General features: G+C 34.8%; 8 protein-coding genes, 1 non-coding gene and 1 pseudogene across 21 annotated transcripts; 7 read left to right on the top strand and 3 right to left on the bottom strand.

The window, feature by feature from the left end:
• Positions 1 to 10,130: 10,130 nt before the first annotated feature.
• LOC147402663 (EPIDERMAL PATTERNING FACTOR-like protein 2) lies at positions 10,131 to 11,812 on the bottom strand. The gene is made up of 3 exons (XM_086437591.1): positions 11,229 to 11,812; positions 11,109 to 11,143; positions 10,131 to 10,581 (listed from the first exon to the last, which is right to left on the bottom strand). The coding sequence occupies exons 1-3, from the start codon at positions 11,443 to 11,445 to the stop codon at positions 10,348 to 10,350; spliced, it is 486 nt and encodes a 161-aa protein (XP_086293717.1). The 5' UTR covers positions 11,446 to 11,812; the 3' UTR covers positions 10,131 to 10,347.
• Positions 11,813 to 17,282: 5,470 nt separating this feature from the next.
• On the top strand, positions 17,283 to 17,364 carry TRNAS-AGA (transfer RNA serine (anticodon AGA)). The gene has a single exon. It is a non-coding gene; the product is annotated as a tRNA-Ser (tRNA).
• Positions 17,365 to 18,599: 1,235 nt separating this feature from the next.
• On the bottom strand, positions 18,600 to 20,535 carry LOC147402661 (mannan endo-1,4-beta-mannosidase 5-like). Of its 3 annotated transcripts, none has more exons than XM_086437984.1 (5): positions 20,046 to 20,535; positions 19,760 to 19,954; positions 19,564 to 19,680; positions 19,279 to 19,480; positions 18,600 to 19,189 (listed from the first exon to the last, which is right to left on the bottom strand). In XM_086437984.1, exons 1-5 carry the CDS (start codon positions 20,367 to 20,369, stop codon positions 18,762 to 18,764), a joined length of 1,266 nt encoding a protein of 421 aa, XP_086294110.1. In that variant the 5' UTR covers positions 20,370 to 20,535; the 3' UTR covers positions 18,600 to 18,761. The 3 variants fall into 3 exon arrangements, with proteins under 3 accessions (XP_086294110.1, XP_086294109.1, XP_086294111.1); XM_086437983.1 differs by having other exon boundaries at positions 19,558 to 19,680; positions 20,046 to 20,532; XM_086437985.1 differs by having other exon boundaries at positions 19,053 to 19,480; positions 19,558 to 19,680; positions 20,046 to 20,523.
• Positions 20,536 to 24,013: 3,478 nt separating this feature from the next.
• LOC147402660 (SWIB/MDM2 and Plus-3 and GYF domain-containing protein) lies at positions 24,014 to 36,256 on the top strand. 9 transcript variants are annotated; one of them, XM_086437976.1, is made up of 11 exons: positions 24,015 to 24,200; positions 27,437 to 28,224; positions 29,758 to 29,855; positions 31,112 to 31,171; positions 31,903 to 31,953; positions 32,292 to 32,363; positions 33,460 to 33,712; positions 33,812 to 33,862; positions 34,988 to 35,104; positions 35,197 to 35,262; positions 35,776 to 36,256. In XM_086437976.1, exons 2-11 carry the CDS (start codon positions 27,540 to 27,542, stop codon positions 36,033 to 36,035), a joined length of 1,713 nt encoding a protein of 570 aa, XP_086294102.1. In that variant the 5' UTR covers positions 24,015 to 24,200; positions 27,437 to 27,539; the 3' UTR covers positions 36,036 to 36,256. The 9 variants fall into 9 exon arrangements, with proteins under 9 accessions (XP_086294108.1, XP_086294107.1, XP_086294102.1 ...); XM_086437975.1 differs by having other exon boundaries at positions 24,015 to 24,204; XM_086437979.1 differs by having other exon boundaries at positions 24,015 to 24,208; positions 33,815 to 33,856.
• Positions 36,257 to 43,534: 7,278 nt separating this feature from the next.
• Positions 43,535 to 55,109, top strand: LOC147402659 (lycopene epsilon cyclase, chloroplastic-like; annotated as a pseudogene). Its single transcript, XR_015177304.1, has 7 exons — positions 43,535 to 43,762; positions 52,197 to 52,318; positions 52,391 to 52,493; positions 52,965 to 53,108; positions 53,172 to 53,279; positions 54,257 to 54,353; positions 54,436 to 55,109. The product of XR_015177304.1 is annotated as a lycopene epsilon cyclase, chloroplastic-like (transcript).
• Positions 55,110 to 55,934: 825 nt separating this feature from the next.
• On the bottom strand, positions 55,935 to 62,487 carry LOC147402658 (glycosyltransferase BC10-like). The gene is made up of 2 exons (XM_086437971.1): positions 61,002 to 62,487; positions 55,935 to 56,758 (listed from the first exon to the last, which is right to left on the bottom strand). The coding sequence occupies exons 1-2, from the start codon at positions 61,557 to 61,559 to the stop codon at positions 56,117 to 56,119; spliced, it is 1,200 nt and encodes a 399-aa protein (XP_086294097.1). The 5' UTR covers positions 61,560 to 62,487; the 3' UTR covers positions 55,935 to 56,116.
• A 7,799-nt stretch (positions 62,488 to 70,286) lies between these two features.
• CLC-C (chloride channel C) lies at positions 70,287 to 78,246 on the top strand. The gene is made up of 8 exons (XM_086437970.1): positions 70,287 to 71,025; positions 72,980 to 73,326; positions 73,465 to 73,665; positions 73,984 to 74,161; positions 75,190 to 75,452; positions 75,708 to 75,977; positions 76,597 to 77,725; positions 77,953 to 78,246. The coding sequence occupies exons 2-8, from the start codon at positions 73,142 to 73,144 to the stop codon at positions 78,046 to 78,048; spliced, it is 2,322 nt and encodes a 773-aa protein (XP_086294096.1). The 5' UTR covers positions 70,287 to 71,025; positions 72,980 to 73,141; the 3' UTR covers positions 78,049 to 78,246.
• A 1,795-nt stretch (positions 78,247 to 80,041) lies between these two features.
• Positions 80,042 to 83,741, top strand: LOC147402656 (two-component response regulator ORR3-like). Of its 2 annotated transcripts, XM_086437972.1 has the most exons (5): positions 80,208 to 80,558; positions 81,300 to 81,376; positions 82,059 to 82,136; positions 82,664 to 82,734; positions 83,446 to 83,741. In XM_086437972.1, the coding sequence occupies exons 1-5, from the start codon at positions 80,426 to 80,428 to the stop codon at positions 83,639 to 83,641; spliced, it is 555 nt and encodes a 184-aa protein (XP_086294098.1). In that variant the 5' UTR covers positions 80,208 to 80,425; the 3' UTR covers positions 83,642 to 83,741. The 2 variants fall into 2 exon arrangements, with proteins under 2 accessions (XP_086294099.1, XP_086294098.1); XM_086437973.1 differs by lacking the exon at positions 82,059 to 82,136 and having other exon boundaries at positions 80,042 to 80,558.
• A 2,400-nt stretch (positions 83,742 to 86,141) lies between these two features.
• LOC147402655 (uncharacterized) lies at positions 86,142 to 88,079 on the top strand. Its single transcript, XM_086437590.1, has 3 exons — positions 86,142 to 86,726; positions 86,921 to 87,065; positions 87,159 to 88,079. Exons 1-3 carry the CDS (start codon positions 86,544 to 86,546, stop codon positions 87,329 to 87,331), a joined length of 501 nt encoding a protein of 166 aa, XP_086293716.1. The 5' UTR covers positions 86,142 to 86,543; the 3' UTR covers positions 87,332 to 88,079.
• Positions 88,080 to 88,255: 176 nt separating this feature from the next.
• LOC147402654 (VQ motif-containing protein 31-like) lies at positions 88,256 to 90,855 on the top strand. Its single transcript, XM_086437589.1, has 2 exons — positions 88,256 to 89,341; positions 90,208 to 90,855. Exon 2 carries the CDS (start codon positions 90,251 to 90,253, stop codon positions 90,776 to 90,778), a length of 528 nt encoding a protein of 175 aa, XP_086293715.1. The 5' UTR covers positions 88,256 to 89,341; positions 90,208 to 90,250; the 3' UTR covers positions 90,779 to 90,855.
• The last annotated feature ends 12,590 nt before the right edge of the window (positions 90,856 to 103,445 follow it).

The following is a 103,445-nucleotide window of genomic DNA, read 5'->3' as shown; positions in this document are numbered from 1 at the left end:
TTTCTACAATGCAACTTTGATGCTGTAAGCTCAAGTCCAGCTTACCCATCCAAAGAATAATGATTGTAACATTACAATTTTGGGTGGGTTATGATAAAGAGGTGGGATCCATAGTTCACAAAATGAAGAAAAAGAATGAAGGATTTGCCTTGGTTTTCAAATTACATTCTTGATTTCTCAACCTTATCTCTACAGTTTTTGTTGCTAAGTTGAGATGGAATATTATGGACTTAGCTTTGACATTGCCCGGAAACAACCTTATATATTTTCTAGTTTACCTTGCAAAGGAAAGTTAATAAGAAAATAAATAGTGCCCCATACATATACATGAGGATGAAAATTGTCATTCTGCTGTTTCAGTTGATGGCAAGGTTTCCAGATCTATGTCTCTTCTTGAGGAATTAAAGAACTGGTAGAATTGCCAAGTAAGCTCTGAATTGCATCTGCATTCTCATTTATGGTTGAAGATGTTGAGCTTTCATCTGCTTGAGCAATTGCCCCTTTGGTTTCAGTGTATTGCAATGTGGGGACTTTGTTCTTCACTCTGATCCAATGGTTAATTACAAACTACACACTTTTTTAGTCCCATATCTTTCATCAACTTCTTCATTTTTGCAACGCCTTCCCTATTCTCCACTTGGGCAGATGTTATGCAAAAGCACATAATGGGAATGTGAAATTTTCCTCAAACCTAGTATTATTAATGTGTCTTTTATCTGTCGTTGAATTAATACAGTGGTTAAGATAAGTTTCTTTTGTGTGTCAAACATGGAAATAATGATTTCAGGGGATTTTGCTTTTTAAGATTATTAAGGTTTTCTTCTTCTAAGGTTTGAGAGAGCAGAGAGAGGGTGTACACGGATTTCAAGGCTTGGGTTTGGGATTAAATTTTGAGTGATTATTTTATTGTACTGTTCTCTTAGATTTTCTTAGCGAAGAATACTGGATTTATCCGTGGATGTAGACATTGTTTTGATTTCAAATCAAGTAAATCTTGGTGTTTTTCCGTTTAGTTTCTTGTTTTTCATTGTTATTTCTTCTTAATTGTATTGAATAGGAATCTCCAAATTTAAAATTAAACCCGTTTATGTTCTTCAAACCTTCAAAGGTTTTTCAAATTTCTTCCTTTAAAAAATCTAATAAAAATGATTTCCAATAATAATAATCCTTTAGATTTCAAAAATTGGTTCATGAGAAATGACAATTAAATCACTGATTTGGAAAAAATAGATGATTCTTTTTAAAAGTAACAGTTCAAAGTGAATTGAATAGTAATTTTTTCAAAAAAAAGATAAAATAGAAAATCAGTCGGATCTGGTCGGGCTGTTTATTCGATGCCTTTTAAAACACCACTTAGTTCCTTTGAAAATCATGTAAATTTGAACTGAATACATGTTTTGTCTACATTTTAAGCTTGGGTTAAGTTTTTAGACCCAAACAGAATTTGACCCCACCTTAGCAACCCTAAAGCAAAGTGAATTTTTGTGTAGAAAATTGATTATGGGACTAATTTAAATGAGTAGGTAGGCTAAAAAATCACAAAACAAAAGCAAGAATTACAAACATTTTGGATTCAATACATGTTTGATAGGTCTAGAGGAGATGTTTTGTCTACATTTTAAGCTTGGGTTAAGGTTTTAGACCCAAACAGAATTTGACGCCATCTTGACAACCCTAATGCAAGGCGAATCTTTGTGTAGTAAATTGATTCTAGGACTAATTTAAATGGGTAGGTAGGCTAAAAACTCATAAAACAAAAGCAAGAATTTCAAACATTTTGGATTCATGGTTTAAAATCTTGTTTGAGATCGAGATGATTCGTCCGACTATCTTGATATTCTAGACACCCCAATTTGAACTGGTCCCATACAAACCACACCCCCCCTCCCCCAAAAAAAAAAGTAGTGTTCTTTGGACAGTAGAATTGGTGCATTGGTTCGGATTGGACAACTAATTTTGGGAGACGTCATTGCCTACATTGCATTTTAAGGTCCTATGTATCTCGTCTGATAACCATTATGGCCTGTGGAGGAAACTTCATTTTTTTCCTGCCATATTTCCTAAAAACAGTAACTAGAGGGGTGTATTGGAAAAACAAAATCAGAATTCATACCTAGTAACTGCTGCAAGTCATCAACCATAATTTTCCCCTCATTTGATAAATTTTGGTTTTAGTTTCTAAGCTCAACCATAGTTTTCCATTTTGAAATTGACTGCCTTACCGGAAAAATAAGTGCTCCAAGACTCTTTAGAAGAACCTTACAACTTACAAGGCAGGTCACATATGATAATAAACTTCAATGTATAAGGTGGAATACAAGGATTCTTGAACAGAAACTCAACCTTGCATGTCATGGGTCCATAAAGCAAACTGACTTGATCATCGGAAAAATCCAGATTTGATTTAAACTATGAAGAGCTGATTGCATCATCTTGAAAATTTTCCAGATTTGATTTAAAATCATAAAGAACCAATTGCATTGTCTTTGAGGAAAAAACTTCAGATTCGATTTAAACCAAGAACCAATTTCACCATTTTTTTTTTTTATAAAAACATAAAAACTATTACAGATTCGATTTAAATGCAAAAATTGAGATAAAATTTGGATCAACAAAAGAGATTGAACTAATAAGAATCTTAGTTTTTTTTTTTTTTAAACCATCAAAAGAATTGCACGCACAACTTTAATTTTGTGTAAACAGAACCATAATAAGAGAATTAATCAAACATTTTTTTTTATGGAGCCACATAATATATTAAAAAAAAATCTACGCCTTTGATAAAGATTCGAGATTGAGGAAAATAAACAGAACAAAATCCATAAGAAACTACAAAAATGAGGAGTAGAAGAAAATATAAAAATAAAAATAAAATTCAGTTTTTAAATAAAAAACCCTAGAAATCGAACAACAAAACCCTAACCCTAAAATCAATTAAAGAAGAAGAGGGTTAAGCATTACCTGTACTTGGAGTGCTGAATCGACCTCTTCAAAATATGCGAGCTTGACAATCCAACCAGACTTGGAGTGCTTAATCAATCTCTTCAAAATATAAGTAGGATGCTCTTCAAATGAATCCAACCTAGAGAAGAGAGGAAGAGAGATCGAGTAGAGGGGGTGTAGAGATTTGAGAGAGAATGAGAAAAGAAGATGGAGAAATCAAACATAAATCCTAAATCTAGAAGAGTCGAACACGGTTCATCTTCAGGATTGATATTTCCACCATTAGAGAAAGTGTGAGCTTTATGGTTCATATCGAGGCTTTCGTCTGGGCGCCATTGATTAGACGTCTAAGCTTTTCATTTGATGTTTATAAGAGGGTTGGACAGGGATAAATAAAACAATGAAGACGATATTAAATCACGCGATGTTCCAATAGACATCACTTTCGTAAATACCGATCTCTGATGTATAACATAAATTTTACCCGACGGATTTATGTTTTGTTGAATATTTAGACATCTAACCGATGTCTAAAGTCCCGAACACAATTTATTCCCACAAAAATTATACTTTACACATCTTTTTCCCTGAAAATACTGTCTATTCCAAAAATCTTTGTGATGTCCAAAGTCTATTTTGTAGTAGCTTCTTTAAAAATGGGAGTTGAGGACTTGCTTGGAGTTGCAACCCTATGGAATTAGTGAAGCAAACAACTTATTAAAATTTTAAGGTGGGAGGTGGAACTCCAACTATCATTTCCAAACACACCCTTAATTCGTTTGAAAATCATGTAAATTTGGACTAAATGCAAGTTTGATTGGGCTATAGGAGATGTTTGGTCAAAATTTTATGCTTGGGTTAAGTTTTTAGACTCTAAAAAAATTCGACCTTGCTTGGCAGTCCTAATACAAGTAGATTTTTGTGTAGAAAATTGATTCCATGACCAACTTTGAATGGGTGGACATCTACAATGATTTTTAGGCTAAAACTCATCAAAAATATATTTTTTTTAAAAAAAGCAAGAATTACAAAGGTTTAGATTGATGGATTTAAATTTCATCCGAGATCGCTCATCAATGAGGTGGATTTACAGGGCATCTTAGACTTAATACCATCTTGCAAGATAAATGAGATTACTTGGACGATATTTTGAAAATCTCAAATGAGTAGGAAAAACTTAACCAAATCTTTTTAAGGGTGGGGTCCTCAATATCACCAACTAACCAATAAAAAAAATAAAAAAAAATAAGCCAAGTCAACTGGGATTTTGTATAATTTGATTAAAATAATTTTTTTTTTAAATTTAAATATTCAATATATAAATAAAAGATGATTTTATGACTAAACATTTTATAATCTACATTTTTTTAATAAAAATATTTATAATTATATATATATATATATGGGAAATGTTCAGCAACAAACATTTTGGCAAAACATTTTTCAAAATATGGGTTAGAAGTTTTGGAATGGGCTGATTTTTGGTGAGGATGATCTCTACGGTGAGGAGATCATCATCACCAAAAACCAGCCCATTCCAAAACTTCTAACCCATCAAAAATGGTTTACAAAAAATGGACGGTCCACGATTTTTCAACTTGTAAACTGGGGTTAGAAGTTTTGGAATGGCCTGATTTTTGGTGAGGATGATCTCCTCACTGTAGAGATCATCCTCACCAAAAATTAGTCCATTCCAAAACCTCTAACCCATGTTTTGAAAAATGTTTTGCCAAAATGTTTGTTGCGAAACGAGACCCTATATATATATATATATAGGGAAATGTTCAGCAACAAACATTTTGGCAAAACATTTTTGAAAATATGGGTTACAGGTTTTGGAATAGGCTGATTTTTGGTGAGGATGATCTCTACAGGGAATAGATCATCATCACCAAAAATCAGCCCATTCCAAAACTTCTAACCCATCAAAAATGGTTTACAAAAAATGGACGCTCCACGATTTTTCAACCTGTTAACATGGGGCTAGAAGTTTTGGAATGGGCTGATTTTTGATGAGGATGATCTCCTCACCGTAGAGATCATCCTCACCAAAAATCAGCCCATTCCAAAACCTCTAACCCATGTTTTGAAAAATGTTTTGCCAAAATGTTTGTCAAAATGTTTGTTGCTGAAAGGGACCCATATATATATATATATATATATATGGGAAATGTTCAGCACCCTAAGTTTTACCACACACTTTAACAAACGTTTTTTGTCCTACATGGGTTAGAAGTTTTGGAATGGGCTGATTTTTGGTGAGGATGATCTCTATGATTAGAAGATCATCTTCCCCAAAAATCAGCCCATTCCGAAATGTTTAGCCCCATGTTTACACGTTGAAAAATCGTGGACCGTCCATTTTTTGTAAATCAATTTTGATGGGGTTAGAAGTTTTGGAATGAGCTGATTTTTGGTGAGGATGATCTCCTCACCATAGAGATCATCCTCACCAAAAATCAGCTCATTCCGAAACTTCTAACCCATGTAAGACAAAACGCGTTTGTTAAAGTGTGTGGTAAAACTAAGGGTGGCGAACGGGACCCTATATATATATATATATATGTGGGAAATGTTCAGCAACAAACATTAACATTTTTCAAAAGATGGGTTAGAGGTTTTGGAATGGGCTGATTTTTGGTGAGGATGATCTCCTCACCGTAGAGATCATCCTCACCAAAAATCAGCCCATTCCAAAACCTCTAACCCATCTTTTGAAAAATATTTTGCCAAAATGTTTGTTGCTGAACGGGACCCTATATATATATGGGTCCCGTTCGGCACCCTAAGTTTTACCACACACTTTAACAAACGCATTTTGTCTTATATGGGTTAGAAGTTTCGGAATGAGCTGATTTTTGGTGAGGATGATCTCTATGGTGAGGAGATCATCCTCACCAAAAATCAGCTCATTCCAAAACTTCTAACCCCATCAAAATTGATTTACAAAAAATGGACGGTCCACAATTTTTCAACGTGTAAACATGGGGCTAAACATTTCAGAATGGGCTGATTTTTGGGGAGGATGATCTTCTAATCATAGATATCATCCTCACCAAAAATCAGCTCATTCCAAAACTTTTAACCCATGTAAGACAAAAAACGTTTGTTAAAGTGTGTGGTAAAACTTAGGGTGCTGAACATTTCCCTATATATATATATATATATATTATAAATTGAGTAAAACAATTTCTCTCATCCAAGATGTGTTGACTTGTCCAAAACAAGTTGGTTTCATCCATGGACGAGAGCCACGAGACAAGACGTCAAACCAAGTTTTGAAACCATGTTTGAAATTTGGATTAGGAGATGCACATAGAATAACTATAAATAATGGATTGATGCTCAATTTTTTAAAGCAACAAAATGAAATACGGAATGATGGTACCACGACTCCAAATAAAAGAAAGAGACAATAGGACATTTCTTTTCACAGCATTATCACTAACGTTTTTTTATCTTTGGTGTTATATATATAGCCGTAATGGGATTTCAGAGATTCGCATATCCATAAAACAGTACTGCATCTCCTCACTTGTTATTCTATATATACTACTTTATTTCTCTATTTTGGGTAGTATTGAATCTTGTGTTTCTCACCAACGCCAATTAATTAGGTCAATCTTCAAAACGGAAATTGCTGTTGCTGCTACCCTTTTTGTCTTTTGGTGTAATCTTTCTACGCCAACCATGTCTGGGCAAAGTAGTAAAACAACATATATTAATGTTTCTTTTAGTTTTAGGGATCTTCTCTCTCCCTCTGTATTTCAAAGTGCTGTGCCCATGATCGTGCAGCACGTATTAATGTGTATTCAGTTGCATTTAAACTACAAATCTTTTTTGCCGTCCCGTTTATAAGAAACAAAGAAACATATAAAAGAGAATAAGAGAGAGAGAGAGGATGGTCTGTCTCATTCTCACCATAAAAGATCCCATCATTTGCTCTGTGAGAGAACAAAGACAGATCCATGTGATAATTTCTTGCCATATATATGTATATATTTCCGATTAGCCCATCTCCGCTCTGCAAAACTACAGAGGAGAGGATTACTGCTACTCAATAGTTCAGTCTAAACCCACATCCGAAGGGGAAGGAATAATGATAATAACTGCACCACTTTTTTATTTTTTTTGATGGACAAGACATCTCACGCTAGCTGCATGCACGGAAGTTGGCGTGTGCAAAACAAAATGATCCCACTTCTTCTAATAGTGTTTTTCTGACATGCTTCTCACTTTGGATTCAAAAGAAAAGAAAATTAATTGTCATCGTCACCGTTTGAATTTGATAATTTTGACAGAATTGCATGATCTGTAGTTTATCTTAATCTTTACAATAATCATTCCATAAATATATTGTATTTTCTCCTCCCAACATTTAGTTCCATAAAACATGATTGGTCTTCATCATTATTTTCTAAATTTTTTCTTATAATTTGATAGATATACACTGATCACGTAATATTACAAGAGAGCTACTATTGGCATCCCAACTTTTACTTATTACACCCCAAATTAAAAATAAATGAGTGAGTAGTTGATAACATGGTAAAAGTTTGGGTGACAATACAAGGTTTTTTTTTTTTTTTTTGTTGTTAGTGCAAATAGGGACTATACATGCATCATGTCAATTGAAGGAAATAACCATAAATTTATCATTAATTTCTCTGTAAATTAAGTCATAGAATCAATTTTCTAGGTCTTGATTATTAGATTTCTATTTATTGGGTTTAGGATTTTATGTGAGCCTAGTCATGATTGTAAACAACTACTAAATTGTTCGAACGACTTTTATAGTGTTTTGTAATAGAGCCGTAATAAATCGACATGGAAAAACATAAGCGGTCTATACACGACTGACATGGAAAGGGAACAAAATCATTGATCTTTTTCTTCGAAATACACAAGGAAAAAGACCAATAGTTTTGTGTCCTTGCCACATCAGTCGCATACAGACCGTGTGTATGTTGTGTCGTGTCGATTTATCAAAGCTTTGTAATGTTTGAAGCATGTGTTTTAATCTTCAATTGGGGTGTGATAAGTAATTTAAGAAATTGGAGTGTAATAAGTAAAAGTTGGGGTTCCAATAGCAGTTCTATGTTATAAAGTACCTTGATACCCAACCCTATTCAGTAAAGATTCTTTTTAGATTCATGTCTAGGGTTAAATATCTTATTCAGCAACTTTTTTTCAAGATCGAGTATGTAGGAATCAAAAGTAAAGGCAAATCCCTCACAACATCATATCCCATCGACTTGATTATTGATACAATGAATAGATCTCTAATTTAGAATGAGTTCAAAATTCTTGAAGAAGCATTGATGGAATAGAACTGAAACCTTTCCTTTCTTCAAAAAATAGGATAAGTTATTCACATTTTTATATTTGATTGTTAGACGCATCTCCTAAATTACCTTTAATACTACACGAAGAAGATAAGCCTAATGACAAAACATGGAGACCTAAGATGTAGAAAAATCATAAGTTATTTGATTGATATAAATTTCAATATCTATTCATTTAGTACTTATTCATGATGATTCAATTCATAAAAGATCTATTTGTCTAGATAGCATCATAGACAACTAGAAAATCCTATGCTTTTTAAGAAGCTTGTATAGGTTATATATGGATTTTGATCCATCGTCAAAGAATATAGTTCAATCGATATGCCTTTAGGCAAGATCATTCATATAAAACATGCGATGTACATTACATAGAAATCCAGCTTAGGAAAGGTTGGAGAAGTATGAAAATGTTTGATATAAAAGTTCAATTATTACATTGATTGCCAATTTAATTATGAGATATTTGCCGGGCAAACCTATCAGTTGCAATTTTATTGAAAAAAAAACCCTCCCTCCTTTATCAAGTTTGTTACGTGAACAAACCTTATTACTTCACGAATCAAGCTAGCATGAATAACTTGGTAAGATTTCAAATCTTACTAAGGGTTTTGGGGCCTAGATGGATTTCTTAATTGGTAATCCAACACCACAATCTTCTAGATTTCATGGGAAAACTCAGACCCAAAAGAGCAAAATTAAAAAAAGAATCCTTTTAAAAATTTCATTGAAGATACTGAAAATGGATGGCTATTGAACTCCCAAATTTAAAATTTACATTTTACAGTGAAAATTAACTTTTTTTCTCTAGAGTTCTTAGAATTTTGTCCTTTATAACCTGTGGTATCAAATCATGTTTTTGGAAGCAACAAATTGATGTGGTTAGGATCCACTCCAATCTAATTTAAGTAAAAAAAAAAAATTAAATCATCAATTTGAATTTTATGACGTGTATCACCTCCACAAGGTTTGCTGGGTAACATATATGATAAAGTACGGTTTCCCTGGAGTTGTAGAACTCCAAGGGAGTTTTTGTAGTAAAAATGCAATAGTTACGTCAGTCAAGTAAATCTCTCTTTAATTATTAGATAATGAGATGTATACTATAGAGTGCATGAGATTCATAGTGTCATTCTTGGAGTGCCTTGTAAAAATGATTAATTGTGATAGACAACATTTGGTACCCAAAATTCTATCTTATATGGCAAAAAAGTTTAGATTGGATTGATTTTTAGGAGCAAGGTCTTTATGGTGAGATCATTCCCACAAAAAATTAGCCCATTTCGAAATTTCTAACCCCATGAAAAGTGTTTAGTTTACAAATTAATGGTAAAAATTTACAGTCCACAATTCTTCAACTTGTAAAATGCAGTTAAAATTTTCAAAATGAGCTGATTTTTTGTGAGAATGGTCCCCTCACCACATAGATGATCCTCACAAAAAATCAATATATTCCAAAAAATTTAGTCCGTATAGGACAAAATCCTTGACTAGAATTTTGTCTTGTGAAACCGACCCATTAAATATATATCAATTAACATAATCTATATTAAAAAGTATAATACTAAAGATGCCAATTACTTGTGGATTTGGTTAAAGTCTGTGAGTGTCAATGACCTAGATCAAAACCCGCCTTCATCTACTAATCACAGACCACTATAGTCTCGTGCCTAGCAACAAAAAATTCAAATTATTAGAAAGTATAGCTAATTATAATTTTACTCTATTATTTGGAGTCTACCTATCAGCTCTCAAATCATTGCCATAGGGACTGTTCAGGAATATGTGGTATATGTGAATGGTATGAACGCGAGCAAGATTGAAGGAAATCGTTGTGGGCTGTGCATTTTCATAGCCATGCTTTAATTGGGATCGAGCAGAAACATTGTAGTTGTTATATATTAAACAAGGTGGGGATAGATAGTAAAAGGTAATAAATAAAAATGAAGCAAGATAACAAAAAAAAATAGACATGTCACTTGAATCATCTTTCTTTTATGCACAAGTGAAATGGATATTCTCAACTGAAGGCGCTATAGCTGTTCTTCAATATTCTTGACTAAGGATTGTAGAACATGTTCCCGCATTTGCATTTCCAACTCATGGGCTTGTAGTCGTAGCGGCTTTCACCTACAGAAGCGATCCCTGACACCTTAGGGATTTTGTCTTTGTCTTGTGGGACTATAGGCACCTGAACTGCCTCACAGTGCCCACATGTCCTGCACCTTCTATCGCACCTTGGAGGCCTTGAACCTATCACACCTCTCATTATTAATTTCTCTTCACCTCCTATCTGTGTGCAGTGAGACAAAGCCAATACCGAAATATATAATTAATTAATTTTTCACCAATCCCCCTTATTAATTAAGTAATTCTGATAATTAATTCTTAATGAAATTGAATAATCTTTAGGGAAATTTCCCAAATAATTACATAAATTTTTGCAAATACCGAAAGTGTTACATATGGTGACAAAACTATCACATAATTTATGTTGACAAACGGTTGAGAAAAAAAACTTTATTAACCATAGAATGTTACGCCATTTGGTCATTGTTTGAAAAAGAAATGCAATTATGGAGATAATTGTCTCTTCAACATGGTTGCATCATGGAATCGAACCCTTGTTGCAGTCAATCAGCTTTATTTTATTTTATTTTTCTATTTTTCAAATGAAATAAGAATTATTTTCCCTAACTTTTTTTTCGCTAAATGCGCAAAGATGTATTAATCAATCAATGCATGCAAGACTTAAGCAAAGTGAAGTTTTGAATTTTATAGTAAGGAGTATTATAAAAAGAATATCTTATATATCATCACCTGGGCATCCTCGATAAGTTTGAAAATTGGTCTACCTGCACCACCAAAGTGAGAAAAGCTTACTAAAAAATTAGTGATTGTGAGGATGCTCTTTCCAAACTAGAAGTCAAACCCACTTACCTTCCACCATGAATCTAACTTGGGTTGAACTTGAAACAATGAGAAAGATCAAGGATGTCATAAGATGGACTCGTCTGTGGCCGTAAGTGGTTGAGTGATTAAAACCCATTTGTGTGCGTGTGCTTGTGAGTGTGCGAGAGAGAGAGAGAGATAGATAGATTAAACGGTGAAGGAGAAGAGGATACGTGATTGAACTCCCACCATAATCACGCACCATACGACCTCTCTGTTTTTTGTTTCTTATCTCTAATTCTAAAGGACAATAAGTAAATGAGGAGCCCAAAACAAAGAGCGAAAGGGAGCCGAAAAGGGAAGAATGGAACTTAATTCCCCCAAAGGAAACAAGCAGAAAGGTTGAGAGACAAGCAGAAGCACTGCAGAAAGTAGTAGAACAACAATAAGGGAAGAGGAGATGGGGGATGAGCTATAGATTGGAGACAGAAAGAAAACAGCAAAGCTACAGAAACCCCAAATGAGGGTAGATTTCTGCAGACGAACATCAAAGTCACAGCTGTGATTTTGGTTTTGTGTTTTCTTGCGGTAGTTGGTCTCAGCAGTCCCACTTTTACACGCCAACCCCACCTCTCTCTAGCCTCTACCCAAGAGAAGAGAGTAGACTGTAGAGTAGACTACTCACGTTCACGTAGTACAAAACATATTTCTCGATAGTGAAATTCACCTAACCCAAAAACAGACAAACAGACGTCTATCCTACTTATATGTTTATGAGTTATTTTTTAGAGAGATTTGCCGGACAGACCCATCTGTTCTGTTGTAATTTTAATCCAAAAACTCCCTTTCTTTTATTATATACAGATTAGCATGACTAACTCAGTAAGATTTGATGATCAAATTGACAATCAACATGACAGCTTCTATATTTCCTTAGAAATTTAAATTTAAAAGAAAAAAATTCAAAAAAAATCTTTAAACGTGATAAAAATATTTAAAATAAATAATTATTAAATTCTTAAATTTAAAATTAAAATATAATAATAAAAATTAAAATTATTATTATTATTATTATTATTTTTTTTTTTTTTGTGTAGTGACGGGTCATGTTTTACAATGACAAATATTGGTGGTGTGGCTAGAATCTATTTTAAGGAATGTTAAATAACAAATTAATCCATCTTTTTAGAATTTGAATTTTATGACGTAATTGTCCACTGGTAACAAACATATGATAAAGTAAGATTATGGTAAAGTACGATTCTCTTGAAGTTGCTGTTACAATTGCACCATAAAGTACACTTCCCTTAAAGTTTTTTTAATAATAAAAATGCACCAGTTAGATCTGACGGGTAAAGTTCTCTACTTAATATTCAGGACAACGACGTAGGTTCACTGTCCAAAAAAGACGTGTTACACTCTTCAGATCAACTTATAAATCTCACTATTTTTTTTTGTTTTTTTGCTCACGTGTTGATGACAATAAAAATCAGTCATTAGGTGTAAAAATTGTGTGTTTCAGGTCTGAAAGAGTGGGTGGTCAGATATTGAATGTGAGTAGGTCTCAACAGTGGTACTGTTGGAATCGTGGCTCATTTAATGTGTGTCATTATTATGAGGATCTCTGTCTTTGAAAATGCATTAATTCCAAAAAAGTTGGTGATGACTATGCCAGTCAGAGCTCCATTATCAGTAACCATAAATAGAAGATGTAGGGTGGGGCAGGGCCGAGTCCGTTGCTGCGCTTTCTGTCACCTGCCATCCCACGCGACCCACCTCATCTGGAAACTCTCTTCTTTTTAGCACTCTCCCAAGGCAAACCGTTATATGTTTTTACCTGTTTTATAGTTTGGATTGATTATATGATAAACTCAACCAGGGAAACAATCGGATCTAAGAGTTAAGATTTTCTAGTAATGGGACAAAATATAGACATAGTTCACTAATATTGTTAATTACTATTGTACCACAGTTTTTTTCATCAAGAACAATAACAACAACAACAAAAAAAAATGCATTTGGATGTGGTCATTGTTGAATATTTTCAAAATAAAATAAGATTTATTGATTTGTTTTTTTTAAGTTAGTTATTTGAGAATTTTGTGTATATAAGTTTTAGTTCCACATCGCTCACAAGTAAGAAAGTGATGTACCTTATAAGTAATAGTCAATATACTTAGTTGTATTTATGTCACACCTTTAGACTTTAAACCAGTACTTCGAGGTGGTGTGAAGCACCACTCGCGCACGTGCAGGGCACTTTGAGGCGCACTTTGCACATACGCATCGTCGCGAGGAGCTGGGGAACTTTAAAGTTTTAGGATATGAAACCATTCAACGATTGTAATTGATCCGTTTGATGGATCGACTGCGACCAGCCCCGCACGATCAAGTTAGTATCCGATCGAATACGATGGATCGAAATAATACAATAATATCGGATCGAGAAAGATCTGATACGTTGGATCAAGGTAGTACCTGATCAGAATGATCAAGTGCGATGGATCGATTGTGGTTGATCCGTCATGTGTGATGGATCGGGTGCGATCAGCACCGCACAATCAAGTTAGTATCCGATCGGATACAATGGATCGAAATAATACAATAATATCAGATCGAGAACGATCCGATGCGTTGAATCAAGGTAGTACCTGATCAGAATGATCAGGTGCAATGGATCGATATTGTACCTGATAAAAAATGATCAGGTGTGTTGGTTCCTGATTGGTATCCGATCAGGAATGATCGGATCCGTTAGATCAAATGGCAACTGATCGGACGCGATCAGAGCCACTAGATCAAATAAATTCAACTAAAAGGTGTTAGTTAAAGGACATGAGACACATACCTACGATAGGATGCAATCTGGATTGTTAGATCTCAAATAAGACACAATCTAACGGCTATTAGACCAAGAGATATTAAATCATGACTCTTGATCAATAGACATAAAAATGACTATAAAAAGTTAACCAGAATTCAGATTTCTTCACTGAAAAATTATGTATTCTCCTTTCTCTAAATTTAAGATTTAGGCATCATCAGTTTCTAAATTTTTCGAGCGTTCTAGACTAAATCAGGTCATACATAATCTGATTTAGTATATTGAGTGTAAAGCTTATTTGTATCTTGAAGGCATTTGTTCATCAATCCATTGTGTACTTTGGTTCAACCAGTAAGGGAGAATATTTGTCTAAAAAAGATCAAATCTTTTCGAGCCTAAAAGTTATTTTTCTTCCTCTGTCGTAATTTTCCAACAGATTGCATGGATTTTCATTGTCCATGAAAAATGAAATCCATGAGAAAATTGGCAAGGAAGGTGCAGACACCCAAAAGCCTAGGAGTTCATCAAAATTCAGTAAAGAATGGTACAATCCGAAGAATTTTGATTGATCAAGTGGGACCCACTTCAAAAATAAGCATAATCACAAAATTTAAAATAAAATAAAAAAAATTATTAATTTAAGTTTGGTCATCATTGACCAACGCACAAAATTAATTTTTTTCTTGACTATTGATCACCTAATGTCAGGGTGAATTCTTTTTTAGCCTTTACTTATCTTATGTCAAGATTAAATTTGTTATGGCCTTTACTTACCTAATGTCGTGCAAAAATTTGATTTGAACTTTACTCACCTTTGGTTAAACAGTTATGTTTGGAATTAGTGCAATTGAGTGCTTTAGATTAACTCGAAAAATTTATTTCTTAAACCACTTTCTTGAATCTTAATTGCTTATTCCTTAAGAAAATTCAACCATTTCTCAACTTTATCTATGCATTAAGACATTATTAAACTTTGCGAACCTTAGTCTTCTAGTAATTGTCTAGTTCTCCTAATTTTGATTCTCGATCACTTTTTGTCTCACAAAGAGTCCATTACTCCATTTCCTTTTAATTTGTTGAGACATACTTAGGATGATTGACTTTTAAACTCATCATTCATATTCTTAATTCAAAGTTTTGTGTCATAAATTTCATGTAAATTGATCAAATTCAATAACTCTTGATCATTTTACCGTCCATAAGAATTCTCTACAATCTCAAGGGCATTTACTTTTCTACCCCCTAGTTGTTAGGAATCTATCTAATGCAATTACCCAAAAAATCTCAATTCGTCATTGTGAATTACATGTCATTGCTCATAAATTCTATAGAGTTTGATTAAGTTCAAAGGACTTTGACATTCATATCCCTTAAATAGAATTCGCTAGAATATTGTGAGTCATTACATCTTTACCCTTTGATGATCATGATTATTAATAAGACTTAAGAATGTGCAAAGATCATCAAGGACAATTTGATTGGGGGTATTTAAAATCATTTATTAAGATTTTATTGGGAATATTTTATATTTAAGAAAATTAGACATAGTCCCAAGAGTTTCCCATGAGCCTATAAATAGATGATCCATTCAAGACAAATGAGAGATGCAAGTTTGAATATTAAAATTATATTAAAATCCCTTCTTAAAATTATTTTAAAGTACCAAAATTCTATCAAATTAATTTCTCATCCATTTTAGAAACCTAGAGTAAGAAAGAAAAGAAGAGAGAAAGAGAGAAGAAGATCGAGGTAAGGAGAATACCTTTTATTTTCTATTTCTTTTTCTTATTGTATCCCTAATCCCCTTCTTATCTATCAATTTCTTTACTTTTATGTACACTTAAATTTTTGCAATATAATATAATTGATTTGCTTTCAATGGCACAAGGAGGAAGAACCTTTACATTACTTCATAGGGATTGAAAATACTTATTATTAAATTTAAATATTTCCAAAGGAATTTATTAATAAACTTAAAAAAGGAGAAATTATCTCACATTGTGAATAAAAAAGAAACATAAATATTTTTAAATTGTAACCTTAATAGGTTCGAGCAAATTGGGCAACTTGATGCCTATGCCCAAACCTAACTTAACCTAATTTGCTTCGATCATTTTTTTTGTTTTGGCCCAACTCGAGCCTAAACCTTGGCTAACTGTACCAAACCTAACCCAAGGTCAGATTCAACTCATCGGGCTTGGCTTTGAGTTACTCAAGTTGTTGCATCCCTAGAGGAGGAAGAGGAGGGTGGTGGCCAACGTCAGCGATAATGATAATTGTGACAACGAACGATAATAGTGGTGACGACGATAATGATTGTGGTTGTGGTGGTAGAGAAAAAGAAGATATTAAGATTTTTATTTGAGGGTGAATTTCAATTTTTCGTGTGGATATGTGAGAAAGTGAAATTCATAATTAGTTTAATTTTTTGAAGATGGTGAAAATCCATTTTCATAGATAAAACCAATGAAACACATGGAAAATGAGCAACATACCTATAATTTTTATTTTATTTATAAATAAGATGTCATTAAAAAAGGAATTGAAGACTCCAATAAATAGAAGATATGAAAAAAAGTGCCTTTTTTTTTTCAATATATATAACTGTTATCGATGGATTTTCAATGTTTTAAAAATATTATATGATCGTCTTATTGTTAATGTTGTTAAAAATATATTCTTGTTGTATATTATAAAATTCAGGCATCCAACCATCTTTTGCATCATAAATAACCTTCATTGGCATTTATAGGATACAAGAACAACAAAAGACGAAGTAAAGTTTTAAGGTAAAATATTCACAAAGAGAAAATGAAAATGTGGTGCAATAAGTAAAAATTGAAGCGCCAATAAAAATTTTCAAAATTTTGGGTTTTGCACCCAAGTTTTGACCAAACTAGGTATCACATTGTGCTTCTTCAAACCTTTGTCTTGCCGTGATTTGAAGCTTAAAGAAGGTTGAAGATGCTATCATGTTAAAAATCATTCACTTTAACAATTCAACCTCTCCTACAACCCATGATCTTCAATTACTTTTCTATCCAAAAATTTCTGATAACAGATGAAGATCCAACAATTTAGACGACATGGTTAATTAACGCAAAGGAGAATCCATTCGACGTCCCCAATCAATGGAATGGTATGTTCCATTTCATTCTTATTAGTTGTCCCCACCACTGATAGGACGTTTGATTTGTGTGGTGAAAACTTTACGCGTTACACAAGAAAGTTAATAAAACAGTTCCTGGACAATAAAGATTAAGTATTAGCATAAGAAAGTGGACGTGCCGGAGTGGTTATCGGGCATGACTAGAAATCATGTGGGCTTTGCCCGCGCAGGTTCGAATCCTGCCGTCCACGAGTTTTATTTTTTTTCTTGAAAAAAAAGTGTGCATCAAAATTTCCAATTAGTAGAAAGCGTTCAGGATTGAAATTTAATTTTTCTGTTTTTCTTCATGGTTTTTTTAGTGGGTCAGATTTTTATTGGGTCACATAATCTTCAATTACTATGATGATGTGGTAGTTTGCACACAATCATAGATTTCGTTTCTTATATCTTGAAGAATGAAATCTATGGTTCTTTATGCATTGCCACATCAGCGTAATGAACAAAATCAATGTAATAGCATGACTCTAATAATAATAATTTATGGGTTGTCTCATTAATCAAATATAATCATTAATTAATTATTTTTTGTTGGCAATTTTTTTTTTCTTTTCCTTTTAAAGATATTCACGGATTTATTTGTTTTGTATATATGAGAACTGCTATTGACACCCCACTTTTACTTATTATACTTTAATTTCTTAAATTATTTTACACCCAATTAAATATTAAAAGTTTAAACTACTCTTCAACATTACATAGGTTTGATTCAAATTATAAACTGAATATTATAAAACATTATAACACTATTCATACAATTCCAATAGTTGTACAGTTATGATTAGGGTCGTAAAATCCTAACCACCCCCACCCCACTTCCAAAAAAAAAAGGAAGACAAATTTTATTGGCACCCCACCTTTTACTTATTCTCAATCATTCACTTATTTTCTTTATTTTTAATTGGGGTGTAATAAGTAAAAGTTGGGGTGCCAATAGCAGTTATTGTAAAAAATTAGAAGTTGCAAAGTATTTTATTAACTACAAAACAACGGTATTATGTTCAAAAATTCGGATCTTTCAATCTATTGGTTGTGGAGAGTATGGCAATAAACCTTTTAATAATTGACAATTTCTTTGTTCATAGTTGTAATACCCTTATACTTTTCAACAGATGGGATGATATATAGGAAAATTTGCATTTGTTTGAAATTGGGATTTCCTAATTGGATCAGAATCAATTAGATCCTTTGGATTGCAACATTTAGTTACTATTGTAAGCATATTTGGACATATATTTCTTGTAATGGTTGATGAAATTTAATCTACTGGTCTATTATTTTCTTTCAGAGCAATCGATAAATTAAGGTATTATTACAAATTGAGATAGGGGCATTGCCAATTTATCTAATTCAAATGGGACCATAAAATTGTAAGGGGGGGTAGATTCAAGTGGAGAAACCTTTAAATTTCAAAGTTGAGTTGTAAAAATAAATAAATATAGAATTATATCATTTAAAAGATCTGAGATTCAAAGTGACCATTCCCACAATAATACTAAAATTCAGGGAATCACTAATGCATCCTGATACATCATTTCCTTCACCTAGACTTGTTTATTTATGCTCTCTAAATCTCTTTCTGGAAAACCTTTCAAGGAACTGATTTACTCCTTTTGTGACTTTTACTCCATGTATGAGCATGAGCACGGTTATTGTTTAATACATGTCCCAGTGTAGTCATTTTGTGAGATTGGCTTGTAATGACTCTAGATGTTGATGGATTTTGAGATAAAACTATCTCGTAGCCATCATAAAATGATTCCATTCCCTCTGCCATGATTTGCCAGACCAACCCACCTCCAATTATTCCCCCACTTCTTGCTAAGTTGTAGATGTTTTTGTTAATAGTGTCCAAGAATGAATCCCTCTCACTTAAAGTATATCCTTTATCTTTCTTTGATTTTCCAAATTCAGCAAAAATCAATGGTTTTCTTAAGATCATCCTTGAGTCTCTCCAATGACTAGATGTCCACCTTTGCACGAATGATAACTGAGAGTAGTCATTTTGTCCAGCCAACCCGAGAGTAGTCGAAAATTAAATTCTATTATAATCTAGACAATCAGGTCTCAATATCCCATCTTGAGCATGGACATCAGCACAACATACCAAATGTCTGGATATGCATGTATGGTGGCAAAATCGATCTCCTTAATGAGATTACTAGTAATGAAATCTGTCCCAACTTGGTAGCCAGGATTAATTTGCTTCTTCTCTGGCATTGACTCCCCATAGAATCCTTCCATGCCTATCTCAAGCAAGTGCTTATTGTCGATAGACTTTGTGTAAGTTGCCATCTCTTGAACCCATCCCTGTTTTAATAAACATATAATTAGTGACAATGGAATATGAAAATGACACTATTTTATACATGGGAGTTGAGACTCACATGTACCGTTTTGCCAGAGTAATCCACTTTACAACGTGGTTCGTTAATTAGTTCCCATGCCATAATCGTCGGATCATCTTTGTAAGCCATTCTAGTAATGGTGTTGAACCTTGTAAGCACTCTCTGCACATAAATAAAGCAATCATGCACACATGATTTACGTAACATAAATCTAATCTTGTTTTTTCCTTGTAAATTTTACTTTGACATGATTCTTGTAGTACCCCTTTACCACTGGATTTGTATAGAAATCATCATCATTGCTAACTTGCACACCTGCTCTTCTAGCCCATTCTACATATTGTGCTCTGCCTCCGTATTCGTTGTAATTGTTGACTAGGCTCAAAATTATGCGAATTCTGTACTTTTGTGCTTCCGAAATCACAAAATCGAGGGCCTGAGAAATTTATCATAAAATCTATATATTAACATCAAATAAATTGCATGAAAGGCATACAATTTCCTTCTATTGAATAATATTTATGAACCTGAAAGAATAGCTCGTTGTACACGCCAGGCAACATTTGTAGAGCTTGGTCACCTCCATCACTAAAGGCCCATGTCCGACAGACGGTAAGACCAGAGGCCAATGCCTCACGGAACACATTAGAGACTTTGTACCTCTCAGTGGGCTCGGCTGCAACTTGCATCATCCAATATGAGTTAAACCCATTAAAGAGAAAAGGGGACCCATTACGAAGAAATTGGGTGTTTTGTGTGCTAATGAATCCTCCAAGAGTGGGGTGCCTAGCTTCACAAACAAAAACTAAAGCTAAAAGGATGAAAATCCCCCAAATACTAAAGCAAGACATTGAGTTTTGATTTGAAGGGGAATTGTATGAAAGGATTGGTGTGGAGAGTTAAGTGGGATGGTGGGGTAATTTATAGGGAATTAATTAAGAGAGAGAGAGAGTAGAAATGAAATAGAAAGATGAGCAGGATTTAAGTTGGACTTTCGGCTAGGTGTGCGAAGTCAGAAATGGAAGTTTGCTAAATTTAGCAGATAAAAAGCAATGAGATTTGATGAAGATGGTTGGTTGAAGTTGAAGAGAACATGGTGGGGGGGATTGCTGATTTTTGGGCCAACGTAAATTCAGGAATTAGTTGTAAACGCCTCCAAAAATCTAAATATAGTTAAAGAGGGTGATGGTGCAAATGTGGGAAGTTCAAAAGCAACTTCTTTTTTTTTTTTTCACAAATCACAATTCACATGGATGTTAAGAGTAGACCTGAGGAGGTCTCTTCTTCCCTTCCCTTCCCTTCCCTTCCCTTCGATTGTTTTTCCTGACTCTGGAGAATCTAAAAAATTATGGATTTGATCGGAAGTCCATAGGAGTGTTGATGGGCCCAAGCCCATTGTTGTGGTCGAGTGGGAGGTACTCCTGAAGAGGACGCAATGATGAGGTTCTTCAAAATCTAACCAACTTTTTTCCCAAAACGGGGATGGATGGAGGGAGGCCGCTTTTGTGGTTTCGGGACTGCACTGTTGCGAGAACGTAAGATATGAATGAAGACTATCGGCTCATGCTTTTCATGCGTCACGACTACTGAATTTCGATATGAAAATTAAAGATTAGTTTCTATCACAAATCACAATGTCTGTTAGTTTGATCGTCACACCTTCCAACAAGGTTCGGATAGGCCTGTATCCATATCCTCTCAGCATTTGGATAAGGATTTTAAAGACTGCCAAAATGTCAACGTTGTTTAGAATTCGGATCCTAATACAATTCAAATATTCATCACTGACGCCATTTAACACCCATTATCTCATTCTCAAATCCATCTTCACATGTTAAAATGGGTATGGATCATGTGAAGTGGAATTATACTTGTACAAAGGTGCAAATGAGATAATCCCTGGATCCATTTGGGATCCGACACAGTTGCAAAGTGTTTGTGATAAAGCCTAATCTTTTAATGCTACTTCTCTCAATCAAATATCATGTATTGAGCAACTTTTTTACTTTTATTTATTTATTTTTACTTTATGGGAGAGGGTGAGTGAAAAATGGTGCTTCTTCCTTATTTTTTTATTATTAATTCATTGAATATCTTATTTGAATTATTCCTTTTTAAAATTAATTTTAGTGTAATGTAATATTACGATTTTGAAAATATTGCAATTTTCAAGATATATATTTAATGTAATATTACCATTTAACCATTACAATAGAAAAAAAAAAAAAAATTAACATGTAAAATTAATTTATTAATTGCTTTTACGTTGTTTGAGGTTCATTTTTTTATAGAAAGGAAAAATTACTGAAGTGACATTAAAATTTACATTGATTCACACATTATTAACGTAGATGTATGAACCATAGATGCTTTTCATCAAGATACGAGTGAAAAATATCTATGGTTATGTGGGCACCTCCACTTCAACCATGTGTGAATCGACATAAATTTTAATGTCACTCCAACACAACTGTCAATGTTATTTAATGAAATGTAATGTGCATTTAAAACAACTTGCAACTAAGCATATAAGGGTATTTTTTGTAGTAATTTTTTTTATAGATAATTTTAGTTAGTAAAATATATTTTGGAGGTGTATTTAATACATCTTAACTTGTATGCTTGGGGTACAAGTTAACACTTCCATGAGGGTATGTTTGATTGCACATGAAAAATCATTTTCCATATATTTGATTATTATTTTTCGTGAAAAATGATTTTTTATCTACATCAAAAAATTTAACAAAAGTTGGATTTCCCTTTCCTACCTGTATAGGTGAGAAAATAAAATTCACCCATATTTCTAATTCCCAATTTAGAATCTTAAATCATCTCTTTTTCTTCCCCACCATTACCATAGTCACCATCACACTCAATTTTATCATCGTTGTCGTCACAATTTCCGTCATTGGCCACTTCCTCCTCCTTTTCCTCTCTCTCTATATCCTCTTCTTCTTCTTCCCTCACCTTTGTCGTCGTCACCACCATGTTCTCCATTTTTCTTTTTATTTCATTTCTACCCTCCGTTCTCCATCCTTGTTTTACAATCTCCACCCTTACCATCTGAACCCCTTATCTTCGTTTCCCCCCTCCTCATTATCTTCTTCTTCCCTTTCTCCCTCTTCCTCTTCTATTTTTTTTTCCTGTTATTTTTCCAAGGTAACATGGTGGGAAATTATGTAGTTTCCAAAATTAAAAAGTACTCTTTTTAATCAATTTTAAACTTACGAATAAGTGTTTTTGGTACATGTGTGTTTGCACATGCCAGCTATTTTTATTTTAATTGAAGAAAATGGAAAGAGAAACACTTTCCTTAATAAAATTTCAAATCTTATAGACGTGATCGAGTTCATATGGATTATCAAATTGTCAATTGAACATCTCAATCCTCTAGATTTGATGGAAAAATTCAGAACCTAATTTTTTTTTTTATAACCCTCCACTGTTTTGTAAATAGAAGGCTATTGAACTCTATTGAACTCAGCAAATTTAAAAATTATATATTAACAATAAAAAAATTTATTGTCAAAGTTTAATTTAATTTTTTAAGTTCGTAGAATGTTGTCATCTACACCCCCATGGCATTGGATCATATTTTTGGATGCTTCAAGGCGATGTCAATGATCCTTAGTAAGTTTCGAAATCTTACCAAGCTAGTCAAAGTTACACTTATATTAAATAAAACTCTATATGACCTAATTCAAAATGAAATAGTACAAAGAGATTTTTAGTGTAATTTTCATAATGCTCTCAAATAGTGGAAAAAGATTTGTTCCAACGTCATTTGTAGGACAAATGAGTTGTCTAGTAAATGTTTTCTCTACAATTAAATAATTACTTAACATAATTGAAAAACACTTTCCTTACTAATTTAGTATGATTTTAATTCCTACTAAGGGTCCATGAGCTCAAATGGATTACCACATTGGCAAGCCAACACCACATCAATCTAGATTTTATGGGAAAACTTAGATAAAAAATATTCAAAAACTAAGATTTTGAAAATTGATGACTATCGATTCATGGTACTCTCAAATTTAAAATTAAAATTTAACGATAAAAAATGATATTATTTGAATATATATGAATATATATATATATATATATATATATATATATATATATATATATATATATATATATATATATATATATATATATATATATATATATTTTAAATTCATAGAACTTTGCCCTCTACCACCCTAGCATCGGATCATGTTTTTAGATGTCACAAGGTGAGTTCAATGACCCTTAGTAAAAGTTGAAATCTTACTTAAATTAGTAAAGCTAGTCGGACTCAATATAATTAGGGTCATTTGGTTTAAAAATCATGAAAACTACAATCCCACGATTCTACAATTTGTTTGTTAATTTTTAAAATTACAAAATTATCTTTTTCATTATATAATTTTTAAAAACACTTTACTTAATACTTTAAATTATAAACAAACCCTTATGGTACAATACCACTTTGTTTGTAGTTATAATTAATGAGGATTTGCATCAACAATAACAATAGAGTATAGTACTACTACCTTTTCTCTGAACCAATAGTAATAGTAAAGCTTTTGATGTAAAATCCCCACAAAAATTAGGGTTTACCATAGATAGCGGTTGAGGCTGGAAGCATGGAGTATGGATTCGTAAAATTGTGAACTTGGAGCTTTGGTGGATTTTATGTATGTAAGTAAGTCTCTTTGAACACATTTCTTTCCTGAGAAAATAACCTTCTCTTTCTAATTTGTCTTTGGATATAATCCTTTTGGGGGTTGTTCACATTCTATCTCTTGGGTTTGTGGTCGTTTTTCCTTTAATTCACATAAGACCTTCAAATTTTCTTTAGAGTTTGAATGGATATACCTAATTTTAATGCTTGATTTTCGTTTGGGAAATATGGCGGTTTGCTTAGCCACAACAAGTGTGTGTTTGAGATTTAGAAACGTTGGTACGCAAGGTGTTTGTTAGATTGATTATTAAAGAATCAGGGATAAATTGTTGGGTAATTGTTTTTTAGTGGAAGAAATGTTTGAGTTGTAAACTTTTATAATTGATTACTAATTCAACAAGGCAGCTTAAACTATTGCAAGTGAAGTCAAAACCCGTTAAGGATATGCAAGGGAGGTACTTGACTGAAATGTTTCTGTTTTTTGCGATGAAGTTTTGTTCAACATTGTCAAAGTGAAGATGGCCATGGGTTTGTGGATAAAATTGATTTTTTGTTTTTATTTTTGTTTTATTCTGTTCAAAGTCGTTGATGAATCAGGTTTTCTTGTAACTGAAAGTTGTTTTTATCTGAAATGGGCTAATGTGCTTAGATATTTGACCATTTAAATGTTTTCAATATCATTATTTACCAATATCAAAGTAGTAGTTGAAGATGAATGACGAGACACAATTGTTGTTCTCATTACTATACTTACCTTTTCTCCGATCATGTACGTGCTTTAGGCATTTTTTGTTTGGTTGTGATAAGACATCATCTATTTTCCATGTTAATTGGGAGCATATTAATGAAAGTAAAAAAAAAAATAAAAAAGGGGATTAAGGGAAGGATATGATTGATTCAAGAAGATCTGTTATCCAAATTACTTTGATCCAATTTCATTAATCATCAAACATGCCAATCTTTGACTTAACCCATCCATTTATAAGATTAACACTAAGAATTATAATAGAACTCGAATACCCCTGTTCCAATCAAATTCTAATCGCTGAATATAAGCACTTACTTGTTTGCACTGTAAACACACACAAATGGAAATATTTATGTCGCTAGGAGTGTATTGCTTGGGTGTAAACTATTTTGTGAGTCCTACAGTAAACACAAAACTTCACAGAGAAAACACATAAAACACCGTTAAGTTTTGTGGAGCAAATACCTCCATTAAACTTTACGGTTTTTTTTTTTTTTTGCTTTGCCTTCTCCTCTCTCTCTCTCTCTCATTTTGCAAAGAAGAAATGCTGGACTTATAGGGAGGGATTCCTTTCTTGTTTCAGTTAATTTGTTGCTTCGTTCAAGAAAAATCCACTTATCCCATTTCTCCAAAACTTTCACGTAGAAATCCATTAATGAGTTCCACGAATGGGTTACAAACGAAATGGGGTATTTTACCATCTAGGCATGGACTTTAGAACAAGTGGCAAGAAGGAATGTGAAAGTGAAAATGAAGTCATCTGGATAAACTGAGTCTTCGCAAAAATAAAAGAAAAAGAAAAAGAAAAAATTGGTTTTTGTTATGGTTTGGAGGTTTTGGTTAGGAGGAATGAAGATCAGAGATGAAAATTTTGTTAAGAAGTTTGTGAATTTCAGTTATGTTTTTTCATGAATTGAAAAATTAGGGTGTAAGTTTTTCACTGAAATAGGATAAATTTGTTAATATTTAAAATTGGTTAGAACACTTTTAAATTTGGTGAATTTGTTGAATCATTTATGTTTGATTATTTCATAGGGGTTTGAGTTTTATTTTGATCACAAATATTTGTTAATTAGTTTTAGTTGTGGACTGAATTGTATATTATGGTAGTTCTGTGTGGTATAATGATTTAAAATAAAATAAAATAATATATACATATTTTTTTTTGGGGTTTTAGAGGTTGTGATTCTCACTTTTCTCAAGGGATTTAAGATGGAAAAAGTGTTCTGATTTTGGGTGTGAATCTTCAGTAATTCATGAGTTGAACGGTTAAAATTGTAATCTTTTTCCAAATGTCAATCCCATATTGAAATGCTTGGATTGTAGTCTTTGAATTTGTTTAAAAATGATATGGAGCCTAATGTCAATTTGATTTTATTTTTCTTTCTTTTGTTCTTTCAACTATGTACAAGATTTTAAGAAAAAAATGGGTTTTTTCAAAGAAACAAAATTTTATTCTTTTTGCATTTGTGGAATAACCAAGCAAACATAAAATTTTGCATCGAACACAGCCAAACACTCCCAATCGTAAAATAGTGTAAAATTCGGTGATTGTAAAACTTTGTAAATACAAAATTTTGTGTTTGCGGTGCAAACAAGCAGGCATCACTTGATTAAGAATTGACAACTCAACTCTTCTCCCGAGGATTGAGGTATTCTACTTGGATGTTGATCCTGTTTTCGTCCTCCTCAAGGCCTTTGAGGATAGCTAATTGATCCCCATAGGCAGCAACAATGCCCTATAATGTATTTCTCATCTCAAGTGAAGCATAACTCTTTCTTGCTTCTTCATTAATGTGTGGGAAAGGATTCAACGCTCCTGGAAAATGGGTATCACTGGGCTTGTAATAAGCCACTCACTACTATGTAAACAATTCTATACTTTTTGGTATGTCTCACCCATGGGATCTTCTGTTGTATATCAATGTCATTGGAATCCAAAGCATTCCACTCATCACAATCTTTTTGGCATTAAGAAAAGTAATGTCTCCTATTGTAGGCAAACTCTGCCTTTACCAAATACATAAAATCGTTGAATTGGGCTTTCCTTGTATAATAGAATATGAAAGCAGGTGTGAAGGAAAAAAAATACTATGAAACAAAGCTATGCATGTACTTTGTTGTTGGGAAGGCTTCACTGACAGTGGTTACTGTTTCTCTCTCTAACTTTGATGGCTAATTCGTACTTTATGGATGGAATATGTTTTTTATTGGTCTGTAGTCCGCAAAGCAGTTCGATATGCTGATTGGAATTTGTGTTGGAACCTAAAAGGAGCTGGAATTTTTTTTCCTTTTATTGTTTTTCTATATTTATGGGCACATGGGTGGCCTCTATGCCTGCTTATCTTTGCTCATTTTCTATTTCTGGGTTGTTCTTATTTCTGTCTTTGGGAGAGCAAGGTAGAATTCAAGGGCAGAAGCCCATGTGAGTTTCTGTTTTAGGATCATTGGGTGATAATAAAAGAAAAATGTCTTAACTTGGAAGGATCTCCATTTTGTAGATGTACTTTCGAAGGCCGAGAAGCATAAGAATGGTCTGATTTGGATACATTCGTTGAGTGTGAAGAAGAAAATGAAATTTTAGTCTCTGATTTTGGTGATGATATGGACAATAAAATGAAAGTTTGCCCATATCCATTAACGAAGGTATCCAAGGAGCCAGATTTGTTGTCGATGAAGGTACTCAAAAGAAAATTCAAACCAAAGAAAAGGGAATTTATTGGGTGGGGATCACGGACACTCGTAGAATTTCTTGCATCCATTGGCAAGGATACAAGCAAACCAGTTTCCCAGTATGAGGTGAATGATATCATCAAGGTATACATCAACGAGAACAAGCTCATTGATGCAAAAAGAAAGAAGAAGGTTCTATGTGATGCAATGCTCCAGTCTGTTTTTGGGAGGAAGTCAGTGAACCAAAACAGAATTTATGACTTGCTGGAATCACACTTTGCTGAGAATCAGGAAGAATCAGAGGACGATGACTTGAGCTATGATTCAGGGGAAAATGAGGATGGCATCTCAAAGAGTTGCACAAGACAGGGAAGGAAGAGCTCAGACTGTAGAACTCACAAAAAGGCAAAGATTTTGGAAGCTCCCCCCCGAAGTTGTTTTGCTTCTGTTACCACTAACAACATCAAGCTGGTTTATTTGAAAAGGAGTGTAGTTGAGGATCTCCTGATGAATCCTGAAACCTTTGATGAAAAAGTGATGGGAAGCTTCGTGAGGGTCAAATCTGATCCAAATGACTACTTCCAGAGAAATTCACACCAGCTCGTTCAGGTTACAGGTAGTCTCTGTAATAAATAAGTATATATATTGCATTGATAATTTTAGTTGCTCTCTTTCATGATCAAGAAAAAATTTGCTCTTTTCTTTTTCTCCTATTGGGCCAAGCTATTCTAAGTCCCACAGGCTGTAAAAGCCACCAAACACAGCACAATCATTCAAGGAGTAGGAGCCACATTCAGTGGCACTCACCGTACAGTTTCTTCTAAGTGAATGAATTCCTGTTGACATGTCATATTCTAACACTGAATGGATTCGGCTGTGAAGAAATTTTTTCCCACTAAATTGCAAATAACATGAATACATAGGTTATGGGTGCAACATTTTCAGTAGAAACTTTAATGTTGAAATATGACACTGAACTTGGGTATTTTCCCCCAACTAGATATGTGATAGATCCCATTATATTCCCATTTGTATCCCATTACCACTCTACCTTAGTTGCAGAAAACTCTTACACAAGATGAATCTCTGTGCTTTCTACTTCAAAGTTTGACTCTATTTGTGTTGAAAGGATGCAATTTGAATGATTGAAATGTGACATCCATGTATTCTTTTTTGATACTAGAGTATTTTCCATGTTGACTAATCATATATGGTTGTTCTACTTTTAATCATGGTATATATGTGTAAAACCCTGAAATATCTATATTCAAATTTGGTAAAAGGTTTCTGACACTGTTAATGCAAAAAATAATATATAGCCTCACAATAATTTGGTTCTCTTTATATATAGTATGGGTGCTTCCCATATGTTATAAAAGTCTAGTTCTTCTTTGAAACACTTGTGTACTAGCTACCACTACCCACATCTACTCCAGCTTCATGCATCCAAGTGATATGCCAGTGAAGCCACATTCCATTTTGTTTGAATATTTGAGATTCATTAATGCCAAGGTTAGGAATGCCCTTGTGGAGGTCCAACATTTCTACCCATACCTGTGTATCCTTGCACCTAGGAAGTTTGATAGGTTGACTTTTGGCATGGATATCATAAGTGGAACCCTTTGAATGATGAGCCCTACCCAGTCAAGATGTTCCACATGTATGGCTATGCTATTCTTGACTTTCACATTCAATATATGATATAAAACCATATATATGTGGTTTGGTTCCCGTGACTCATGAGAAAACAAATGATCCCGACCATGTAAACATGAAATCCAATGGTTGGGATTTATATGTATCCTGACCAAACACATCTCGGAGATACTTATCTTGAGGATGAATTTCAACTGTTGGATTTTGTGTTTAAATGGTTTGGATCAATGGATCATGTGTTTTTTCCATGAGCCATTCTTCATGAGTTACCGGAACCTGACCCATACATACATGCATATTGCCTTTTTGTGTCAGATGATTGGCTCATGTTGATATATATTATTATCTCGTATCTCTCAGGGATAAAGTGATTAGCTCATCATTTGAAGAAAGGTGTTCACATTTATATGTTTTCTGATTATACATACATATTGCCTTTTCGTGTCAGGTGATTAGCTCATGTTGATATATATTATTATCTGGTATCTCTCAGGGATAAAGAAGGCCTCAGGGACAATGGTTACCCTGCAGATTTCCAATTTGAAGAAAGATGTTCACATTTATATGTTGTCCGATGATGACTTCTCTGAGGTAATTAGTGCATTTGACAGTCAACCCTTACATATTTATCAGTTAATTCATAATTGCAAAAGCTTCCCAATCTATTCAGAATTCAGTCGAGTTGACTTAGTTTTGCCAGACTCTGGGTTTTGTGTCCATATTCTTCTAAAGGTCTGTTTGGAATTGCTGAAGCCCTGTTGACTCAGACATGGAAGTTGAGAACAGGTTTATGAGGCGAATCCTAAAACTTTGAGAGTTACCAAAATCTTGTGAATATTTCACTATATATTTTTTTTTTTTTTGGTGTGTTGTTGGGGGGCGGGGGGAGGGGGGGTGAGATAAGCTAGTGAGTTAATTGTTAATAATTTGTTGGTGAAGATGGGTTTTGAACCCAGGTCGTGGTATCAATACTCACAGATGTTAACCAACTTAGCAAGCTGGCAGCTTCATGGATTGCTTGTTTTGGGGGAAACAGAAAAAATCTCCTGCAAGCTGTCTGACTTTTTGCAATATTCTCTTAACCATTAAATTCTCCAAACGGGAGTTTATTGGATTTTGTACCTTTGCAAAATATCTGGAAATGTATCCATAGATTAAAAATGTATGAGATATTTGGGGATTTTGGAGTGCACACAACCAGGTTAATCTATTCGCAAACAGCAAAGTTACTTCCCTGTTTATAGCATGGATGATAGAGGGCTACGTGCCCACCAATTTGGAACTTCTAAAATCTGAAATAAGGCAAAACAACTTCTTTTGGGTCTACAAAGAATATAAATTTCATTTCCTGAAAATAAAATCTTGAGATTGAAGAGGACTTGACAAAAAGCTAATTTGTATACATCCACATCAAAAAACAAGAAAGAAACAATTTTGTGGACCCAAAGAACATACTCGTCAATATTGTTGAGTTAGTGGAATCATGGTTAAGAGCTCCTTACCTTGGAATTTTTTGGCCAAGATATTCTGGTTTCAGCTGAGACCAGAATTAAAACATTGACCCCAAGACAATTGTTTTGGATTTTCTTGGTCGAGATAGTCTCAGCTTTTCTCCTGGACAAGATATTGCCTTGGGACAAGATTTTAAACCTTGAATGGAACCGTGTTTCCTTCTTACATAAAACATCAAAAGCTCAGTTGTATCGGGTAATTATTAATCAAAATGACGGACCAGCACACTCTATTGCCATAGTACTACAAATAAATGTGTACAAATATAATTCCATACATCTGTACCTTTTCATTCACACAAAACATTGTTAACTTATTGGTTGTCTTGGTGATAGGAAGAATGCGAGGATTTGGGCCGGAGAGTGAAAGATGGCCTGCTTAAAAGGCCTACAATAGTAAGTTTTCTTATCTGAATTTTTTTTACTAAGATATTCCTGGAAATGCGTATGTATTTTGTAAAGCTATGATAAATTGGTGTGATCACTGATGTTTTTTGGTTTGGCACTGTCTCCTTTAGTGATTATAATTTGTAAAACAATCAGTTTTCCACGGAACTGATATTTGTTGTTTTAGCCTTGCACTGCTGGGTCCAAGCCCATATAACGGAAGAGGGTAGCATCATGTTGGTACTTAAAGGAACATATTTTTCAAATCTTTTAACATGAATCTTTGTCATTGTTATTATTTTCCATGGTTGTGGCAGTAAGTAGGCAAGCATCCTCTTAGCAGTCTGGATGGAGTAGAGAAGCCAATCAAAATAAATAGGATTAATCTTTTCACTTGGAGTGTGAATCCCACATGGATCCTGTAAACATCTCCATGTGCTATGGGACACTGGTACCCGAAGAGGTTTTGGTGGTCAATAGAACATATAGCATATCAAAGTGGAAGATGTTTTAGACAACTATAGATTGTTGGAATACTCTTTAACAGGGTATAAAAGCTTGCAATGGTACTTAGACTAGTGGATTTATCAGGTTTAACTCGAGACTCAGTCAATTACCCCATCAAATTTTCTGCGTTTACAAAGTCTTTATGATAAGTCAATTTTTGTGTGTTTCTTGTTGAGATTTCATAGGCTAAACAATCAATGTTGCCTCCTTATTTGGAATATGCTCTTTGACAGGTGGAGCTTGAACAGAAGGCCAGAAGTCTGCACGAGAATATAATGAAACATGTAATAATCCCTGGTTCTTGATGAAAGTTAACATCATAACGAGTAATTCATTTTCTTCTACTCCACGTCAGGTTGTGAGCATGCAGTGGGTCATAACACCTTTTGGTGCCTCCTGGCCCAACTAGGCTAATTTTATAAGTGATTGTGGCCATCTGATTTTATCATCTTGTTTTTCTTGAATCACTGACAAGATTGAATGGGTTATGATCCTTTGATGAGGTTATTTTTTGAGCTAATAGATCTCCTAGGTGAGATGCATGAAATAATAGTTCTCCCCTGCATGTGCCCAATGTGACCCAATTCTGTTTATAACCTTTACATGAACAAATTGTTCTCAGTGGATCGAGAGAGAGCTTACCTTGTTGCAAAACCTTATTGATCGAGCAAATGAGAAGGGATGGCGAAGAGAATATCCTTTCCTGATAGATTTCCTTTATGTACTGCATGGACTAGTAAGATTATACGTTGCCCAGGTATGTGCTTGGGGACAAGTGTCAGACTTGCATAATCAGCATCTTTAGGGCATTGTGACTTTGTTATGTAGTTAATGCATACATTATCTTTTGATACTCTAATTATTTTAATGTTTTCTGACTCTCTTTTAGAGTATTATTTATCATTTTCACCATTATTTTATATAACAAATTTAGGCAGCCTGCTCCATGTTTGAGACATTTCCCTTACCCGTGCCCATGTTGTGTTACTTCAACATGGGCACCCTGGGGAGTTATTATGGGCCTGGTAACATTGGTAAGATATGGTCAGAGCCTATAGATGCTCTAATAAGACTGTTTAAATGTTTATTGTCTGTATGATGGTAGTTAACCATCGTCCTCTAGGACAGAACCTTAGTCTTTAAGAAGACCACAGGCCTTGATCAACTTGCAAATCCTTTCTTTTTCTTAAAAAAATGTTTGACATGTGACACACTTATAATGTTATTAATCTTTTTAATTTTTTTTTTTTTGCTCTTTTGAAACGGCATATAAATAGTAATACATCTTCTTCCAATACAATAATCTAAATGAGAGTTTATGTCATGGTGCCAAGTCCTCAAGTTCCTATATCCTAATATTGAGTCATAATACCTGGAGAAAATAGAAAATAAAACTGCCTGGTGCTGCTCACTTTGTTCTCACCCTTTACCTATTTATCCATAATTTTTTGACACATAAATGAGTCCATACCATCCAATTGATGGTGCCTTCTGGGATGAACTACTAATCATTAGTTGCATCGAGCCAACAATCATACTCTTTGGGATGGTCAGCAAATATACATGCAAAAGTTCATTAATTAGATGGTTAGTATCATCAAATTGAGTCTTGTTGGACAATTTGCTGTCCAAGATGTGGTTATTAAGTGGGTGGTGATCCTGATCAGTGAGCACTTAACACTGGTTTCTGCATAGAAAGGTGTGGATCCCTTGTCAATGGTGGGGCACTAACAGAGATTATTCATTGGTAGAAAATTTATGTGATCCTTGACTTTGTTTGGGGTTCTACACTTTGTGAATACCTGGAAAAAAGGCAGGTGCTTCAAACCCCATCTGAACAGCTTAGGTTGTTACGAGAAATTCCAGAAGCAACTGCCGATGAAATAGAGCTCGAAATTACCTCTCTGGAGTTGTCTACTGATGAAAACCTTGGAAATTATAATTCTTCGAGATCAATTCCTACAAGGAATTCAGAAACTCTTGACGATTTAGCTGGGAGCGGGACCTCATTCAATCTCAATGTTAGAGGAACAGATGTGGCAGGTTTGCCAACAACTAAGTTTTGTTCATGTTATTTTTTGTTGTGTAGTCCCATAACATGAGGTCTGGGGTTTCTGAACCAATATTATTCTATTGATATAGCAGGAGATGATGCTGTATACCATCAGAAATCTGAGAAGAGAGAAAGTGAAGTTCGAAACCAGCTGTGCCTTATTTACATAATTATGACTGAACTATAAAAAAAAAAAAAAAAAATTGTATGTAGGTTCATACAGGTATGCACACACACACATAAACCATTTTCCTTCAGGAGGGTTGGAGATTCGTAGGGATGTCTAGATTCCAAATGTCTCCGAGGAAGTGAATTCTCTTGTACATTCTTTGAGTTTTAGGAATTGAATCTTCCCTATCATAATATTTCAAGCCATAATCGACCTTTGGGTTGGTTTCATGACTTTGATATTTAATTAACTTTTCAATAAGTTCCATACCAAAGGAAAATGTTATAAAATTGATAATTATAGTGTACTTCACTTGGAAAATCAGAAGAAAATTTTTAGGACACTCTCCCATAATTTTGAATCATGAATATTATCAGCTTCTCAAATGGTACTATACAACTCAGAAACTAACACATGTATTGGCATCTGAGACAAATATAGGGTCTCATTCCTAATGCTCAATGACCTAAGATCATATCCTAGTATAGATGGGTAGTTGGATGACGTCTAACTTTAGGAGGTTTTGACGTTCAAAGCTTTTAAAAAAAATCCTTCACAAACTCCATGGTTTGGGTGAATCAATAGTAATCTTTGATGTTCTGTTGATAGTTTGATACTTTAGATTAGGTGATTATGAGGAAAAAAAAAAAAAAATTCCAAACACACCTGACAGCACGACTAAGGTAGAGCAATCTGCAAATCAGACAAGTAACTTTTGGCCCATAGTATGAAGTTCTTTCTCTGCTTCCATGATGTGTGAGCCATTTGATAAACTAATCACTCATATTAAAGCTATTTCTCTCTTAATTGCACTGAGAATCCAGCAAATGCAGGACCAAGGACATTTCCAGTAAGAAACGAATATTTGGGGAATTTAAGTAATTTCATAACCAAGAATTCTAGTATATTGGACCTAAATTCTCTCTCTCTCTCTCTCTCTCTCTCTTGGAAGGTGCCAACTTAGCTATGGGTTCAAACCCCATTGAACCCACTTTCACATTGATAACTAGCCACCTTGCTGGCCTAGCAAAAAAAATGTCTTCTTTTTCCCCATTATTTGTTTTAACTCATGAATGTATTTTATCTAATTTTCCAGGAATTGAACAGACTATCAATGTGAATGCTGCTTCTGAAGTTACATTAGATTTAGCTGGGAAGGAAGATTGGAATGGAGATGCAGCTGATGAAAAAGCTGCTGAAGCAGAAGCAGATGGTTAAAATATTTAGTCTTTCCTTTATTATGATTTAGGTTCTAGTTTTAAATTTTTTAAAGAAATCTTGATTTGTTTTCCTTTGATTCTACAGGAATTGGATCTGCCTTTGCAGTTTCAGGATGCGATGGAGTCAATAAAACCTCAAGCTTACTTCCTGGTTGGCAGATATTCCTGAATACTTGTATTGATACCCATTAAGTCCACAGTCATCATTTTCATTTGGGAAAAGATGATGGTGCTATTGCTTTGGTGGTATGCAATCACCGTAGTACACTAGAATCCAAGCCTGATACTCACATCATGGACTGCAAGCCAAAGGCTTTTATTCCCATTGAATGTGCCCTGTGGGCTATGTTCCCCTTCCATTTGAAAACTACTATAAGGAATATTTTTTTCTGTATCATCTTGGATACTGGAAAAGATCATTTAGCAATCCTTTTGTACCTTCCTCATCCAAGATGAGATCTTGGACTTGTGTGGACTGACTTAAAATCATAATATAATAAATCTTGACAGAGGCTAATTAGAGCGAAGGTTTTAAGTACCTAACCAAGTATCGACTTGTCGAAGTTGACTCGGTTTCAGTAGATAGTGACAGAGGTTACTTTAGAGTTGGTATTTGCATTGGCTATGTTGCACTCTAAAAACAATGATATATCATTCTTGGCAGATATAATAATTCTTGAGGATGAAGACGATGAAGGTCCTGATGATGCAATCGAAAGCCGTCTACCTAATAACCCAGAAAGTGATATATGGCATTACGTGGATCCATTTGGTGATACACAGGGCCCCTTCTCCATGTCATCACTTAAGATATGGTACAAGAATAATTACTTCCATCCTGATTTCAAGGTTTGGAAGACAGGTCAGACCCAAGAAGCAGGGATCTTGCTAACGGATGTTCTTTGCCAGGTATTCCCAAATTAGGAAGAAAAAGAAAAACCTTCTAGTTAGTTTTTGTGCATATAACAAAGGTGGTCATTTTGTGATGATGGCAGTTTCTCCTTCACGATAATGGGTAGCATAACAAGGTAGTTGTTTGTTCGGTCATTTGTAATAGAAATGTACATGAGCATTTCTTTTTGCCATTTGTAAAGCTAAAAACTAATTTAGTTGATGAAGTCTAATCAGGCTGTCGTTGATTTGTAGTTTGTTTTCTTTCCTTAAAGTTAGTGATTCATACAGGATAATAATTTAGTTGACGCCCTGTAGATATATACTCTGTTCTAGTGTTCTAAAACACGGAAAGACCTGCCCAGGTCTGGGAAGACCAATGAACTGGAGCTCTGCTAGTCCAGTTTTGTCCATTCAACTCAGGAAATGTATTTGGTGTTCGTTCCAACTGGTCGAACTGTCAATGCGGGTGGTTCTAGTTGCAATGCAGGCTTGTATTGTTGAATTGCTCCTGTGCACATGGATCGGAACAATCTGCTGCAACGTCTGAAGGTGTTAGCTTGCCAAGTTGGTAAGTTATGTAAGCATTGATAGGGTTAAAAAACCCTCCACCCACCCACTAACTTGCTTGCTGGTGCAACATCGCAAGAGTTGGTTATGTCTCGAAGAATAAAATGAACAAGAGGATCAACAAACTCAAAAGTGTAGGAAATCAAAAATACCGGGGCAGTCTTACTAAACTAACTTGTAGAATAATCGTCTTTGCATTTCTTTGTACAGATTTTATCTTGAAAGAATAGTTAGTTGTGAGGAGTGGACAATTGATGGTTATTATTACATAGGTTATAAGGTCAGCACTCAAAGAAAGATGACTAAAAAAAGGTTGACAATGGGAGTTTGCATGAGGATGTTCTATGAGATTGTTCCAACACTCAGATGTCAGAAACTGGAGGCGACTGTCGAATGACTTCGTCTCAGTTCTAACAATTTTTACGAACATTTTCTATAAGATTAATGCAGTAGTGGACGTCAGTGGAGACGCATGGGAAAAATCTTGACATGGTGGCACGAGCATGCCTGTAGATGCATGTTCTCGTTCTCTGAGATATGAATAAAATGTATCCACGGACATGCATGCGCCACTATGTCAAGGTGTCCCCCACTAAGGTCACTCCATCACGACTCTTTCTATAATTCTTTCAGGCCCACTGAGACCATGACTGTATGCTTTGCCAATATGCCTAGTCTTTTTCTTTTCCTAAATCTAAGTCTTTTTTTGAGCCATCCGTTTGATTACTCTTCAAATGAAACGAACATAGCAAAAAACTCATCTTAACAATCATCTTCCTACTAAAACACTGATTTGATAAATTTTTTATTTTCTTCATTTTTCTTTTTGATTCGTTATAGAGCACTCCATGTGATAATAGAAATTTCTTCTCTCAGTAGAGAGGATTTTTTTTGCTAAACAGTCAAAGAAGGTATTTTTAGGAATCTCGAATTGACCAATTACATGATGAGCAAAAATGCTTTCCTCAAATTGGAGAAGAAAAAGGGCTCGGTGGTGATGAAAAAAAAGGATTGGATATCTCCACCTCTTTGACCCTCATTGGTCGATTTATGTCATAAGTAATATTTGGTGTGTGATAGTAAAAAATCGGAGTTGGTTAACTACTTTACTAAATGAAGCACATGATCTACAGTGATTTTAGGAGCCATGGCTCCCATACTCTCATGTCAGATATATATATATATATATGGAGTGGTTCAGCAGCCCCTTATGGTGCCACACATGGTGCCATGCATTTTTTGTAAATTACTTTTGATGGGGTTACAAGTTTTGGAATAAGCTGATTTTTTGTGAGGATGATCTCTACGGTGAAGAGATCATCCTCACCAAAAATCAGCTCATTTTGAAACTTTTAACCCAAGTTTACAAGTTGAAGAATCGTGGACCATCCAATTTTTGTAAATCACTTTTGATGGGGTTAGAAGTTTTGGAATAGACTGATTTTTGGTGAGGATGATCTCCTCATGATAGAGATCATCCTCACAAAAAATCAGCTCATTCCAAAGCTTGTAACCCATGTTTTGAAAAATGCATGGCACCATGTGGGGCACCATAATGGGGCACCATAATGGGGCTGCTGAACCGCTCCCATATATATATATATATATATATATATATGGACAGCGTTATTACGACCCCCATTACGACCCCCTTTGCGACTCACCGTTTGTCTTATATGGGCAAAAATGTTTGGAATGGGCTGATTTTTTGTGAGGATGATCTCTGTGATGAGGGGATCATCCTGGCAAAAAATCATCCATTCCAAAACTTCTAACCCCATCAAAATTGATTTACAAAAATTGGACGGTCTGTAATTTTTAACAAAAATCGGACGGTCTAGAAGTTTTGGAATGGGATGAATTTTTGCCAGGATGATCTCCTCACCATAGAGATCATCCTCACAAAAAATCAGCCAATTCCAAACATTTTTGCCCATATAAGACAAAAATGGTGTGTCGCAAAGGGGGTCGTAATGAGGGTCGCAGGAACGCGACCCTATATATATATATGGGTCCCGTTCCCCACCCTAAGCTTTGCCCTACACTTCAACAAACGTGTTTTGTCCTACATGGGTTAGAAGTTTTGGAATAGGCTGATTTTTGGTGAGGATGATCTTTATGGTGAGGAGATCATCCTCACCAAAAATCAGCCCATTTCAAAACTTTTAACCCCATCAAAAATGGTTTACAAAAAGTGGACGGTCTATGATTTTTCAACTTATAAACATAGGGCTAAAATTTTCGAAATAGGCTGATTTTTGATGAGGATGATCTTCTAATCATAGAGATCATCCTCACCAAAAATCAGCCCATTCCAAAACTTTTAACCCATGTAGGACAAAACATGTTTGTTAAAGTGTAGTGTAAAGCTTAGGGTGTTGAACATTTCCCTATATATATATATATATGACAGTTAACAAGTACAATATAATGAACGCGGATAAGGGTATTTTAGTAAGACCCCTGTGAAATAAGCAAAATTAAGATTACCCCCACGACATGTAAGGTTAGGTATGCCCTTGGACTTTAGTTGTGTTTTTACGAAAATGTCATTCATTACATTTTCCTTTTAAAAAAAAACATAGAATTATCTTTGTCATTGAATTGAATCCAAAATTCTAAGTTCATCTTCTTTAAGAAGATGATAAACTAGGATTTCTTATCATCTGACCATGCTTAATCCATTAATTCAATGAGTTTTATATTGAAAAGAGAGTTTTTCATCTTTATTTGAAAGTTTTACCATTTAAGAAAAGAGTTTATCATTAACTAATTAGGTTTTCATTTGATTTTTTTTAAGACACAACTTTTTTATATAATGGGTGAAGGTGGGAAAGCTCACATGAGTTATTTCAATTTCTTTAAGTCCATTAATTTCATTTTATTTGAAAAAAATGATGGAAATAACACTAACAAATATAGGGTCCCGTTCAACACCCTAAGCTTTTTTTTTTGATAAATATAAATTTTATTAATGAAGAAAAGGAGAAGAGGAGGCTGAGATAGCCCCCAAACAACAAGACAAAAAAGAACAATAAGGAAAGAAAGAAAGAAAGAAAAGAAAAAATACAAGCCTAGCGGGGTGCTACGAGTCACAAACGATTTCCCAATTAAATACAAAATCTTGGAAGCACACTCCCTCAAAGTCTTTACTCAACTTTGACCAAAAGAAAAGAAACCCCAAAATATCTAAAATCACTGTGTGAGACGAGCTCTCCTTGCTATGGAACACCCTGTTGTTACGCTCTCTCCAAAGACCCCAAGCAATGGCGAAAGGAAGGATAGCCCAAAGATGCATTTTTCTAGAAGAGAAGATATTTAAGCTCCAACCCTCTAAAAGCGTAAAAAAAGATAAAGGAAGAACCCAATCCACCTGGAAACGAGATAAAAAGAACATCCAAATAACATGAGAGAAAGAACAATGAATAAGAATGTGGTTGACAGACTCCCCGTCCCTCGAACAAAGATAGCAAAAATTTGGGGTGATCCACCCCCGACAGATCAAATTATCTAAGGTGAGGATTCTACCCAAAGAGGCAAGCCATAAAAAGAAAGACACCTTAGAAGGAACAAGAGCGGACCAAATGATAGATGGAGAGAAAGAAACCTCACTCGACGGAAGCAAGCAATAATAGAAGGACTTGACAGAGAACTTCTTATCCTTAGCCTTGAACCATTCCCTTCTGTCTTGCTCGTTCTCTCTGAATTGGATCGAATTAAGGAGATCTAGAAGAGATGTAACCTCCATCAATTCCCAATCATTAAAATTCCTCCTAAATCCCAGATCCCAAGAATCCGTGTTTCCGTCCCGAATCAAACACTGTCTTACTGAGCTATTTTTTTTTCAAAGAACAAGCGTACAATGATGGGAATTGAGTAGACAGAGATGAAGTTCCGCACCAAAGATCCTCCCAAAATCTAACCTTGTCCCCCAACCCAACCTTGAATCTAATCTCCTTATCAAACTTATCAGCACCCTTCGATATACCTCTCCACACACTACACCCGTAAGTTCCTCTAGCCTCATCACTATACCAACCAAACCTCTTCTCTCCATATTTAGCCTGAACCACCCTCCTCCACAAGTTGTCTCTTTCTTCCCCGAATCTCCAAAGCCACTTGCCCAGGAGAGCTTTATTAGTTAGTCTTACCCCTCTAATCCCCAAGCCTCTATTCTTCTTTGGAGTGCACACCATCTTCCAATTCACCAAATGATACTTTCTACCACCATTATTATCATTCCACATAAAATTCTTCATGAGTCTTTCAATCTTAACTTCCACCGATTTTGGCTACGAAAATAGGGATAAGAAGTAAATTGGCATACTCGTTAGAGTACTTTTAATCAACGCAACCTTACCCCCTTTAGAGAGATATTTTGTCTTCCAAGTACTCAATTTCTTTTTCATTTTCTCGATAACTCCTTCCCAAATGTTTTTACTACAATACGGCGCCCCTAAAGGTAAACCTAAATAGGAAGAAGGGAGTGTATCACTACTGCACCCCAAAGTAGCTGCTAAAACTGGAAGGTTCGGCACCTCACCAACCCCAAACAACTTGCTTTTCTGTAGATTGACATGTAAACCTGAAATTGCTTCAAAGCAACATAATAAAATCCGAAGAGCTCTCACTTGTTCTCTAGAAGGATCTAAGAACACTATGGTGTCATCTGCGAATTGCAAGTGCGAAATCAATGGGCCTTCAATGTTCACTCTAAAGCCAGATAACCTCCCTATCTCAACCCCCCTCTTGAACAGTTTTCCCAAGGCCTCTGTCACTATAAGAAATAAAAATGGGGATAATGGATCGCCCTGTCTCAATCCCCTGGAATTCCTAAAATACCCTGCCGGACTACCATTGATTAAGATAGAAAAAGAAATCGAAGTTACGCACTTCATAACCCACCCAATCCACTTAGAACCAAAACCCATCCTACCCAACATATACTCCAAAAAATCCCAACTCACATGATCATAAGCCTTTTGCATATCGATTTTTCCTATTAGTCCCACCTTCTTATTTTTAATCCTAGAATCTAGACATTCATTAGCCATTAACACACCATCCAGGATTTATCTTCCCCTAAGGAATGCACCTTGTTCAAGGCCAATTAATTTCTTCAAAACTTCTTTCAATCTGTTTGCCAACACCTTGGAGATTATCTTGTACACCGATCCCACTAAACTTATAGGCTTGAAATCACTCAAGTCAACCGCCCCCATTTTTTTGGAATCAAAGCCACAAAGGTACTATTAAGGGCATAATCCAAACAATCTTTTTCCTGTAACTCCCAAACCACCTTCATGAAATCTTCGGCTATAATTTCCCAACAATGTTTGAAGAATTCCATTGTAAAACCATCTGGCCCCGGTGTTTTGTTCCTACCCATGGAAGCAACAACTAATCTCACATCATCTTCCCCAATCTGCCTTTCCAACCACACCCTTTCTTCATGAGTTAACATATTGAAGTCGAGATTGTCGGGACGAGGTCTCCTATCCTCTCTTTCCCTATAAAGCTCTTTGTAATAATCCACTACACCCTCTCTAATACCTTCTTCCCCTTCCACCATAATCCCATTGATCATCAAGTTGGCAATTTGATTATTTTTTCTATGATAATTGGCCACCTTATGGAAAAACTTAGTGTTATTATCACCCTCTTTAAACCACTTGATCCTAGATTTTTGTCGCCAACTTATCTCTTCCATCAAAGCCACTCTTTGGAATTCTAACTTAAGCTCAGTTCTTTTCACTCTTTCATCTATTTAAAGCTCCCCCACTTCCTCCTTAGAATCTAGGACATCAATTTCCTTGAGGAGCTCCCCCTTTCTCAATTCTACCCTCCCCACTTCCATCTTAATCCACCCTTTCAATTTCTCTTTTAGATATTTGAGCTTGTTCTTGAAAACCACACTTGGGTACCCCACCGTTGGACACTCACTCCACCAATCTTTGACAAGATCTGCAAAATTTGGGTGAATAAGCCACATGTTCTCAAAACGGATCCAAGACTTCTAACCCCATAAAAAGTGATTTATAAAAAATGGACGGTCCACGATTTTTTAACTTGTAAACATGGGGTTAGAAATTTCGGAATGGACTGATTTTTGGTGAGGATGATCTCTACGATTAGAATCCATGTAGGATAAAACACGTTTGGTAAAGCGTAGGGTAAAGTGTAGGGTATTGAACATTTCCCACAAATATATTTACAAATCTTAGTTTAACCAACAACTTGAGTGTTTTGCATATAAAGATTTGAGACATTGAGTTATTCTTAAACTAAAAATAATGAAAACATGCTTAGAATTTACTCATTTACGATTAATATCGAAGAGAAAAATTTCAAAGGAATTGGAGGTTCCTCGTCCATTTCAACAATAAAGAGTAGTGAGAAAGATGTTAATTGATAAATCCTTAACTGAGAATATTTCTGTCATTTCACATATTTAAGGGTATTTTGGATTTTTAAAAATCTCCTTTTAACGGAGAAACGATTTAGATAACAGCTTGACAGGGTGAAAGAAAGTCAAAGAGGCAGACGACATCTTGCATTCGCGTGAGGGGGAGATAATTTGAGAGACCAAACGAAGCCATCGATGATAAATCTGGACTAAATCCAATTCCCGTCGTCTCCTTTGAAGTTTGAAACCCAACTCCTAAAAATATGCGAATCTTCAAAACCCTTATGGGAATTTTCCTGATAACATGGGTTTTCGATTCCAAATCCATGGTTTCTGGTGATGACGCCTCAGCGTATGAGATGCTTGAGAAATTCAATTTTCCAAAAGGGATTCTTCCACAAGGTGTGAAAGGGTATGTTTTGCATGAAGAAGACAATAGATTTGAGGTGTTTCTTGATCGGGACTGTAAATTTTGGGTTGAAGAGGAGGGAGGGTATTCTTTGTATTACAAGAGGAAGATCACTGGAAAGGTTGGATTTGGGTCTTTAAGGGAATTGAAAGGTGTTAGTGTGAAGGTGTTTTTCATATGGTTGAGCATCTCAGAGGTTATCAATAGAGGAGATGGAAACTTGGATTTTTATGTTGGACCAATGTCCGCGTCGTTCCCTCTCTCCAATTTCGAAGAGAGTCCACAATGCAAGATGGTATCAGATTCTTAAAAGGAGAAAAACACTTCATTAATTTTTGTCCTGGAATGAATTCTGGTTCCTACTTCCTATTGGAGGTCCTTTTTTTTCTTTTAATATACATATGTACTTTCTTTGATGTTGGGATGATGAAATATTATTATTCTTACTCATTATTAAAAGTGATCTTTGGCTTTTTATTGAATTGGCAAATATCATGGTCTTCATGTTGTTTGATGGGTAAGACTTGATCATGTGAATTTGCTTTACAAATTATAACTCTAGTGATGAGAATTAGAGGTAGTAACAAGCATGATTTGATACATTGGTAGTTATCATAAACTATCGTACGATGTGCATCATTTATTTAAGGGCACGGCATGGTTACCTAGTTGCATTAGTATTATTATTATTATTATTATTATTGTTATTATTTTTGGAATGTGGACATCGTATCACATTGCGAGAACAATGTTTAATACCATGGTTACAAGTTTGAAGATTAGTTTAATCAATCAGGTATTAAATATGAAATTCTTTTTTGCTTGCAAACTATCTATGGGTTTTGAAAGAACCTTTTTTCTCGAGTTCATTCAAGGAATTCAAGAACGACTGGTTATGTTTGATATGTGAAACTAAACATCTTTCATTACCCTTGCCTGCGTCTATTTTATCATTCCTAGGTAGTCTTTTGAAGACAGTTATCTAAATTTTGATGCGACTAGATAACTACACTTCTAATTGACTCTTACACTCCAAGCACCTTTTTTTTCCCCCCCGTATTTTTGATAACTCTTGGAATTTCAATATTGTGCGTGTCTCAATTAGGATAAACTAGTAGGTGCAGGTTTAGAAGATCTTTGTCCCCAGAGATACAGTATAAATAGAAATTGCAAAAACATTGAGATTGTAGTTTGATGTTACTTTCCCATCGTATCCTGAAGATAATATAATTTAGTACCTCCAGCTTCAAAATTCAGAAACCAGACGATTCAATCATTTAGATGGGAAAAACTACATCGAGTTGTGTTTACCTTCTTCTGGCAATTAAACTTCCTCCTTAGGCTACAAAAAAAGGGATACTTCTGAACAATAGATATGGTAAGTGCATGATTCATGAGATCTCATGAAGGATTCAACCTCTTCTTATTTCTTCACAAATAATCACGCCCAAGTGAAAACAATTATTGAGAGGTTCTTAAACCAACTGGTTATACCCAGTTATGGTATGGAAGATTTTAGGCTTGACTGCAATTTGTCTCTGATATGGTGTGGATGTGTCAGGTATGACAAAAAAGATTTAAATTGAGAATTCACTGGATTCAGGTAGTTTGAGGTCAACTTGTATCAACCCATCCAATAAAATGTGACTTGGGATGAAGTTGGTTCGGTTCTATCGGCTTGGGCTGAATGCTCCTTTGGAAGAATGGTATTATGGCATGAGCTTAAAGGTATCTTGGGTGGGGTTAAGGTTGGTAGCTAGGATGGAAGGTCAGAGAATCATTGTTGCTTCTGACTCTCTAATAACCATTAATATTCTCAATGATGAAGCTGAATGTCCTTGGAGAGTGAAGCTTCTGGTTAAGACGATAAGGACTTTGTGCACTCAATTCTTTAATGTTGTGTTTAAATTTGTCTTTAGAGAAAGTAATAGGGCTGCTGATAGGCTAGCCTCGTTGCTTCACACTCCTCATGAGGTGTCCTTGTCTGTTGATGCTCTTCCCCCAAGAGATTAGTGACTTTGTTAGGGAGGATGCCTCTAGGTCCTTGTACTTAAGATTGTAATGCATTGGTTCGAATAATCTGGTCTGGGTGTGTGCCTTAACCCCTGATTACCTTCCAAAAAAAAATGTGACTTGATTAATACCCTGTATATCATCCCATAGAGTACCGCACTAACTAATCTTGGACTTAAAATGAGTTCTAGACTAATGGTAAAACATAACCCAATGTCTAACCGAAGGAACTGTTCTAACAGGTTGCCTCTTCAACACCATGACCATGAACAAGTATCTCATTTCCACTTTTCTCTTTTCCCATTACTTCCATGACTGCAAATTGAGAGTTTGTATGATGATGGAAAATGCACCAAGCAGCAGGAATACAGATCACTTATTTGCATGGTGGCTGCACCTTCTTCTGTTTTCTATGAGGTGACAGCTCAATTTCAAATTTCTGGTCATATATAGGAGCAATTGTCACATGTTGGACAGTACCCTTGTATAATAAGTTCAGAAGTCATTAACCCAGTGTGCGATTGTGCCAGCCTGCTTAGAAATTTCCTTCTTATTTCTTAACCTCCTTTTGTGGTGACTCTGATGGTCTGAACCACGGCTACCTCCATGCCAAGAACACCATAAACTTTGTCTAATATTCACAATGTGTGTCTTCTTCAAAGTTTCTTTATATAATATCATCGTTAAATTGAGACTTCTTATTAATTTTTTTTGATATTATTGCATATAGGTTCTTCCAAGCTGTCCCCCTTTTGTATCATTTAGGGTATACATGGTAATGAATTGTAAGCTGTACAACATGACTTAAATGGGGGAAGAATTGTTGAGCATCTCACTCTGACTTGATTCTAGTCAGGTGTACAGACTTGTAATAGGTATGTTTGAGCTCTTTCCTGAGTTGTTTCCCAAAAGTGTATATCCAAAACTTAATGATCACTGGCATGATTTAGGGAGTCTGCCAAAGGGGAATACTTTAGATTCTGATAATGTTTGATTTTTGTTTTTGTTTTTTTTTTTTTTGAAACCATTGATTTGGTTCCTCCACTGAAGATACTCTTGCCGTGTCAATTGTTTTAGGTAGAACCAAAATGAAAACCACTTAGGTTTGTTCCTTAACACCTATCGGCAGTGTTAATGGTTGAGTAATCACCCCTTGCATCCGTAGAGAGTGAAGTTTAGTGCTTATTACTGGTTGGGGTGGAACCTTGCTTAATAAGATAAAACTGATTGTTTCAGTGGTAAAAACTTTAATGTGTGACCCACTCTGCTAGAAAGCTTAGACTACACTTCCTTTTTGGAGTCTATTCTCTTACTGCTGTTGCATTAAGTATGGTACTTAAGTTGTGTTCCACATGCTAAGTCAGCAAATTTAGCCTTTCAGCATCTCTACACGAGCATCTCTCCACCAAGATTTCCACATGGACCCAGCTCACAGCATTTTCAAATTGAAAATGAAAGTATTTTAGAATACATCCATGGTGGGAACATGGAATGAATGGGTGAGGGATCTACAAAGCCAAAGGAGAAAAGCTGTTGGAGGTTAATTTCAGTGCTGGATAAACCCAATGTTTCTGAAGTGTTCTAATTTGGAATCAATCATATTTATAGGCTGGTTGCACTTGCCTGATAAAAGATATCAACCCAGTTGTTGCCCTTAAATTTTCAGCTTTTTAAAAGAAGCTGTTGATTGTTTCAGTGGTAAAAACTGTGTGCTCTCTCTCTCTCTCTGACTCTCACATGGAAACAAACCATCTTCCACTACGTGAAAATCGTAAAAATTGTTTTAAAAAAATGTTGGGCTTGGCCCGACAAAGTTTAGAAAACCAAATTTGACGGGCACGGGCCCACGAAATTTAGACAAAGTTGCATAAATTTAGAGAAAGTTGCATAAAGCATAAATTTTTTTTCGTCTCTCTCTCACACTCATTCTCTCTGATCTGCGATTTTCCCTCTCTCTCTCTGGTTCGTGAGAATCTCACCCGATTGTGAGAATCTCTCTTTGTTTCTCTCCCTCAGTCACATCTCTCTCTGTATCTGATCTCTCGATCTCTCAACATTGAAAATGAAGTAGTGAAGATGAGATCTAGGGTTAACTGGAGCCTACATTTTTAGAAGACATTATTAGGGCTTTTTGCATTCTAGACAACGAGATCTGGATACTGAAGGCAAGAGAATTTCTTTGGATTTCTAAGGTTTATGCCTTCGTTTTTTACGATTCCAACACTTAGTTTTTTTTTGTTTGATATTGAAGGAAGAGTTGATGAGAACAAATCTCTAGTTGAATTTTTTCAAGGAGAAAATCAAAGAGAACCAGAGAAGATCAAGCTCAACAAAAAGTTCCCTTACTTTGATTGTTGAGGTGAGTTGATCATCCACGTTTTCAATCAGATGTTTTTATTATCTTATACAGTTTGATAATTTGAAGTTCAATAAAAAAAATTTAGTTGTTTAATGCCAAACGCACTTTTGCCTCTCCTCTTGCTTCAAGAACCCTAATATATTAATCGAGATATTTGTAATCGGATTTTGATGGTGCTTGATCCAGAAATTATCTTAATAATTGTAATTTTTTATGTACTTACCTGATTTACTGAAATTAACATTGTCGGGGTGAATTGATTCTCGGATACATTTGTAAATTTTTTCCTTCATTAGGTTCATCCAAGGTTTGAAAAATCAGAAGTGTTTATGGTAGGATCTAGTATCTATATAATAAGGTTCAGGGATCAAACAAGCAGAAAAACAAATTTTTACTCACTCAATAGGGGATTTGGCCTCCTTAGAACTTAGTTATTTTCATTAAAATTGTTTAGGCTTCTTAGAGTCAATTACATCCTTATATAATCCCAATGAAACAATCCTAATGGGAATTAAATCCCTCAAAGAAACAATCCTATCTAAAGCAAATAAATAGAGACCTAACATAGAAACAATTCCCTTATTAAAGTAACTATTGAAAGAGAGAACGATTAGGAAAATATTTGGGAGAATCCTAACACTATATTAAGGAGTTTTACTAGTCAGGATGGAAGAGTCTATAATGGAAAGAATGAAACTCAATCGAGAGAGAGAGAGAGAGAGAGAGAGAGAGAGAGAGAGAGAGAGAGAGAGAGAGAGAGAGAGAGAGCTAGGGAATATGTTGGCAATGACTTTATATTTGCTTCCAAATTTACTAGCAATGGTATTGTTTATGTTTCCAATGCTTCGACGATGGATTGAAAATTTAGATTGGCATATCATAAGGTTTCTTTTGTGGTGGTCACAGGTATCTATGTCCCCTTCTCTATCCCCTTCTTTCATTGTAGTCCACCTTTCATTTTTATTTTCTTCATACTAGTTCATGTGATGTTTCTACTATGTTGTCACATGAATTGCCTGAATGAAAATAAACAAAATCAATTCACATAGGACTGGAACATAACTTGAATTGCCAAGTTAAGTAGTTGATTCTGTTCTTCCGTTTTATGTAAGATTGAAAAATAACTAGAATATCATTCCATTCATAGCAATTCTAGAAGAGAGTAATATCAGTAATTCTTTATTGTGGTGCTAGCAATATCTATAGGCTATAGATCACCTAGTGTCATTTAGAACATTTTGATAGATCATATGAGGAAGTAGAACAACTAAAACTGAATCTAACATTTCTTCTGACGGATCTGAACGTTTCCAAGTCTTCCATTGCCTTCTTGTACTCGTCATGTCTTGGTGTGGCCTTTGTGAGTCTTTGAAGTCCTACACATGATCTCATGGAAGAATTTAGAACTCCATTTATTTTGAGAGCTCATACAAGAGTCTCGATGCCTCCACAAAACTAAAATCACAGAAGTTGAGCCAATTCAATGCATTAGCAATTGTATACACCTTCAAATTCAATGCATTAGAGGAATGTAATTTCATTAGAAATTATGTTTATAAGTTTGTACTTGTAAATTAGTACAAACTAACGAGTCTGTTGAAATTCTACATCTTCCCTAACCAGTCCCTTGCATCAACCTTCACATCAGTCCTGTTGAAATTCTAAATCATTTAACTTCATTATGTATACTCTAATTCCCACAAGTGGTAATGAATTACAAGTACCTTGTGCCATGGGTGAGTTTTAATTTGAGGGAATTTATATTTTGTTGTTGGGATTCATGCACTTGATTTCCTCCCTTGTTGGGGAACCCAAAACCTGCATGTGAAACACATAAAAAGGGAACAAGAAAAAGTACTGATTGTACGAAAAAGAAAGTGTGCTAAAGAAAGATGAAGAGGTGGGGTGTTTCTTATAATTGAGTGTAGTTTGAATATAATTGGTGCCATATTAAGAGAATAAGAAGAAAAGGTTAGAAAGAATAAAAAGAAAAGAAAGATTAAAAATGATGGGAATTCATTCTCATTTTCAAGTTTGCAGGAATGAATATTTAGATTCTAGGTGGATTATTAGATTTGGAATATTGGTGTGTCAATGACAGTAATATATATTGATTTTGTTTCCAATTTCCAAAAACCTTGACTTCTCTCTTACAAACTATCTTCAAAACCGATGTAGTTTTTGAAGGTTAAAGGAGAGAAAATCTAGAGTTGAAGATAAAACTTATAAAATCTACCATCAAAGAGCATGTTGGCAATTGCAATTACCTCTATTATGTCTTTGAGAATTCATGTAATCAATGAGCAGTGTGCTGCATACTTAAAAGATAAATCATAATTCTCAAGCTAACCATGGGATTTCCATTGTAATTCTTCCTATAAGCTTCAAAGGGTAGGAGGTCAGAAATAATATCTGCAGTTGCTCCCCCTAGTTTCTATAGGAAAACATTGCATTAGATGCAGTAATACCCAAAGAGAATTCATAGACATAAAAAAGAGAGACCATTATGAAAAAGTCAATCGATCTCTACCTGACATAACCCATAGAAGGTACACCTTGAAAGGAGTGTTCCTCATGATTTCAATATTCATGTCATCCAAGTCCAACATAAAGGTCACAACAGAGATAATAAGGAAATTGCAGAAATAACAAAACTAATCTGTAAAACTCACACCACAAGTAATGCATTCTGAGAAATATGGAGCCAATGGTGTGTCAATAAGCACCAATCTATAAAGCTCACGCATATTTTGAGCAATGGCTGCGAGAGTAGTTGACATCATTTTCACTCCCAACTCTAAAAACTTTATGCTGTTCCAATATACACTTTCCCCTTAACAACTTCTATTCTCATCTTCCCCGCATTGAAGATCGTGGTTCACCATAGAACGTAATAGCATATTGCCTTTGACATTATGGATGGATTAGACATATCATATCCAAAAATAAATCACATGTTTTGTATGCTATTATGTGTGAGATATCAAATATTGCTTCTATCATTAACTTGTATGCTATTACTGTCTTTGAAAAGGAAAAATCATTTAAATAAATATCATATATAATTAGCAATCATAAAATACAAATGCCACCAATGGAAAGATATGAACTTCAATTGGAATAGGAGCCATTGAATGCTTAATAGAAGAAGCATGTGTAGCATAGTATGGCTATCATAAGAAGTAAGGATTGGTTCTGTTTGGAAAAAGAGGGTTTTGGGCTGGTTCTGTTACGTTTGTTTTTAGAAAGTTATTGTGGAAACAGGTCTTAGTTTGTTCTGTTTTGTTCTGTATAGATAAGTTGTTTCTACTATGTTTGGAACCTGACTTTCTTTTTAATAGTTAAAATGTAAACACAAGGAAGTTAAAATGTAAAAGATGAAACAAGTTGATCCTTTATTCAGAGGCAAGTGTTCATCATAATGGACAATGCTTTTCAAAGAAGGCACAAAGACATTGTAATTACACACTTACTCCTAACAATATAAATTCCACACTACAAAAAAATTGCAAAATTGGAACATAAAGTTAAAACAGCATTAAGCTGTTTTTATTAAAAAACGGTATTAAACCGTTTTATTTTTAAAACCGTTTTATCCGACCCATATCCGTTTCTTTAGATGGAACGAAAGTCCGATCCTCTCAGTCATCTCTCTCACTCGTCTCTCTCTCTCTCTCTCTCTCTCTCTCTGTTACTTGATCGTCTCTCTGATCTCAGTCGCTCTCTCGTCTCTCTCTCACTCGATCGTCTCTCTTGTCTCTTTGATCTCAGTCGCTCTCTCGTCTCTCTCTCACTCGATCTCAATCGCTCTCTTGATCGTCCCTCTCTCTCGATCTCAGTCGCTCTCCCTCGATCTCATCTCTCTCTCGCTCAGTTGCTCGCTCGCTCGCTTAGTTATTATCCTAGAAGACATAAATCATTTTTAAATGTCAAGAGGTTAACAACAACTCCAATCCCCTCATTTTGCTGCTTGTTCTTATAAAAAAGGTTTACTTTTCTTTCACACTTTTTATTTTCTTTTGTGATATGTGAAAAATATTTATGCAGTTTTCATTTGCTTCAAATAATTAAGTCAGATCTGCGATTTCTAGTGTACAAAATGATGCCCTAACTGATGAATACTTGTCATGAGCTATGGATTTTTATATTTTTTTTAAACAAAAAAAATCCAAGTGATTTATTGGCTGAGAGAGTTGTAGAGGTCGGAGAGTTTATAATGTTTATTGTTGATAGTGGATTTTTCTCTCTCCTCCGTGGACGTAGGCAATTTGCCGAACCACGTAAATCTTGTGTTCTTTGTATGACTTTTTTGTCTTTATTTTTTTGCTCTTGTTAAGCTTCCACACAACATTCTTTTATATTTCTTATCTTATTATATGCACACCACCCACTTATTGACTTTTCTTAATTTGGTAAATAGATAGATAATGTCTATAGATCTCCTCTAGGTGTCTCGAATCTGGTGTTCCATACCTTAATTCTAAAGTCGAAAGGATTATTGGAGCAGCCGACGGTCATAGTCTTGTAGCTTGTGAAAGTGAGATCTTTATCCCTTGCAGGTACACTGGGAGACACTGAAACTTAACTAGTAACAATAAGTATAGTTGCCAACATCATGTGTATTGTTATAGGCTTGCTACTGTTGCATCTGGAGCAGCTTCAGGGAAACTCCTGCAGTATGAAGTAGGTGGTCCTCGCATTTCTGTCCAAACAGCTTACGGTGTGGAGGTTGAGGTAGGATATTGTTTCCTAATTTATGATATAAATTAGCTATTTTTTATTATTATTTTGTGAGGTGCACTGGGCAGACTCATCTAACTTTTGAACCCTGTGAAGACTGGACTTTAACACATTTTAGCCATAGTGGCACTATGGCACCAGCATGAATGAGCACTTACAAAGTAATCCATACCGCTAGGGTTTGATTCGTCTTTCAATCATTTTTAGAAATCTATTTCTTCTCTATTCTTAAATGTTGAGTGTGCAATTATTTTGACTAGTTATGGATGTATGGTATGCAATAACTTTATCTATTTATCTTTGTACATAAATGAAATAATATATTCTATGGAATATATTATAGTGTTAACATGTCTTTTTCTTTCCTTTTTTTTTTTTTTTTTTGATTTTTGCTACATACTATCTCTGACAGTATTTTACGTTTGAAGGAAGTTTGTTGGGATTCAATTTGTTGTATATTTTCAGGTGGAAAACAATCCATATGATCCCAGCCTAATGGTTCTCATGGACCACAGAGATTATATGAAACCAAAAGCTCGATGCTCGGATCCCGAATATCCAACATTTCTTTATGTCATGCCCATGTCACCAACAAGAGTTTTCTTTGAGGTTTGCTGGGTTTATTTTCTTGTTTCAGTTATGTACCTGAATGCATAGAGAATCTAATTGCAGGAAAATTGTTTGGCTTCTAGAGATCCCATTCCCTTTGATCTATTGAAGAAAAAGTTGATGTTACGATTGGAGACTATGGGTATCAGAGTATCGAAGGTTTATGAAGAGGTAATCTGCTCACCTAAACTATGATCTCATATAAACTTGAAGGATAAATCAACACTTGGCATGTCTATTGTACGTATGCTTGTATCAGAGCATCGAAGGTTTATGAAGAGGTTATCTGCTCTCCTAAATTATGATCTCATATAAACTAGAAGGATAAATCAACACTTGGCATGTCTATTTTACGTATTCTTGGATATAGCATTGTTCAAGAGTTAGGGAGGTACATTATATCTGCAATATAAAAGAAGTTAGGCATATGCCAAAACAACTGTAATGAAATTGGATAGTAATCTATTATTGGAAAGTGTTTTATCCTCTTCTCAATTGGGTTTTATACGATTTTTGGTGGTTGTCTCTGTTGAGTGTATATTTTCCTCCACTCTCTGGTGTGGTATACCCCAGTTAAGCCCCATGACCCTCTTATACTCATAGTTCTCACCCACTCCGACAGATCAGTCTTTTGGAGTAGTTGGTTGCTTAACATGGTATTAGAGTGCCAGGTTCGTATATGTCATGGGCTCGATTCTTTCCACCCTTCTGGGTGAGGGGAAGTGTTGAATGTATAGTTTACTCCACTCTCTAGTGTGTTATACCACAGCTAAGCCCTGTGACCCTCTTATATCCATAGCTCTCCCCCTCTCCAACAGATCGGTCTTTTGGAGCAGTTGTTGGTTAACAGTCTCAGGCTTCACCCTTGAGATGCCTAATGGAAATTGTTTCAATTACTTCTAGAAAAAAAATAATGGTTCATGCATAGATTTCACTACTAAAAGCTTCCATGTTTTAATCTTTGAGAACTCACATTTTGGGGTTATCGATATCAATCTATGTAATGTGAACCATTTAATTTATTGAGGGGCACCTATTTTACTTTAAATTAATTTGACCTTTATGAGGATTTTTGACATTTTAGTAGTGACATTTAGCATTCGTGACGCTTAACTGATTTCTTTAGTAATGTTTCTTCTTTTGTACAGGAGTAGTCTTATATTCCTGTTGGTGGTTCGTTACCAAACACAGAACAAAAGAACCTTGCATTTGGAGCTGCAGCTAGCATGGTGCATCAAGCGACAGGTGAGAAAACTGTAAGCTTATTTACTATTCTTATTGTTTGACTTAAATTGGGTGCTTTATCTCTTCTGCCTTCACGAAACAGGCTATTCAGTTGTGCGGTCTTTGTCCGAGGCTCCGAAATATGCTTCTGTAATTGCAAAGATTTTGAAGCAAGATAATCATCCCAAGAATATGGATGCCCATCATATTCTTGTTTTATGATTTTTCTTTTGTTTTTTATTTTTCTGATTTTTTTATTTTTATTATTTCGTTCATTGTGATTGGTGAATTAGAGGACTGTGCTATTATTTGTTAAACCTCCAAATTCGATGGTCATACTTTATAGATTTTTTTTTGTTTTTTTTTTTTTTTTTGAAGCCCATTTTCCAATAATTTGATAGTCCAAGGCCGTCAAAAAAAAAATTCTACAAGAGAATATTTGACGGGCATATTTGATGGGAGGGTCCATCAAATTTCTCAAAATTTGACGGGGCTAACACCGTCAAATATAGGCTTTTTTCACATAGTGTTCCAGCCGAAATGATGCATGGGTGCATCTAAGATGAGCTCTTCTTGAAGCTTACAGAAGGTGTAAGAGGTGAGAACTGTAGCTGCATATTCCTTGGGGGATCCTTTTTTTCCAAGGCAAATGTATGGATTAAAGGAACAAAAAAAAATATTTTAAGATAATTTTCCCAACTTGGATAAGTTGTCTTGACTTGATTTTTAGATGAGGATAAAAAATCATTTTTAATGCGAAAAAGGTCAAACAGGAAAATCTAAATTTTCATGAAAAATGAAAAGCATACCCTTTCTTTATGTATAAAAAATAAAAACTACCCATTTTCAATGCGTAATCTAAGAAGCCCAACAGTAATTTTGTCGTCCATTCAAACAACACTCTAGAAATCTTTATTCCAGGCAGGGGTGGAACCAAGATTTTGCCCATGTGAGGGCATGTGAGGGCAACTTAGAGTGAAAAATATATTTTGTGGGGGGTAATTAAAAGTGAATTTTTTTTATTTTTTTTAAGGGCAATAGTGGCGATTTTTTTTTTTTTTTTATAAATCTGTGGCTAATATCTATTACAATAGCAGCAGGTGCCCCCACTGTAAATCCGCCCGACTGCAGGGGTAGGACTTTTGGTCGACTTAGTCCAATAGTTTGCCAACTTCCACCAATGTATTTTATGTTTTGCCCCCCATTTATTGTGGTCAGTGATTTTAATTTTTAATTATAGCAAGCAGCTTTGCTGTAGTGGCTAAGAAATGCAGCCTTCAAAATAGGAACATGGTCCCCAGTTAAAGTGCTCCATTTGGGCTTGCCAGGCGCAACAATCCCGCTTTGCTTCTCCTCTAAACATATGAGATAATGGGATTCATTGCCGTAAACCATCCCCAGGATTGTAAAATAATGACTCAAGAAATTCTACTAACTTAACAGAGCAAGACATACCGATAAAATTGCACCAGACAACCAAAATAAAGAGGTCTGTCTAAATTGTTGATCTCCCCTTAGTTGTACCTCAAGGTTTTCCTTATCTAAAATGAACATTAAAATAGAAAAAAAAAAAAAAATTACAATCACTCCTGAGGTTGGGCCCTGATATTTTTTAATCAAAGCTACTGCACAAGGAACAGTAGCATCCTGCATAGTTGAGAATTCAAACTCTTCACCAAACATCCTAATCCCACTGCCAAGATGACGAGATCCATAACCAACTTTACCAAAACTAGGGAAGCAACAACACCCATATGGGGAAAAAAATACTTGTAACAAAATTTTTAAAATTTCATCACTGTTGCAGTGAGGTTGAGTAGGGGCTCTAATGCACTGGGAGCAAACTTCCTAGCAAAAAGGTAACAAATAGATGTCTGCTCCAAATTATATGAACACATTGTCCCATTATTCTGTATGGAATGTATAAACCCTTCAGTAATATCAGCACCACCAAAGGTTGCTGGGTGTGGGCCTCCCCTCGACCAATCAACCCAAGTCACACTCCGGTTTGAATTCAAGGATCCAAAGAACATGTTCAGAAAAGTTGGCAAGTAATGCTCGTCCGGGTAGCAAGATGGCTTACAGTATTTCCTGAAAAGGGAGTAGTACCTGGTGTCTGAGATAATACTCACGGCCAGAACACGATTCATTTCGAACCACTGAGATCCTTTCCGCCATTGGGAAAGCTTGATATCCGGATACATGCGGCGATTGTAACGACCACGCCCATAACGGGTTGGATCATCATAGGACTGGACAAAGCCATGTGTAGAACCAATGAGGTATTTGTAGACAGTCATGAAATCGTAGACTGGAATACAACTCTCAGAGAGCAGAACAAACCGCTCATTTGAGAAGTCAAGAAGAGCATTAGCGAGAAGACGCCTCTCTGCATCCGCCAATGTCACTGTTCCCCATTGAACATCCTGAAAAGAAAAGTAAAGAAAAAAGGATTTAAGGAAAAAAAGGAGGCTGGATTTTATGGAGACCATCAGGAAAAAAAATCTGAGACAAAAGATGTGGAAGAAAATTTCAATAAAATATGCGCTTAGTGACAAACAAGTATGCCTTTATAAGAAGGAACACAAAAATCAGATTCTATTGGACTAGTCTAACTAGTGAGGTATAAAACCATTTGAGTTCATTTTCTAAATTTTTAGGAAAATTTTACCTATCTATGATTATAATGAAAGGTCTTTTTTGATGACAATTACCTATCAATTTTACAGCAGTGCCCTTTGGTCATCCAAATGTGGGATCTGGCATTTGACTTTGGTTAAAGGAAAAGCACTAGAGAAAAATCACAATTTCGTTTAGGAAGGCAACGAGGGAAAAAAGGTTCTTCAAATGATCCAAGGCAGCAAGGTTTCTAGCTTCTCTGAGAACATTAGACAAGATACTGTAGGTGGCTTGGTTGCTCTTGTAAGATAAAGTATGACATAGAGAAGGCTCATGTGCCGGGTTTCAAACTAAGAGGCCATCCGTAAGGACTCTACAAAGAAGTGAATATTACAAATGTAAAATGAACTGTTTCCTTTTGTATTCTCTAGATTCCAAAAAAAAAAAAAAAATTCACGTGTTAGCACAAATGTGAGATCTCAATACTGTTCAACTACCCCTCTCTGCAGTAAAATTATTGCTCATTTTATCCTATCTCTATACATGTGAGAGCTTCTTCTTTCCAACATATCTCTGACTTATATTTGACAACATATCTCTCACTTCATCATCATCATCATAAAGCCCTATCCTAAAAATTTGTGGCTGGCTGATTTTTTTTTTTTGATTGAGTATAAAGATTTTATAAATATCAAAAGAAGGAAAGTACAAAGGAGGCCGAGAGAGCCCTTGAGAATGAAAGCAAAAACAGGTAAGACAAAATCAAGAACTTGCTAGTTACATAAGCTATCCCATCGAAAAATAAGTCCTCAAACGAAAATCTGGAGAAGTTCTTGCTTAACTTCGCCCAAAAAAACAGCACCCTAAAATCTCTATGTACACTGTATGTGAATTGTTCTCCTTGCTTTGGAACACCCTGTTGTTTCTCTCTTTCCAAAGATCTCAAGCTATGGCCAAAGGAAGGATAGCCCAAAGGTGCCTTTTTCTATGAGAGAAGACATTGAAAGCCTAGCCTTCTAACATCAAAAGGAAGTTTTTCAGGAAAACGTGACACATATGAAACAAAGGCATGAAATACGACCAAATACCTCGGGAGAAAGAACAATGAAGAAGGGTGTGATCCACAGATTCTCCATCACTCTTACAAAGAGGACAAAAATTAGGAGTGATTCACCCACGAGAAATCAACTTATCCAAAATAAGAATCCTCCCTAAGGAAGCAAGCCAAAAAAAAAAAGGAAATTTTAGAAGGGACAAGAGAAAACCAAATGAGAGATACCAGGAAAGAGTTCTTCGACCTTGGAAGAATGACTTTGTAAAATGAGGGAACAGTGAATTTCCTATCCTTTGCTTTGACTCATTCCCTCCTGTCCTTATCATTTTTCCTGATTTTGACTCCATTCAAGAGATTTAGAACCAATCATTGAAATTTCTCCTAAAACCCAAATCCCAAGAAAAAGTGATATCGTTATAGATCAGACAATGTTTAATCGTGCAATTCCTTTTAAGAGAACAAGCGTACAAAGAGGGGTATTGAGTTGATAGAGCCAAATTACTGCATCACCTATCTTCCCAAAACCTCACTCTATCCCCTAAGCCTACTCTGAAACCGATATCTCTCGTAAAATCATCTGCAACCTTGAGAATCCATTCTAAACATTACAACCGTAAGTCCCTTTGGCTTTCCCACCATACCAACCAAACCTTTTTTCCCCATACTTAGCAATAACAACTCTCCTTCACAAACTATCCCTCTCTTCACCATACCTCCAAAGCCATTTGCCTAATAGAGCTCTATTTGTAAGCCTAAGACCTCGAATCCCTAGACCTCCATTTCTCTTAGGGGTGCAAACCAACTTCCAATTAACCAAATGATACTTCTTTCCTCCATTCTTATCATTCCACAAAAAAAAATTCATAAATTTTTCCAAGCGGATCTCTACTGACTTAGGCATAGAGAAAAGGGAAAGGAAATAGATAAGAATGCTAGACAATGCTGGTTGAATTAATCTTGTTCCACCATTCAATTCTAATCCATGTTTGATAAATTTCTAACCCAGATCCCATCTGAATTCTTTGGCATTTCCAATTTGAGCAAACTACCCAAGTTTCCTATTATCTAGAAATATGCTGCTAGATCATGCTCCAAGAGAGAAGGATGTCAGAGAGTTAAAATATCTTATCTAGATTGGTAATAATTCCATCCAGAGAATTGCCATCACAATCCTAAATGTGCACTTATGATAGTGGTAAAATGACTTGTTGGGGCCCATTCCATGGAATGACCTCTCAAAAGAAACTATAAAAATTAATTGTGTAATCTTTAGACAATCAAGAATGTGCCAGCCTGGTAGGTTTGTACCATTTGTGAGAGGTACCACAGACATGGGATCAAAACCACGTCTTCACCCTTGCATAGAGACAACCACTCCCCTCTTTTTAACTTCTCAAAAATAGTTACAGCCTCTATAACCTCTCAGAAATAGGTATTCGTGCTTTTTAGCTGATCCCTTTTTTTCCTTTGATCCATGACACCACCACCACCACCACCACCACTGCCCCAACCAGCTCCTTGATTGCCAATATAGACACCACCTCCACTACCACTAACATATTGGCCACAGCCATATTGCCACCTCCAATACATTTTCCACCATTACTACCCCACCACAACATTTTCTACAGCCACACAACTCTGCCGCAACCATCACCACCATTGCCATGGCCACCTCACCTAGTAATACTGAATCCTTAGCCCTCATTACTATTTACTCAATTCACAACCATTCAATAAATCACCAAATTAAAGCCCTCTCCAAACATTGGAGATAAATTCCCAAAGATCGATTGTAGCTAACATACTTGAGTCCCAGTCTAATAACCCGTAGTCCCCAAGACCACTTCAATATTACCTCTAGATCCTCCTCTCCTATTTATAGTAAAACCAATCCCGAAGACGGAGAATGAGAGACAATTCCAACTTCGGTTAGGTGTAAACACAATCCCAACCAACGCGCGCACACATACACAAAAAAAACCTCCCCAAGGAATAGGAATTCCACGTTCTATAAGAATATAATTCTTTTCTCACTTTTTTTTTTTTTTTTTAATTTAAGAAGATGGAAGAATTCAAGGCAAACATCAATAATTTACTGAAAACAGTGGACTCCCTTAAATTCTTGACAGACCAAGGAAGAAGGCTCCACGAATTAAGATTTTGAATTTGAATTAGCTTATTATTTTGTTTTTAAATGAGCTTGTTAAAATTTTAGGCATAAACATCCAAATACAAAATAGTTCATCGATAATTTATTCTTCTTGTTAGAGTTAATCACATAGCTCACTCAATTATACAATGTTCTGTGTTGTGTTCTTATTGTTGCATGTTGGATCCCAACTTCGTGAAAAAAAAAAAAAACTACTAGCATTGAGTGAATACCCAAAAATAAATTAAAATTTTCGCAACGTCCTACAAAAGTCAATTCAATTACGTGAACTATAGGAAAAATTAAAAACAAGGAGAGATTTATTATTAAGAATACCATAAGATATTTGATGCACAGTGGAAGGAAATTTAGCAAAATGAGATTACTTTCTCTTGTAAATTAACATTTACTTAACAAAAGAAAATATATAATGTGCACCCCTCCCACAATCTTGGAAGCTGCCGAGGTAATAGGATCCATGAATTTCTTCATTACCTTTCAACCAAAAGGTGACCTTGCCCTCATCAGCTTTAAATTATGACTTTTGCTTTCATTTCTCTTTTTATCTCATACGAACACCACAAATACACCATCCCTTCTTTTCAACTAATATTTCTCTGTGGTCAAAAGTGCACAACTATTATCCAAAACAACCGGATTAAAGCTCCTCGATTAACAACTCCTCATATTCCTAATTGGAACTAAATTACTAAAAAATGTATGTAACAACTAATTCAATAGTGAAACCAAGATGTTTGTTTTATGAATATATTTCTCTAGCAATATGTGATACAATATTGGCAATTGTGGGGTTGGGGAAAAAGCATGAGGAAAGAGATCATACCTGACTTGGGATTTGGCGTTGATGAAAAGAAGACGTCTTTGAGACATTGAGCTTGTAACCTGGAAGTGCATGCACATAAAGTGAAAACAAATCTTGATGGCCTTTGAAAAATCTATCCCACAATGGTGAAAGCGGTAATGGTCCTCGTGTCAAGAACATGAAGGCAACTTTAGGCACTCTATGGTATGGATACTTGTCTTTCTTTGGTACCATTGACGCCCTCCAGAAAAGCTCATCATCTGTCATACCATGTGTCAAACGCCCTGGGTTGAGAAAGCTTGTAAAATTTAAATAATCCTTCTTTTCACACTTCCTTCTTATGCTTAAACAGGCCTCCTTTTGGCGAGTTGGTGGATGATGAATTGTGGGAAAGAACAGCTCAGTCTGTGATGTGAAGTATCGAGTATAATGTGCACTCACTACCAAGCCTAACACCAAACCAACTACGAATATGACCATAAATGAAACAACCTTGACGAGTCGAAATGAGAAATCCTTGCTTACAGAACCTGTTAACATATCCAACTCTTCCTCATCTGCCCTAATAAACTGCCGCATGGTCTTAATTGTATTTCCTCGTCTGCCCTAATGTTTTCAGAAATTTTTTTTTTTTTTAATGGCAAGCAAAATGTTCTTAATCAAAATCAAAACAATTAGTTCTATTTTCTCTCCAAAATAATCAGATAAAAACCAAACATAGATCAGAGAAAAGAAGTTCAAACTGATATTTCGTAAAATTTAATAGAAGAAGATTTCTAAATGTAAAGAAACAAAGATCACAAACAACTTTAGATTCCAAACGAAAAGAAGAGAGCATAAAAAAATCCTGATCACCTAAAATAAAACTCTAAACACTAGTCATATTAACTTCAAATTCCACATTCAGTAAAATAAAATTTAATTACCTTCAAAACCACAGCACAAGCACAAATGACTATTTATATATATATAAAATGTATTCGAAAAACCTATAAGAGAAACACTGGAATGGTATGTTTTAGAGATATGTTCAGAAATAACCAAAAATGTTGGATCTTTCAATCTAGGGTTTCTTAAGAGAAAGAGAATCAAGAAATCTTATAACGAGATTGTCCGTCCACTTGATTCTGTCTCAGAAAGATGGATGGATGGATTATCGACCTCGACTGGAGGCACACAACAGAGAAGAGATCTGAATTTTTTTTATTTTACTTCAAATATTTACAAAGGAAGGAGAAGAAACCGTCGGATAATTCTCAAGAATCTCTAACACTAAACCTAATGTCCGAATTCCTAAACGAAACATTACATTAAAATGTTTCCTTCTTTCTTTATTTTCCTTGTAAGAAACGTTTTTTTCGACAGGGAGCGGTGAACTTTGGTATTGATGACGTGGACTTTTTCGAAATTTGGTTTTATGTAGATTTTCTATATCGTTCGAGACTGAGATGACTCGTTTGATAATTGACGAGTCATCTCAATAATTTCATGAACGAGACAGAGACGCATGATCGAGATCCCCATCTTATTCTTCTTGCTAAAATAAAAATAAAAATAAAATAGAGCTCATCTTCTTTGAGTCATATCAATATGATTCATGGATGAGATTGGAAATTGAGAGATCTTGATTGATATATATATATAGAGGATATTTTTTGTAAGGCATCAAAGAGCAACACGTGGCATATTGGGGATCACAAAAAAGAAATTTTGTACTTCGACACTCGAGTTCTGAACATATGGAAAAGGCATTAGCGATGACGAACATGAGAATCCAACTTATCAAATTTCACTTCTTGATAAGGTTCAAAAATGGGAAGTTAGATGATTGAAACACTCAGATGCATGGAAAGATTGAATCTGGAGTTTGAAGAGAGATAGGTTGAAATACAAAGGAAAGATTCGATCAATTAAATCCTTTAAAGTCAAGGATTCGATCACAATAATCAATAGAACTCACGAAGATAAAGGAAGATCCTTACTTGGAAGGGATGAACTAACATAAAATATAAGATAGATGCGTTTCTAATGAAAGGAAACTATTAAAATGGATAAGGATGAATTTAAAAAGGAGACCCTAGAATATCCTAAGGTTGGAACTCTATAAATACAAGGGTAATGGGCATCGAAGATATACGCATTCCTTCTTGCTAAAATTTTACATTTATTTTTGTATTAAGATCCTGACTTAGGCATTAAAGAGGTGATGTTACAGGCTCACCCAAAAGTACAGTAGGAGAAAATTAACAATTCAGAGGTTATCTAGAGGTAATGCAAATTTTTATATCTACAATACACCATAAAATTGGATTGGTAGATTCTAGTAGGACCAGACATATATTATAAACTTCGTGAGTCTGTTCCAATTCATTATTTACCTGAAAAATCTGAACAATAATAGGATCCGAGCCTAATACCATGCTATTATTTGGCATGAAACAATTGTATGTTTGTAGTAGAGAGAGAGAGAAGGAAAAAAAATGGGTTTTTAGAGAAAAAGGCTATCATTTAAAATAATAGTAAAATGAACAACTCGATTTTTTCAATTTTGAAACAACATTCCAAGATATAATTAATGTCGAAATGGAGTGAATTTTATGAAGATGGTGTCCAAGTTGTGAATAATTCATTATGAGACTAGATTACTTAACATGATATCTGTTAGGTAGTCATAGTTAGACATAATATGGCCTGGGCTGGTAAAGAGTTGTTGGGCACGAATTGGAGTGGGTTTTGCTAATTAGGGCTTTGTGAAGAAATTTAAATTTATTAAGAATCCTTGGATGATCATTACATGAAATCCTGTAGCTTTAGACCCATAGCTCAATTGATTTGGCAGAGCAACTTTGAGTTTGTGAGTGCAAATCCAGTTTACACCCCCACTCCAATAATTAGAAGGGGGGGACGGGGGGCTGCGACAGAGATTTGAGAAAAATGGTGAGGGTCTCCATTAGTATAAAAGAGAAGACAAAAGTCAAGGAGGGCATGCCATCAATTTGAATACATAAAAAGGAGTATCTCAACTATTTCACAAAAACATAAAAGGCACATCGTAAATTTCAAAATTTAAGCAGCCACTCATCATTAAAGACGAGGTTTCACCAATCACAATCTGCTTCAAATTTGGGTTTGGCCCAATACTTCAAACCAAAGTTTGAATTTGGCAATTGTTGAATTTGTTAAAAGAGAGAGTTTTGGGAATTGTACAAATGTTGCTTTTGGATTTTCTTTTTCTTTTTTTTAAAAGAACCTCCCTAAATTTTTTTTTATCTTATTATTGAGAGTAAGGTTCAAGAAGATAAAATTTTGAGATTAAATGATAAAAAATATTATGATATTCAGTAATTAACCAATAAATTGGTGAATAATTGATTTCTTGACTTATCAATTGGTCTCCCATTAGGAGAATCTTTAAAATAAAAAAATAAAATTTTTTAAGAGATTAGTGTAACAACGGGACAATGACTTGTAGCAAACCAAATGTGTGAGGCTCATATTGTGCACATTTGCTACTACCATAGTGAATGAATGAATCTACATCGTAAGGCCAAAGGCTATATTTGCTAATAAATTGTAGGCCTACACCTTGTAACCAAAAGTGCCATGTGGCACATTATTCTGAATGGACGGCCCACTGTTGGTAGAACTAACAAAAATCGGTATGGTCCATGATTCCTGATTGTTGGATCTCAACATTTTGTTCATCATCAAATAAGCCCTTCACAAAAATATTGGGTAAGTAATTATCAAAGTAATCCTAAGAAAACAAATATATAACTAGAGTTAAAGAAAAAAAAAAGAAAAAAGTAGGGGGATTTTTATTTTATTTTATTGATGAGGGAGTCCAAACCCGTAGGTCTGATTTGTAGAGCGAGGCAACTGACCTCTTAAAGCAACATATCTCATCCAAATCCCATTAGTACATGTAATACCCTACAAATCACATGTACCAAATAAGTCAGGATAAATCTTTACGGGTGATCAATAAGGAGGTTTGACCTCAAGATCTCTCCTTTTTGGAGGGAATTATCTAAACATATAAGTAACTAAATAGATAGCAAGGTTGAGGGTTTAATAATAATAATAATAATAATAAAATCTAATAAAAGTTGCTTAACTTATTTAAGGGATGTATATTTGGGTAGAATTGAACCAAATTTTCAAGTTCGATCTGCGTATGGCTAAAACTAAAATTAGACCGAAATTTTTTGAGTTTGGGTTTTGTTCCAAAGACGCGGCCCAAAATCAAATCGAATTGAACCAAAAAAATTGGGTTAATTTTGATTCCGGGTAAAATGATTTTTTTTTTTAATTTCGATTTTTTTTATAAATAAAATAGTATATACATGATTTACAATAAGTTATATAATTTACTTTATATATTTTAAAATGTATTTTTACCATAAAATAGTTGTTTTTATTGCCAATTGTATGAAATATAAAGATATAAACAAATTTTTTATTCTATTGCTTATTGTATATATAAAGTATAAAATATAAGGATAGAACATTTTGTTTTCTATTTTTTAACTATTTATTACAATAAAATAGTTACTTTGTTTTTTATTCTACAAAGTGTAATGATTTTCTAATGCCCCCTTTGACACACGCCCCCCTTACATCCCTATTGCAGAATCGTAGATTAGTTGTCTCAGGATATGCATAATCATAAATCTTTTTTATTATGTATCTTGAGGAAATTGATCTATGGCTCTATGATAGAGGTGTGCATTAAATAAGGACGTCATATTAGCATGACTCTTGTACAAATCATATATATAGAAAGAAAAATGGTTATTGTGTTGTATAAAATATAAAACATAAAGATAGAAACAAATTTTGTTATGAGTAATTATTTATTACTAATAAAGTAAAAATAATACTAAAGTAGCATTGTGAGGGACATTGTGGGAGACATTGGTGTGCACAGAACCATAAATGCTATCATTGATATTTCACTTGTAGCTCAATGAAAAGTATCTATGATTCTAACACGTATCTATGTCAATCGATGTCCTCCACAATGTTACTTCAGCACGACTCAAAAAATAATTATTTTGTTACCTACTATATGAAGTAAAATAGTTATTTTATTATCTATTGTACAAACCTGATATATATAAAAAACTTTCCTTTAATTGAATTATTTACTATTATAAAATAGATATATACTCTATTGACAATGGTATAAGTATAAATATAGAAGGTAGAGTGGGGGGGAAAATATTTTAGATTTTGAAAATGTTGAGTTTTAAAGGATTTGGTTTCGGATGTCATTTTGGTTTGATTCTTAGTCCTCATTGTGGTTTGGTTCGGACTCGGCCTGATTTTCAAGGGTGGAAATCGAGCCCAAACTGAAATATTTTGACTTGATTTCGATTTAATTCAAACTTGATTTTAATTTTTCGTTAGATTTTTGGGTAATAAGTAACTTGTGCATCCCTTACTTATTTAGACGGATTGATTGTTAACGATGACATATGCAAGAAGGCACGAGTATCCCGGTGGCATGGAAGTAGGTTTAAAATAGTCACATCAGCGGATTGACTTTTGTGACAAGAAGTTTCAAGCGCCAGATGGACGACTTGCTTCTAGTTTTCGTTGTGCCCACGACTTACATATAATCTACAGCTAAACTTTTCCAAAAGAAATTATATTTAAATATAAACTACAAAGGGACTTAACTAGATTGAAAAGCACCATTATATTAATTAGGAGCTATGTTAGGAGCTTCGTGGGTCACCTCACTTTCATTAACTACTTATTAATTTAAAGAAGAAGAAAAAAAAAAAAACATCACAGCTTGTGCTGAATTATAAGCATCGGTATGTTTTACATAGTAGTCGTGATGAATGCACGTTGTTGATGTGGTAAGGGCACACAAAATCATATATTATTTTCACTGAAAAAAAAGATGTGCAGTTTTGTGCTCTTCCACTTATCAAGAAGGTGTGCATTCATCATTATTTTTTATATATAAGAAAATGTAATTCAAATTAATAATACTTTTGAAAAAGAATGAGAGGGAGAAATCTTTGAATAAAATTCTATATATAGGATAATGATACCATGAAATCAGATTGTCATATATACCCACCAGAAAAAGTTGTTTTGACAGATTGTCACCCTGAGTTACTGTGCCATGCACCCTTGATGTGCATGAGCTATACAACAAAATCAGATTTACATGTTAAGTCGTGTTGGGGTGACACGGGAATACATCTGATGTGGTGGTGTGCACATAATTGGAGATGTTTTTTCATAAATTACAAATTAAAAAGCATCTACAACTATGTGTGCGTCATCACGATAGATGTGTCACTCGAGCATCAATCTTACATCTTACAAATGCTAAAATGTAAAATCTAATTTGTGTGTTTTACGTGGATATATAAGACACTAATGTATTATTATTTGTGGCAGCCCCAGCCAGCCGCCCTCACTACTCATATCATGTGAGCTTTAGTTGACAATGTTCGTCCCATTAAATCCCAAATGAAGGAGGGTTGTGCGTGTCACTTTAATTAACAACAGATCACATGAAAATTACCTCAAATCTCTTTATACATTGATATGGATTCCTCACCCTTGCCTTTCACTTTCCTGATGAGTGATGGTGGGGTGTGCTTACGTTTTACTTTGATAAAGTATAGATTCTGACATAAAGTAATATTGCTTAAGTAGTACACGGGGCGTATAAAGTATGATAAATTGAATTCTCACAGATCTTTGGTTGGCCCTCCGGATTTATATAGTGTGAATCACAAGCACCCTAGTGCTTTGGGCCTTTTGTTGCCAATTCTTCTCTCTCCAAAGTAGTCCCGCTTTAAATAAGATGTATGATCTTTAATTTCAATATCTTCGATTTCTTTAAAAGAAAAGCATCTAACCTATTGTTTTATTTTGTTTTGTCATCTTGTGATTCTATATTATCATTTAGAACAAGGTGGGCCTATTATATTATGTAGGGATAAGATTCTTTGATCCATTATTATGAAAAAATGCCTACTATTTTGACAAGTGTAAATGTTACAATTGATAAAAGGTAATGCATATATGATATAATTATTAATTACTAAAAGTTATACTAATTTTTATAATTTCATTTAGGTACCAGCTCTTCATATGATTTGGAACTTTGGATCGTCATATGGTAATTTAAAATCATTCTTCAAATTGCAATATCTCTATAGCAACCATCAAACTGTCCCACTTTCCCTGCCAATTTTTTCATTATAATGAAATAACCTTCCATCTGCTAATTAATATTAGTACATTTTAAATATTAATTTATCCAAAATGATAGCAAGAGGCCCTTTCCTCCTTCATCAAGACGTTGACCAAGTTCTGACAATTAAAAAATCAAGCTCTGAAGTCTCATGGATTACAGAACTTATGGCTTTTTCTCTCTCATATAGTTTTCTTGCATAGTTTGGAATCAAAACACCAAAGTCAAGAACTCCATCTCCCCCCCTTTCTCTAGTTGCATGTTGTAGAAAGCTTGTAACTACTTTAACTGCTTTTACCAAAGTCAGGAACTCCATCTAGGGATGAATTGGGTGTTATAATTCAAATAGTTTTAAAACAGGATATTTATTTCTAATATGTATATTTTTTTCTTTCATACCTAATTTTCAGTTCGATCTTGGAATTAATTTTTATACTTTATATTGGTTCTTATTCTTGGATAATGTGGATGATAAGAACATGCTCACTTTGTATTTTTTAGTCTATTAGCAAGTATGATCGAACTTGCATTAGAAAAAAAAAAAAAAAAAAAGGGATTTTATTTGTTTGACTTTCACTGAAAAAGAGATCATTTACGATACAAGGAGAGAATTTGCCTCTAACTTGAAAAAACTTGTTGGTTGTTAGTGTTTGGTCGTCAACAAAACTTGATTTTTCTTTTGTTAGAACTTGATCAATGTTCTCTAAGTGTTTTTTCTTCCTTTTGAGTGCATTGAAGATATTGACATGGTAAATGGGTGATGTGGCACAAATCTTATTAAGATGTGTGTTAATGAATTCCAATGGTTAATAAAGTTGTTTGCACGGTTCTACCCCATGAATGAACAAGTATGGGAGAGTTGAACACTTTTTTCTCTCCAAATATGAGCAAGGGAGGTAGATGTTCTTTCCATGTCCAAGTGTTGGTGGAGTTATTTTAAGAGTTAACCTCATCTTGCATTTTCTAAGGAGATGGTGTGACCCTAATATCATCCATTATACAGGATTTTACTAAAATAACCTTTTTTTAAAAAAAAGGTAAGAATTTGGGTTGAACCCTCTCCTTTACATCCCATGGTGTCTATAAAGAAGTATCCCAAAGATTAATGAAAAAGTAGGGACGTGGCACAATTTCAAAGTTGGACTAATGGATATAAAAAACTAAATGTTATATAATAAGGTGGGTTCATCCAAACTTTTGAATTGGTCTCCCAACTTCAAAGTTGGACTAATGGTTACAAATGAGAAGCGAGCAGGCCGCTGCAACATTTTGGAGGAATCCTGTCCGTAGCATGGCATGTGATATGTTATATTTATATTATTTATTTTAGGCCCCTTAATTTTTGTTAATATTTGGGATAGTTACCGAAATTTTAAAAGGGGATAGCGGCTTGAAAGTTTATTCGGGTACAAATGAAAGTTGAGTCGGATGAGGGGAACGTTTTGTACTTTATTATTCTTACACGTGGTGACGTCGTAAGTAGGGTCCACATGTTCCATACATAAAATGATAATTTTACAAGTGGACGTGTTGCAATGCAATTGATCGGCTGTTTTCATCTCTCTCACTCTCTATTCGTTGTTTACGTGACACGTTGATCCGTCACGATCTTCTCGCCCACCCATCCAATAGCAAACTGTTTCCATCTCTCTCACTTTCTCTTCGTTGATTACGTGAGGCGTTGATCCGTCCGTCCCGATCTTCTCGCCCACCCATCCGATAGAGAAAAAGTTTTCTAAACCTCAACTCACGGGAAAAGAAAAAGAGAAACATTCATAATTAAAGGTTACCTGCGTCTTCTTTTGCGAGAAATGATCGATGGATTGAAGAAATTGGCATATGTGGCAGATCAGATCATATTGAATATTGCGACGTATTATAGCGATTGATTTACACTTTTGCAGCTGAGATGTACTCCTTTCACATATATGGTAGAGCCAAGAGAGAAACGAAAAGAAAACCTATTTTTTGGGATTTTGACAGAGAAGAGAAGTGAAGATAACAGATATATATGGTTTTGACTGAGAATAGAGGAGAAGGTAAACAGCTTTTATTTATATTTAATTAATTAAAGCAGTTACTATTTACAAGGGAGGAGATTCTCACGGCAAGACAAGGTTAGCCGTCAAAATAAAATTTTAAATTGAATAATAAAGCGCCACGTAAACATTTAATCTAATCTAAGTATGGAAAACCGTTCTGCATCGCCCCCACTCATTGCCCTAAATGGGGATTCGTAAGTAACAAGTATGCCAACTACCACGTCTGATTTAGTCCATACAAATCTCATCTCCAGAAGATGACACTCATTCTTCTTCTCTTTCTCCCTCCCACGCATTCTAATTAAAAAAAAAATCTAAATTATTAGGATTTCTCTCCCAAAAATTTTGTACCAGCGACCGATCTTTCTTTTCTGTAATTAAAAAATCAAATTTAGAAATTAACAAAGCTCAAGCTGTTAGAAATCAATATATATATATATATATATATATATTTTACCTATTTGGATATATTATTTGAAACAAAAATATATTGTGGATGATTTGAAATCTTCTTCCTCTTGTCAAGTCCGGTGAATGACGTGGCATACGCGGAGAACCATAGATTTTCTTGGTTGGGATAGAATTGAGTGTTTTTATTTTAAATCAGGTTACCATTACTTTATTTCTTAATTAATATAGATAGATATATATGCCAGACAGGCTCTATCAATTTTGTTTCTTTCCTTGGTTTTGATTTTGGGCGAAGGATATAAACAAGGGTCGAAAACCGTGAAATAGATCCTGATATACGCAAGAAAAGAAACATGAACCACAGGTATGTGTCTCTATCATCATCATCATCATCTTTGTCTTTTTAGGGTTTTTAGTTTTAGTTCCTTCCCAATCTCTCTACCATGATTTTAAAACTCTGTGTTCAATCTCCTACGGTCCCCACCAATATTGAGTTGACTTGTTTGTTTGATGCTACTCCCATCGATTTATACTTCTTAAAAAAAAAAATTGATTAGTAGAGTTGTATTTAGATGATTCAATGCCCACTTGCTAAAAATGATATCAAGATCATCTTCCTCTATGTTTAAAAAAAAAAAAATAATAATTGTTTTGTACCTAGCTACATATCACTGATGACAATTCTAGAGATTGGACGGCTACCAAAACATGGAATTATCTTAATCATTTCTCTCTTTCAAAGATTGATTGATTGTGTTTGGATCATCCTCTAGGTGGACATAGATTTGTCTTCAACGGTGGCTTATATTAAGGAGATAATCATTTCATTTTATTTAGGCTAAATTACCATTTTATAAGCTTAATATGACGAAATTTCAATTCTGGCTAACTGTTCATTTTAATTCCCAAAACGTGAAAGTCAGAGTTGGCAGATTTTTCAAGTGATGATCTCGCAGGTTTAAAGTGAGAATCTCACTGGTTCCTTTTTCCCAAAGTGATGATTTTGCTAAAAGGTAGTGAATCTGCAAGATCGTCACTTTATAACCAGCAAAATTGTCATTTTGAGGCCCTAAAGAGAGCCAAACATTGTGCCAAACATTTTTCAATGTATGGGTTAGAGGTTTCAGAGTGGGCTGATTTTTTGTGAGGAGATCATCCTCACCAAAAATCAGCCCATACTGAAACTTCTAACATCATCAAAAGTGGTTTAGAAAAATCGGACGGTCCACGATTCTTCAACTTGTAAACTAGGGTTAGAAATTTTGGAATGAGCTGATTTTTCGTGATGATGATCTCTTTGTCATAGAGATCATCCTCACAAAAAACCAGCCCATTCTGAAACTTCTAACCCCTATTTTCAAAAATGTTTGGCACAATGTTTGGCTCTTTTTAGGGCCTCTGAACGCTTCCCATATATATATCAGCAAGATTTTTAATTTAGACCTGCGAGTTCGTCACTTGAAAATCTGCAATCTTGTACATTAACGCTTTGAGAATTAGAATGAATGGCGATTCCCCAGAAATGGAATTTGTCAAAAGTTGATGACATTTTGCTAAAAATCCCTTTTATTTATTAGCATGATTTAGAAATGTTCCTCTCTATTTTGTTCAATACCGTACATGCCCCTTAGCTAGTTCTTCTTACCAACAAATGTCCTAATCTTTGACCATTAGTCAAGGTATTTTTTACCTCCTTATCAGGAGACATGGGGACATGCCTAGACTTCTCTAGCCCCTCCCTCAACCCGGCCACATTTGAGGCTCTCTATCACCAGGGCCATCAGGATCTGAGGAAAAACACAGATTTTCTCGACATTAGTATAAATCTTATCAATGATAATATACTTTTCTTAGGAATACATTTTTTTTTGAAAATCACTATCATCCCAATGATCGTGTTGATTGAGAGCAGCCTCGACCTGTTAGTGAGGCTAGCATTTTCCATGAATAAAAAATTGTATGAGTGAAACTCAAAATTAAGTTTCACATGAACGTAAATGTTTTCACGTATATCTATTTTTATAATCATCAATGACACCCTTATTGATCGCCACCTAAGAATTCATAGACAATGGGGATGTCGTCACCATTCGATCTATTGTACTATTTAATCCCAATAAATAAATGAGATTTTAATTTTTTATTTTTTATATGGAATATGGAAGTATGAGTTGCAATTTTCACAACTCTACTGCTGTAAATTAATTAATCAGGTTCATTTTTTGGGCAGCACCATCACCTTTGTCAGCAGCTGGTAATTGGAATTGAACTATTAATTGGTAATTGGTTATACTTTTTGTTGTGTGCATTCTCTGTAGGTCGAAGAATATATATATAATGAGTAAAGAGAAGTGAGCAACAAAATATAATATAGGTAAAAAGTGTTTGATTGAGAGATTGAATAAATTAAGAGAATCAGCAAGGCAGTTTGGTAGAGTCCCATACTTGCAAAAGTTATGTATAATTAAGCAGATAGAGAGATGGATCGAGTAGGAGATATAAACGACATAGAGAGTGAGGTATTGGTAATGGAGAGGAACAGTTCCGAGATATTAGAAAAGGACATGATGATTCGAGAGCCACTCCTCCAAAACAGGATTAACACTACTTCCCAGATTGCCCTTATTGGTGCCAACGTCTGCCCCATTGAGAGCCTCGATTATGAGTAAGCATTACCACTTTTCTGTCCATATATATATGTACAACAATGGTAACTAATAACTGCCGTCCTTACTCATGAGGTCATGGAGAAGTATCAAACAAATATTCTTATCTCATTTGTTTTTGTTCCCTTGGTTTTCAGGATTATCGAAAATGATCTATTCAAGCAGGATTGGAGGTCGAGGAAAAAGATTCAAATATTTCAATACATTTTCCTCAAGTGGACACTTGCACTTCTTATAGGTTTAACTACAGGGATTGTTGGCTTCTTTAATAACATTGCAGTCGAGAATATAGCTGGTTTCAAATTGCTGCTCACTGGCAATCTCATGCTCAAGCACAAGTAAGCCTAAATTCCACCACTTTAAAAATTAGGTAACAAATATATGGTGCTGTTTGCTCTGCTTAGTTGACAATAGTATCGTTGTCTCATAATGGCATGATACTAATTAGTTATTGGGGGAATTATGAGAACAAAAAAAAAGAAAAAAAGAAAAAAAGCAGCATAATTATTCTTATAATATGTGCAAAGGTATTGTGGGTCCAATTGAAAACTCTACATAGCCAATCTTCATACAAATAACCAAATGGTGATGAAAAACAAGATTTAATTCATTAGTTGTAATTATGGTGGTGAATGGCGATGATGGCTCCAATGCAGGTACTACCAGGCTTTTGTAGCATATGCCGGTTGCAACATGGTTTTGGCAGCGTCGGCTGCAGCCCTCTGTGCTTTCATTGCCCCTGCAGCAGCAGGGTCTGGTATACCTGAAGTCAAAGCTTATCTTAATGGGGTGGATGCTCATGCTATATTGGCTCCAAGTACTCTCTTTGTAAAGGTGAGCCTCAACCTCAAATCTCTTCTCATGTTGTCTGTCAGAGATTTAGAATTTTATTCACCTTGTAACTGTTTTTTTTTTTAATCATTTGAAGAAACCATTAACTGGTCACCTCAAATATTTTGCAATTGCTGGAACCAAGGGAATTTATCATGTAAATTACTTAATTATATCATCAAAATGTAATAAGATAATAATAAATAATAAAAAATGAGAGATTGATTGTTTTATTTTACTTTAAAAACCAGTGCCCTGAACTTTGTGCAATCAAAAGCATTGCCTTGGGAATTTTGGAGGTCGAAAAATCAACAAAACTTAACTTTTGAATCAATCCTCAAAGTTGCAGGCATAGAGCAATCAAAATCTGTTTTTTCTACCAATATTTTTTTTTTTTTTGTGTGGAAGTTTTGGATTCGATGAAATAACATTCTGTTTTTATTTTTAAAATAAATTCGTAACTTAGAGAATGCACGGAGTGATAAAAGAAAATTTTAGACCCTCAAAGTGACCATATCCTTGAACTTTCTCCCTAGAGTCGTTTGAGATCCCAATACATATCCCACACATTCCTTGTTGAACTTGCTTGTAACAATACCAGACACCATGGAATTTATTCTTCTTTTTTTTTCGTTGGAAAGGTTAAAAGTAGAATAAACAGAAAAAGATAATGAGAATGGACCTTTAAGTGGAATTATAGATTGGGAAAGGATCTCAAATGGCCAAAGGGTCCTTTAAACACCTTCATTTAGGATCTTAATTATGTAATTGTTTTACTTCTCTTGCATCAAGTGTTTTTAGTGTACTAAATTGTAATGCTTTGTTCTGCTACCTGTCTTCCATGATATTAACCACCCTATCAGCACTGAATGCGCTACTGAAGGAAATAGCTTATTGAGAATATGCCACATTGTGTGGATTAGCCCTATGGGGCGCAAGTTCTTGTTTGAGTTCTGAAAATTCCCTGGATTCAGATTCCTGGTAATGCCAGTAGCTTATTTTGATAGTGCTTATAATTCAAACTTTTGCAGATTTTTGGTTCCATTGGCGGTGTTTCTGCCGGGTTTGTTGTAGGTAAGGAGGGACCTATGGTACATACAGGAGCTTGCATAGCCAATTTACTCGGTCAGGGTGGATCCCGCAAGTATCATTTGACATGGACATGGCTTAAATACTTTAAAAATGACCGGGACCGGCGTGACCTGATCACTTGTGGTGCTGCTGCTGGTGTGGCTGCTGCTTTCCGTGCTCCAGTTGGTGGTGTCCTCTTTGCTCTTGAAGAAGCAGCTTCATGGTACCCCTCTTTTAATTCTGGATTTATCTCCAATTTTTCTTTCTAATGTTTTCTAAAGAATGGTATGCATTTAGTCATAACCATAGCCTCAGGCATGAAGGTGCAACCAAATCTTGGTATAACAAATTTAAAACCCATGGAGGGATTGATGATCCCATCAATTAGTTTTTCTTATTTGTAGTGCTTCAAGGTTTCTCTAGCAAGGCACTTCCCCATTTAAACCATTGCTTTTCCTCTTGTATTCATCTTTTTCAGGTGGCGGAATGCTCTTCTATGGAGAACATTTTTCACCACGGCAGTGGTTGCTGTGGTATTGAGAGCTTTAATAGAATATTGCAGGAGCGGAAATTGTGGGCTATTTGGACAAGGAGGACTGATCATGTTTGATGTCAGTTCAGCCGTGACATCATATAGCACTTCAGATCTACTAGCAGTACTATTACTTGGAATCATGGGGGGCCTTTTTGGAAGCCTCTACAACTATCTCGTGGATAAGGTCCTTCGCACCTATAGCATAATCAATGAGTATGTCCTCTTAGCCATTTTCAATGATGATGATTGTTGTGCTTAGTGATAATGGTAATGATATTTATTAGAGCCTTGCTAGCACTGTGTCTGCAGAGAACCGTTGATGTTCCTCAAGTGTATTTCAATTGTATCTCGAGAAAAAGCACCTATGGTTTTCTGCACACTCACAGTGCGTAGCATTTTTCTAATTATTATTAGAAAAAGTGTATGAATGCTGATCCTTATGAGTTGACAAACGGCAGAATGGGACTTACATTATTCTGGCCAATGTAAGGTTGGCCATGTTATCTTATTAGGTCCCTTTACTCGACTTAGAGAATCATTTCTCTTTATTAAAATATCTAATTAACTAGCTAGCTACCATCTTAAATTGTACGGTGGGTTCCGACACTGGATCAAGCAATCCAGTGTTTGAAGAATTGTGTGGGACATGGAACAACAACAATGCATGTAATGCTTATGTCAACAAGTTCAAATACTGTGAATTACTAGATCCATGGTGCTGAAACTACCCTACTGAGAGAATTTGCTTCTTGATTTGTTGTTGCTTTGCTTGTGATGTGGTGTTGGCAGTGGTGTGGTTCTTCACTTATGATGATTGGAGGATTTTTTGCAGGAAAGGTGCCTCATTCAAAATTATTCTTGTTATTACCATCTCTCTCCTTACTTCATGTTGCTCTTACGGACTCCCATGGTTAGCAAAGTGCACTCCCTGCCCCATTGGCATGAAAGAGCAGTGCCCCTCCATAGGTCGTTCTGGCAACTTCAAGAACTTCCAATGTCAGTCGGGCCACTACAATGACCTTGCCTCCCTATTCCTCAATACTAACGATGATGCCATTCGCAACCTCTTCAGCTCTGGGACAGAGAACGAGTTTTACCTATCGACCTTATTCATCTTCTTCACAGCTATCTTTTCCCTTGGTATAATCACTTATGGAATTGCCATTCCCTCTGGGCTCTTCATCCCAGTAATTCTTGCTGGAGCCTCCTATGGTCGCCTCGTTGGAACCCTCATTGGATCCATCTCCACTCTTGACACAGGTCTTTTTGCACTCCTTGGAGCTGCCTCCCTACTGGGTGGCACCATGAGAATGACCGTCTCCCTCTGTGTCATATTGCTCGAGCTCACTGATGATCTCCTAATGCTCCCCTTGGTGATGCTAGTTCTCCTTATTTCAAAAACTGTGGCGGACAGCTTCAACAGGGGTGTCTATGACCAAATAGTGAAAATGAAGGGGTTACCTTACTTGGAGGCCCATGCAGAGCCTTACATGAGGCATTTGGTTGCTAGGGACGTTGTGTCAGGTCTGCTGGTTAGTTTCTCTGGTGTGGAGAGGGTGGGGAACATAATGCATGCTTTGAGGATGACAAGGCATAATGGTTTTCCTGTAATAGACGAGCCGCCTTTCTCAGATGCACCAGAATTGTGTGGTTTAGCACTGAGGTCTCACTTGCTCGTGTTGCTCAAAGGGAAGAGGTTCTCAAGGGAGAGGATAGTGACTGGGGAAGAGACCTTGCGTAGGTTTGGCCCATTTGAATTTGCCAAGGCAGGATCAGGTAAGGGGTTGAAGCTGGAGGACCTCGATGTCAAAGAAGAAGAAATGGAAATGTATGTCGACCTCCATCCCATTACTAATGCATCCCCATACACCGTTGTGGAGACAATGTCACTAGCCAAAGCTGCACTGCTTTTTCGGGAGCTGGGCCTCAGGCATCTAGTTGTGGTGCCAAAAACTCCAGGGGTAAGAAAAACTCTTATCTATCTATATATGCAATTCTACACAGCACATACATTCATGTACATAATTATGCTTTACATGCACTTGCACACCAACACACCCATGCGTGCGCGCACACACACACACACACACAGACAATGCTATCCTAAGTTCAAAAGGGGAAGTTTATAGTCTTATTTTTTTTGTTCTTAATCTTTGACCATTACTTGAACTTTTCTACCCTTTTGCAGAGGCCTCCCATTGTCGGCATTCTAACAAGGCATGATTTCATGCCAGAGCACATAATGGGACTCTACCCTCACTTCAATTACAGCAAATGGAAGTAGAGTAGGAAGAAATTTTACTGCATGGGCTTTATCTTCGTCTATTTATATGATGATAGAACTGTTGCTATTATGATTATCATTGTTGAAGCTTCCTTTTGGGGAAGTTGTGGCTTTTTGGAACTCAGAAACTGTTTCAATGAAGTGAAAATAATGATGGTGGCTAGAATCTATTAAACTCTATTTACTTAATGCTTTCAATTTCTTGTTTATTATTGGGTTGAGAGATTCAGGCCGTGGTGGAGTGGATCCTCATGTGTTACTGCAATGCTGTTAAAAATTCTATGACCTTTTAAACTGATGTATGTTCAAATTGATAATAAATTTTTTGAGAAATGGTATTGCTTAAATTGTTTTTAGGAAGAGTATATTTCCTTTAGATAATAGAAAATTTATTTGAGGATAATTTAAATGAATATTTTCTTTATCATTCTTTTAATCATAACATCAAAATTGTAAATACATATGATTTTTAATTGATAGCATAAATCAAGAATTTGTACCCAAAAGCATTTACACAATTAATATCTGTAAGGTTTTGATAATAAAAATAATCAAGAAAATAATACTTTAGACTGAAAGAGACCAAAACTCTTTTTTCAAATCGATGATTATGCTTCTTGATTTCGTTCTTGTATGAAAAATGATCAAATAAGTCTCGTCTTCAACATGGTTAATTGTGTATTTTGGTTTATTGATCCCAAGAACTTTGACATACCTTTTTGATTGACCCTAACATGAAAAACCAGTGTGATTGATGATTTCTGGAACTATGCTTTGGTCATTGGATTCAAGGATTTTTAAACAACTTAAACATCTCTGCATAGTGTAGGGGTCAGATTTCTACACACTCAATCCATTGTCCATGTATTTATTTATTGATTATGGAAAAGATCAATCAATTGGTAAAAAACCACAAGGTCTTTTATACATTCATTCAAGTCAATCAGTGTGAGTCACTTTGTTGGAGTTGGAGAACCTTCCGTCAATGGTTGATAAAGGAAAGTTTTTATACGATGAGCCACAAAAAATGTTTCTTATTGGGATGATGCAATGGTAACAACTTGACCTAATGTTTAATTTTTTCATTTTCATTTAACCCGGTTGATATAATTCTCAACTAATTGTTCATGTTCGGATAGAATATCAATATTCTTTTTTTTTTTTTTTTTCATTTGAATATAATCTTTTCTGATCAATCTATGCTTTTGGTGTTTTATTTATTTTCATGATCCATAGACAACTAAAAAGTAAAGACAAATTTTAAATTTGAGACCTACGTTCAATCATAGAGATTTTCAAGTCACAAGTCATGAGGATGATCCAATGACCTTAATCTTGAGGATGGTCCTGCTCGTGTATTAGGTATGGTGTTCATCTTCGACAAAACACATTAAATATAATTTCTATACACGTTTTGGATTGATCTTTGTTAACTTTGGTGCATGTATATGTAAGTCCATGTGAGAGAAAATAAGTTTTTTTTTGCTCACAAAACGGGAGAGCAATTTCAGTGCTGTCTCCACAAAATTACTAATCCGCCTTGGCCGATGAGAACCTACTAGCTTGACTAATATAATAATTGGGTTGGTAGGGAGGGGAGGGAGGTTTTGTCTTTGTTGACGTGTTGTAGAAAGCACTCTTTGGGTCTATTTAGATGGGATATTGAGTATGCGAATAGCAAAGATGAATCATCATGAAATTTATTTTAGACATTGCGGAAAAGATAGTGGGAGAAAGATAATGGAAAACTGTATGATTAAGTATTATTTATTTATTTATCATTCTTCATTTCTTTGGAATATAAAAAGGCATTCTAACTTGAGCATTACAGAGTCGTGGCAAGCCTTGGATTATTGTGTGATCTCGATCTCATTGTCATTGCTATTGTGTGTTTTCTAAATAATATTATGTTAATATTCCTACTAATTAGTCTAAAGGTTAATTAGTTTTGAGCCTCAGATGAGAGAATTGATACAAAAGGCTCAATCAAGGCCGTATGCCATGCTAGATAGACATAAACTGATGAGCAAGAGAAGAAGATGGGTGACACGTTGCAGGTAAAGGAGATGGGACTCGTATATCTAATGAACTTCCGGGAGTACAGATGATGAGGAAAGTCCACGAAAAGATTCCCGACAACATTATCTAAGGATTCGATCTCTTTCCGGTTCAGCCAGGACAGAGTGGATCATAAAGAGATGGGACGACCCTCCTCTCTCTTGCAGCAGCAGCAGCACCACCACCAACAACAACAACAACAGCAGCAGCAGGAAAGGTAAATGGTTGACATGTAAACCAAGCAAGACAAGCTATCTTTCTCCGCTCCTCTCTTTTCTTTTCTTTTCTTTTCTTTGGAGGTTGGTTCAATCGAGCAACCATGGTCGAGGTCTCTCCTCCTCCTCCTCCTGCTGCTTCTGCATCGGATGATCTTATACACGTGTTGGCCATCGATGACTGTGCGATTGAACGTAAAATCGTGGAGAAACAACTCAAAATAGCAATGTTCAAAGGTGAGAGAGGGACGGACCCATTACATGTTTACTTTTCCTTAAAATCCTTTTACAGAATCTAAGGATTTGTTTGGTTTTCTATCATCTTTAGCTCATGTTTACTGGATTTCTTTCGCTTTCATTTATAAATTTATTTAATATTAATGTATGGCGTTTTTACTACTTGGGTCGAATTTGATGGGTCTCTGCAAATTATAAGTCAGGCCTCTCTGCCCTTTATTTGGTCACCATTTTCGCATGCTAAAAACTCTCTCTATTAGAATCTATGATTCTTCCTTTCATAACCGCCTCAGTAAGTTTCAATCAATGTGTCAAATAAAGTTCCCAACCCAAGGAAGAATTTGCTAACGTAACTAACAACCCCTTACAGGTTTTGAAGATGACATTGTCTCTTGATTGGGCCTTATCTCATGGACTAATTTGAAAAGACCTAAATAACCTTTTCTTCAACATCCAACCAAAAATCTTTGAATTTTTCTCCAAAACTATTCGTATGACTGCACCATTAATTATATAGTTTGCCCCCACTACAATAAAATCCTGGCTCCTCCCCTAGTTGGGTTCATGCAAATCAACACCCAAAAATACTACTACTAATAATAACAATAATGCTGAAGTGACCTCAGGATGGAACCTCATATCACACTTCTTGACCTCAAGTGTAAGTGCTCAACCTCTGACACTAGTATAAAAAATATAGGCCTTTAGAAGGAATATTAAGGCTGGTTGGTTTCATTGCAGTTACAACAGCTGAAAGTGGAAAGAAGGCAATGGAGATTCTCGGCTTGAATGAAGAGAAACCTCAAACTCCTATTAATGTAAGTTGGTATTGACTTAAACCTCTGTAAAACTCCCCTATTTGGGATTCCACTACATTGCAAAATGTATTAGAGCTTGGTTTTGTTTGTGAATCTAAGCCAGCACCAAGAGCGGTATCACTCGGTACTGACTTGGACAAGTCAGTCATCTTGACCAAAACCTTGTTTCGTTTACATAAACTTTACCATGACTATGACAAGTCTACCATACATTCATGCAAGCTCTATATCCCTTAAAACAGAGAAAGCTTGGTTGAATCCTGTGCAACTGTTTTGATAGGAATGACTCCTGTGTAACTATTCTACTCATACATGTTTTCTGCCAATTTTAAGCTCATACTCAACACTCTTATTGGAATAGATCTCAGTTGAATTTTTATTTTTTCTCTTGTTTTTGGCTATTGTTTATCTACTCTTTATAGAATTCCAGTCTTATATTTATTTATAAATTTCATTCATCTTGACATATTACATATTACATAAGGAGTGTGTAGGGATCGACGTGTCTGACACATAGAATATGCGATTCCATGCAAATTAATTTGACCTTTTTTTTTTTTTTTGTAATTATTTTCAAGATTCAGTGTGTTAAATTATTCTCTGGCGTGTCTTTTTTTTTTTCGTTAAGTGTACTTTGGTGCATCTTTTCTCCTATTAATGAATTACATTTTTTTCTTATTAGGAGCACAAGATCGACATTATCCTTACTGATTATTGTATGCCTGAAATGAACGGTTATGACATTTTGAAGGTTATCAAGGTGACGACAAAGCCTTTTGGTGGTTTCTTGATATTTTCTGGGCCATTTGGTGGTTTTTTCTTGCCAATCTAATACAATTAAGTTAGAATACTGTACCTCAGGAAGGGTAGGTCAAGTGTTTGAAACCCCATGAAGCTATGAATTCCTTGGGGCCACCCTCCAGGGTTCGGTTGATCCTCGACTCAATCAGTTGCACGTACGACTTTTCAAGGGGGTTGTGTGTATGACCATGGGATTAGTCTCACCCAAAGAGTGTGGATACCCATGATAAGCCAAAAGAGAGTTAGAATACCGTTATCTAATCACATTGACCATTAATGTAGGAAATTTCTTAGGTGAGATCAATCATATGTGGAGAGTCCTGAGCCTTAGTATGCCCAATGCAACCTCTAAATTGTGATTATAAAGAGTCTCACATTCTATAATAGTCAGGGCTTTATAGGATTACCATTACCTTAATGAACAGAAATGGTTTCAAATTGATTTATTGTGTTCTTTGTTCTGATCCATATTATATGAAATCTCAGGAGCATAGCTGTCTGAAATCCATTCCTGTGGTGATAATTTCATCTGAATATGACCTGCAGAGAATCAACAGGTATCATTTCTTCCATAAGATATGTATTTAGGATTCTGACAAATGGAAATGGATTACAAAAATTGAGTTTAAGAGTATCCAAATGGCATATATGTATATGAGTAATGGATGTTTCTCCTAAATGCCATACTGAATGGTAGATGGAGTCATTGGCACTTATAATCTGGTATATGGTGTCGTTGGGTCCATCTTTCATGGGGCAGGGTCCAAAGTAAAACTGTCCAGATACACAATCAATTGTACCACCTCAAAAATAAAAACAAAAAAATCAAATTTAAAAAAAAAAAAAAAAAAAGGTCAGCAGAATTTTAGCGAGTACTGGATCAATGATTGGTATCTTAAGGGAATGGTATTAACTGTGGGAAGCATGTTTTTTTTTTTTTTGTTGGCATGCACAATTTGTGCTAGTTTAGAGAGTATGCTTTGTTGCATTCCCCTCCACAATTACAATGAGAACTGTAGCTTATATTTTAGTTGCCAGTTATGTGATGATGATACATCCATATACAAAGTTGCATCTCACATAAAGGAAAAGTTCAAACCACATTGAAAATGATCACTTTTGTGAAAGGAAAATGAGCAAGAAAAGGGAGGTCCACCTAGTTGTAGTATGTGTGGGAGCCATGACAGGTCTGGTATGAATAAGCATATGCCATGACAATAACCAAACAACTTTTGCATCTACATGTTATTTGATTTTGTACCGTGCAGGTGTCTTGCCACCGGAGCTGAGGATTTCATCCAGAAGCCCCTGAAATTAAGGGACATACAGAGGTTGGGAAGCTATGTGAGGCCAATAACACCAATAGGCAAAACAGGCACCAAGAGAAAAGTTCAACATGACTTGATGGCAGAGAGTAATGGATCTGAAAGACGACCTTGCATTGCAAGTGTTGCTGTTGCATGATGGGATGGGATGGGATGATTTTACTGACATTTTAAGCCTTACTTTGTGGTTCTTAGCGTTGCATGCCCACCCATCATTAATCCATTTTCTTTTTGTTGCCGCTGCTGTTGTTTTTAATTCTTATCGTATGGGGGGGGGGGGCAGTGTTTTAAGTGGAGGGGAGATTGGTTGTTTCCTGTTTTCAGTGGTGGGGGTTCTGGATGGAGTTTGTGTGGCAGTAGTGTGTATGATTGTGTGAAGTGGGTCATCTTAATGTATTTTATGAAATAATATTTTGTGGAATTTTCTCATTATGGAAATCATGGAATGTTGTCTGATCTCTCGGAATAGAGCAGTAGATATGAGTTCAAAATCTGTTTTATCCCATACCTAGAGGTGGATGAAGAAGAGCCCAATTTTTCCTTGATGTTACATTACAAAGTTTTCTTTCTCTGAAAGGTGGAATAAATACCAAGTGATCAAGATAAGCCTTTGAACATATCAATTATAAAGGAGGCTTAATCATAATAATTAAACCCCCAAAGTTACCCCATCTATCTAAAAAATTACTGCAAAAGCTTTGACCTATCAGATGTGAACCTTAGGGAGAAGAGGCTACATAGCTGAAAATGTGGAGATGAACAACCATTTGAAATTGAAAACACACTCCCATAAAGGTTTGGTTTGGTTGATCTTTCAAGAGACGGTTCTGCCTCAGGTACATTGCCTACAAGTCAATTGGTTCATGTAACTTATAATCGGTCAGCTGCACTGATTTACAATTCTAAAGCTAAAACCACATTGTTTTTGCCATACCTATAAAGAAAATAGAAGATAGAGAATAATGAATAGAAGAAGGAAACACAGATACCAAATTCTTTATTTGCTAAAGTTGGCAAGTATTGGGACATTTATTTTTTTATTTTTTATTGAATGATTGAAATATTCTTTTGGCTTGAAATCTAGACAAAATCAGCTAAATATCAATGGCTCACTCAAAGGCCTTATCCCAAATATAAGATTGATTTGGGGTTGGCTATCTATCAATGAATGACTCTCAAAGTTGAAATTACAAAAATTAGAACAAGTAATGCTCTTATTTATCAGTTGTATATGCGATATGATTTGTCGGATGAAACATGAAGAATGTATGTATGTCTTGGTCTGGTCTGCATGGGAGTTTTTACTAATTAACACACCAAGATTAGAAGGGTTAATCCCTCATCCATATAGTGTTATGTGAGAGACCTCAAGACCTCAAGATTAGGCGGTTTATAGTGGTTAGTTTGGATGATCTCTCTATGTTTTGTTTGACATTTTATGTTTCCGTCTTCAACATGTTTGATTTTACTATTGGTTCGATTGGATTCTCAAATTTTTTTAGCTCACTTGTTTCTCAAGTCTCAAGTACAAAGGAGTTGGGTCTTTTAATGTTTTGTTTTTGTGTAATCTAACAACATGATCGGTCAAATTCTATGGTTTAATCTAAATAGTAGATCCCGATCTTAAGATTACTTGTTTGTTTTTTCATCATGGATGGTTAATAGTTTTTCTTCATCATTATAGATGCTATATGGTGAAATATCATCCATTTGTATGTCTATATGGATCACATTATATTTAAATACTGTGTGTATGTGTTCAAGGCGGATGCTAGTCATCATGCTTGTTGGCAGTTGGCAGTCTAGCGCTAGGCGCGATTCATGATAACTTAATATATTGTGCATATGTTCTGTTCTGCATGCAAGTCGAACTCTTTCGTACACACTTAAATATAAAGTGCTCCGATAGATCATTTCAACAGTTTTATTTCCTTCATGCACATTCACATTAGGTATAAATAGCTTCAATAGAATAATTTCACCGCCTTAACCACGTTTTGAAGTCTGACTAACTGATATTTCTACTTAAAGAGGCCTATGGGTTTAAACATAAAACCAATCCTAGAATAATGAATGACTCTACTCTAGTAGGTCTAGGGTGGAAGAAAAGGATGGCCCTCTTTCATTTTCTTCTGTTTACAGGAGGGATTTTCTTTTTACACTCCCACTTTCTCTTGACCTCACTCTTTTCTCCATATTGTCCTTTTTTAGGGTAGGAACAATTTATATGAAGCATAAAAACAGCCTACTTTTTTGGTTACTTGCTTTTCCCTTTTTATTTTAAAAAATACTGAGCTATTGCATTAAGCTTTTGCTTTTCCGTTTCTAGTTTGGCAGACAACAGAGAGAATCTTTCTTGAGTGAGACGAAAGCCAGCGCTTTAAAGGGCTCAGGGTTTACGACTTCTTAGCTATAGGCATGGTTTTACCTGAGCCTCTCGAATGAGCCCCTAGTAAAAAATGAACTGTTTAAGCTGTGCATTTTCTCGAGGATCTCCACTAAAATAAAGCTGTTTTAGGTCACGAAGTAACCCCAGCTTAAGTATTTGCCTATTGGACCATAAGAAACCCAAGTTTAGTTGCCCTAGCCCTATAGGATATGTGATTTATTACTTTTTTTTTTTTTTTTTTTGCCCCTTCAAGACCTGTTTTGGAAGGCAGAGTTGTGGGAGGTAGAGTTTGAACATTGAGAGTTGGTGACAACTCCCAAAATGAACTCCAACGTTTGGTTCTCCGCTGGAGTTGGAGTCATCATAGAATGCAAACATGTCCTCAATCATTTCGCACATTGTTCTCTCGTTATCTGATTCTTATTAAATTAATAGATGAATAAGTAAACAAATTGTCTCTTAAGGTTTTTCCATAGCATTGACTTGAAGGACCCACATTGCATAGGTGGCGCATAACCCTTTTTGACTACATCGATGTGCTGCTTATCTTATTGATTCTTACCATCCTTTAGTCACCCACCAGGGCATCTTATTTTAACTTACTCTAATTATATTGTCCATAGGTAATTTGGATGAGAAAGTTAGTGATAGAATGTTATATGAGATCCTTATTCAGGTGGGAAGGATAGTAGACTTCCACATTCCTCGAGACAAAGAAACCAATCGACACAAGGGTTTTGCCTTTGCAGAATATGAAACTGAAGAGATTGCAGACTATGCAGTCAGACTTTTCTCTGGGCTGGTGAATCTCTACAGTAGAACATTAAAATTTGCGGTGAGTTTCTTGTTGTCCATTTCTTTAAAAAGAAACTCTAATCATTCCCTCCTTAGTAGATGACATGGTCATTCTATTTATTATTATTATTATTATTATTATTTAATGTTTAATTTTTACGAGGCCCCTTTGGCACTCTGGATCTTGGCCGAGTTGTCTTGTTCCCAAGAAATAACGCATGGACTTTGAAACAGATTTCTGGGTGGGATAAGCCCTCGCAAAACATCTCCATACCAGTCATGGCCACTCTGAACTCATCTCCTAAACATAGGTCTCGCCCTTTACAGCTTACCAATATGGAATCTTCCCAATACTATCCCTTGAATTATGATCAACAAGGTGATATGATAATTCTCATGTATGCTCTACTGCCTTAGAAATTGCATTAGTTGGTTGGTTCTTATTTGTTTCACAACCTTGTCTTCTATACAGAGCCCGCTCCCCCTGGTGTAGTTCAACCTAACAGGCATGGAGCTGATATCAATGGCAAACATTATGATTACAGTCGCGAGGTTCTGGGTGAAACATTAGATAACATCAACCATTCAAATTCAAGCAGCAAATTGTATGATTTGAGAAACCCATTCACTTTTCCCTCATACTAATATTGTGTATGCTGGTAGTATTCTCTCTAACCAGTAGTATCAAAGAGGGTTTTGAATAATAACTGTACACTTACCATTTTATAGGTATCTGTGGGGAGTTTCTTGGCCAAAAAGAATTTTTTAATGACTCCATCCATCTTAGCAGTGTTTAGTGTCATGTCTATGAAGCAAATTGGGAAGCTGCTTTTATGGTCAATTTGTAGAGCCTCTTGCCTACCTGGCTTTAGGTTTCCTCCTTGCAATGCAAGGTGCAACCAGCCCCAGTCTGATTTCAAACCTCAAAGACATGACACTCTGGATGTTATTGTGAAGTCTTCCATCTCTTTGGGTTTTTATATGATTAATCTTGGCAAGAAGATTGTTATTTGAAGTTGCTTTGGATGAGGGAAGTTGTAAAAAGTTGAATCACCAGGACCTGAAGTACTCTGGCTCTCCCATAATACTTATGGTGTTTATGGGGATGATCCTCCTTTAGGACTGTGATCTAAAACTGGAATGCCTGGATTTACAATTTACAGGAGAATTACAAGTGTTTTCTCTCTTTGTTTCTTAGTTATTCCAGATTTCAAATTGCAAGAAAACTTGGATTGAGAACAACTGAGGTCGAATTGATTGAATCTAAGTTGGCATAAAATGTTGTCTATTTGGAGGATTTTGCAAGGGAGACTAATCTTTGTCTATTATTTTTAAACAAATTAAATAGAATAAAAACTCTTATAATGGGGAGGCAGTTTTTGTTTGTGTTGGTTGGGGCAAAAAAGGAATTAATTTATATGTTATAGGGTGTAGACCAAAGGAGGATCCTGCTAGTTCTTGTCTAGTGACATATTTAACTAACAAAAAAAAAAAAAAAAGAGTAATTTTGCCAGGTCAGAAAAGAAAAAATGAAGTAGTTACAGCAACTCTTGAGGACTTACATAGGCTACAAAGACTCTTTTTCAATGTCAGAAAAGCCCGCTATTATTTACTTCTGTAGTATATTCAAAACTGAACTAATGCACAGATGAATCAATATTTAGACATAAATGTTCTATTTTGATAAGAAATATTGATGTGATTCATCCGGAATAATATTTATTAAAAAACGAAACAAAACTTTGAACCTTGGTATTAACTATAATTAGATTGGTTTTAGGAGCTAATATACAATTAAGGGCATAACCAACCTAACCAAAGCTTTGTGGGTTAACTCTCCCATTCCTATAGCAGCAACGGTCTCATGTTTTTTTATTGGTTAGGAGCCGATGTGACACCATTCCTATAATGGGTGGAACAGGACACCTTACCTGATCCCAATTCTTCGAATAAAAAAAAAACCCATCCAGATTGTAAAAAAGTTTTGCACAGTAAGACTCAATTAAGCCCAGAACTGTTTCAACAAGTGGAGCTCTTGCATCATCCAAAACTGTTAAGAAAGATTTGGGTATGTAGGTTTGATGTTTGTGATCAGATTCGTTCTGCCAAAGTGAATGCGACTGACTTTATTATTTTTCTAAATTTCTTTCGACTCTAAAAAGCTTTATTAAGTGGATTTGCACCATATGAGTGAGTGAGTGATTATTGGCAACATCGCAAGTACAAAACAAATAAGGTGACTCATTTTTCATACAAGTTCCACGTGGCTTGCATTGAGTAATTTATGTAGGAAACAAGGGGTGTTTTAGGTACTTAACTTATGGATGGAGGTGTGGGGTACACTCTCTCATCTCTTTTAAACAAATCGATGACATGGTAAACGGCTGTTCCACTGTCTGAGGTCCCCTTTCGTTTGTCCTAACTGGCGTGTATGTGTACGTGTATGAGTATGTGTATGTGTGAGAGTATTTTTGCCATAAAACCGTAAGGCTGCTTTTCCATCTTTCTCATTATTTAATGTTAAAAGAAACCTTAAAGCTGCTTTTTTGTTTTTTTCCTGAAAAACTTCTCCTCCCATTCTCTTCATTCCTTTCTGCTTATTCTTGTCATCAGGTATTGCATCGTCCTGAGAGCAATTACAAAAGACTCACTGGGGTATGATTGTTATCCATTTTCCTCTATTCTGTTCCTTTTGAATTATTAATTTTAGTTTGGAGATGGAGATTCTAATTATTCAGTTTTTTTTACCAAAAACTAGGAAACATTCTGCAATTAGTATGTAAGTAAACATTCCTTTTTTTTCTTTTTTCCTCCTCACTATAGTTCCCATCATATTTGGTTTTATCTACTATTAGTAAAAATTACAGTTGTTTAAAACAATGATATATAATTGAGGTTTAAATAAAAATGAATCGAGTAATAAAAAGCTAAATCATTTTACACATAAAAATAGAGCTTTTTTTTTTTTTTTGAGGTTGTTAACAATGTTATGAGCATATTGCCTTTTATTTTAAGCAAGTCCTCTGTTTTTAATTAGTTCATCCATCCAATAAAAATGGATTTTGTTATATATAAATTTGTTTAAGACAGATGATGATGGGATTTGCATTGGTATTCCTTAATTTTTCATTTTATATCTTAAGACAACAATATTTTTCCATCACAATGTAACTTATAGTTCATCTTGATCAGTCTACCTCAACCCTAACTTATCTGTACAATAATATATCTAGAGGAAAACTTGGAGTAAATTAATTAATTACAATAATCTTTGGTGGGATTTTTTTTTTTGTTACAAGGCCTAGTGTCCACATTTTGGGGTCAGTTAAGTTTGGCAAGTCAATTGAGCCAAACCCTCCTTCTTGATTTTTTCATCTTCTTTTAAACTTATATATATATATATTAATTAAAAAAAAAAACTTATTAAATAAGTTGTAGTCTCTTTCATCACTTTCAGATATACTTAGGAAGGATTGTCCATGATTATTAAATAACATGGCCCTCATTGATACTCTTGGCAGGTTTATTTAGGTCTTAATGTGTTAGCAAAGGCAAGAAACATCCATGGAAAAACCAGCAAACCAAGGTTCGAAACCATTGACAACATTCATTCAGACAGACACAAATACTTTTCGAGACGTTGTCCAGCGTTTAACAGGTCCATCTGATGATGGTGATAGACCCACAGTACCTCAAGTGACCGAAGCAGCAGCAGCAGCTGCTAATAGTGCCACCCTCAAACTCAAAGTTGCGGGTGTTAAAAAGCCAACGTTCAAACTCCATGAGAGAAGACAATACGCGAGGTCGAAGCTTGAGATAATAAAACCCAGTTTTGCAGGTTCATCTAATATGTCGCCTTCTGGATCAGGTCTACAATATTTACATACAATAAACCAACCTGTTTCCTCTCCTTCCAAAACATTCTCAAACTTATCCATCTTCCAACAACAAGAACAAGTTGAACAACAAGAGGAGGAAAAAGCCATCAAAGAGAGGCGCTTTTATCTGCATCCTTCGCCTAGATCTAGACCCGGAAATGCTGAACCAGAATTACTTCCATTGTTTCCACTCACATCTCCAAACAACTCATAAATAATTTCTGTTTGGGTCTTTCAATCAAGAAGAAGAGATTAAATATAATTCAAGTCATTTTAATTTTTTGGATCTCACGTCAGAATGTTTGGTTTTGGAGGTGTTTCATGAATTCATGCGATTTGAGATTAAGAGTAGGTGTAGCTTCATGTTCGTGCCCAATATTTATGATGCCAAAGAAAAAAATAATAATAATAAGGCTAACAACGTCCATACGTTAAATTTACAACATCATTATATTACGAATAAGCACCATAAATGATTTAATGATTTTACAATAAAATCACTTATGATGTTTATTCACAATACAATGGTGTACATAATAATGAAAATCAATATTTTTCTATAGTCTTCCTTTAAGATATTCAAGTACCCATAAAAAGGAAAAAAATAAATAAAAATTGTTCCTCACTCACTCTCACTCCTTGGCGGATATAGCCATGGCACTGTTACCTTGGGACGTAAAATTTTTATTGTGTCATGTTACTTCTAGGCATTTGTTATGCATATTATAGAATCAAATTTTTTATGATTTTTTGTGTTTCTAAATTGATTTAACATTAGGAGCATAGTATTAAATTTGAACATATTTTCACGAAATATATTGAAATATTCATTTCTACAAGATCCGACACAAAATTAACTAAAAATTTCTTTTTGTATATATTTCAGTGGAAGTTACTATTCATTTTGTGAAATATTTCGATGAATTGTGAATTTTGGGAGAAATTATCATTTTTAAAGTATAAAAATGCAATATTTTGGTGGAAATATTTTGATGAATAGAAAATTCTGACCAAAATATTTTCTTTTTTGAAAAAAACTTATAATTGCTTTAGGAAGAACTTGTAAATTACACATAATATTCACTAATATAAATTATATAGAACATTCATCCATTAATATAAATAAATTATGATTAGTTAGTTATATATATCATCTTATTTTAATGTATTTTAAGATATTAGTATATTTATATAAGCACACATACAATCAACCATGTTTCAATTAGTTGGATACATTAGCAATTTATTCATACTTATTCAAAAAATAAAAGAAATATAATTATACATGAACGCAATACTTACCAATTTCTTTATTTTAATTTCTTACATACTAAGTTGTATGTAGTTAATGCAACATTATTATTGTTATTTCCATTGTCAGCCTCTCAATACATTTGCTCTGCATATTATAGAATCAAAATTTTCATGATTTTTTGCGTTTCTAAATTGAATTAACATTAATAGTGTGAGTCATGGACACTAGTAATTTAGGTAGTTTTTCAGCTCAAAAAGATTTTCATATGCTACAAATCACTATGTTTACCACCTAGAAGATTGGTTAATATTTATATGGTTGTTCTACTAGATTAGTATTTGGAGAGGTAGCCATTAGTATACATTGATACTAACACTCAAGCCATGTGTCAAGTACCATTGGCTAGGGGTATGGTGGCAATGATCTCTATCTCTATGATTATTCTTCTCTCCTTCTCCCCTTTTATCTTCCTCTATTCCTATTTTAGCCTTTATTTCCCCTCTTTCTCTCGCCTTGATTTTAATCCTAAAAAGAAAAAAAGATGGGATTCCATGATAATAACAACAACAACAACAACAACAATAACGATGAATGCACGTAGTTGACGTGGCAAAGGCACAGAACCACACATCTTTTTCCTATGTATCCTGAAGAAAAAGATCTATGGTTCTGCGATCTTGCCATATCATTCGCGTACCCAACTACGTATCAAAACCATGTGCATTCATAACGACTTTAATAATAATAAAGGCTATTCCCCATAGAGTCATGTTGGAGTGGCCTCAATTCACACTTTGTTAATGTGGAGCAAAGTGTGAATTGAGGTCACTAGGAGCATTATTCTTCCCCCATATCCTTAAAATCTATTAATGTACGTCATAGAGGTGTTTTGTTTTTCATTGTTTTTCACATTGCATTGATGTGGTGACTATAGATGTGTTTCCTTGAGATACGCGTGGAAAGCATGTATGGTTATGTGCACACCACCTCATTAACACAGTGTGAAATGCAGTGAAACTCCCAAGCAAGACTCATCTATTAAATGTTATGGTAGGAAAAATATTAGTGTATCTAATGTAATGTAAGGATAACTTTCTTATTGAAAGTATTATTTGGGGGAAAATATTTAATATTTAATATTATAAAATAATTTAATATCTTTGCCTGACAATTTTGGCTCTATATCCTCCTATCTGGAGGACTCCACGCTTCGTGGAGGAAAAGAAGTCCCAACTCCCAACTGTGTGTACTGTGTAGGGCATAGAATTAGAATTAGAATTATAAATTCAACTTGATCGATCCTGCACTTGCGGGAGTTGGTTTGAAAGATCCCTCCAACCATCATTGTATTCAAGCATTTTACGTTATAATTGGCCTTTTTCATACTTCATATGTCCGAAATATTGTTTCCTCGATCGTGGTCGTGGAAGGCAAGTAGTACGTGTAGTAGGTTTGCATTCTAACTTACAGGAGTACAAGAACTTACTAAATAAATTATTTTCATATTTCATGTTATCATCCTGCGTCAACGACTGGCGCAAGAAAAGATAATTCATACAGAAGCAGGCGTAACGCAGAGTCGAAACTCGTTACTCTTTCTTTTCTGAATGAAAAAGATAGGATATCCATTAAATAATCCAATCCAATACAGAAAACATAAAGAGTGGGGATTTCTTTTTCAGAGAAATATATATATGGGTCAAGATCCATGTACACATATATTCTTTTTCAGATAAATATATATATATGGGTCAGGATCCATGTACACATATATTTACAACGTGTTTTGTTTTATGTGGGCTAAAAATTTCGGATTGAGCTGATTTTTTGGTGAGGATTATCTCTATGACGTGGAGATCATCCTCACTAAAAATCAGCTAATTGTGGATTGTCCATTTTTTATAAACCACTTTTGATGAGATTAAAAGTTTTGGATTGAGCTAATTTTTGGTGAGGATGATCTCTATGATGAGGAGATCATCATCACCAAAAATCAGTTCAATCTGAAACTTTTAACCCACATAGGACAAAACACGTTTTAGATACATGAGTAGATATATATATATATATATATATATATAATATATATATATATATATATGGGTCCCGTTCAACAACAAACATTTTGGCAAAACATTTTTCAAAACATGGGTTAGAGGTTTTGGAATGGGCAGATTTTTGGTGAGGATGATTTCTACGATGAGGAGATCCTCACCAAAAATCAGCTCATTCCAAAATTTCTAGCCCCATGTTTACAAGTTGAAAAATCGTGGACCGTCCATTTTTTGTAAACTATTTTTGATGGGTTACAAGTTTTGGAGTGGGCTGATTTTTGGTGATGATGATCATCCTCACCAAAAATCAGCCCAGTCCAAAACCTCTAACCCATATTTTGAAAAATGTTTTGCTAAAATGTTGTCAAAATGTTTGTTGCTGAACATTTCCCTATATATATATATATGTACGTGGATCCTGATCCTATATATATTTATGAATCGAATTTTCATTTTCTATTGTTTTTCTTTGAAACCCTACCCCCCACGTATGTGGTATGATTTACATCAATCAAACTTGTTTTTTGATTCAAAATTACAATTCATATTATATTATATTATTATGAGGAGTAGGGGACAATAAATAAGATCCAGAAACAACATGTTCATAGAATGAGCATCATCATCCAATTTGATTAGTTTACTTTATACAATATCTTAAAATGATCACTTTGAGTTCCTTATTCATGTGTCATTTAGTAGTTTTATTTTGTTGTTAACAGGTGTTACCTTGTTCCTTTAGGTATATATATATCCAGGCTAACTCCACATGGTTGGGTTGAAGGCCTCAGGTTGTTTTGTTTCTTATGCTTTTTAGTGACTAGTTTGTATTTATTTGCCTTCTTATGCGTGTCTAATTCAGGACTACACTGAGTTAATAGTGCTCTTTCTCATTTGATAGTTTTTGGATTTTCTTTCATGCTCACCTTGGAATTAAGTCATTTACTTGAGACTTGAGAGTAGCATATAAATTTATATTAATTTTGCAAACTTAAACAGGCATACTAGTTTTCTTTTCCCCTTATCTCCACCCCACTTTATAATCTGATTTCTATTTGTGTCTTATACTTTCTAGTCTGGTGGTTCCATTTTTGTGCCTTGGTGAATTCATTTCTAGTGGCCCTAAGTTCCCATTAACCTCGGATGCATTGAAGAAGGTATTGACTAGCCAAGCATCACGGGAAGTGCTACTCACTGTTCTCCATGCGGTTACTTCCCATCTCTCTCTCTCTCTCTCACACACACACACACACACACACAATTGAAAAAGGTTACATTTGAATATTTAAGACTGAACTTGTCTATTTTTGCAGCTGATGGGGTGGCTTGTCACATCGCCTTTCATCATGGCCACACTCTACATAATATTTCTCCCTTGTTTCATGCATTTGGTTTACAAGTTCAACATTCTTGTTTGATGTAGATTATCAATTAAAAATAAAGAACAAAATTATCTTAGCAAACAATGATCGATTCACAGAGACAACGTTAATCTAGTATTCTTTTTTACTTCAAACTCAATTTAAATTTACGTAACAAATTAAAAATAGTTTTCGAGAATAAATTATCTAAAATGAAATACTAAAAGAAAATATTTAAACACTATGAAGAAATGTAGATCAGTCTAATCCACCATTGCAAGTCCTGTTGACAATTTTAATGTCCTCTACTTATCTCAATCCACCAAAAAAAATTAATGTTTGTGGATCGGAAGATCGATCAGTTATATTACGAATGAATTTAAAAATATGTAATTAATGATTAAGTCAAAATTATAAGAGAAATATTGAAGGTTTTTTGCAAAGCATGGTTTATCTTGAATTGATCAAAGTATAAACTATCAAAACAGTTAGACTTATCAACATTCCAATCGATAATATTTCCTTAAGAAATTTTACAATAAACAATAGAGCATAACTATGAAAACAATAAAAAAGAGTTAACAGAATCTTACTCAGACTTCCTCAACCGATCTAACAGAGAGTTTAGCCAATAGTCATTGCAAGAACAATAAAAAAAAAATAATAAATAAAGAAAATATGAAAGTGAGAGAGTAGATATTAGAGAAAAGAAAATCTTTTTTATTGCTTTTTGATTTTGAAACTGGTAGAATTTCTTCGATTACAACTTCTTCTTTTAAAGAAAAATACTAAAACAAAGCTCCTAAAATTCTAGATATATATTTAACTCTGGTCTGGTCTCCTATTTATAGAGATCAGATTAGGATTTCTGGGGTTCGGAAATCTTTCGTAATTACAATAATTCAAAAATTCTAATTCAATACGAATGAGTTTCAACCGCCAATCTTTTACACAAATTTCAAGGTTTGACTCACCGACATGACTGCGCCGCCCTTGTCAACCTAGGCACTGCGATCAACATGGGCCCAATGGACTTGGATCTTAATCAGTTGACTTATCTCAGATCTTTGATCGTAGTGACTTCTTCGAATTTTCTGAATTACTTCTGAAAATTTACGATCATTTTCTTTTACACAAAAAGAACAATAATTAATTTCAATATACATTATTTAATGGAAATCAATGATAAATAAAGACTAACAATGAATTCTATTTAATAAGGGAATTTTGTGTATAAATTAACCAAAAAGTTCATGCAATAAGGGTTCTAAAAACCACTTTTTAGACCCTTATCAATTCTTCCTTGAAGCCCAAAGAAGCAATTCCATTCCCATACTGAAGTCAAACTTAAGGTAAGGGATGTCTAACATCCCCATTTTAATTTTGCCCATCCCATAATGGGTTCACATGGATCATTATATTGGATTCTAGCAAAACACATGTATGTAAAACTGCTTTCTTTGATGGTGAATGTGTATACTAATGTCTTACAAATTAATTACAACCTTGATGAATCTAGGAGATGGTCGGTTGCTTGTTTGAAACAAAGACAACTCCTCTCCACTCTGAAATGAATGGAAGTTTTTTCTTATTCTGTACATGTATATATTTCAATGCCAGGTGAAACCCTAACTTGGTTTTGTTATGTTAAAATGGAAAAAAGGGATCCTCGACTCTATATATATATATATATATATTATATATATATATATATATATATATATATATATATTATATATACATAGGTTTTTTCTGTCTCTACACTAGTCGAGATTTTATTTCATTTTTATGAATGCAGGCTATCTGAATCCTAGTTGGCAAGTGTGTGGCAAAAGATAATGTAGGGGATAATAACTATAATTTAGGAAAAAATACAAGGTAAATGTAAAAAAGTAATGCATAAAGTAAAAAATTTTGTACTAAGAAATTATTATTTTTTGAGTAATATGCTACTAATACATGTTGGCAAGAAAAGCAACCGTTTTCTTTTATATGTTTGTTTTATGGAATATTATAAAATCCAAATTCCAAAGGTGAATAAGGCACAAGATAGCTCACTAGGATTTCAAATGTTGGATTAGACCTTGGAATGATGAAAGTTGTTGAAACAACTAATTGTTTGATTAGTGAAACATTACAAGTATATATATATGGGAAATGTTCGGCACCAAACATTTTGGCAAAACATTTTTCAAAACATGAGTTAGAAGTTTTGGAATTGGCTGATTTTTGGTGAGGATGATCTCTACGATGAGGAGATCATCATCATAAAAAATCAGCCCATTCCAAAACTTCCAACCCCATCAAAAATGGTTTACAAAAATGGACGGTCCACAATTTTTCAACTTGTAAACATAGGGCTAGAAGTTTTGGAATGGGCTGATTTTTGGTGAGGATGATCTCCTCACCGTAGAGATCATCCTCACCAAAAATTAGCCCATTCCAAAACTTCTAACCCATGTAGGACAAAAATGGTTGGCTAAAATGTTTGGTGCTGGACGGGACCCTATATATATATAGGGTCCCGTTCGGAGCCATCTGTTTTAACAATCGTTTTAACAAAAGAAGCTCCATCGTTGGATTTAAAGGAATTGGACGGTCGAGATTGAATTAATCGGCATATACATTTAACTTATAGATTTATGCTATTTTTACAGCGCCATCCCTCATTTTTAGGATTATTAGTGCCACCTCCCTGGCACAATTACAACTGAGAGTGAAAAAGAACATAGAGTTCTTATCTGACGATAAGTCAAGATTATAAAGAGAGATTGTTAATGGTGTCCATGTGAGGCCTTCTCCTCCTGAAATTCCTGTTTCTGGGTTCTCTTTGCACGATAGTGTCGATGCTTACGGCAACGATGGTTGGTGGGTTGGGAGGATTACGGCAAAATCTGAGTCGAAGTACTCTATGTATTTTGAGAGCACAGGAGATGAACTTAGGTATCCAATCTCCCAATTGAGGGTTCATCAAGAATGGGAAGATGCCAAATGGGTTATTTTCCGAAAGAGGGTATGATTTTTGGATGAATTTCCTTTTCTTTTTTTTTTTTTTTTTTTTGAAATAGAGGTTGGTAGCTTTAATGATGGCCATATAATCCAATCTGAGTCTCAATGTTGGGGCTTTTTGGTTTAAATCTGTAATGGCTTTTCCTTCTAACAGATGTATGTTTAGCTTTTCTTTCTTATTCAATAATGTTGGGATTTTTTGGTTTAAATCTGTAATGAGTTTTCCTTCTAACAGATGTATGTTTAGCTTTTCTTTCTTATTCAAGCTTGTGATGAAGGCTTTAATGGTTATATAATTCTATCTAGTTTTTCTTTTTTCTGAAACCTTTTCCAAAAAACAATTCTTTCGAACTAGATCCAAGGTTTTGAAAATAGATGCTCTTTTGTTTTTGTTGAGAGAGAGAGAGAGAGAGGGTTTCAACGAAGCGAGCGAGCGAGAGAGAGAGATCGAGAGGAGATGAGAAGAACTCTCTCTGTTGTTGTAATTGTGTCAGGGAGGTGGTACTAATAATCACAAAAACGAGGGATGGCGCTGTAAAAAGTCATAAATTATAACTTAAACCCAATCAGCAATCTCGACCATCCAATCGTTATATATCCAACGATCGAGGTTCTTTTGTTAAAACGACTGTTAAAACAAAGGCATCCGAACGCCTCCCATATATATATATATATATATATGGGTCCCGTTCAGCACCCTAAGCTTTACCACACACTTTAACAAACGTGTTTTGTCCTACATGGGTTAGAACTTTTGGAATGGGCTAATTTTTGGTGAGGATGATCTCTATGGTGAGGAGATCATCCTCACCAAAAATCAGCTAATTCCAAAACTTCTAACCCCATCAAAAATGGTTTACAAAAAATGGACGGTCCACGATTTTTCAACGTGTAAACATGGGGCTAAACATTTCGGAATGGGCTGATTTTTGGGGAGGATGATCTTCTAATCATAGAGATCATCCTCACCAAAAATCAGCCCATTCAAAAACTTCTAACCCATGTAGGACAAAAAACGTTTGTTAAAGTGTGTGGTAAAACTTAGGGTGCTGAACATTTCCCTATATATATATATATATATATATATATATATAGGGTCCTGTCCAGCAACAAACATTTTGGCAAAACATTGTTCAAAACATGGGTTAGAGGTTTTGGAATGGGCTGATTTTTGGTGAGAATGATCTCTACGGTGAGGAGATCACCCTCAAAAAATCAGCCCATTCCAAAACTTCTAACCCCAGTTTACAAGTTGAAAAATCATGGACCGTCCATTTTTTGTAAACCATTTTTGATGAGGTTAGAAGTTTTGGAATGGGTTGATTTTTGGTGATGATGATCTCCTCACCGTAGAGATCATCCTCACCAAAAATGAGCCCATTTCAAAACCTCTAAACCATGTTTTGAAAAATGTTTTGCCAAAATGTTTGTTGTTGAACATTTCCAAATATATATATATTTGGGAAAGTCATCTGGGTTAAGGTAGATCCAAACCAGCAACAACACAAAAACAACAAAAAGAAAACAATTACATCCTCAAGTACCTCGTACTACTAAAATCATGATTGATGATAACAAGCAAATCACTTGGCATGGAAGAGAAATCAATAACATGGCAGCCTATAGGGATTTGAAACGAGGCAAGGTTGTCAGCAACTCTATCGGTCTCTCTGAAGTCGTGAGTGAACAAAACCTCCTCAAAGGAAGGGAAAAGCCTCAAGATGGTCAGAACTAAATGGAGAACATGCCAATGAGGACTCCAAAGGCGATTAAGGATGTTAACAGTAGATAAGGAATCAGATTGAATCTCAATTTTTGAGCAATTGGTTGGTCAAAGCCAACTTGATGCCTTCGAGAACACCTTGCAATTCGTGATGGGGGACTGAGATAGGATGACCACAGCCAACAAGAGAAGCCTTCACTCTTCTTTCCGAAGCCTGAATGACGGCACCAAAGCCACCTCTCAAAGAAGAGAAGGCACCATATGAATTAATTGCCCAAAAACCAATAGGAGATCTCTTCCAAGAGCAAAAAAATCTTCTCCTATGGAAGAAGGAAGCTTTGAAGCCCTGAGCATTCAAGAATGCTCTTTTATAATCTGAATCTTCAATAATCTCAAGGTCATCCTCGAATCTGAACCACATGTCCTCCATAATGGAATGGATAATAACAGTTTGATGCTTGAATTTGATTACAAGAGGATCTTGTCATGAAATTTTAGCTATAAGAACTAAACCTAGTAACCAAAGTGTGGAGTGGGAGCAAAAGCATCAACTTAAAACATTTATCTTTAAGATAGTAATAAACTGTAAAGCTATTTTATTTAACTGAAGTGTGCCTTGAGAAAAACAATTTTTTGACTATACTACAGTCCATGTTTTAGTTATATTTTCACTCATCCCACTTCTATAGTTGGTGACTTCTCAGTCCCCTTTTGGTACGACTTGACTTGATTAATGCACTAATGTGTTGTGTAAATGTCTTGTATTATTTTTAGGGAGTTTAAAAAGGGAAATCGTGTAATATTTTCTTAAGGGATTTTCTATTTTTGGGGGTTTCTATTTTGAGGAGTTTTATTTATTTTAGTAACTCTCGGTTATATAGATAGAATAGGACTATAAAACTTAAGAGAGAAAATAGTGATTGTACTTGTTCTATTCCTTGGACATAGGCACATTGCCGAACCATGTAAATCCTTGTGTTTTGTGCGATTGTGTTATCTTTGCTCTTGCGATTTTTTCACACAATGTTGTAATTCTACTCAATTCAAATCTCCAACCACTTATAACTAAGATATTCCTGATTTTTTTAATTTGTTTATTTATTAGTAATAAATATTAAATGTAATTTTTTTTTCTACGTTTAGAGAGTTTATTATAGATTCTACAATTCTAATGACATTATATTTTTTCATTATTATTACACTTTGTTGCAATAATCAAGTAAGATGGGGTAACGATATTCAATACTTAATATTACAAATAGAGTAAGGTTCTTCATGGAGATTGGATTGGGTAACTAGCATTTTGAGGATGGGTTCTAATATTTTGGGAATTGGAGGTTGAAGAGTGGGGGCAGAGAGGCAGCCCCTACACCATAAGGATCCGTGATTTTAATTTTGAGGAGTTTCAAATTGATTTAAAGATTAAAAGTACACTTGGCTAGGGGTGCAACTTGGTTCAATTTGAGGCCAAATTGAAATCGAACCGACCTAGGTCGGTTCCATTAAATGAGATCCGGAACCGAACCAAATTGCCAAAGAACCGAACCAACCCGAACTGAGCTAAGTCAGTTTGGTTTGGTTCGGTTCTACGGATTGCCAATATCTTCAAAACCTAATTGAATCAACATATTTAATAAAAATAAATAGATATAAATATGAAATCTCATATAATGAGTCATAATCTATCAATCAATAAAAAATCATTAACGTATCCATTAAAAAAAAAAGTCAATAGTTTTTTCATCAATTAAAGAAAGTCATTCATCGCATCTATCCAAAAAATGTCATTAATCTATCCATAAAAAATAATCAATTTATCCATAAAAATGGGTATAATTTATAAATATAAATATAATATTTATTTATAATTTTAGTAATATAAGGATTCAGTTATAGGTTTGGTTCGGTTCTTACAAGTCATGAACCAAGAACCGAACCAAATTGGTCGGTTCTATATTTTAGTAACTCGGAACCGAACCGAAGTTCATTATAAACCAAACCAAACCAATCCAAAGCTCTCGGTTTGGTTTGGTTCTCGGTTTGAAACAGACCAAGTTGCACCCCTACTTCTAGCCCTGAGTTTTCAAACAACTCTTTGACTCCAGTCTTCTATTATAAAGAGATTAACAAAAAATCCATGTCAATAATTTGTTCCGTGCATTCATCCATGTCAATAATGTGAAAATCCATGTTAATTTTAGTGTTACTTCAACATTTTCCTATACTTAATTCATTAAATCAAACTGATTTCAGGAAGCCAAATTCTTATTTTCCTTGTGGTATGACAAATGTCTCATTGACCTACATCACAATTTCTTGACTTTCCTCTTCACTCATCTAACTTTATTATATGTCATTTTTAATCCACTTTATTATTTTTCATTTCTTACTCTTTTAACCTCAATTTTATTTTAGTAATATCCATCCAATTTTATTTTTTTCTACTTTTACCCCTTAACCCCCAGAGAGGAATGGATTACGCGAATAACTTCATTAGGAGTCTGGGGTGTTTTAAACACTAACCAAAACTTGCCATGTAGACACATGTCATATTTTATAGGAACAGGACACCGTATTGGATCATGAGTTTCTTTCTGTCTCCCTGTCTGTGTGTGTGTGTGTGTGTGTCTCTCTCTCTATATATATATACATTCAGATTTTTTTTAACAGTTATTCTTTCTTAGGCAAAGGATAAACTGCTCTATTTAATCTAAGAACACATAAAAAATAATAATTAAAATTAAGAGAAAATTACTTAAAGGACCTTGGCAGAGGGAGTCTTTTCTAATTAATCCCTAAGTTTTAGGACTTCTCTTAATAGTCAATCTAATAAAACTTTTATTTCTAATCAGTCTTTGAACCTTATTCCACATATCTCTTATGATTGAAATGTCGAAACTGCCCTTACCATTCTAACTGACCATTTTTATCCTAAAAATTTGGATTTTCGACATCCTAATCGAGTTTTGGAGATTCCATTTCGATAGAAAGGATTTGAGAAGGAAGAAGTAACCATTTTCAAAGCGTTTTACTAGTGTCGAGCTCACCACTTTTTATTTTTGGCTTCAACATTTTTATTGTCAAGTTTGACATTTTTTTATTTATTGTCGAATTCAACAATAAAAATTAGTGAACTTGACGATAAATAAAAATTGGTGAACTCGATAATAGATAAACTTGATGAGTTTGACAATAAAAATGTTGAACTCAATAATAAATAAAAAGTGGTGAGCTCAACATTGTGAAAAAAAAAAAAAAATTGAATCTTGATTCATTCTTCATTTTTGTTTTTAAATAGTCGGAAATGATTGGAATCGACCTTAGTATGTGAAGAAGATGAAAAAAGGGTCGTTTAGGTATTTCAAAAATATTATAACTTGAAATGAGGTTGACCGGTTGAGGGATCATTAAGAAAAGTAAGTTTTACTAAATAGACTATCAAGCAACCGCCCAAAACTCATGGATTAATTAGAAAGAAA

This window comes from Akebia trifoliata, chromosome 4, assembly GCF_017979445.1.
Source record: "Akebia trifoliata isolate Shusen 1 chromosome 4, ASM1797944v1, whole genome shotgun sequence".
Classification (NCBI taxonomy): Eukaryota; Viridiplantae; Streptophyta; class Magnoliopsida; order Ranunculales; family Lardizabalaceae; genus Akebia; species Akebia trifoliata.
The sequence above is the reverse complement of the archived record's forward strand: the minus strand, read 5'-3'. Positions and strand labels throughout refer to the sequence as shown.

Bases quoted from the DNA above. Each gene is read 5' to 3' on its own strand.
- LOC147402655 (XM_086437590.1), top strand. From the start codon at position 86,544: ATGTTATATGAGATCCTTATTCAGGTGGGAAGGATAGTAGACTTCCAC. The intron at 86,727-86,920 runs GTGAGTTTCTTG...ACTTTGAAACAG, and splicing joins GTAGAACATTAAAATTTGCG to ATTTCTGGGTGGGATAAGCC. The intron at 87,066-87,158 runs GTGATATGATAA...TCTTCTATACAG, and splicing joins CTTGAATTATGATCAACAAG to AGCCCGCTCCCCCTGGTGTA.
- LOC147402656 (XM_086437972.1), top strand. From the start codon at position 80,426: ATGGTCGAGGTCTCTCCTCCTCCTCCTCCTGCTGCTTCTGCATCGGAT. The intron at 80,559-81,299 runs GTGAGAGAGGGA...GTTTCATTGCAG, and splicing joins CAAAATAGCAATGTTCAAAG to TTACAACAGCTGAAAGTGGA. The intron at 81,377-82,058 runs GTAAGTTGGTAT...TTTTCTTATTAG, and splicing joins AACCTCAAACTCCTATTAAT to GAGCACAAGATCGACATTAT.
- LOC147402654 (XM_086437589.1), top strand. From the start codon at position 90,251: ATGGAAAAACCAGCAAACCAAGGTTCGAAACCATTGACAACATTCATT.
- CLC-C (XM_086437970.1), top strand. From the start codon at position 73,142: ATGGATCGAGTAGGAGATATAAACGACATAGAGAGTGAGGTATTGGTA. The intron at 73,666-73,983 runs GTAAGCCTAAAT...GCTCCAATGCAG, and splicing joins AATCTCATGCTCAAGCACAA to GTACTACCAGGCTTTTGTAG. The intron at 77,726-77,952 runs GTAAGAAAAACT...ACCCTTTTGCAG, and splicing joins TGGTGCCAAAAACTCCAGGG to AGGCCTCCCATTGTCGGCAT.
- LOC147402660 (XM_086437976.1), top strand. From the start codon at position 27,540: ATGGACAATAAAATGAAAGTTTGCCCATATCCATTAACGAAGGTATCC. The intron at 29,856-31,111 runs GTAATTAGTGCA...TCTTGGTGATAG, and splicing joins CCGATGATGACTTCTCTGAG to GAAGAATGCGAGGATTTGGG. The intron at 35,105-35,196 runs GTTAAAATATTT...TTGATTCTACAG, and splicing joins TGCTGAAGCAGAAGCAGATG to GAATTGGATCTGCCTTTGCA.
- LOC147402658 (XM_086437971.1), bottom strand. From the start codon at position 61,559: ATGCGGCAGTTTATTAGGGCAGATGAGGAAGAGTTGGATATGTTAACA. The intron at 56,759-61,001 runs GTATGATCTCTT...TTTTCTTTTCAG, and splicing joins AACGCCAAATCCCAAGTCAG to GATGTTCAATGGGGAACAGT.
- LOC147402663 (XM_086437591.1), bottom strand. From the start codon at position 11,445: ATGGTGCGTGATTATGGTGGGAGTTCAATCACGTATCCTCTTCTCCTT. The intron at 11,144-11,228 runs GTAAGTGGGTTT...TTGGTGGTGCAG, and splicing joins AGTTAGATTCATGGTGGAAG to GTAGACCAATTTTCAAACTT. The intron at 10,582-11,108 runs GTGATGATATAT...CACTGCACACAG, and splicing joins AACTTATCGAGGATGCCCAG to ATAGGAGGTGAAGAGAAATT.
- LOC147402661 (XM_086437983.1), bottom strand. From the start codon at position 20,369: ATGTCTTGCTTTAGTATTTGGGGGATTTTCATCCTTTTAGCTTTAGTT. The intron at 19,481-19,557 runs GTGAGTCTCAAC...TTATTAAAACAG, and splicing joins ACTCTGGCAAAACGGTACAT to GGATGGGTTCAAGAGATGGC. The intron at 19,190-19,278 runs GGTATGTTGTGC...CGACTACTCTCG, and splicing joins ACATGCATATCCAGACATTT to GGTTGGCTGGACAAAATGAC.